This window comes from Gymnoscopelus braueri, assembly GCF_963280865.1.
Source record: "Gymnoscopelus braueri genome assembly, chromosome: 20".
Taxonomy (NCBI): Eukaryota; Metazoa; Chordata; class Actinopteri; order Myctophiformes; family Myctophidae; genus Gymnoscopelus; species Gymnoscopelus braueri.
Genome location: NC_137622.1, coordinates 28754967 through 28899145, shown reverse-complemented (window position 1 = coordinate 28899145; position 144179 = coordinate 28754967). Strand labels below are relative to the sequence as shown.

General features: G+C 41.2%; 7 protein-coding genes across 10 annotated transcripts in view; 3 read left to right on the top strand and 4 right to left on the bottom strand.

Annotated features, from left to right (window-relative positions):
- Positions 1-15698: 15698 nt before the first annotated feature.
- hopx (HOP homeobox) lies at positions 15699-21474 on the bottom strand. The gene is made up of 2 exons (XM_080416982.1): positions 21067-21474; positions 15699-16005 (listed from the first exon to the last, which is right to left on the bottom strand). The coding sequence occupies exons 1-2, from the start codon at positions 21214-21216 to the stop codon at positions 15928-15930; spliced, it is 228 nt and encodes a 75-aa protein (XP_080273108.1). The 5' UTR covers positions 21217-21474; the 3' UTR covers positions 15699-15927.
- A 23002-nt stretch (positions 21475-44476) lies between these two features.
- sec24b (SEC24 homolog B, COPII coat complex component) lies at positions 44477-78303 on the bottom strand. Of its 3 annotated transcripts, none has more exons than XM_080416103.1 (24): positions 77991-78303; positions 76336-77052; positions 74615-74776; positions 72175-72330; positions 68895-68975; positions 68295-68458; positions 67349-67533; positions 65948-66050; positions 65421-65547; positions 65111-65220; positions 64733-64845; positions 62302-62420; positions 59911-59966; positions 59316-59522; positions 58152-58275; positions 56408-56566; positions 56051-56224; positions 54319-54429; positions 53982-54157; positions 52009-52146; positions 51310-51414; positions 49354-49446; positions 48507-48610; positions 44477-45885 (listed from the first exon to the last, which is right to left on the bottom strand). In XM_080416103.1, the coding sequence occupies exons 1-24, from the start codon at positions 78091-78093 to the stop codon at positions 45771-45773; spliced, it is 3702 nt and encodes a 1233-aa protein (XP_080272229.1). In that variant the 5' UTR covers positions 78094-78303; the 3' UTR covers positions 44477-45770. The 3 variants fall into 3 exon arrangements, with proteins under 3 accessions (XP_080272229.1, XP_080272230.1, XP_080272231.1); XM_080416104.1 differs by having other exon boundaries at positions 51310-51378; XM_080416105.1 differs by lacking the exon at positions 72175-72330.
- A 7352-nt stretch (positions 78304-85655) lies between these two features.
- On the top strand, positions 85656-90311 carry LOC308075644 (elastase-1-like; the record flags this gene model as incomplete). Its single annotated transcript, XM_080415592.1, has 8 exons — positions 85656-85716; positions 86256-86347; positions 86672-86748; positions 87688-87819; positions 88151-88302; positions 89152-89297; positions 89697-89843; positions 90300-90311. 8 exons carry the CDS (start codon positions 85656-85658, stop codon positions 90309-90311), a joined length of 819 nt encoding a protein of 272 aa, XP_080271718.1.
- Positions 90312-94951: 4640 nt separating this feature from the next.
- On the bottom strand, positions 94952-100225 carry tstd2 (thiosulfate sulfurtransferase like domain containing 2). Its single transcript, XM_080415716.1, has 9 exons — positions 99658-100225; positions 99075-99379; positions 98867-98975; positions 98415-98537; positions 97223-97328; positions 96956-97071; positions 96651-96809; positions 96203-96341; positions 94952-95865 (listed from the first exon to the last, which is right to left on the bottom strand). The coding sequence occupies exons 1-9, from the start codon at positions 99793-99795 to the stop codon at positions 95630-95632; spliced, it is 1431 nt and encodes a 476-aa protein (XP_080271842.1). The 5' UTR covers positions 99796-100225; the 3' UTR covers positions 94952-95629.
- Positions 100226-100581: 356 nt separating this feature from the next.
- On the top strand, positions 100582-118691 carry ncbp1 (nuclear cap binding protein subunit 1). Its single transcript, XM_080415981.1, has 23 exons — positions 100582-100760; positions 102378-102466; positions 103155-103255; positions 103510-103666; positions 103821-103928; positions 104353-104474; positions 104774-104843; positions 105227-105442; positions 105654-105751; positions 106628-106691; positions 106797-106907; positions 107236-107300; positions 108317-108379; positions 108739-108813; positions 109346-109449; positions 109688-109810; positions 113388-113490; positions 114629-114722; positions 115545-115648; positions 115879-115996; positions 116388-116555; positions 117176-117289; positions 117511-118691. Exons 1-23 carry the CDS (start codon positions 100727-100729, stop codon positions 117622-117624), a joined length of 2415 nt encoding a protein of 804 aa, XP_080272107.1. The 5' UTR covers positions 100582-100726; the 3' UTR covers positions 117625-118691.
- A 1924-nt stretch (positions 118692-120615) lies between these two features.
- On the bottom strand, positions 120616-132412 carry slc49a3 (solute carrier family 49 member 3). Of its 2 annotated transcripts, XM_080416189.1 has the most exons (10): positions 132033-132410; positions 129132-129290; positions 128229-128445; positions 126636-126712; positions 125671-125808; positions 123890-124006; positions 123467-123619; positions 122791-122948; positions 122439-122539; positions 120616-121751 (listed from the first exon to the last, which is right to left on the bottom strand). In XM_080416189.1, the coding sequence occupies exons 1-10, from the start codon at positions 132195-132197 to the stop codon at positions 121540-121542; spliced, it is 1497 nt and encodes a 498-aa protein (XP_080272315.1). In that variant the 5' UTR covers positions 132198-132410; the 3' UTR covers positions 120616-121539. The 2 variants fall into 2 exon arrangements, with proteins under 2 accessions (XP_080272315.1, XP_080272316.1); XM_080416190.1 differs by lacking the exon at positions 123467-123619 and having other exon boundaries at positions 132033-132412.
- Positions 132413-137554: 5142 nt separating this feature from the next.
- pcgf3 (polycomb group ring finger 3) overlaps positions 137555-144179 on the top strand; it is a 65895-nt gene continuing 59270 nt past the window's right edge. Inside the window, exon 1 of the mRNA XM_080417068.1 lies at positions 137555-137683. The gene's annotated coding sequence lies outside the window, so the exon portion shown is untranslated. The remainder of the gene's footprint in view (positions 137684-144179) is intronic.

Below are 144179 nucleotides of genomic sequence, written 5' to 3'. Positions count from 1 at the left end.
CCCCAACACCGCCCAGCAGCAGGAACCACCAGGAGGCCCTATCTACGGGGGCGGGCTTCGGAGCCCCCTGCCTTTCATCAGGCAGGATCTGATGTGAAGCTACACATCGATTCTCCTTCGATGGGGCCCGCGCCAAATTGTTAATGCATTCGATGTTACCAAATTACTTTAATTACATTATTGTAATAAATATCTTTGCATTCATTCTGTGTGGTGAAGTCTCTCTTTAGTTGAACTGCAAAATTTGGGGGAAAATAATCGACTCTCTCCCTGCATATTACAAATGCCCATGTTGTGCAAGTTCAGAGCAATTAAATTGACTATTTAAAAAAGGACAGACAGGTTTCCTCATTTTATTCTCATTTCATTTTATAGTAGGATTGTAATTTATGTCATTTCACTTCAAAGCTTTTGCCATTGTTTAAAATATATTTTAATCCTTCAGTGAATATACTGTACAGTATTTTGTATACTCCACGACCACCACCAATTCTGGCATTTTGGCAACACAGTAGTAAGGTTTTGGTATATCTTCTGGGCAGTTTATTTTTATGAAATCGTATAATGACACTAATTTTGCAACATATAGAGTCATTATTTCTGACGACATTGTATAGGATGACTTTTGATGATTTACAACCTTGACCTTTTTGTCACTTTATTTATTTTTGAACATGCATGAAATTTGTCCTCTGCATTTACCCATCTTAACTATTAGGACTATATATGTACCAACTTTAATCAATTTGGTAGCAGATTTATTCCTTTATTTCCAAACATTTAACTTAACAATTCCTAATATGTTGTCATCACATCAAAGAACATTTTATTTTTGGAATCCTTTGCCAAACACAGCAGTTCACTGTTAATACACAGGCAACAGTTTGTCCTGTTCACACACTGACCTCAAGATATCACCTTCCATTCAACATCCTGTATCGAAAGTCTCAAGACGTGAGATGGACAGACTCCAGTTTCAGCCCACATACTGCCACGCTCAAGCATAGAGAAGAGGACTGGTTGCTAGGGCACTATAGCAACACTGCAACACGCACTAGTTGAGAAGCAGACGCCTCCAAGCTAGTTGGTGGAAAGATGGTCACTGGAAACACAGGTAAGTTGCATAGCCTTTTTTTGTTTATTGTCTCCGCCAGGCCGAAGGCATGGAGGAGAGTATGTTTGTCCGTCCGTCCGTGTGTGTGTGTGTGTGTGTCCGTCTGTCACCAGTTGGCTAGCGAGACACATGATGACACGATGACATCACTCATATCATACCTACCTGACCTGGCGGAGACCTGTGCTCCGAGGAGCACGTCTTCTAGTTTTGTATGTTTTTTTTTGCTTTTTGTTTTGGCATGGCTCCTATAGTGTGAGCTGTCTAGAAGAGGGTCTGTGTGTCTGTCTGATACGGCTGAAACCTTGCCCAATTATGGAGATGAGTGACATCATAGTATTGACGTCGTCATAGATGACTGATGTCATAGACTGGTCAGATGACTTCCGCGATCCACATAGAAACACTGTTAATAGACCCTGTCTTGTTAGATAGATGAATACAGAATGTCAGAATTCTGTCTGATAATGCTGTAAACATGTTTGTGTATGTTTAAAATGTTTCTTGTAGGATGTCAGTCCAGATTTTCCCCATCCAAAAGGTACACTCTTTCTTTATGAATTCCTTGTTTTCTCACAGATAAAACTGCCTCACTATAGTAAAAACCCAAGCTGCTGCTGCTGCAGTAGAAAAGTCTGTCCGTAAGCTGTGACCACCAGCTAATATTATAAATGGATATTAGAACATTTGTCAGTTGGTTGTACAGTAAAGTGATGAATACAACACAACAGACGTTCTCACCCAAATGGCGAATACAAACATTTGGCAATTACGTATGATTCTGTCTACTTTTCATATAAGTGATGGTTTATAATGGACTTTTATATATTAGTTCTTCAGCTTAACAATAGAAAAAGAAGAGAACCAAAAACAACTTCACCACCAGTGAAGGGTTTTTATCGTCAAGAGGCTGCTCATCACTCATTGCTGGACAAAAAATGGAAACATGTATTTAATACTATTTGTATGTCTTATGCATTTTGTAGAATCCTGGAGCTCGCTCAACACAAAATCTCAAAAACAGTATGGGCTACAACACCATGGTGAGTATTTTAAATGTATGTGTAACTGCTGGAGAAGTGTTGTATTTCATCTCAGTCCAAATAGACTGTTATGCCACAATTAACAACTGTGAAAGAAGCTATTGATGTTTTAGAGAACAGCTGGAAGTACAGTATTAATGTTGTCTAGTTCACTGCCTTTGTAAGCTTCACTGTGCATCAACTTTTATTGACTCATTTCAATCATAACACAATCAGACGACAAGAGCCTAAACTTTTTACATTAAACACATTATTTCTGCATCCTGAATTTCCGACAGGGCAGCATTCAAACAAGATGATGCATTTCTTTGATTCGCAGAATGGCATACCTTTAACAATACTTTGTTGTTAATGTATCAACATCGGGAGGGACCCATTTTGCACAAAATCTGCTCCAAATCTCACATTTAGGGGCCTCTAAACAACGCAGAGCCAAAAGCAATTGCACTTACACCCATACATGTTACAAATATCACCTTTGCCCAAACGTGGTTTCTTTCCCCACCAAATTAGGAACAAATGGTCTTGTGAGTCGTGACAATGACCACCAAACAGGAATTTGATACTTCATACCCTTAGAACAAACCTATTCCTTGCAACAAACGCCATAATCATGACCACACCATCCAATCATGCACTAATTTGCGTCGCATGTTGAGGGCCCCTATACAGTGGACCTCCAATATAACTCTTCTCCCTGCAGCTTCCCTGTGTCCTGATGACTGCACCTGACGACTGACACAGCCCTGGGTAGACATCCCGGCCTGCCGGGGATCTGCGCTCCAAGTAGTGCACTTTTCTATCTCTAATCTCCCATTATCTTTCTGTTAGTGAGAAGATAAACTGGGGCAACCAGGAGCCAATATGGCCTCTCTCTGCCTCGGCGCTGGGAACTGTTCCAACCAACAGAATCCAATACCTGGCCAGGCCCAAAAGAGACTTCTCAGCATGGGACGACCACTTGAGGTAATTGTACCCCAACCCTCACTCTCCTAACGGCAACCATTATTTATGACGATCAAAAAACCATGAGCTGGCTGTTTGGAGCAGAGTGCTATCAGTGTTAATGCCTTAGGTTGTGTGTTTGTCCTGTTTGTGTTCCACCATATCGACATGAGTGAAAATGTTAGCAAATTCTGAGGTTAACGACTTTTGAAGCCTCGCCCCTTTTGATTGCATTTTGGCACTGAGCCGACATGAGAGCCGCTTAAGTAGCACAGGAAATAAGAACTGGAGAGAGTGATGTTCAGGCCAGCTGCCAATGGATGTTCCTAATCGGAGGTGAATGCCCCATTAGAGTTGTCTGTGTCAGTTCAGCATGTTGTGATGGTGTTTACAGTTCCTCAGACTTATTTTGTTTTTGGATCTTTTTTATGATGTGGCTGTGTGGGAGGCGAGCCGTCTAGAAATGGGTCAGTGTATCCGAGGCTAATCTCGATAGCCGAGCGCCATATTTCCAGTAGGCCAAGGAAGTATCTCCCCACAGTTTTTAATATTTAACTTTTATTTAAAAGTCAATGGCAGTCAAATCGGGATGAATTCTTACCCAAATATGGAGTCATACATCATAGATGCACCATAGATGACTGACGTCATAGACTGGACACATGAAGTTCGAGATCCCCACTCGTTATTAGACCCGCAGTCTTGTTTTTCTTCAGCTATCATGTTAAAAGCTCAACGGATGCACAGTAACACACTGTGTAATTCAATCTCAGACCCTCACAGGAAGCATGGGGCCTGGTGGAATGATACTTGGATTCAATTGCAAATGACAGCAGTCACCTGTCAGCATGCACAAGCTGCCTGCCTCACTCAGAGTCTCGAGTTCATCACAACTCAAGCAAAAAAAGCTCACAATGAACAAGGAAGGAAATTGATTCTATCCACCTGGGTCCTGCACACAAATAAACTGAAGGTACACTTAGAAACCTCAAAACTGTATCACCCAATAAGTTTATTATTTGACTGTTCAATGAAATTGTGGGTCCAGATGTTTACCAGTCCGACTCCGTCAACAGCCATCAACTAAAATGTAACCATTGTTCAGGGTGTCCCCCATTTAGGCTCGAGATATCCTTTTGTCCCAAAGCGTGCGCACGCACACTCACTCACTCACTCACATTCTGTCTCTCTTACACACTTACACACAGATATACACACTTATGCACGTGTGTGCATACGCGTGCGTGCACACACACATACATACAGTACTGACACATTTGCGCATACTCGCACACACATAAACTCCGGCATGCACTCACGTCCTTGCAGATGCATGCATACATAATGGATTTGGTAATGGTTCCTGTTTTCCTATAGGAAGGGGTTGACCAGCTTCTCCAGTAAGACGCTGCGTCCTTCCTCTGAGGCGTCCTGCTCTGAGCACATTGTCCGTCTGTCAACACCCAGAGGACGACAGAACAGAGGACGTGACTCCCAGGACACAACGTAAGAGCCAAACGCAAATGACCCAGTATAGTGAAGTTGAGCAGAATTAGACCTCAGCAAGATGAGATCAAACTTTGAAGATCCTTGAGGAGACATTTCATTAATGAAAACGGAACATTAGCTCGAACCAAGGAGGCAGATTCATCCTAGTGTCTATCACAAGACAATGATGTATTTTTTTTGTTCGTTTTTTAATAAAAAGAATTAACTGAACTTGAACTTTATTGCCAGCTTGGTGAAAATGCTGCATATGAGAATGGAGCTCTACTACATACATCATGTTTAGACTTTGGACCTATAGTATGTACCCTATCAAAGAAAAACTTAACAAAATGATGAGAGAGCAATATGCTCACTGGAGACCAGGGGCTAAAATTAGCATCTCAGGGCAGTAGGGATCCGAGATTTTGACATCTGTTATTTCAGTAGAGCTCTGTGGGAGAGAGAGGACTGGAGACAATGGAGCATATTGTCCCAACGCAGACAGCCACGGAAGTCTTTTTATAAATCGACAAAACAGAGGCATCAACAGCACATGTTTTTAGCCGCAGACAAGCATTCAGAGCTGCAAGTTGAATACTTTTTGTAATTCAGTAAACGGTAAACGCCATTTGTTTTTACAATCTAATCTAAATCTTTCTGAGATTGCAAAAATAGTAGATTTGCAAGATCACAATGTGTCATAATGCGACGTTGTGATGCAACGAAAACATCTATTTTTGTGCGACACATGTATAGAATAGGAATTAGTTTCACATTGATTGGTTGACATATAAAGAATATATATTAAAAAAACATGCTTCAAGATTATTCGGATAATTGAAAAAAGTTATTGATAGAATAGTCGCTAAGAAACTGTCCATGTTACTGGGGCAAAGACTGTGCTATGGTCAAATACTGGTAAAAAAAAAATTTTTATTTCATGCAAGTTGTTTATTCATTGTCTGCATTGCTCCAGTGTGTGGTGATGTTCCCACAGGCCCCCTCATACCCCCGAGTGTGAGTATAACTGTCCTATCTGGCACGTTGACCCCAGGGTAAAAAGTGCAAAGATCATCATCACAAAACGTCTCCTCCAGCTCTCCAACCCCAAATCCACCCACCCAGACTGGAACAGCGGCAGGGAGGTAAGGCTGGGTCACATTTCAGTTTAGGGGGTGTAACAGTTAATAGAACTAATTAATTTAATCTATTATGAAAAATAAAATAATAGATTTTAGGGGACAAATTGGAACGCATTTTCCCCAAAAAAATCTGCGATATTGAAAATGGGTATTAGAAGGTATTGAATTGTCATGGTCCGCAGGTTAACAATCAATGGTATGCAAAAGGCTGCCTCTGGTGTCATTATAGTGATGCTAGGGACAGCCTTTTGTATATCATGACATCAAGAGGGCTGGCTATGATGCTGAGGGAACATGGGGCCTAAGCTGACCCCACTGTGGTTATGCCCACAGACAGACTGACAACAGAGGTTGTGAGGTTTGGTATGATCTATATTAGTTTGCCTAAATCACAATACAAGTGGTGAAACCTGGAGCACTTCTTTCTTTGGGTTTCTATTCATGTTCCATTTAAATACAGATAAGCAGCTCATATTAGTGTCATAGAAAGCGGCTCTGACCCTTGGCTCAAGGGAGGCCCACTGTCTTGGACTTTGAAAACCCCGGCTGTAGTTCATTTGATTCGTTCGGGCTAGTCCCAGGCAACACTATACATCAGGGCAGTTTCGCACGTGATTTTGTCTCTGGTTCACTCGCTCACTGGCTGTTTCGAAAAATTAAGAAATAAACTGAAAACTGGTAATAAAAGTTAGCATTGTACCACCAGTAAAGTCTTAAAATGTGTGCTTTAAAATTATGGCCTAATTTATAACGGGGGAGAAAAATTATGAGGGAACATAGGGCTGAGGGAACATAGGGGACAGAACAATCATAGAGGGAACATGGGGTTGAGGGGACATACTGTAGGGCTGAGAGAACATAGGACTGACCCGTATTTGGGACTATTAAATCTCTGATCTAAAAGTCATGTGAAATGTAACCTATAAATACCTTCATTTTCTCCTTTGTGTCACAGAATGTGGAGATGTTTATTGACAGTGCGTCCAGAGAAGTCCGCGCCTCTCCAAGACTGAAGCAACTATCTCTGCCCAAACTGAAGGACAGCAACGTCTGCTACGAGCTGGGACGCCCAGAGGAATCCATATTAACTGTAAGAACACAGTGGTGGCATGTACAGTACCTCATAACCATTGCTATGACCACTGTCCAAACATTCTGTGACAGTATTATAAGACCTATTTTCTAAGACAAGATTTACAAACCAACTGAGGTAAAAGGCATTTTCTACTGGAACCCCATTTAAGACTCAAAATTACAATCACTGTAACTGTAAAGGCATCACATTTCTAAGCTACCAAAACATTCCATGTAATCAAAACAGGTTTCAAGGGCAGCAAAGAGAACCACAGCATCTCCTCGCATTGAAAGGCTGGCCACACCAAAGGAGCTTTCCAAGGACTATATATATCCACAAGACCCAGAATGGAACAGACGATACTGTTTCTCAGCACCAGGCCCAAGGACCAATCCTCGAAAGCGACTACTGACAAAGTAATCGATTATTGACAGAATTATGTAAAAATATTTCTTGTGGGAATGGCATTTCAGGTTTGAGAAATAGTTTGGAAAGCTTTTGCCTGAGCTCCCTCTTGACAAAATTTGATTTAAAGTACATTGACTTTAGCAGATTGCCAAACCAAACTGCATCCTTTATAGCCATTTGGATTGTTTTCTCTGTCCGTTACTACCTCCAAGATCCAGAGTCAGCCCATCTATTAAGGATGTTAACATCTTGTGGTATGGTAAAAGAATTCCACATGTGTTTTTCTCCAGCTCCGTTCTTTGTGCTTTTCTGTTGATATTGTAACCATGTGTATGAAAATTACACCATTTATCATCTGAGATAGATACTGTATATGTATTGATTTATTCAAAAACGAAAATTCTCCCAACTTTAATCCAGTGCATGCATGTGTCTGAGTGTGAGAAAAGCCAAGACCCAAGAAAAAAAAAAGCAAGCTTCTCACTGGCCCTGAAAGGGTCACGGTTTATTTGGCAACCCACAATCCGGCCACAGTGTAATTTACAAAGGGACCGCCGTGAGCACAATCCACTGTAATCCCTCTCAAGCGCTTGTGTGCTTGTGACTGTGTGGTAAATATCATTGTGTCGGAAACTTTGGATGTCCAAAACTATTTCTTTTCAGGAAATGGGGAAAAAATAACCCAAAATAACATGTCCCAATGGATCCGTGTGTAGTTATTTAGTCACACGCTCTTGTTAATACTTTTCATTGATTCAATATTTATAAATCCTACAGTAGATAGGCTATTTTCGCCTCTTTAATTTATGAAAAAAACAAAAGATGAAATATGGAGATACAAGGTTTCTGCCCGACAGTGACAATATGATAGAGAATATATTCAGAGCTGTGGCTGTCGAGTATTTTGACACTCCACACAGGAGTCAGACCAGACATCAAAGGGGGTTTGAACTCCATGTCGAGATCTCTAATCTGGGATTAGCCTACTGCGATCATCACCTGGGACTGCAGGGGGTTAAAATGAAGAAATGGAGGGGAGTGGGAACAAGGAAGAGCGGGAGATAAAGGAGTATGGCTGAAAATAGATAAGGCTTGTGTCAGCCATGTGATCTGAGCTTTAGTAATATTTCATGTCTGAGAACCCCTGCGGAATTCAGCTGATTCTTAAAGGCCCAATCAGTGAAAAAAACAAACATAACAGTAGCCCCACCACCAAAATTATTAGATAAAAATAGCTGTGGAGACAGACAGTATATTCTTAGTTATTTTAGTTTTTGATAGAAGGACTAAACATTAGACAACAGATGCATTAGTTCCATCTACCAATCAAACTCTTTCAGAATGTCTGACTTATAGTCTGATTTATATGTTGAATGGAAATTCTCGATTTTGGCCTTTTAATCTGGTCTAGGGTAAAAGATAATGTATATGAATAGAAGTCTAATTTATATAGTTACAAAAATCCTGATTGTGCCTTTAATCTGGTGTACGGTAAAATAATGCAATATAACAAGCTTCAGTTCCCATGATACATGTACGCTTTCTGGTAGTATGTGATTTCAGTGACAGGTTATTTCAGATAGATGGGCAGATACCTTTATCGATCCTGCGAGGGGAATTCAGGTGCCAGAGCCAGCACAGCAGTACAAGTACAGATAAGGACAAGACGTACTGAAGAATAACATCCTAACATCACAATAAATACACCTTCAACAAATCTAAATGAAGTATACAGATGTATACACCCTATACAATCAACCTGTCTGGTGCAGAACAAGATACACTGTCAATAAATGTAAAAGTATACACTCTATACAATCCTCCTGTCTGATGCGGAACATGATAGAAAAAAAATAATAGCAAGGTAAGCCCATAGTTATGACATCAGCACAGACCACAGGTAACGTTACAGGTGACAACAGATTGAATGTTACAATAGTTACACACCGTCTAATGCTACTAAGTCACAGAGAGTCTGTTATCGTTGCCCTTTACGTGCCTCGTTAGTCGTTATACATTCTCATGACAAACGGCACAAAGGACTGATGAAGCCCCTCCAGCCACATCTTGGGGTAGAGGAATAAGTCCTTCCTATTCCAATATTCCTGTACAGCATTTTATTCCGCCCATTTTAATGTAAATAACATTGATACGAATATTTAGCACAGCACAGACATACTCCAATATCTGAATCTGTAGCCTTCTTTCCCCTCTCAGCAATCATTCAGTCTTCTGCGATATATTAAAACTATGGTTTTCTGGCAGCAGACACTGATGAGACAGGAAGTATAGTCCACAGTGTATCTTACCTCCCTCTGTTGGCAGTAATGTAGTGTGACTAATCATTTTTGGCTACTACCCACTACTTTGCTCTACTTAGTCTTTAAGCATTGAGAGTAAAAATGCTGTATGGGCTCTTTTATTTTAGGCAACTCTACATTAAATGAATGTTTTTGGCATACGGCTTTATGTGTTTCAGTTCTTATTTTGTAGGACACAACTTGAAGCAGTCCAGTCAACTCTAGTTTCCAGGTTTCTCTGCTACATTTTCCATGTGCATGGCGTCTATAGTAGATTTGAATGTTCAGAGTGGCCAAACAAAACTTTGGTCATTTTGTTGGTAACTTTTAAACTTTGAGCAAAAAGCTCCTGGACAGTCTCTTTTTTTTAATTAACCACCACAACCTGGTGTCTTTATTTTGGGCATGTCACATTTTCAAAAATCAAAGAAATTCTAAATGAATACATTTGTTTTTAAAAAATAGCCGATCAGTGCGTTGCAACGTGTTGTGAGCTTATAGATTGGCTGTATTTCTACTTTATAAATTGGGACAAAAACAGCATGCAGAAGCTTTATATGTGAAGTTGGATACCTGTCAACCACCTTGCATTCAAGTGTGCAAAGAAAGATCACTTATTTAAAGCGCTCAGTTCTATGACCAAAACGGTTCCTAGTAGCCAGAGTTAAATGTCTCATCGCTGGTTGATTTAAGGTCATACTTGTTCCATGTGATTTGTGCCAACCACAAGCAAGATACCACATGCGCAGTCAACATTTCATTCTAGCCTTCCCTAGGTAATGTAGCCACTCATCTGTTTGGATCTATTAGTGTGTGTGTGTGTCACCTGATTATCTCCACCAGGATGGATCTGCCTGTCTGTGAGCAGATCATCTCAGATATCGCTGGACCAATCGGCGTGAAACTATGCATGCACACTTCTAGTAGGCCAACGAACGTCCATCCCAATGTTTCAAATCAGCCTCACGGTGGAGCTATAACAGACAGCTTCACGTTTTGGCCTGTAACACTTGAACCTTAGGCGTTTTAGTCAAAAAAGTGCCCCGGCCATTTCTGCCAAACAAGATATTGACTTTTTTTGCAACTACAGATCCTACAGATTTTGTCCAAAACTCATGCAAATCGGTACACATAATCTCTGGACTCATAATCAAGATGTATTAGTCAGATTCTTCATATTCCATTCAGATTTTTTAAACATTTTGAACATTTTTGACTGCCCAATGCCAGGTTGAAAGTGGATGAAAGCCAGGTATTATTTTGTGCAACATCTTTTCACCCCATACATACCTATATCCCAGACCTGTATCCAACACCTTACAGTATGTCATGAATATTGATATATTCATCAGATTCTTCATCTGAATAAATATTTGTTTAGAGTATATAAAGGCCCGACTAGCCTTGGTTGAGTTGCTTCCTGAGCCACCCCGAGAGACAGTAACTACTTACAGAGAGAGAAGAAGAGATTCCAGCATAGTCGATTCCCACTGCCTAAAACATATTCTCATAGTGGCTTTCGGATCTGGTTAACGAGTCAGCCGATAGATAGTTTTTACAGAGGCCATGGTTGAAAACTAGCTGCTTGACTAACGGTGGCAGATTTTCAGTGGCATATTTTAGTGGTTAGTGTTGATTAACATGCACTGTCCCAGTAAAAGAATAATGTACTTCTTGCAGAGCATATTGATTTCCCCGGTGTATGATATTATATACTATACAGTTTTGCTTGAATAAAGTATACATGCAATACATATGATAGTTGATTGAGTTGGTGATGTGAAATCGGCTTGCCTCCTCCTGAATTTAACTTGCACTGAATGACAGATTCCTGCCAGCTACAGCAAATCCTCTTAGCAACAGACAATACCAGCGCCCATTCAAATTCTATACACACTCCCCTGGTCTCTTATGGTGCACCATCAAGCACTCCAAGTAGCCTTTCATTGGAGTGAAGAGGAGACTGGGAGTAACATAGTCAGGGATAGGGTTCTGTCTGTTTGATGTACGTCTTATGTCATGCCAGGGATGTTATGTTGCATCTTCAGGACACTGGCTCTGACCTTAGCTGATTGGCTGCTCAATACTGTCCAAATTATTAGAAAAGCTGTTGTGCATGCACTGTATATTAGAAATCGTTCTATGCTCTCAGTGTTACCATTTACAATACATTTCACAAAGCTAATTAGCTAATCTGAAGGAAGAAAAAAAAACATACTAAACTTTTTTTTTTTAAATATATTTTAGGCATATTGCTGATGACCTATAGCCTGGTAAACCACCACCCCTCCAAAAATCTAATTTCCATAATACAAATGAGATTTCCGGAGGGGGGGTTTACCAGGCTAGATGACATACAGTAGGTATTGTTAGTTTGTGGTATTTTTTTAAACGGCATGCAGTATTTTCTACGACAAATTATTTCAATCGATAACATTATATTATGACTTTTTACTGCATGGCTCTGCAGGAGGCTAGCCATTTATAAGAGGGTCTGGGTGTTTGTTCAGAGCTAATCTCACACAAGCCAATCAGTGCCTAATTTCTTGTACACACTGTTAGTAGGACCACTACACATTTTCAAATATGGAATCATATGTCATATATGACATGGATGACCGAGGTCATACCGGACACCCGACCTGGTGGGGCACACACTATGCACTCCACTGAGGACATGAACCTATAGTATGACAACATAGTGTCATTATTTGTTATGATAGTATGACTTTTTCATTATGTCTATAAACATAAATAAGTGACACTTTTTGATGACGTATATAGAATGATGTTTGTTGGGAACAAAGTACAGTATGACAGGTGTTGATGACATTGTACACTTATTTGAGGACATAATAGCATGATTTCTTTGATATAATGTGGTATATTGTGAGATATTTTCAGAGAGCACCTTTCTGTCAGAAGGCCTTTGCCTTTCTGTTAAAAAGCCCCCTAAGGAAAGGGGACGGCCCCGAAGAAAAGGGTGTGGCCCCTGAAGCAAAGGGCCTCCCCCTTACTTTTCTGATAGAAAGCCTTGAAGGAAGACTTTGACCAACTGCATATTCTTTACTTTAATATCAGTTTTTTGACGATTATGTATAGTATGTAAAAAAAAATAAACATGGTTTACCGTCATCAAAGAATGCCAAAGAATAGTATGACATTTCTTATGACAATTTAGGCATTTAGCAGAAGCTCTCATCAACGTATACAAAGGTAGTCTAATTTGCAAGGTTGGAATCAGCTTCATGAACTCTATTTAATCGACCACCCAGTTATTGGCTGACTAGAGTGCCAAGAAAACAAGTCTGTGCTACAAAGTAACTAACAGATAGATATCAAACCTAGCATCTGTTTTTGAAAACATAGTATCAAACTAACATACAGTATTGCAACGAACTGTAGTGAAGCACAGTAACTTTTCTGTATAGGAACATTTTATTTGTGGCTTTCAGCACACACAATTTCAAACCAACTGCCTCCAGGCCAGAAACATACAGATGGGGATGCTCAAAGCCCCTAGCCCATGCATTCACCCATGGTTTCGACCATAGTTTAGCCACGTAACATAAATTATGAAAATAAAAGACATGCCATAAACAAACATAAAACATCAAACCCTCCAAGAAAATTCCCCAGAACCAAAAAACAACCAAATATCACAATAACATTATAATGTAAAACAGAGGCATGCTGGAAAGTCCCTCCTCAGGCAACCATCAGCCTGAGATGGCTGTAATATGTAGCATCTGTGAACAAGCAATCAGCATGTACATAATCTATAACTATAAACAACTAAACATCCCTTCAACTAAATAACATAACCAGCATCTATCTTAATGGGCAACAAGAACTGAGTGCTAGGTGAGGTGGAGAGGTGTAGTCCATATCACTGAGAAACTCACATGGGACATACCCACCGACCAAGTGTTGAGGAAGGCACTGCAACGCCTCTATTTTGTGTTATTATTGCTGCTGCAATGTCTGAGGATCTATAACACAATACTTGTACTCTTTATTTAGTATCTACCAGTCCAGTACACAAGATGTAACAATAAAGCAACCTTGAACCTTGAGTGGAACATTTGCTTGATGACGGTATATGGTATGGCTTATTTTATCTATTTATTACATACATTTATTTTCAGATTTACTTGTTTTGAACTACCAGGCCACTGTAGAAATCTTTTTTTTCCTTTTGGCTCCAAACATACATAGCAAAATATGTGTGGTAGAGGGCAGGACAGGCCTAGATTGCAATTCATATCGTCTCTGTCGGGTGGAAACCTCAAATGTCCAAAACTGTTACTTTTCTTTTTTAGAATGATCAAGTTGGGCATTCATTTACGAAAAAAACACAAAAGGTTAAGAGTAATGGAGATAAGATGTTTCTGCCCAACAGAGACGATATGCAAATTTGTTCCTGTCGGTGTAGAAAGAGAAGGTTCTGGAACACAAACATGCAGGAATAGAACTGTGCCATGCTGCATAGCACCACGCCATGTCACACCACGCCAGCCACACCTATGCCCCCTAAAAAATAGCACTCCTGGGGGAATACTGGTATGGGTGTTTGAGTGGGTGGGCTCTCTCCTCTAAACAAAATGCTTGTTTTTCTTTAGAGGGCGTGTTGTTATTCACACTGTTTAACAGAGGAAAACACCCCTGGCACAGGAAATGGACACCATGGTGTGTGTGCTTTTGTTACTATACTTGTGAGGGCCAAAATGTCCCCACAAGTAGGCCTATAGTAGAAATTGAGAAACAGAAATTGCGATAATTTCCCTGGTCCTCGCTTGAGAAAAGGTGGTTTTATGGTTACAATTAGGACAACATTCAGGTGGGGGTTAGGATTAGGCTAATTTACATTTAGTTTGCGTGCCACTGTCACGCACCGAAAATAGACTATCTACAAGCTCAAAACATGGCACTATGACACGTGAGCTTGTAGTTCACTATTGTTAGTGTGTGACACCGGTGCGCAACTAAGTATAAGCGTGGGTTAAAAATAAATGAAGGTAAAAATGGCATTCATAAAATGTACATCCTAAAGGTTTACTGTCCTCACGAGTATAGTAAAACAAACGTGTGTGTGTGTGTGTGTGTGTGTATACACACACGTGTGCTTGTTTTTAAGTGCATGCATGCATAGTAGCCTACAGCAGCACACACCAATGAACACACGTACACATTTACAACATGCTATGGGCGTTTCGTGAGTGCTTGAACTACCTGTTGGGTCACTATGGGTTTCTGTTGAGCTTGTTGTGCAGACAGTTCTCATGATCTGAGTGCTTTCACAGCATGTTCCTTCACTCAAGGAAGCAAGCGACCTACAGCTTCCTCATAAAATGAGAAACTTTCTCTCTCCCCATTGCCCACTATTCACGCATGGTCTGAAAAAAAAGATGCACACAGTAAAATCCAGTGTTCAAGTCGGCGTGTTAATCTCAATTTAAAACCGAGAGTTTAAGGGTCAATGTATACAGTTAAATTAACCACTTTAACTTATTTTATACTTCGGTGTACGATGGTCTAGCACACAGCGAAAAAAAGCCAATCTGCAAGCTCAGTGTGTAGCGATGTAAGGAGTTGTGACCTTGTAGATTGGCTGTTTTTGCGACTTTTGGAAATGTTAGGACATTTTCGCTGCTCGGAATAGAGAGGCCAGGGTCATTGTGGTCACTGGCTATTGCTGGTACACCTTTGTGATTGTCTCCAAAACACATACCCACATGCATGTCCTCCCAAAAATAGTGCTGTGGTGTGGTGTCCTTTTTTTAACGGTGCAATAAATGGACACAGGGGGACAATGCAGTGACATCATCTACCATTTGACCCTTGATGCCAATTCAGTGCAGGCACACATGTTTTCCTCCCTCATACCATACACGCATACAGTACACACCCTCTGTATCTGCCTCTTTATTTTTCTGGATGCAATTGCCATTGCATCCTTTGTAGTGCTGTGAACAGCACAATGCTAAAATCAGCTCCCTGCTGAAAGACACGCACAAAGCCCCCTCGACGTGCACACCACGTGCACGTGCACACGTACACACACACACGCACAGATCACTCCTCATCTAAACTGCATCCAACCCTTCCCACCATTGTTTAAGACGGCTTCCTCCACGACCCTAAATCACATTCCCAGCACGGAATGCAGCTTCAAACACACACTTTGATCACTTTAACTTATTATGTTTATTTCTGTAAACATGGCAAGATATATTGGCAACAAACACTAACAATTCACATTCTGTAAGTTATAATAGCTTCATAGATACAAAAGAGAGAATAACAGAGAGGGAGAAGGGAGTCCATTCTTCCAGGGAGTTGGTCAGTAAAGGAGTCTTCAGGGGTATTTAAGGGAGGTAACATGGATCGTGGTCAAAGGACTTCTTCCAACTCAGTCCGTCACCGACCGCAGTTGAGCAGGAAGACCCTCCGCCTGCCGCCACTGTGCATTACGTAGCTTGAACCATTTCTGTAAGCAAATGAAAAAGAGAAAACAATTGAAGGATAGCCCCCATGGGAGGTGTCACAAACAGGTGGTGGTGGGTCTGATGGCGTTGCAGCTAAGCCTATTGTTTAGTGACAAGGTATTTGTTTCTCAAACAGTGTTACTTTTGGCACAAACTGCCTCAGAGCCTGAAACATGATCTGGATGAGGTAATCGGTATGGCTGACAAAGATTCTGAGGTGATATGAATATTCCTGAGAAATTATACAGGTGGGGTTCACGTATTGTCAGGACTAATTTTGAACAAAACACTCCGGGCTGGGTTTCCCAAATGTATTGTTAGCAGCACTCGTATAATCTCATGCCATTGACTCACAATGGAACTATGACAACCCTAGAGCCAAGCTGCATGAGGGAAACGGAGGGAAAAAAGCAACATTATTTCCATCCAATTTTGTGGAGCACGCTGACATCAACTAACCCTATTCCCACTGGGCCAGTTCATGCAATAGCACACGACATTCTGATCCCTCAGCCAATAAGTCCAACAGTGAAACATTGACCAGATGAGTGCTGTGTGCTGAATGGTTCGACACTCATCTGTGACACGCGCCATTGTTTTTGGTGAGCCCAGGTTGTCAAGGAATCTACAAAACACTGGTGACATCATCTTGATAACACTGAGGGAAAGGGAGTGGTGTGTGTTGGTTCATGTGATGAGGGTCGGTGGTGTTGAGGACATCCAGCCAATGAGTTAAACCACTGGCTTCCAGTCACTATGCATTGGCTCACAGTTTAAGCAATACACAAGTGATCCCAATGATTTCCACATTTGATTGCACTGGCAAACGCATGGGATTCTGATTTGGAAGCTATGCTATGTCTATGCAGTCTGTGAAATATGCAGAACACTGAGAGTGTGAACTCGGCGATTTACACTTTAAGTGGTTATGTTTTAGTGGTTTTTGAGTTTAAATAGTGTATAGTGTATAGAGGGCACAAATCCATTTACAAAAAAAACTGAATGTATTCATTCAATATCTCTAAAATGTAGATGAACCAGTCTGTAAAAGTGTGATTTCATCAGCTTAATGGTGCACCTTTAAAGAATTTGCATTATTTAATTTTGTGTTGCTGCGTTTCACAGATTGTGACTAAATTATATTTCTCATTCCTTCAGTTCAAATTCCAATGAATGAGCACACGACTGTGTGCTCGATTCATCCACTTCCGTTGATCTACAGTAGGTTATATAATGACCCCCTTTTCTTAAGCTGAGTGAGTATACCTTTATGACAGAAACACAACAGCAGTGTCTGTGAAGGATGTCTAAACACGCCACACAGAGGCTGAAACAACTTATGAATGTTATTAATTTGAAAAGGGGGAGAGGCAGTAGAGGGTGTGGTCCCTTAGGCAGGTATTTATTCTCAAATAAGAGCTTTGTTCACAAATCCAAACATGGAACAAGACACAAAAAAGCAAATAAAATGTCAGCTGGGAATGAAGTCAGGTCTTTTGTCAACAGGCCAATGAGTCTACATCACCCTCGCTGGATAGAGCTGCCCAGTCAAGTTAGCCCGGCTTTTTCCACCTTTGTACACGCATAATGGAAACATTCAGTTGCCAACACCGGGGAGGGAGGGGGGCTGGATTTACATCTAAATCTAGAGCAGGGGTCTTCAACGTTTTTTTTTTCAGACCAAGGACCCTGTAGCTGAGAGAGAGAGATGAAGCAGGGACCACCACTACATATTGTATAAAGTTGTGTTGCAGATTAAACTTTTTCATAGATGGCTTCATAGACTTGTTTGACAGTGTTCTCATAAAAATAATTGCTTCATTTTTAAATATCAAATGAGAATAGATTTTATTAGCATTATCTCTACATATTAGTTTTGGGCAGGTTTTATTACATTGAGCGGGACATAATGCTGAGAAAATATAATAATCTTTATCAAATAATGTAAAAAATGTACTGATATGATACTGACCATGACTAACCATGATACTGCCATGATACTGATTATGTCAGTATCATGTCACAGGGATGTCATGCCCTGTCACAGGGATGTGAGTCCTCGTCACAGGGATGTCAGTCCCTGTCACCGCCCTGTCACGTGGATGTCAGTCCCAGTCACAGCCCTGTCACACAGATGTTCTGTTAATGGTACCATGTTGCCATGGTAATATGTTACCATGCTAACATGGTACCATGGTAACATGACAGGGCCTGTGGCAGGGCAATGATATTCAGTGCTGTGAGAGGGGCCTGATGTGACAGGGCCTGACATCCATTATATACAATTCTACTTATAATCGTGACAGGTTTTTTTTTCTCTCTCCCTGAGAAGTAGGCTAATGATTACATAATCACATACGTAAGGGCCGCTCACACTGAGCACTATGGCAGAGTTCACGCCAACTAAAAAAAAGAATACATTGATGAATGATATAGTGATCGTTATACTTATATTGCTCAGTGTGAACGGCCCTTAAGAGTTCAGTTTAATGTAAAATCTGATATTTGGAAATCGATGAGATATCTTTTAAATTATGTAAGCAACACCATTAACAATAAAGCTTACATTTTAATTGGGCGGCTGGTAAGGGACATGGATATTAGATAGGGGCACGGGCCCATAAAAGGTTGAGAAACACTGATCTAGAGTCCCTCGTCCACAGCATTTCATTATTATGAAAGAGTTTATGCATTAGTAGAAGTGAGTGCATGTGTATGTGCAGTGTCATGGTAAAACAGGTGTCATATGGATCTGATAATTTTAGGGAGTGTGGAAGGAAGTTCGTACTTTGCAGAAAAATTATGCAAAGTATGTTGCTCTAGGCCAGGGAGGAGAAGGCTCTCACCATGTCTCCCACAGAAATTTGCCTATGAGACGAAACTGTTTAATGAAATGACATAAGCAGAAATGGCACACTTTACATTTGTGTTTAAAGACTCGAAAGGCACCGGAACTCTTGGTACAGCTTAACAAATTACCGTTGCTGTTTGCATCATCAGCGCAAAGGAGGAACAGCAATTCTTTGTGGAGCAACTACTATCAGTATCAGTGGAATGCTAGTGGACATCATAGCTTCAGCCTAAACGATTTGGGCTGCTTATCGGGGTACTATGAAACTTCACATCTGGCTCTTTGCTTGGCAGATTTGATAGGTTTTAACAGAGATTACTTGTGTTTTCCACTGGGTGCATACTCATGGTGTGAAGTGTGTGAGTGTGGGCAGTGGCACTGTGTATCTTGAGAGTGCAGAGGGCAGTGGTTAAAGTGATTGAGTATGTTAGGTGAAGATCCACCCTGAAACAGAGTTAACAGACCCAAAATATATACAATTATGTAAAGGTTAATCAGATTTGAATTGCTCCAATTCGTGTTAAACTGTTCATTTCAGTTGTGAACTGTTTCCCAAAAGATTTTTTTAAAAGCAGAACATGTGATATGAGGTTATAAAGAGAGAGACAGCATAGAGCTTCATTGATAATAATAGGCCTACTGTATTTTTATATGCATGTCTGCACACCCAGATTAGGCATATTCAAACGTCCTCCATTCACTGTCAGTGAAGTGATTCCAGAAAATGTTGATGTACACTTGTGTTCAATGACAAAATAAAATCACCCATCCAGACATTTGAGTCTCTGCTCTTTAGTTTTTTACAAGAGATTCATGCATTATCCTAAATCTGAACTGCATTAGTGCACAGCCATCATTAATCCTGCACCTATCCTATTTTAAATTAGTACTGTGTAGCATTTCCATTGTTAAAGTCGCTTGAGAATTAATTCTTCATCCTGCATTAGCTCTGTATGCAATGGTTACAACTGGAGTAATGCCCATTCATATATAAACGGTATTGTAGTATACACACTGTATACAGTGGTAGCCATTGTAGATGGCCCCTTTCATGTATTTATCCTACATCTGGACTGCATGAACACTGTTGAAATTTATATTTTCAGAGTCCAATGCAACACAAATGAAGAGAGTGCATGACTTGATTTTTCCAACCAAATGCCATTAAGCAATAGTTCCCATTGCAGTGACCAGTGATGAACCAGGCAGGCTTGTCAATGTACAGGCTGTCAGCCCCAATCACTGAGTGGCATTTCTGCCCCTCCCGAGTTGTCGTGGTCTCATTAAAACCTTTGACTTCTTATGAATATCTGAAGTATTGTTAAAATAAGCTACTCTGGATGCACTGTACCACCGTCAAAAGGCAGTGAATGTTCATGAACCAAATCAGCACTGCTGACCGCGGTCATAAACAAAATACAGTAGCCTACAACAACAGCCTGTTCAAATGACCAATTAGTTCTAGAAATGTTGCATAGCCTTTGCTCAATGGGGCGAATCTAGAAGCTTTTAAGTCTAGCATTAATGCAAATCTAGCCTTGGATCAAGACTATCATAGACTATCATAGAAGACTTGGTAAATGTCAGAATCGACACTCGATACATTTTCATATATGATAGTCTTGATCCAAGGCTACTGCAAATCGATCACCTGATGATGCTGTAGCCTAATCAAACATTATTTCATCTTAGTTAATATTACATTGTATCTGAGGGATTGTAACTTTCTCTCACTATATTTACTCTATTGCCTATTGCCTATTTATTGAAAGACCGATCAACTCTCCCCTCTGTAGAAGTAAGTTTATTCCGAATTCTGCGCAAATCAGCTTTCTAAGAAATTATAAGTGTGCATGTAATCCATCTAAACCACTGCTTCCCAATCATTGGGTCGGGACCCATCTGTGGGTCAAGTAAATATCCCCAAATCTTACATTTTCATGAATTAAAGAAATTCCGATTTTTTATTTTTTTTTATAAATAATGTCATAAATAAATGCCAAAAATCTAAGAAATTCCATAAATTCGAAAACAAACTCGCAAGAAGTAGTGAAAATAGCCGATCTACAAGCTCACCAAACGCTTTGCATTGTGAGCGCGCATAGTTTGAGTCACGGCCCATGGAGACGTCAAAGTTCTCTTTTGGGTCTCTCTCTCGAGCTAAAAGGTTTGGGAAGCAGTGATCAGTGATCTTAAACACAACAATACTCACTAGGGTCTCCTCCTCCGTCAGCCCGCACTCTGCAGCGATCAGCATGAGCGTCGTCCCGTCCGGATGCTTGCTGACTTTAGTGAAGTTCTCCTCCAGCACTTTGACCTGGTCCTCCGCTATCTTCACACTTTGCATCCCCGTAGAGGCCATGATTTCCCCCTCCAAATAAAAAAAAATGAAGCTCGAAAGGAACGGCGATAACACGGTATTTTAAAACTTAAGATGGTCTGCTAAAGTCCTCTTATTAATCCAGTAGTTCTTCAGTTCTTCTTCCTCAGTCCCACCATCCAGATCTATGCGAACAAAGTGCGTCGATACACCATGGGTTGGTTGTGACTGTGAGTCTGACAGCAAACTGAGATCACTGTCAGTTTTCAGTGGATGTCCCCGTACTAGACGCTGCTACGCTGCATGTGTGGTGTGTGTGTGTGTGTGTGTGTGTGTGTGTGTGTGTGGTAACTGGTAACCGGAAGACTCGCCCCAAAACACGCTCACACCCATTTTTTTCGCGGACTGCTCGCCCCTAGTGATTCTTGTATTGTAGAGTATTTGTTTGACTGAGGTCCGAGGATAAGGTTAGAAATACGTTTTAGGGTTAGCCATTGTTTTACTGAGGTTACGTTTAGGATAAAGGTTAGGTTTTAGACATAATTTACTGAGGTTACGATTAGGAATGAGATTAGGTTTTAGCCATAGTTTACGTTTCGGAATAAAGTTAGGTTTTAGGCAGTAGTTTACTGAGGTTACGTTTAGGAATAAGGTTAGGTTTCGTTTTAGGCATAGTTACTGAGGTTAGTTAGATTTAGGAATAAGTTTACGAATACCAGCCAGGTGGCGACCGTTTGGAGATCACCAGATTTGCCCTGGGGCGACTGTGTTTTGGGGCGAGCGTTTATTCAGTGTGTGAGCGTTTTACTACTGTCAACACAGTGGCAACCAGGGGCAAGCCCACAAACACAGCCCTCCTCTCCTCCCTCTTCGTTCAAACGCAATGAAAGTAGCTTTAAACAGGATTTTCACAGAGGATAGAATAGATCCGTATCAAATCCCTGTGATCACGCGTTTTGTCATGATGCCAGTAGTTTGGAACAGCTGACGCTACTTACAATAAACTTTACTCTTAAAAAGAAAAACGCAGCTTCTGTTATATTGTTTGTAACCTCAGTTATGCAATGTTGTTTTGCCCGGTGACGAAAAGGTACTGATATTTGCCTCTGAGATGGAGTAGAAGTAAAAGTACTGAAAATTGGAAATACTCCAGTAAAGTAAAAAAAATACCTCACAATGGTACTTAATTACAGTACTTGAATAAATGTACTTAGTTTACACCACTGCATTTGTGTCTGCAGTGTATGTTGATTGGTCTATATCTGCCTTTCTGTATTACTGTACCTTATATCAACCAGGCGATAAAGTTTATATTTAGGTTTTACATAAATTATACACATACCACCACATTTTTGCAAAATAATGTTATTATGCATGTAATGACAGCTTAGTAAGCTACTTAAATCCATCTGCTTCTGCTGGTTATTTCTATGTAAAAGAAAAAAGAAAAAACTGTTCTGGTCATTTTCATGCAACGGAAATGTGCTGCCTGAGCTTGTTGACTTTCTCACAGAAGTAACAGTAAATACTGACACACTAATGTTCTCATGCCATGCTCGGCATGCACACACAGCCATGCGCAGAGCTCGTTTTGATGCTATCTTTGGAGTGTGATTAGGCCCATAATTATGTGCTCTCTCTCTAAACAGCTGGAATTAAGATATTGCAAAGCTTGCTGGTAGACTTCCTCTTGCCTGGATTCTGGAGCTTAATAGTTGTGTCTCACATATTATGTGATAAACCAAGGTTATCTTCACACCTGTAGGATGACAAGCTCAGACTGGTTAGAAAAACACTTTAGTATCCTTCATTATTCCGATAAATCAATCTATTTAGCGTATTCATTGAGTTAAATGAAAGTCATTACACCTCCACTGATGCATGTGCAAGCTCAGTCTAGCTGGCATATAGGTGTCAGTTGATTCAAGAGATAAGAACACTGTAATCAATTAGGATCTGTTTGTCCAAAACTTTCAAGAACCTATTTTTGGTGTTGCCACTTGTTCTATTAACTGTCACTGGCAGCTGATATCCGTAATTTCTCTTCTTCTCTACTGCATGTATGTTAATACCAATAATGGAAGTGTCAATGTGTGTTACTATTAACATATATACAGTATTGTGTTCAAGAGCAACAAACAAACAAATATCACTGATGGGTGAATACCAATCCTTTCCTATACTGTAGCAATATATACCGCTGCCTACAGGACACTATACCACTGATATAAAGCTGTTGAATTTATGACTTACTGGTAATAAACTCGAGAAGAGCGAACATCACAAAGTCCTAACACTGCGGATGTTCAAGCTCATTGGCTCTTGACAGATCATAAAGGTGATATTTATTGATAAGAAAAATCTCCTCCCCGTTTGAGTCAAAGTCCACTCAATTCTAATTCCTCAGATGAAATTCTAGTGAAAGTACCGGTGGGTGGTGTGTCCTTTCCTTTTAAACACAAATCATTACACACCCCTCCCCATCATTTAATCTAAACTAATCTAATCTAAAGTTAAATTCCTAAAAAATACAATACTTTAACCACTTAAACCCTATATACTTATTAGACCGGAGTCCACCAGGGTTCTATCCTATGTCTACTCCATGTTACCCCTCAACACCAAATCTCTTTTGCTGAAAATATAGACAATCTACTAACTCACAACAAATACATTGTGGTTAGAGTGTCCGTCCTAAGAATGGGAGGTCAGGGCTCAATCCCCGGCCTAGTCATACCAAAGCCTATAAAAATGGTACCCAATGCCTACCAGCTTGGCACTCAGCATCAAAGGTTGGACGCCGACATACTAGTGTCATGTCCAGGGGCTGTACTTGCCTCACACTATGGGGATAGGTTCCTGATCTGTAGGCAACATGCCACTTAATTACTTTATGTGGCTCCAAAATAGGTACCACAGGGTTGTGTTAAGTACCGTTGAGGTCATGTGTTAGGTTTTGAGATGCTTTTTTACTTATATTTGTGTTGCTTTTTACTCATTGTTTTTATATTCTTGTAGTTTACAATTACAGTGACGCTGTATTATTTATAAGCCATTGTGTTACATTATGCTAAAACATTCTTATACTGAGATCATCAAAATGCTTATCCACGGTTTTTATTCTGCTTTATTATCTATTTTATTCAATCATGGCTACTATTTTTTATACTTTTACATTTTGGGTGTGCACGCTGCACTTTAAACACCACACCATGCCACAGACCTTTATTTATTTCCTGTGTGGTATGATACGTTTCCTGTGCAGTATGATGTTTGTGATTGTACTATTTTTGTGTTAACACATTGGCCTATGAGAAATGACATATTGTTCAGTTGTATACCTGAATGTGGATGAATGACAATAAAATGACTTGAATTTAAATTACTTGAAAAGGAAAATTCAGGGCGGTGCCCTGAATACTTCCTTACCTATACTTCCCTGTCATATATGGTGCTTCCCAGCATCTCAGTGCGACGCGTAGATAGGCTATTTTGGGCTGACGTTCCCCCCCGAATATGGATGCTGGGGTTCAGTTGGTTTTGACCACTCTCCATCTAAATTCTATAAGGTTAAGTATTTCATTTTATGCTTCTGTGGCACGAGAGTTGTGTCAGTGAGTGTTTTGTAAGCATAAGGTTTGGGGTTCAAGACTACCATTAGGCACATTTTCACATTTCCACTCTCCATCTAAATTGTACAAGGTTAAGTATTTCGTTCTCACTTGCATAATCTATGCTTCTGTGGCACGAGAGCTGCAGTCAGTGGTTTGTAAGCACAAGGTTTGGGGTTCAAGAGCACAATGTCACATCTAAATTCTACAAGGTTAAGTATTTCGTTCTCACTTGCATCTTCCATGCCAGCGTGGCACAACCATTAAGGTCAGGGTTCTATAAACCAAAGGTGCTAAGTTCAAAACTCAAAAACAATTCAATAAACAACAATAACAACAACTATGATATCAAACTGGTGCAAAAAGAAAACTGGTTCATATATCTCAATAAAAAGCCATCAAATAAAAACAAACACCTTACCTCAAATAAAAGATAATTCAAGTGCCTCAACAAAACAACTGTCAGATCAAACTAATAATATGAAACTATGGGAGAAAAAAGTCCTAAAGTTAATAAGTAATCACAAATAACAAAATGCTTATGAAGAAGAAGAAAAAAACATAATTGATTGATAAACATTTCTTAAGCTCCTCCCTCTATATATATAATTGTGGGCTCGCTTCTGCAGCGAGCACACATGTGTAAATGGGTGAAAATGTCATGCCAATAATTTTGTATATTTCAAGCTCCAATTTAACACTAATAGGGTGTATTGGTATTGGTCAACATAACCCGACACAACTCCCCCTCTCAACCCCTCACTCACTCACACACACACACACACACACACACACACACACACACACACACACACACACACACACACACACACACACACACACACACACACACACACACACACACACACACACACACACACACACACACACACACACACACAGTGAACCATCGTAGCTAATCTACTAATCTGAGTTCCCAGAGGTTTTCGCCAGCTCTCGCATACAGACGGGATCTACAAGCTCACTGGAGCCAGGGGGAGCACCCCACTACCATCACTCCATCCCCTTACTACCATCAGCTATGCAAGCAGGTGTGTAACTGATGACAATTATGAGAATGATAACAGGTGCTCCCAATCTGATCAACCGGAGGCACGTGTATACCCACACACAACACTAAGACAGAGATACCAAGTCAAACTGAATTTGCACTTATTACAGTATATATATACTGTATATACTATGTTTTGGCCTTAAAGCGAGCCCACATTGTTTCTTTAGGAAAAATATTTTCTAGTGTAACTTTACTGTTCTACCCCGGATTTGTCTATAGTGCTTTGAATTGTTCTTTTGTGGTTTGGCCTTCATAATTTCAGAGTACTTAAGCAATGAACAATAATAGAACCAGGGTTTGAACACGGGCTCTCTGTGCTGAATTTCAGACCATTAGACCACCACTCACAGACCACTACACCATCACTCAGTGACTCTCAGCAGATGTCTCTTAGTACTGTTGAGTGTTGAAGCATTCTTTCGTCCAGCATTAGCTATAGGAGAACTGGGACTTGCAAAGCCAAGCTGGGAAGCTGGGCTTTGCTGGTCAGTCCAAAAGAACACTTCAAAGCACTAGAAGACGACTTCTATACATTAAACATGTGTGATGGTGTAGTGGACTAATGCTCAAACTCTCAGCACTGTGTTTCCATGTTCAAGTCCCAGACCTACTGTAGTTGATTATTAAATTGCTGTGAATTTGTTAACATAAAAAAAACTGCTAAGTCATTGACTGAGTAATGGTGTAGTAATACTCAGTCTTTCAGCAGAGAGTTTCCATTGTCAAGTTTTGCAGCTAAACTACAAAAGAACAACTCAAGAGCATTCAAAGACAAATGCGGGGTCGAGCAGGAAAGTTACATAATGAAGCTTGAAATGCTGGAGTATTTCAACTTTACTAACTGAAGGCTAACACAAAATAACGCTTCAACAGTACGAAGAGACATGATGCAAGTTGCTGAGAGATGGTGTAGTGGTCTAAAGATCAAACTCTCAGCATGGAGATGCCATGTTCAAATCCCAGTCCTTCTATGGTTCATTGCTTTTCAACTTTACTAACTGTAGGCTAACATACAAAAGAGCGCTCCAACAGTACTAAGAGACATATGTTGTGAATCAGTGAGAGATGCCCTAGTGGGTTAGTGATCCGACTCCCAGTACAGAGGTTCCAAGTTCAAATACCAGTCTTTCAATACTTTACTAACTGTAGGCTAACATACAAAAGAGCACTCCAAGAGTACAAAGAGACATATGATGGGAGTAGCTGAGAGATGGTGTAGTGGTGTAAAGATCAGACTCTCAGCACAAGCACAGAGGTTCCATGTTCAAATCCCAGTTGTCCCATATTTTAATGTTGTAGTAGGCCTACTTTGAAATTTTCAAGGCCAAAATACAAAAAAGCAAGTCAAAAGCACTAGAAGACACCTGTTGAGGGCCCAAAGGTGCGATGGCGCAGTGGTGTGGTGTGCTTGATCGGTTGCCTCTGCTACAGACAGCAGGTTCAAGTCCCATGCCATCAATGTACACCATCGGGGGGGACTGCGTCCCTCCCCTGTTTCCTGATAGTTAAAGGTGGGGGGTTATGTCTGAAAGAACTCTTCCCAGCTAATGTTTTACAGTAAGAAATTCTAAGTGAATATGATGCTGCCTGAATTCTTTTGTAAAATTCAATGTCGCCCTCTCGGGTATCCAGATATCCAGCAATACAGCAGAAGGACAGACTCAAAGTCCAGAGACGCAACAATGATCACTCAAAATTTCTTTCTGTTTCAGAATTGGAACGCAAGGATGTGGCTAAATCGGCAACTATGAATGATACTCGACTTAAGACTATAAACAAGTTCCTTGACAAAAAAGGTTGAACGAGAGGAAAGATTAAAAAAAGATTTGATTTGACACATTCAATATATTTCAAAACAACAAAGACAAGCATGCAGATGGTGGTGTCTGGAGACACACCTGAGCCTCATTCCTAAATCAGCCACAGCCAGGATAAAACCCTGGGAGAAGTTCTTTCTCAGCCCCTTTGCCATCCGTCACCTCCATGTGCTGAAGCCTTTTTGTGTAGCTAGCATCTATTTGGGTTTTCTGAGTGTATGCTGTGTGCCAAACCTTTATGCTTGGTGCTAGGGGTGTGCTGCCATTTCCTTTTACCCTTTTTGAACATATTTATGTTTAGTTGAGGAGTGTAGACTGTCATTTTTGTTTTGGTTGCTATAGTTTAGTTTGATTCCTTTTCAGCTAGGGTGGAGTGTTGTCTGTTGTTTTGGCCTTGGTCACCCTGAAGTTTGACGCTTTCCCTATTTATATTGACATTTCTATCCAATTTCTGTAACCTCAACTTTGGTTTTAAATTTACACTTTTTTTTGTTACCTGTGTTTGTGGTACATTGTGTTATTCCTTAGCCTCTAGAGTAGACTCCATATAAGGTCGTAACAGCCAATCGGCCATCAATGGATAATATCAATATCAATTGAGAATAAGGTCATATCAATGAGGATAACAGAAGGTGTGTGTGGTCATTTGGCGGTTGTTATCTGTAGCTGCATGGTTTTATTTGTGGCTGGCGGTCATTATCTGTAGTTGCACGGTTTAACTGCTTTAGTAAATCTGAAACTCCTTCCACCATGTCATTCACTCCTCTCCCCATCGCTACTTATAGCTCTCAGGAGAATCTGTTCTCCTGAGAGCAACACACCACAGGTACGTCCAGTTAAGGAGTCAAGGATAACTTTTCTTAGCTCATGCTCATTGTCTGATGTGACTTTACTGTTGAAATGTGAATGTTAATATAAACTTTCTTCAACCTTTTATTTTGTGTGGTATTTGCATGTTAATTCACAGGAGGCAGAATGTAATTAGGTTGGTGGGCAAAATACCATACTATGTCATAAAAACAGGAAGTTATGCAATACTTTAGTTTAAACAAAATGCCATGCAGTAAATAAAATAAAAATGTTATAAGTTATACAATGCCATAATAGTTTGTTCTTGTTAGCCTAAATTGTTCACAGCACAGCTATTTGTTTTTGTATTTCATTCTTGATTGTGTTTGTTTGTCGCAATAAATACATGAAATGGAAGTGGTTGGATTCAATTTACCTAATTTGCTATCCCCGATTCACTAGAATAGCTCAAAAGAAAACAATGCAGTTATAGGGCTCGGCCTATAATTAATCATTGATTTGATTGATATGCTGCATGCTATGAGTGTAAAACTTTCTCAAACTTTATTGAGCTAATCAAAGAGGAGCTGTGGTCATAATACGGCACTGTAAGTGAGAAAATGTAGCCTGCTTAATTTAACTTAATAAAATTAAACATCTGGTGGACTGCTTGATTAAAACTGCTATAGTTTTGATCATTTGAAAGTTAAAGAAGTAATACAAAGGTTTGCTTTCAATTAAATTGTAAATCTGGGTGCAGAGTAAAAATGCTCTAACAGAGGGTTTTAAACAACCTAAATCTCAGATGTGTCATTATGAACCCTTGGGCCTATTTCACGAAAGCAGAATTAGGGGTTAAGCCTGGATTTAACACCTATCCTGGCTTAATTTAGCCAGGATTAGTGATGAATCGGTTTCATGAAAGCTGAATTATCTTGCCAGATTAGTTTAGCCAGAGCACCCTGGATACGTTTATCCATGACTCGATTTCACGAAAGACAATTTACGCAATCCTACCTTAGTTACCATGGAAATTTTGCTGTGAAGTTAGTCTGGTAGGGACCAGGCTAACAGCCAAGCTTACTTAATCCAGTGCCTTGTTCTTCAAGTTTTTCCACAGTTAATTCAACACATGTGTTTGTATGTGGACTCATTTTAATGACCCTGCATTCAAATAAAATGAAATAAATACAATAAGATATAATCAATTTAATTATATTACTGAAATAGAGTGTGACCATGAATCATAATTGTTTCACAATGACTCATGTGATGTCATTGTCACTCTGTTAACACTATAGTTCATGTTGTTAGATGTTTGATAATATATTACAGATTTGTTTTTATATTATATAAAATCCCACGGGTCTATCTTTTTTTCGCCTTTATCATAAAGGTTGCTGGACAATATATAGAGGATGAAATGCATCATTTATTAAATAATATAAAGGTAATATCAAATAAATACATTGTAAAAAATGAAGCTGGGCTTTGCTGGTCAGTCCAAAAGAACACTTCAAAGCACTAGAAGACAACTTCTATACATTAAACATGTGTGATGGTGTAGAGGGCTAATGCTCAAACTCTCAGCACAAGGTTTCCATGTTCAAGTCCCAGACCTATGGTAGTTGATTATGAAATTGCTTGAATTTTTTAACATAAAAAAATACTAAGTCATTGACTTATGGTGTAGTAATACTTTCCGTTGTCAAGTTTTGAAGCTAAACTACAAAAGAACAACTCAAGAGCATTCAAAGGCAAAAGCAGGGTCGAGCAGGAAAGTTACATAATGAAGCTTTAAATGCTGGAGTATTGCATCAGACATGGACTACTTCAATTCAAAGTGTTTCATAGGTTACACTTCTCTAAAAGCAGACTTGCTGAGATTTACCCGGATGTTGACCCGACTTCCTCCAGGTGCCATCAAGCTCCAGCCACTCTCTACCATATGTTCTGGTCATGCCCATCATTATCACAATTTTGGCTTTCTGTTTTTGAGACCTTTTCTTTTATCTGTGATAAAGAGATCTGCCCTAACCCCTTGGTTGCGGTCTTTGGAGTGGTCCCTAGTGAAGTGACAGTATCTGGCGCTCAGTCTGATGCTGTGGCCTTCTCCTTTTTATTGGCTCGACGCCTTATCTTGTTCAATTGGAAATCAGCCAGTCCTCCATCGCATCGACGCTGGGTCGGAGATGTGATGGCTCATCTAAAACTTGAGAAGATTAAATATTCTACCAGGGGTTCTGTCCAGACATTTTACAGGGTTTGGCAGCCATTTTTTGATTATTTTGATCAAAAATTCCCGGCTGGGGACACTTAGGTATAGGACGGTGAATTAATAATTTGACAACTCTTGTATGGCAAGTGACAATCTGTATGAGAACGACGTGTTTTTATTTTAAATTTTATTTTGGGTTTATTTTAGAATTTATGTATTACTGTCTATTTACTTTTCTAAGGTATTGTTAATGTATGGCTATGTTCCGTCCTGTGATGTATGTATGTATGCATCGTTGGTGTTGAAAAATCAATAAAAACAATTCAATAATAGTAAATGCTGGAGTATTTCAACTTAACTAACTGAAGTAACAAAATAACGCTTCAAGAGTACGAAGAGACATAATGTGAGTGGCTGAGAGATGATGTCGTGGTCTGAAGATCAGACTCTCCGCATTGAGATTCCATGTTCAAATCCCAGTCCTTCTTTGGTTCATTGCTTTTCAACTTTACTAACTGAAGGCTGACATATAAACACTTCAAGAGTACAAAGAGATATATGATGGGAGTGGCTGAGAGATGGTGTAGTGGTCTAAAGATCACACTCCCAGCATTGAGATGCCATGTTCAAGTCCCAGTCATTCTATGGTTCATTGCTTTCCAACTTTACTAACTGAAGGCTGACATATAAACACTTCAAGACTACAAAGAGACAGATGATGGGAGTGGCTGAGAGATGGTGTAGCGGTCTAAAGATCAGACTCTCAGCATAGAGATGCCATGTTCAAATCCCAGGCATTCTATGGTTCATCGCTTTTCAACTTTACTAACTGAAGGCTGACATATAAACACTTCCAGAGTACGAAGATACATAGGATGGGAGTGGCTGAGCGATGGTGTAGCGGTCTAAAGATCAGACTCTCAATATGTAGACGCCATGTTCAAATCCCAGTCATTCTATGCTATGGTTCATTGCTTTTCAACTTCACTAACTGAAGGCTGACATATAAACACTTCAAGAGTACGAAGAGACATATTATGGGAGTGGCTGAGAGATTTTTCAAGGCCAAAATACAAAACAGCAAGTCAAAAGCCAAAGATACAGTGGGAGTGCTGAGAGATGGTGCAGTGGTCTGGAGGTAGGACTCTCAGCACAGAGATTCCATGTTCAAATCCCAGCCCTTCTATGGTTCATTGCTTTTCAACTTTACAAACTGAAGGCTGACATATAAAAGAACACTTCAACAGTACTAAGAGACATCTGCTGTTAGTCAGTGAGAGATGGTGTGGTGGGATAGTCATCAGATTCTCAGCACAGAGGTTCCACGTTCAAATCCCAGTCGTCCCATACTTCAAAGTTGTAGTACTTTGAAATGTTCAAGGCCAAAAAGCAAGTCAAAAGCACAAAGAGGCATATGAAGGCAGTGGCTGAGAGATGGGGTACTGGTCTGAAGGTTGGACTTTCAGCACAGAGGTTCCATGTTCAAATCCCAGTCGTTCCATACTTCAAAGTTGTAGTACTTTGACATTTTCACGGCCAAAAATAAAGTCAAACCCACAAAGAGACATGTGAAGGGAGTGGCTGAGAGATGTGGCTGAGAGATGGGGTACTGGTCTGAAGGTCTGACTTTCAGCACAGAGGTTCCATGTTCAAATCCCAGTTGTTCCATACTTCAAAGTTGTAGTACTTTGACATTTTCAAGGCCAAAAATAAAGTCAAACCCACAAAGAGACATGTGAAGGGAGTGGCTGAGTGATGGGGTAGTGGTCTGAAGGTCGGACTCTCAGCGCAGAAGTTCCATGTTCAAATCCCAGTCGTCCCATACTTCAAAGTACTTTGAAATTTTCAAGGCCAAAATACAAAAAAGCAAGTCAAAAGCACAAAGAGACATGTGAAGGGAGTGGCTGAGAGATGGGGTAGTGGTCTAAAGCTTGGACTCTCAGCACAGAGGTTCCATGTTCAAAGCCCAGTCGTCCCATACTTCAATGTTGTAGTGCTTTGAAATTTTCAAGGCCAAAATACAAAAAAGAAAGTCAAAAGCACGAAGAGACACCTGCTGAGGGCCCAAAGGTGCGTTGGCGCAGTGGTGTGGTGTGCTTGTTCGGTTGCCTCTGCTACAGACAGTTCGCAGGTTCAAGTCCCATGCCATCAATGTACTGGAGGACCATCGGGGGGACTGCGTCCCTCCCCTGTTTCCTGATAGTTAAAGGTGGGGGGGTTATGTCTGAAAGAACTCTGCCCAGCTAAGGTTTTACAGAAATAAATTTCAGGTCTTGTGAAGTCACTTGGCTGATTACACTCCCGAAGCCCAGGAGGCTGTTTTTTTAATGGTATCGCTGGTTTGCGAACAGGGCCATCTGGTGAATAGACACTGAAAGCACTGAAAACGCCAAAAATGCGGAAAACGCATCAGAGGCACTCAGAGGGGCACATGGAGGACCTCGATGACACTGAATGAGTTGGAGTGTCCTTCTGTAAAACCTTAGCTGGGGCAGAGTTCTTTCAGACATAACCCCCCACCTTTAACTATCAGGAAACAGGGGAGGGACGCAGTCCCCCCGATGGTCCTCCAGTACGTTGATGGCATGGGACTTGAACCTGCGAACTGTCTGTAGCAGAGGCAACCGATCAAGCACACCACACCACTGCGCCAACGCACCTTTGGGCACTCAGCAGGTGTCTCTTCGTGCTTTTGACTAGCTTTTTTTTATTTTGGCCTTGAAAATTTCAAAGTACTACAACTTTGTAGTATGGGAAGACAGAGATTTGAACATGGAACCTCTGTGCTGAGAGTCCAACCTTTAGACCACTACACCATCTCTCAGCCACTCCCTTCACATGTCTCTTTGTGCTTTTGACCTGCTCTTTTGTATTTTGGCCTTGAAAATTTCAAAGTACTACAACTTTTAAGTAAGGGACAACTGGGATTTGAACATGGAACCTCTGAGCTGAGAGTCTGACCTTTAGAGCACTACCCCATCTCTAAGCCACTCCCATCATATATCTCTTTGTAGTCTTGAAGTGTTTATATGTCAGCCTTCAGTTAGTAAAGTTGAAAAGCAATGAATCATAGAATGACTCGGATTTGAACATGTTATCTCCATGCTGAGAGTCTGATCTTTAGACCGCTACACCATCTCTCAGCCACTCCCATCATACTGTATGTCTCTTCGTACTCTTGAAGTTTTTATAGTTTTTATAGTGTAAGACACTATAAAAAGAAGACAAATAGGATGGAATATGAAATATCGGACAGATCCATCAGAATCACATGCATAGGAGATACTGTGTACCAATTTGCGTGTTTTTTGGACAGAATCTGAAGGAATAATCTCCAAAAATGTATTTTACATAAGTCGGCCTCCTGGTGGCCCTGTAAAAAGCAGATGTGAAAAATGCAGTGCAGATGTTTTTCCTTGGCCTCAAGGGAGTGTGCGTGCAAAGTTTCACGCAGATCGGTGAAGTTATAGTTAAAAATGCAAATCGGCCTGTTATAGCGCCACCATGAAGCTGATTTGAACATTTTCAAGTGGCATTTCTTCCTCGGCCTAGTGGGAATGTGCGTATGCAATTGTATGGAAATGGCACGCGGCGTTCATGATTTGAGGCAGTTTGTTCAAAACGAACCAATCCTGCAAACTTTGGAAGCCAACCTTAGCCAATGAGGATGAAATATGGGAAATCGGACAGATCCGGGTTGATCACATGACTATAGAGATACTGTGTACCGATTTGCACAACGTTTGGTTAAAAGCTGTAGGTGTAATGGGAACAAGGGAACCAGGAGACCTGGTACTGCCAGACCCCTAGTGGTTGAAAGATCAGAGCACTACGTCACGCTAAGCTTGGCCAATCAAAAAGAGGACAGAAGACAGACCTATTTTATGCCCATGTATGGACAAAAACGTTTGGAGAGGAGGACCGACAAAGCCACATTTTATGCCCATGTATGGACAAAAACGTTTGGAGAGGGGGACCGACAAAGCCACATTTTATGCCCATGTATGGACGAAAACGTTTGGAGAGGGAGACCTGGTTCTGCCAGACCTGACCTGCTCTTTTGTATTTTGGCCTTGAAAATTTCAAAGTACTACAACTTTTAAGTAAGGGACAACTGGGATTTGAACATGGAACCTCTGAGCTGAGAGTCTGACCTTTAGAGCACTACCCCATCTCTAAGCCACTCCCATCATATATCTCTTTGTAGTCTTGAAGTGTTTATATGTCAGCCTTCAGTTAGTAAAGTTGAAAAGCAATGAATCATAGAATGACTCGGATTTGAACATGTTATCTCCATGCTGAGAGTCTGATCTTTAGACCGCTACACCATCTCTCAGCCACTCCCATCATACTGTATGTCTCTTCGTACTCTTGAAGTTTTTATAGTTTTTATAGTGTAAGACACTATAAAAAGAAGACAAATAGGATGGAATATGAAATATCGGACAGATCCATCAGAATCACATGCATAGGAGATACTGTGTACCAATTTGCGTGTTTTTTGGACAGAATCTGAAGGAATAATCTCCAAAAATGTATTTTACATAAGTCGGCCTCCTGGTGGCCCTGTAAAAAGCAGATGTGAAAAATGCAGTGCAGATGTTTTTCCTTGGCCTCAAGGGAGTGTGCGTGCAAAGTTTCACGCAGATCGGTGAAGTTATAGTTAAAAATGCAAATCGGCCTGTTATAGCGCCACCATGAAGCTGATTTGAACATTTTCAAGTGGCATTTCTTCCTCGGCCTAGTGGGAATGTGCGTATGCAATTGTATGGAAATGGCACGCGGCGTTCATGATTTGAGGCAGTTTGTTCAAAACGAACCAATCCTGCAAACTTTGGAAGCCAACCTTAGCCAATGAGGATGAAATATGGGAAATCGGACAGATCCGGGTTGATCACATGACTATAGAGATACTGTGTACCGATTTGCACAACGTTTGGTTAAAAGCTGTAGGTGTAATGGGAACAAGGGAACCAGGAGACCTGGTACTGCCAGACCCCTAGTGGTTGAAAGATCAGAGCACTACGTCACGCTAAGCTTGGCCAATCAAAAAGAGGACAGAAGACAGACCTATTTTATGCCCATGTATGGACAAAAACGTTTGGAGAGGAGGACCGACAAAGCCACATTTTATGCCCATGTATGGACAAAAACGTTTGGAGAGGGGGACCGACAAAGCCACATTTTATGCCCATGTATGGACGAAAACGTTTGGAGAGGGAGACCTGGTTCTGCCAGACCCAGAATAAATTCCTAGTACTTTATAAGGACTTCGTATTACGGACTTCGTATTACGTGTCAGCCTGTGTCCCTTTTATGCCCATGTATGGAGAAGAAAGGGTCCCTTATACAGCCGGTCTTTTTCACCCCCGTGTATGGACGAAAGGGGGCAGAGCCTCATGTAGGCCGACCCTCTGGGTCTGGCAAAAAACGGGTTTTGCACAAATCGGCCTTCTGGTGGCACTATGACAGGCCCATGTGAAAATGTGGGACAGAGGTTCTGAATTGGCATCCAGGGAATGGGTGTACACAGTTTCGCAGCGACCGGGCCAACGGTGCCGGAGGTTAGCTGGTAACACACGGACAGGACACACGGACAGGACACACGGACGGACGGACGGACGGACGGACGGACGGACAGGGGGAAAAACATACTCTCTCGCCATGCCTTTCGGCCTGGCGGAGACAAAAATGAGAGACATGACGCTTTATTAGCAAGACAGTCTTTTATTATATTACAGTATTCCTCATTTTGCTGGTTTCCCCTGAAACCCCTTTACTGTTACAGAATAGAACTGCCTTAGAATCAGAGATGAGGATGTGGCCATAGCTGAATGGTTAGAGAGCCTACCTGGCAAGCCATAGATCCCAAGTTCAATCCCTGGCCTCAGCAATATGTCAAAGTGTCCCTGAACAAGATACTTAAAAGAATAGTTTACCCAAAACATTTTTATTTTCTATCAATTACACACTCCATGAAGCCTAGAATTCATGGAGATTTTTAAGTTTTTTACACATTCCTGAGCACAGACTCAGACATATTGGTTGGATGCATGGCGCATATAATAGGCTATCGCATTGTAGATTAGTAGGTGATAATTCCAATATTCACTATATACACTCCTCATGTTTAAGCCTAACTGAATTATATATTTTTGAACGACTTGTGCATTTAATTTGTCGGCAATACTTTGCCACGCTTTTTCCCTGGATCCATTTATTGCGGCCGTGTTTCCTTTCTTGCTTATTATACATTTTACTTATGATTCCGGGGAGACATCAAATATGTCTTTTGGGTCTTGAGTCAAGACCCCGGCTCCCGGAAAAGAGAAATTTGATGTCTCCCCGGGAGCCGGGGTCTTGACTCAAGACTCTTTTGGGTCTTGAGCCTTGGGACTCAAGACCCAAAAGAGAAATTTTATGTCTCCCCCGGAGCCGGGACCCAAGCCTCAAGACTCTTGAGCTAAAAGGTTTGTGAACCACTGCCATTTAGAACAGTGGTTTTCAACCTTTTTCATGCCAAGGACCCCTAAATTGATATACATTTGGCCGTGGACCCCCATCTGAAAATGTTTTGTGCCAGGGACCCCCAGAAGCAAATATTTGAGTTAAAAATGTTCGCTTTATAAATGTATATATATTTCAAAGATATGCACACATTTTCAAGAGTTTTCAAAAATAGCAGATCTACAAGCTTATAGCGCGGCACTCGGTGCTGCGCTATGAGCTTGTAGATCTGATATTTTTGAATAGCCCAAGCTAAGTGGTTAAAAATGATTGTGACGCTATCAGTGGCGTACCCACCGTATAGGCAGGAACTAAAACCTCGCCTCCCCTAGAAAATGAAGTAAAAGACTGACTGAAAAACAGGCAGTGAAGAGATCTTTCCCCGAGTGAATCTCGCCTGCCCTAAATGTAATTCCTGGGAACGCCACTGTTCCATGAGCTGCTGCAGTGCTGCTGTTCAGCCACAGAGAAGAACACCGCTCTGGTTTTGGGCTCCATGATTCGTCAAGTTCAAGGATTCTGCTATCGACTTTCATGGTCTTTTATAGGAATACGTGAAGCCTGGCTTTACCATCCTGGCTCGACACAGCATGGCTTGACGAGGTCTAGCTCGACAAAGTCGCTCCTTTTCAGCCTGGCTTGGCGTTCATGGAACGGAATAAACCAGGCTGTACGAACCAGACTTTGTCAAACAAAGATTTTACTTAAATCCAGGCTTATTTAATTCTCCTTTCGTGTAATAGGCCCCCGGGTTCATTATGAACTTATGCAGCAACACAACACACGCACTGCTTATTGTATCTAACAAAATAAGCAGCACAGTGAAACAATTATGCAATGTCAATATATAACTGTAAAAATTGCATGCTTAAAATCCAATCATCCAAAGTCTAGAAGCAAAAGGCATCCAATGGGAGGGGAGGATGTTCATTTCATTTCTTTAAAAAAAACATGCTGAGACAGTCAGAACTAGAAGGTCTTGCTGAACCAAAGACCTGGTCGGTGTTGGATAATGTGACTTCTCATTAGGCGGAGATAAAGACACTAGAGCTAAGATAGCAGTGAGTGAGTGTCTATTAATCTACACAATAGATAGCAAGGCCTGTTTGGAGTAAAAAAAAATATCCCACATCATGACCTATTCCAGGCAGTGATGTGTAGTGGTGAGCTGATAATCCTATCCTTATCTCTCAAGACAGATTCAGAGCCGAATTTATTTTTTTCGCCGTTGCGTTCCCAGATTGGTCCTACCCTGACTTGACGGCCAATGAACTCTGCTTTCCTGAGATACAGTAAGTTAGCTGCTATGCTGAAACGTCATAATGAACCAGAAGTTAGTCACAGGAGGACTAGTGTCCTAGTAGTTGTTGTGGTCAGTTGGTTTTTGGATCTACAAGGGATGGGGAGCCTGGAGGAGGTGCCACAGGGGATGTGGAGGCCCCACTTGTTTTGATACACAGCGACTTGTTACCGTAATTCTTCTTGTTTCTATTCTTCTAGTTTAACATTATGACACAAAAAAGCTGTAAAGAATAAATCAATAAATATTGTTATGTCGTTCCGAATGGGTGGCCTGGGGGGTTAAGGGACAATAACATAATATCCAGTGAAAAGGAAAGGAGAAAAAATTGATAAAATGAATTCAGTGTTTTATTTACTAGTGAGGTTTAACACAGGGAAAATAACTGGTGAGTGCCAAATCAAGATACAACAAACCCAACAACAAAACAGCTTCTCCAAAATATATACTAACTACACCAACTATCAAACAAAAATACAGGGAGTAGCACTCAAGCCTAACGTGTAAAGGGTACCCTAAATCTTACCTACGTTTCCCTGATTAAAATAGAAAAAGAACAGAATGCAGAGAGACACAATAACAGGCATGAATTAAACAATAAGAACGTACAAACACAAACACTTTCTCTGGTCATGGTGGAAGGGAAATCAAACTGAAATGTCAGGTAAATAGGTGTATTTATTGGAGGAGGTGGTTGGCGATGATTGGAGGACTGAAGATTAGGGATCCAATTGTTGGCGAGGCGGGATTGATGGAATTATTGATGGTCTGGACCTGGTTGGACAGACAGAGGGAAAACAGCAGAGGGAGGAAAAACACAAGTGCAGGCACACGTAACAAATATTCACAAGAATGTCATATTATAGGTGGGGTTATTGTGCTGCTGGGAAAAAAAGGACAACACTTTAGTAATCGTACTCGTGACATGAGGAAGTCTGAATCATAATAACTCACACATGGCATTCCGGCTGCTAGACATGATATCATTTCTTTATGAAGGGTGGTAGATGGGACCGCTGTTACAAAATGCTGTTGTTCAGTCAAGTGTTATTTTGACACCTAATTACAGACAGCGTCAAAGTTCCTGCGTGAATGCTCATCATGAGTGTGTACTTGTGTTTATTCACGCCGGCATCTTCACATTCCAGGGTAAACATGGAGATGGATGGATGGATAGAGATAGATAAGCATCAGTTTCTCCCCAGCATAAATAAATGAGGAAATCTCTAACCCATTTTTCCCGCCTTTCTTTTTTTTTAAACAAATTTGTATAAACAAACTAAACAAATGTATTTATATTTATTTTATATTTTTGCTATATAAGGATATGTGCTTTATATAGCAGCTTGGAATCAAACCCTTCAGGAAACTGGGATGTGTAATCTCACTTCATTATTACCCAGCATCCTCTCCGTGTCATGAATATATTAGAAAAACATAGGAGGAAGTACAACCGTTTATATAACCGCCCAGACGACCAGAGGAAAGGGAAATCCAAAACAAACACTGTCCAGAAATGGGGGCGCACGACTCCTCGCAAGACAAACAAAGCACAATAAATCTATTCATGACCCTATATGTACAGTAGGCTACGATAAATCTGTGACCCCTCAGGGGGAGCAGGGAGAACAGATCACTAGTATCCTCACTCCCTCTATATTCTTCATCCTTCACCTTTTACCACATAGTTCACAGAGCCTTGTATTCGATAAAGAGTGAGTGGTGATGGCTGCCTGCCTGCAAGAGAGAGTTCAGCATTGGAGATGTCGTGTCCATTGCTGGCACATGGCTCTTACATGAGACTCAGCTCTGGTCCTCCCCTAGTCTTTACGACTGAACTACCCTCCCATTCTCTCTCTCTCTCGATCTGTGTGCCCCCCACCCCCAACCCCCAGCAAAAACATCTGGAAAACGAGGAATCTATTCACATGTAGCTGAGAGAGGGACAGTTTGAGAACCGAGACGGGCAGGGACAAGCTGAGCGACATACAGTAAAAGAGCCAGGAACGAGAGAGACACAAGCAGAGAGTGAGACAGGGACAGTCAGTGACAGAAATAGCCATTTGGTGTTTGCTTTTCATCCACTACACATTACAGTACCATGAGAGCATACATTTATAGAATAGGTGTCCCCAAGTGGGGATGGGACCCGTGACCCTGGCAACGTATTCATGCCGTGCTTTGCCAAACAAGTTCAACGGGGAAGGCCTACCGCCTTCCGAGCTGCACAGGCTCCCACATGGAGATAGAGAGATATATACAGTGTTATGTGGGTCTGCAGTCCGCTTTGGCTGACATTCGAGGCAACCACAGCACACTCAGTCCATTCAGAGAGGAAGCACTGAAGACATTGCACACAGCCAGCAAGGGAAGCCAAGCCCTGTAACTGTAAAACCCAGAGCTGAGTTGAAATTGACGCTCGCTCAGGATTTTGCAGTGTCGCACAGGAAAAGCAGGAAGCTGCTTCCTGACTTTGATCCAACCAAATGAAGACGTTTGAGGAGCCTGTGTTGTAGGCAGCCAGAAGGCAGGATGTCTTACGTAATTGGGCAGATTTAGACATTCGACGTCAAACACAGGGGCCTTTAGCAGGTAACAAATCTAGAAAAGGAGCTTGAGTATAGAGCCCTATTGACGGCCCCTCGGATGGGAGCCACCAGCCAAGTACAACAGTCCAGGCCAACGGAGCAAATCTGAGCCGCCTTTTTTAATGGGGGACTATTAAAACAGTAAGAAAACGCTTCTCTAGGCTACATTACACAAAAAAAAACAAAGCTATTAAATCCAGAACCTTTGTTTGAGGTCCGTTCACGCGACTTTGAAGTGCAATCAATTCCTTGAGAGCCTTGGTCATCTCTTTCATACAGTATGTCCAGTCTATAAGAGATATTGGATTTGGCGCATAATCAACCCAACTATCATTATACACCTTTGGGGCCTGTAGTGTGTTTTTGAGGCTTTATTAGTCAGTGGTGCAGCATCCATGCACTCAATGCCAACAGCTTGGCAGCATTCTTCTTCTTCAAGTCGTTCTTCTGCATGTGGTTCAAGTTCGAAGTCAGGTCTGTTCAGGAAGGAATGCTCATCAAAATAAACTCAGATCTTCTCTCCCCTTTCCACCCTGGCAGTTGAAAAGGCATAACGGGGGCAGGGGGAGGTTAACTGGGAAACTGCTCGCATGCGGTTGTGTCAAGCAACAGGAAAGCTGAACAAACAGCATTGTTTGCTTGGTACACAACAGCAGTGCAGTGGTAAAGAGAGGCGATGCATGCTCCATTCGCATCATCCTGATGCTTCTTTACAAAAGGAGGCATTATGAAGCGCAGCCTTTTATTCTTGGTTACAGAAATATCTGCCACAGAAAAGAGATTTCAGTAGCGTGTCTTTCCACTGCCAAAGACAGATGTTGAACTATACCAAATAAACAGTGATCTTGAAAGGATATAAGGATATGGGACTACTTTAGGAAGTCAAAACATGCAGCCACATAAAAAACAAACCATGCCTGTGGGCCTCATACTATAAGTACCCTGCACTGGAAGCAGAGTTTATTGAACCACAAGGACAGAAAAGAAGTCCTTATCTGGCGGCACACAAAAGCTTTTCCTCTGACTACAAAAAGCATGTTTTCCTCTATTTTGACTGCCGCCCGGTAGTATGTGATGTATATCCGGTCTAACAATACTCCATTGTGTGATTACAAGACATGCACACACAGGCTGCAGAAACACATTGCAGACAATGTCTCAAATTCCACAAGACAAGAGATGTGTCCATCTAGTTTTAAAAAGGAGGAGGATGGGCATGTAGAGGTTTATTGTTTATCAACTGGCTCAAATGAAGACATATTCAGTAGTCATTCATGATAAATAAACAGTTATGGAATTCAAAAATGGTCAAATGTTTGTAGGTAGTGGGGGAAAACAATCTGTTTTTTTTTTGCAAGCAAATTGGCTGGTTTGAATTATTCCTACTGTAGGTGTAATAAAGATCAACAATCATTTGTCACATAAAATTGGCTGAATAAAAATGAAGTTTTACATCGAGCTCAAATGAGAAACCACAGTGCCGCCAAACTTGATTGACAAAACCACAGTTCCTGGACAATAGAAGTCATGAACATTCCTGTCTCTGCAATGTTCATATATAATAGTAACATAGTACTGTAACAATACACATGATCATTCATCTCAGGAATATTTATTACATCTCTTGTCAGGGTGCCGAGGACATGACTATAGGTCTTTTCACAGCAGCCATATTGACATTAAATAGTACGGTAAACACGGGCGTTTCCAATGATACTAATTAAGGTTGTTCCATTTAGTGTAGCAAAGCCTTTCCAGTGAGCCATCATGCACAAGAACAGCACCCTCACTCCATTTGACCTGAATGGAACACAACCTTAATTAGTATAATTTATAATACCTTTGTACCCTACCATATTATGCCAAAATGGCTGCTGTGAAAAAAGCCTATTGTACTAACAGACGCTGCATGCCTGCATGTACCGTTTTTGATATAGGAATTTAAGCATATTTTATGGCTGCACATAATACTCATTAGAAGTTGCATTGGTAACTGTGCATGCTGTTCATGAATATGTCAACCAGGGCGTGTAGAGAGAGGGAGGGGTTGGGTGAGGGTGAGTGAGAGGGAGGAGTTGGATCATGGAAAAGTGGGTGTGTGCCGAGGTGGACCAGTCAAAATGGGGTGTTTAAATATAGCTGGCAAACACTACTCGGCTGTTGTTTTCTGGGTGAAAGGGAGCCTAATAAATGAACGGTGCTTTTAACACCTCTACTGAAGGCAGAGGTGAAAAGCAAAGATGATTCTTGGATTTGATTTCTCATGCCAAGTGCATGTGTACAATAGTGTTTGTGAGAGCGAGAGAGAGGCCGAGGGGAAAGAGGGAGCGAAAGAAAGAGATACTGTATATCAGAGAACATCTGGTGTCCCTCTGTGAGTGGTCTAATTATTTTGAGATTTGTGAAAAGTGGCAAGTATGTACGATTTAAAATAGCGGTTTGCTCTGTAGTGCATGAAAACACTTGACTGTTTCACCGCCCTTTCCCAGCTGGATATGGGCAAAAACAACTCCTTTTTTGCTCCTACAATATTGAACATATTTACCAATGTAGACCATCATTTTTTCTCAGTCATGCCCAAAGGGCTGAACTCAAACCTAACTCTACTTACTCCTGCATTTTGCACTATGCTTGTGCTGTCACTGAAAGCGTGACTGAGTGAAATATTTGAGGTCCGGGGAGTCATTTTCCCTAAACAGTTGGGACATATGGCAGCCAGATACGTCTGCAAACGGAGCAGAGAAATGAACACAACAGGATACAGTTGACTGGCTGTTTGGATGTTTACTGGATGTCACCCTCAGTTAACCACAGAAACCATAGCATCCCTATTCTGGGCATGTCATAATGGATGAACATTTGGTGAAAATAGGTAAACATTATAAAAAGTCTGGAAAAGTATAGCCAACTCAATGATCCAGAATTTCCAGTACTTGAAAGGTTTGGAAAATACCCCCCCCCCCCTCCCATCCCCAGGTTATCTTTTTGTTTCACATGATCCTTTTGTCTTTGTGTTTTAAAGGAGATCAGCTGTATAGTGAAATATAGCATAAATTCCACTGCCCTTTTATCTCTCTAATGTAAAATTAAATCACCCAACCACTCTCAGGACAATGAACACAGACCAACCACTGTCAGGACGATGAACCTAACATGTCAAATGAAGAGGTATAGACAAAGTTTGGAAGGAACCCCACTGACATCACAGAGATGAGTGCTGGTGTTTGAAGTGAAGTCATAACTGAAATCTGTCCAAAAGAGCAAATGTTCTGACCAGATTGTAGCATTTTCCTTGTCAAATGTTACTTCAACGCCAAAGTGTAGAAGGACACAACCCCCATTTCTGTTCATCTGTGACAGTAATAACTAAGCAATCATTACACTAAAACAAGCAGAGCACTGTTTTACCTTTATTTAATAAGCTGGTTCATAAATTATCGCACATAAAAGACTCTTTTCAATAGTTACAAAGTGGATAGCAATTTTCAGTTAGCGCATAGAGGGGGAACAAAACAGGGGCTGGTTTGATACAGGTTCCTTCATTTCACGTTCTGTTAAGAGTTAAGCTTAATTTATACTCAATTGCATGACGGTATCGCTGGCCAACAAGGACTGATTTTCAAGCTAACAACGAGCTGCATTGTGATGCATTGTTAGCTTGAAGATCTGTTCTTATTGGCAAGTGACACCGCCGTGCTATGGAGTATGAATTATGCTTTAGCTTCCCATTAAAGACGAGCTGAAATGAAAAATGTTTTTCACCCTTTTAGAGCACATTGCGGTCATGATGGGGATATAGTTAACAACAAAGTGGCAAAAAATTGGAAAGAAATTCATAGCTGGCGAAATTCATAGCTGGCGAAATTCATAGCTGGCTAAAAGACGCTCACTTGCACGGCACCTGGAGGTTCCAAGCTCCGGTTCAGTTCAACTCCAACAAGATCAGTTTGACTGGCTGAGATGCACACAGCCAGTTTCACTAGGAAATACACAATGAAATGGAAATTAAATACTCTCAAAACACCATTTTAGGTCGTCTTTAAGTGGAAGGGTCATTTATCGTCACTAGCAGCAAACAAACAAAATAAAAACTAAACGTTAAAAAACAAAACAAAAAAGCAGAAAAAGAAATAGAAGGAATGCTCATTTCTTTTCTCCAGTGTCTTCAAAATGGTTGGAAACATAAAAAGGGAAGAATTGGAGGGGGGGGGGGAATAGCACTAGCTACATGTGAGAGTTCACAGACACAAAAGTCAACTAAAACTCTGTGGAAACACAACATCTTTCTTTCTAGGCTTTCTCCCCTTCTTTTGGGGTTTGGCCACGGGCTACATGAGGCTGACAGACAGCAGAACAGGGGAGGGGATGAAATCCAAGTTGGTTTGAATGGGCAGCTCGATTGTGATTTCAGCCAAACTGCTTCCGGGACCAAGACACAATAGTTCATTCATTTCATTCTGTTCCTGTTGATTTCTACAACCGCCTGGCGTCTGCATCTTTTTTCTGGAGCTCCTGCCCTTTTGGCTGTAAATGGTCACAGCTTAACCAATCCGCTGCACGGGGACTCGGCTTCAGATGTAATTTGGCTAACGATGCTTTCCCCGTCTCATCTGCCCAGAAACATTCTCTCACTCACTGTTTTTGTTCCGCACAGCCACCAAAGTGGCTTTCTTTGTTGACGGGGCTTTTTCCTATTTAGACATTTGCTTCTGGATGTGCTGGAGGAAGTCGACGTAAGAGGAGGCTGCCTCTGACCGATCTTCCACCAGATATTGGAAGAACGTCATCTTGGCTGAAGCGTCGTCCCTGCAGGAGACCAGAGAACCCAGATTATTGTCAACGTTTGGTTTGTTAATTCAATTTGTCAGCCACTTGTCACATTGTGGAAGATGGCATTTACCAAGAACCAATCAGAACTATAATGATAACTATATAAAATCAATAAGATCTGTATTCACATTTTTGTCCTGCTTTGGAACATACAATGCTTAGATTGTCAACATTACAAGAGACAAAGGGTAATAATAAACACATTTCTACAGAGCTACTGCACTGTGTTCCTTGGCTTTATTGGAGGAGACTTGGTTTTTACATTCTTACTCATAAAGACATATCAGTCCTTCCGTCGTATGATCTAATTAACTGCTCATAGAACCTTAATTTAGTTTGAACCACATAGCCTGCAAGATATTTAGCAGAGTTTTAGCACTAGTTAATACTGCAATCAATAACTTAAAAAAAAATGAATAAAACGCTAAAATCATGCTAATTTTGTTATTGGATAATAATCAGTTATTTTAATGCATAAGTTATTATGCATTAAAAGTTTGAAATGTTTTACAGAAAAAGTATGTTCCAAATAATCAAATGCTCTGTTTGTACAAGTTTTTTGTTTTCCTGCCAACGTGTACTGTAAGAACAAGGGAATGTGCAAGAGGGCAGGATTGCCCCTCTTTAAATGCAATAACAATGGTCACTTGATGGAAAAATATATAAAAGTAAAATTTTGTAACGTTTTCAGACCATCATTTTCTTTATAAATGTGTTTCTTTATTTAATTTCATTTATTCATTCACTAACATATTTTAGGTTAATTTGAATGTTTCTTGTTTATAATTAAAGTCATAAATGTGTGCAAGTATTGGTACCAAATTGTGGGATTATCACACAACTAAGACCATTCAAGGTATTATGCTATTATCCACTGTGCAGTAGGGCTGTGTGATATGGATATCACAATGTTTGACCGAATATCATATATTGTGACCGTAATTACAATTTTATTTTCTTCTATTTTTCTTTATTTTTTTATATGCTTGAAAAGTTCAAAAGAAAACTGATATTATTGTCACACTATTGATATTGAGGTATTTGGTCAAAAATACTGTGATTCTGACTCATATCACGATCGAATATCAAAATATTACCCAGCCCTACAGTGAAATCTTCCCTCAGCATTCCAGACTATAGCACAATGACAAAAATGTGGTTGTGGAACAATGCATAAGGGAAAGAGAACAAACAACGTGTGCCAGACAGGGAGTCTTGCCCAGCACTGTCAATCAAGGTGCTCAGTACTTAGTGTTGTGTTTACATTAGACATACTATTCAGGCACCCGCAGGTCTATCTATACTGGGAGGAAACTTCCTCTCATGAAGGTCCCAACACACCGGGGGCATTGTTTTTGTTCAACTTGGAAAATGTATTTGTCCAAACTGGTGCTTGTGTCATGATCACGTTCACACACACACAACGCAAATATTTTACGTGAATAAATTAAGCAATATGTGTGAAAGAGACATCAACTACCGTATATGAATAGTTTGAAGCAAAATATTCATCAACTTATTTTCGGATGGTTTATTTGTCACGCTCCCGGTGTGTAAAGACCTTTGGTAAATGTCACAGGTTCAATCTCTGCAACAGCCAATGAGTCCCTGTCCCTGTTGAACTGTGACACTAACCCCACCTACCTACAGTACTTAAGGGATGCTGCCCCTGGATGTCCACTGGCCTCAACAGAAATGTGCATGTACTTCACTCTCACAAGGATATGATGATAAACAATACTCCCCATTAAGCTGTTTCTGTCCCAGTTAATGTGACTTGTTCTCAAAACAATACTCCCCATTAAGCTGTTTTTGTCCCAGTTAATGTGACTCGTTTTCAAAACAGTGCTGAAACCTAAGATATGCTTGATCTGCAAAAAACCCTGACAGGCAGAGAGTTCACAAAGTGGCCTCAACCTCTAACTATCCTGCAACCATCAACCACTAAGTCTCGCATAGCCAGGCGATCTGGACATCTGTAAGGAAATCTATGGAAATCTAAATTCAATATATGGGATAGAACAGCCCACAGCTTTGAAAAACAATCCTCATACTGTCCAAATAATGAGTACCACCTTAAAGTCTTTGCTTTGATTCTGCAATGCAGTTATTTTTAAAATCTCTGACTTTTTCCACCTGGTTTCGTCTGACTGCACAAGACTACAAACACGGTATCAGCCACTGTACCCTGTTATTTCTCAAACATTGTAGATAAAGCTGCTGTAACAAAAAACACTGTCAGACCACATCTGTGAGTGCTCAGCAGCATTAGTGTAGAACTAGCGTTATTCATGCAGTACATAACCGCACCTATATTCCATATTTAACATATCTCACATGTAAAATATGTGTTTTGATGACTTTTAATTACATTATCTGAATGGACTATAAAATCACTAAGCCCAGTAGCGCACCGTTGAGCTTTTAGCTCCATAATGGATAATGCCGATATCTCTGAGCTTGCAGAATCCTTTTCATATATGGTAGCACGGTAAATAAATAATATCTGTGCATGTACATTGTGGACATGTTTAGGTGAACTTGTGCCCTAATCAAGATTTTGGGGCGTACCATGTCCCTGCTCAGTAGATACTTACTTGACGACGTAGAGCAAGGGGCTGAACAGTCTGCGGTCCTGCAGCCAGTCGAGGAATGCACGCACTCTCTCAGACAGAGGGGTGTCCAACTCAGGAATTTGGGTCTGGGATTCATAAACCCGGGAACAGAGGAGAAGAACAAAACATGCGCGGGATTGTTTTTACTACTGAGCCTTGGAGAGCCACCGACTTGATAGAAATAGCTTTCGCAGATACAGATACTCAGCCTGGGTTACACAATTGGCTATGCGGTGGGGAGAACTATGCACGTGGTTTGGAATGTGAAGTACGGAGGTGGCTGTGGGATGTGTCAGTCAGCCCTGTTCTAGAAATGTGGAATAAAGAGCATAAACAAGCCCTGACAATTGATGCTAGTTCTGGCTATTGTTATCACACCCACATTGTTGTGTTGTAATGACAGTGTCCGAGGTAGCCACAACATTTGTTAAAGGGGGGGGGGGGGTGAAAAAAGGCTAGCCAAGCAAATCTGTTTTGTGCTTTGCACTGCTGACTGTACTGGAAGGTATTTTATTGTGAAGCTATGTAGAAATTCAGAATTGTGATGTATTAGTATATAATACTGCACTGTATCAACAGCCCTGAATTAGGCCTATAGCTTTGTGTGCTGTCTGCATTCCGTACAGTATGCAGTGTGTGTGTGTTAAATTTTGTGATGGGATTTCAAAAACGTTAAATCAGTCACATAATCATGTCATACAGTAGCTGTCATTCTTCAATCATGTCTTTATACTTTGGATGAAACATTGCTATTATGGTAAGCCGTTTGTTTTTGAATTGTCCAAGTCCACTTTCTGATTTTGGTAATATAATGAAACGTGTTACTAACCATGTTAGGTGGTATAGAATCGTGATTGGGGCAGCCGAGAACGTCTCTGATGAACATCTCATTACAGCATTTACCAATCCATAGGTATAACACCTGGATGTGGAGAAATACAGAGTTAGTGATCACTAATGTATTGTACACTATGTTACCTGCATTACACAGAAGGAAATCAGAAAGTGAAAACCTTCATGCAGTCCTTCCAAGGTTTCTAAATGATACTTCATTGACAATATTCACACTAGAGGTGTTACAATGCACCGATGCATCCATGTTAAGGTGGCAATTCAACTGCATTTATTTGGGCAGTTAGAATCGATAACAATCTATATTTTTTCAAATATAGACTCAAATATGGCACTTCTTGAAGATAAATGTGCTGAGAACCTGAAGCTTGATGTATCATTTGCTGTCTATATTCCAATAATGATCATGATAATGTGATGAATAGTTCATCCACTCACATTTGTGAATTAAATGTATTTTTATGAATTGAAACTTCAGCACTGATTTGATCAGTTCACACGGCTTGGATGAGGATCAGTATCTCTAAATCTGAGCCCATGGCCCATTCCAAGTAGGGAATGATTCCTTACCCCGAGTGAGGGAGTTCAAGTATTTCAGGGTCTGGTTTTCGAGTGAGGGGAGGATGGAGCATAAGATCGACCAGAGATTTGAGGGAAGCAAAAGCTGTATTTTGTTCGCTTTACCACACTGCCTTATCACGAAAGGAGCTGAGCCAGAAGGCAAAACTTCTGAGAAGCTCAATCATCCAACTTCAGAGCAGAGCCACTGCTCCTTTGAGGATAAAGGAGCCAGTTGACGCCTGTCGTTTTTTTTCTCCTCCCACCCAGCTGGGATCCCCCAGCCAGCCAGAGCTGGCTAATGTGGCCAGGGAAAGGGAAGTCTGGGGTCACGGTACCGGATCATTGGTTGAAGATAGACGGTTAGAAATTGATTCATTGTATAAAATTATTGAATCGGATTGAATCAAATCAAATCCTGATGAAATTAGAGATTTCAAGATGTAATCAGGTCAGAAATTCTGACTTCTGGTCTTGTCTCGTAAGTCTCTCCTCACTCTGCTTTTCCGGTCTCTCTAGTCTACGCTCTCCTATCAAAGAAATAAAGCATAAAACATAAGCAAACACCTACTCCCAAGAGCGACTTACAAAGTGCAAGATCAGAGTAAATGGCATGAACCCTTGTCAACAACCAACAGGGTGAATGGTCACGTAGATAAAGTGCAAAGAAACACAATTTAGTGCTACAAAGTAACTAGGACACCAGGCTGTTCTGATGATGCAAGCCACCACAAGGGATTGTTTTTCTGTCTGTATTTTCTTAAACCATGCACGTTATGTACATATCTGTTATTACATCTGCTGCTATTTTAACTGCTGCATCTCACTGCTATTCTTAACCGCGCACCTTATGTACGTATACTGTATCATCTGTAGCTTATGTATATATTTCACACTGTCCATATTGATATCTGACCTGCTTTTCTGTTTCTTTCTACATCTCTTTCCATCTTTCTTGAAACTGCAATGATGGAGCAGCTTGTACGACAAAGAATCTCACCCACTTTGTTTTATACAATCTGTAAACCTGCGATGCGACAATTTAGTTGAGTTGAGTCGAGTTGTTGATGCCACCTAAATCAGTGGTTCTCAAACCCTGGGGGTCCCCTGCGCCCCGGCCCCAGGAGCTTGGAGATCGGCAATTTTCAAAAGAAATTTAAAAACCGTAAATAAATGTGAAAAGATGTAACACATATTTTCTCTTACGGGTGTCCCTTGTACAAAATCTTTTCAGATGGTGGTCCGTGGCCAAATACATAGAAATTTGCAGGTCCTTGGCATGAAAATGTTTGAGAACCACTGATCTCAGCATTTGTGGTTGTCACAACATGGTTGTGATTCAGTCTGGTGGGGTGGAAGGAGGCAGCGGTCTTACGTTTTCACAGTCCATGAGGAAGGCTCCATCTCGGCTCAGCCTTTCAGCTGACAGGTGCAGCAGGTGGGGCTGAGGAACCACCACGTCGTTCAGATGGAGCGCCCCCTATCGGCGGCAGAGAGGCGGTACAGGGGGATTAGTTTGAGGATAAAAGCTTCTTTGCTTTTCACTCCCTTCACTTTGGGCGTTTTAATATAGGGGTGCAACAGTTTATGGAACTAATCGATTTAATAGATTATAAAAGATAATCAATAATCGATCAAATAAACGCTTAATAATCGCAATCAGCATGTCATAGTTTTCAAAAATATTTCAAAAATAGTGGGCCTGGACCGCTGGGTCGTGCTCCAGGCACCTAGGCTCATTAGTAGCCTGACAGCGCGTCCCGGGTTCGAGTCCCCATCCCGACGGCCTTTGCTGCATGTCACTCCCCATCTCTCTCCCGATTTCCTGTCAGGCTACTATACTATCAATAAAGGCACAAAAGCCTAAAAAACAAAATCTTTAAAATAGTGAAAATAGCCGATCCAAAAGCTCGGCTATTTTCACTATTTTTGCACAAAGTATAAAATAATGGTTAAGGGGTGAATTGATTTGTTGATACAAATCTTTTTTTAATATATATATATATATATATATTTTAAAAATCCAGCGTAATCGCTGAGAAAAGAACCGAGGGTTGCAGCCCTAGATTCTTACCTGGTCAGACATGTTGTCCAGGCGGTACAGGTCGGGGTGGACCATACGCATCATCTGCTGCAGTGGCTGGGTCTTGAACTCACACATGGCGAACACTCTCTCGTCCAGCCGTGTGCTGGTACCTGTCCGCAGGGCTTTCTGCAGAGAGGCAGGAGAATCAGGGAACACGTTTGAGTGACAACCTTTCCGCTGTTGCTACCATTTTACCTCCTTTGTGCATAATACAAGTGGAAAGTAGATTGTATATCGTCGCTGTCGGGGCCAGAAACCTCCCATCTTCATATTCAAACTTTTGGTGTTTTTTGAAACGAACACCAACACACTGGGCCATCAAACATGTTGATGACAGTCAGGGACTACTTTCTTATACATTTTCTTGAAGTGAAATTGTTATTAAAAACTGTTTTAATTGGGATACGTCTATGGTTTTCATGATGCCATATTTGTTAAATGTTTTATAAAAGAATGTTATATAAAATTATATCACACCTAGGGGTGTAACAACGGCAGTTAGTTAACAACGGCCCTTAGGTAGACAAATTACTTGTGTGCTCCAACACACCTGGCATGGAAGCCATCACTTGTCTTTATTTTTTACAAATTTGGGCTTTCCTCCCCCAATGTTTGGCAAGATGGTCCAAAATCAATGAGATCCGATGAAAATGTTCTACAATAGCTTCAAAATACATGTTGACTGAAGTGCCCTGTCTGTGATATTACAAGGAAAGGATGGCTCAAACATTAGATACTACAAAACAAACGAGCACAGCCTTTCATTTCGTAGTATGGACGGCTCAGCTAAACATGGTGCTGTTAACCATCTGTAATATTTTATTTTTGAATAAAAGGTTCAAGTACTGTAATTAGGAGTGTGTCAGTAAGTGTAGGCCTGATGGTGGGTATGTCAGTCTGTCTGAAGCAACAATGTGAACACACCCAGGATGTATACATGCATAAGCCCCAGATGAAAACAGGAATTAATGGGGTGTTTGGAGAATGTGCATGGCATTAAACTGTCGTGTGTGTGTGTGTGTGTGTGTGTGTGTGTGTGTGTGTGTGTGTGTGTGTGTGTGTGTTTGTGTATGAACATGTGGGTGAATAAGGTGGATATTTTTGCAGCTCAGGGTTGAGGGTGTGGCTTAGTGTGTGTGTGTGTGTGTGTGTGAGAATTACAATACCGTCAAATTCAAAGTTCAATGTGTGGTTAAGGAGAGAACTGGTGTGTGTGCAAACTAATCCTGTCTAGTATCTGTAAGAGTCATGGGGGTTTCATGCAACAGTGAGAATATGGATGGATGTGTGCCAAGGATATTGTCTCTGCCAGGCCGAGACTATGTTTTCGCCCCTGTGAGTGAGCTCCGTGAGCAGCTAATCTCCGGCACGTTGGACCGATCGGCATGAAACTGTGAACAGTAAAAACCTCTGCCTCAAATTTCTCACATCGGCCTATTATAGTGCCACCAGGAGGCCAATTTTTGCAAAACATATTTTACTGGCTTCTTTTATTAGCAAGAAAACCCGAACTGGATCCGTGGATCCGGATCTTCAAATAGTAAAATCAACAGAAAGTTGACATTTTTTATTAAAAACAGTACTGGGTACTGGGTTTGGTGATGTTCTACATTGTCTGTATCAGCTTTGTTTGTGTTCGTTTATGTGCTAAAAGAGTGACTTTGAGAGCTGTTTCACTGTACAATGTAAGTCAATGAAGAGCATATTTTGAATTATCAATTTCTAATCAATGGAGCAATTATTTTTCATTTCTTGTCTACCTTTGGAGTTACATCATGGCAAGGTAACTACACAACCCAAACCTCTACCAAAGCGGTCTTGTGTATGGCTGTCTACCTATGTTCAGGCACAGAAACACGCATTTGTACCGTTTGTGTGAGTGGATGTGCATACCATGCATGTCATCTTGCATGCCTTTGTTCGTCAGTCGTGTGTGTGTGTGTGTGTGTGTCCATATGCACCTGTTTGAGGAGTGCGAGGACATAGAGGGGGAAGAGGCGCAGGGCTGCGGGAGCGATGAGTCCTGACTGCTGCATGTTGGACACAGTGCCCTTGTAGGCTGACAGGGAGTCCACCACCGCATTCACCAGGGCGTCCCGTGCATCCGACAGACTAGATGACACCGACCTGTCGATGGCTGCGACGTTGACAAGGGAAATTAATTTCCAAAGTAAAAAGCCACAATGGGAAAATATCACACCACTCATTCACCACCCAACAATCTTTTAATTCACATATTGTAGGCAGAAACCGTGTTGATGTAATAAAATAAAGATGCATTCTGGGACTTGAACTCACCCATGTTGGCCAATAGACAGGTGATGGCTTGGACATCTGCTCCAGCATACACCTCGCTCAGCTGGTTCACCACCGGCAGACACAGCGTGTGGACACGGATACGCCGCTTCCCTGGATGAAAGGATGGATGACCGAGAGAGGCGACATGATATTGCCATTTGGTAGGTATTTGTGTTTTTGTATCAGAACAGGGTCCAACAAATAGTTGAACAATGTTAGCAAATACACCAAAAACTATTTAAAAAGAATATTGGGTCATTTTATCGTCTACTCAGGCTTTTGTGAGCCCCCCAGACAGTTTTTAAGTTGCTTGATTCAGCATTTAGATATTTGATATTAATTTTATCAGACACGATATTCATTTTATACAAACCCATTGTAACTGGAGTTTGAAGTTACAATGGGTTTGTATAGGAAGGGGGCGTGTCTGATAAAATAAATATTTTTTGTGAAATATCCCTTTAAGGGGACACAATTATTCTTTAACATTCCTAGTGTTTGCTTCCTTTCACTTTAACCACGTTCACCCTGGTGTCCCTATTTTTGGCATGACATAACAGGTGAAAATGTTGTCACAAAATAAAATAAAAATGCAGATCTACCAGCTCACAACGCGCCACAGTGGGACGCGTTTGTTGTGAGCCGGTAGATCGACAATTTTTGGATAGTCTTAAGTATAAATAGAGCTTTAGTGGTTTAGTGGTGGGACGATTCAGATAGCGTGTGGGAAGCTGTCCATCAGAGGAAAGTAAACTTGGGCTGACTTTCAAATACTTTCCTGTGATTGTCTATCCTTTCTGGAACCCATTGTCCAAACCACACCCACACACTTAGGCTTCAACAAAACATCAAACGCCTTTGAAAATACTATTTGGGAGAGGCCCAGTTTGCATTTGTATTGGTAGTGATCATCTGTGCATGATACACAAATGCACATGTGTATATTCGTTTGTCTATGTTTATGTATGTGCAGCAGAGGAGCGCAGTAGAGAAACAACATATGTAATGTCATAGTAACTAGATGGGCTGTTAGAAATAACCACAGCACAGGAAACCCACAGCGCATGTTCACAACATGACATCCTCTTTTATGTCCTGATCATAAGGCACTAAAACAAGCGGCGCACTCAATGAATGATGACAGTTCAGTGGGTTTAACTAACAGAGATCTTGAATCTCGTTTCACTTTATAGCGTAAAAAATGCTGGGGTGCAAGGCTGGGCGTAAGGAAAAGAAATGCCACGGACGTGATACTGCAATAATGCAGTGTTATCTAATGCTTGTGCCAAATTAAATAATATATTTACAACTTTTTGCCTTTCGGTGGAGGTCCAGGTTGCTGCAGAAAGGTCCTCTGCTTGCCGCAAGGTTGTGCATCTGTTTTTAATACTTTTTAATCACATTTTAAAAACAAAATGGGACCTTCCAGTGCTGAAAGTGCAGCGCACAAACATGATGAGCGTTGGATGATTGCTTCATCACATTACATTCATTTAACACTTTTATGAACGAAGGTTGGGCTTAATACGGACACATGTACTAGCAGCAAAGTGCGGAGCTGACCCATTTACACGCCAGAGGTGAAAGAATCTTAACCGCGACAGCCCTAATAGTAACGTGTCTTTGCGTGTCTGCATGTGGGTGTTTGTGCACTCATACTGAATGGCACCATCTGTGTGTGTGTGTGTGTGTGTGTATGGCTGTGAGCCCATCTGTGTGCATGTGTTTGCACCTTTACTAGATGTATAGAGCAGTGCAGCCTGGAAGCAGGCCAGTGAGGAGTCTGCCAGGCTATCCTCAATTGACACTTGGACAGCGAAGGCAGAGTCTGGGTTCACATTGGCAAGGGACAGCAGGTCAGTGGCACGCACAAAGAAGTTCCCATGGAACGTATGGATGGATAAACCTGAGAGGCGTAACGAGAAGGCACAGACAGAAGAGGATCTTTAAAAAATTGTCAAACGCACACAGTTAATTTCAGGAAGCCGTTAATATCATGTGAAAAACGTACGTCCCTTACATTTTTGTACACAAACAATAAACAACACTGACAACCCTGTTCCCGCGTGCAAACCCTGGCTCCGGTTACCTTTAGTGCAGCGTATTCTCATCACGGACTCGAAGCCGATCTTCCTGGTGAGGTAGCGCTCTACATCCTTCTGGAACTTCTCCAACTGGGCTGGGTTGTGAATGTGGTGGAAGGACGGGTAGTAGAAGATACTGCCGGCCGAGTACTTGGACACACAAGCTGCGTTCATAGGAGAGAGGAAATTCAAATTTGGAATTCTATTATCAACCTACACACTTACTCAGTTTCAATTTGACAAAAGGTTAAGGTCTTGGAGCCCAGACACTATTCCTCTAATCCTATAAACATAATGTTCCCCAGGCAGTACTTGGCGGAGAGAAGAAGAGACCACAAACATTCAGATATACACATCTCTCTCCCAACATACTGGGAATCATCCCAGCAGCCACAGCAGCAGTGTAGTTCACCATCCTGCATGTATCTATTTGGCAAAACACCATCATTAACACCAGCAGAAGAAGTGGCACCTTGTTGGTCAACCACAGTATTATACTACAGTACTGTGCATTGGTTGTACTGCTCATAAAACGCGTTATTGCGGAACCAGAATATTGCACACACTGAAACTGCTCATGAACGTCCAGAACAATACAAAAACAGCAACTTATTGCTCAGTCATAATGTGAAATATTGGACAACTGACCACAACTATTGCACAAGGACTCACTTGTTCTCCACATCTTGTACAAACTGTCATTTAACTAAAGCAATTGATAGACTGGATGTGCATCTTCAGCGGTAATGAACCCATATTCTGGGCAACCATTTGATAAAAATAGCTGATCTACTGTACTTTTTGGCGAAGTGATTTGGTGTAGTAGGAAAGAAGGGGGCCTAGTATTAGACCCTGACTTTCACGTGCTTGACATTCATTCAACAGCATTAAAAATTTCAACATTATTTTAAAAAAGAAATTCATATTCCAGAGGATGAGTAACTCAGACAAACTGCACCAGAGGTATTTTCCTGGATGTCTCGCCCAGGTAAATATCAATGCATGGGAAACCCTCAAACAAGATGTTTTTTTTTTACCTTGGGATACGTAATACTAAGGCTGGGCGATATAGACAAAATCAAATATGATATTTTTTTATCACATACCTCAATATCATATTGTGACGATAATATATATTTTTTGTAAAATGTTTCATACATTTTCGGTAAGTCAAAGTAGCAGATCTACAAGCTCACAACGTTGCACATTGCATCACGTGGTGAGTTTGTAGATTGGCTAGTTTCTGTACTTTTGAAAACAAAATTAAGTATAAAATAGGGTTGAACTTAAAACCAGTTAAAGACGCCATATTGCGATATTACAATATCCAAAATCCCAGACAATACAGTATGTACTGTAGTCTTGTCACGATATCGATAATATAATCGAGGGTGGGTCGACGGTTGAGGTGGACGTCACAAACGTAACATGCGGACCTGCGAGGCGCACCGTTGCTCCGATCCGCACCAAACTTGGCACCAACACTGGTCAGTGGTCTGCCATCAGAATAGTCATACCAGGGCCCACGGTGGGGGCCCCCGGGGGCCACAGGTACCCCGTTGCTCCAATCCACACCAAACTTGGTACAAACGCTGCTCAGGGGTCTGCCATGAGTGACCATTGCTCTGATCGTCACAATATAGGGCTGGATTTGAAGGCCGCATAGCAAGCCTGAAAATCGAGTATTGATATATTGCCCAGCCTTACCTGGCACTTAAATAAAAAGTATTAGGAAGTTGCATTTCTTACCCAGAGAAGCCAGATCAGCATACTGGGAGCTGAGCAGGAAGAGGTCCACTCCTATTTGTTGACCCGAGCAATCCAGAGCCAACATCTTATAGAAGTCTGTGGCTGGACCCAGGTGCTGAACACTCTGGAATTGACAACAATACAACTGAGTGCAACGTGCAAGTGCATTTCCGAGAATGCCGAGACGGGATGAGCATTATTGGATGATTGCTGACGAGGATATGTTTTCCCAAATTCATCATTTATTTTTACAACATCATTGTCTTGAGGGCCTGCTGTGATCCACGATTTTATTATAATACTGATGCGGACAGTTGTCTTGTCTCGATCATCACACGCTCCACTAATGCAAATATACATCTGGCCATAATTTGTTTGTACGTCACATAAATAAACAACAGATGATACAATGTCAGAAAATTAGGAGCATGAAATATAGTCCTGGGAACATAATATCTCCCTCGTGTTTTTGGCCATGGCTGTTTCATGTCTAAGATGATGTCAGCCTTAGTAAATCAACCAAGTATTGGCAGGAATAGAAATGTATGACATTATGAGTATTCCAATGAATACCGATAAATATTGAAACCCAGGTTTTTCCAGAGCTCTTCCTGGCTCAGAATGGGCCAGTAAGCATGATTTGAATGCTTCACAACTATGCACAACGGTAAAGGCAATGAGCCTGTGTTACTTTATTTGATGCATTTTCCTGTTATTTTTGACTATTAGTTCAACATAAGTGGTTATTATGCTACAGTAAATGAAACCCCAAAACCCCAAATGAACAAAACTGGGGCCAAATAAAAAAAATATTTTATTACAACATAGGAAGGGGGTAGGGAGTGAGTTAGTCAGTAGACCGCCATAATAAACCATTCAAAAGGTCAGGTGATTGGCTACATTCCTAGTGATTGATTTGTTGACAGGCAAATAACAGCTCAGCTCATCTTACTTGGGCACCAAGGATACACAGACTAAAAGACACTGATGAAGGCCAAGATGGTGAAGGAAAAGAAACGTTTTGTATAGAATGGCACATGACGGACTATTAAATTAAGTAAACAGGCTTTAGTAAAAACAAATGTGTCCAGAATTAAGAAGTAGTAGTCTACTTTAATCAATATCGATCGATCGATTGATCAATCAGTGTTCAATGTCCCATACCTTAGTGCTGGACCTCTGGTTGGGGTCTTCTCTGGAATGCAGCAGGCCGGCCCCCAGCGTTGGCAGTTGGGTCTGGAACACAGAGACTCGCCCCCCGGTGGGGGACATGAGTTTGTATGCCGCCTGCAATGCAGGGCCCAGAGCACTGTGGGTCTCCCTGCTGTGACTGAACATGGATGGGAGGGAGAGCAACAGGTCCTTCACCAGCTGGTGAACGGACAGAGGAAGGGAGGGAGACAGCGAAGGAAAGGAGAGAGTGGCGGAAGATGAGAGAAGGAGAAAAGGGAGTGTGTGTTGGAGGTGGGGGTGGGGGGGGGTACAGGAAGTAGGACAAAAGAGGTGGGGTAGGATGAGATATGGAGGGAAAGAGGTGAGGAGAGAAGGAAGGAGCAAGCCAAACGAGGAATAAGGATGAGGGCAGAGGGGATGAGGGGCAAGAAAGGTGAGACAGGGAAGATAATGAAGAGATGAAGGGTGAGAGGAAAACAAAGTGAGAGGAGTTACACATAATACAATCACAGCAAACATGAAGGCTGTCATGGAATAAGGCATTTTATATTCACACAAACACACAATGAAGACACACAAGCCCTACCTCTTTGCTTTCCTTTAGATTGACCATTAGACTGTCATAAGATGGAATGAACACATCTGAAAAACATGAACAAAAATGACATATTATTTTATTGTTATGAATAAATGTGAGATGTCTTCAACCAGGGCAACACAAAAATTTCACATAAAGTTCACATTACACCAGCCAAAAGTTTCAGATTTTAAATAGAAGAGGCCCTCCAGACAAGTCAACCTCAGAGAAGACAATCTAAGCAACCACAGCCAAAAGCTACATTACCTACCTGTATTTTGGCTGGTGGTCGCCCCACATACTTTTGTTGTACATCTGGGAGTAATTCAGACTCCTTAGTGAATAGCATTCTTCATTAGCAAAGGAATAAATCATGAACAAAGTATTTTCCAGAAATATTTGCTCCATAATTATAGTCAATAATGAATGCCTCGTCAAAGTAATAAATCATACCACCATCCATGTCCTGGTATTCAAGTGTGGTAATCACATCAAGTAGTCCCAAATTATATAGTATATAGGAGCCACCAGTCGAATGCCGCACTGGTGGCTGGTAGTGCTCAAGCAGCCATTATGGAAGGTCATAACCATAATATGGTCATATTTACTTTCATTATTTTACAGCATGGCTCTTGTAGGAGGCTATCCGTCTACAAATGGGCATGTCTGTTTGTCTGTCTGTCTGTCTGTCTGTCTGGGCCTAATCTCGCAAACGGGCTGGACCGATCAGTGGCAAAGTTCATAATGCATGCTGACCAGGGAAGTATCTCCAAGCATCTGTTATCCCCATCAGCTGGAACAGCCGAAGGCGGGGAAAAGTTTTCAGTCCCTTGACACCCTCTGTCCGTCCGTCTGTAAACAGCTAACCTCGTGACCCATCGGTGGCCCAGTAGGCTAAGGAAGAACCGCCACCACAAATGTTTCAAATCGGCCTCTTAGGGGCTGCTTAACAATTTGCCCTATAACTCTTGAACTGTATGATGTAAACCCCCCATTGGGGCTAGCCCCAATGGCATCTTTTAGGCTTCAAACATTAGTTGGTGTTAACGAATTAACCTTTTCTTTGGGGAGGATCAGTGCACAAACATGTGCCACTTGTTTTGAAGATGGGCGACATTGTGCCATTAGAGGTAAACAAACTTACGTCATTACGTGGGCTGCCTCTGTGGACATACCAGGGCTGAAGTGAGAAGTCATACGTTTGTTGATGATTTTTTTTTGTTCGCAGTTTCTCCGTCTTTTAACACATTGAGTGCCAAGAACGCATCTATGCGTTCTTTGCGTTCTTTTGAATCCATCACTTGAGTGCCAAGAACGCATTGATGCGTTTTTTCAAAAAAATTAATAAATAAATAAATAAATTACATTTTTTGACCCAAAGACCAAGGAGATATGATTTTTTGAAGATTTAGACTCCCATCCACTTCCTTGTTAACTTAAAACTTAAAAATTCTGTATCTAGGCTCCTGAGTACTTTTTTTTTCTCAATGAAAAATCTCTGGCATAAAACAGCTAAAAAATCTGAAATAACTCTGGCATTCAAATGTGTTAACATTGCCTGCCCTGTCATTAGCAACACTTTGCTAGAGATTCTAAGCTACCAGCTTGCATCACTTGTGGCTAGCGGACGGGGCCGTGTTAAAATACCTCTCGATAGTATGATGTTCAGTTATTCCACCTCTGAACTCCTTCAACTGAATCAGCCAACCTCCTGAACCTCCTCCTGCCTGGTATTGAGTTCACAAGTTTACAATACAGCCTCCATCTGGGATCGCTCAGAGATAGGAGTTTTAACCGACCCGTGCCCAGTTGAACCAATCAGCGGCACCTCCGGGCGGGATCTTGGCGAGACAGGGTGTGACGCCATCGAGAAGTGCCTGTTCCATGTAGTTCTTTCACTATTCATCATGGCTGCTAACCACGAACAACACTACAAGTTGCGCAGCTACTATACGTCATGTAGACACGTCAATATGATTGGTTGGAGTTAGCACGCCCAGGCAGTGATAGACAGACTGTCCCATCCGATCACCTGCCACGTAGCTTGAAAAAAGGGACCGCCCTCTTCAGCGGTTGGGCTATCGAGATCCCAGATGGAAGTAGGTTGTGAAACAAGAGTATGACGCAAGCTTCTTCCATCTGGAGGAGTCAGGTTAACTTAAACTTGCATCACCAGGCTTTCCATAGTAAGCGTGGAAAGCTTGGTTTCTATTTACTGCTCAGTGCTCAGATCCAGTATAGATCCCGCCTAATTGGCAGTGGTCGGTTCATTCACAAACACATACAGTAGCTGCACAGGGTCAATTACTCAACTGGTTCTAATTGACAGTCCACAGCGTTTGCGGGACTGAATGCCGTTACCATTGCTTTAGTAGTTAAGTTCAGATAATGGACACATACCATCGATGTCTGACACCACCAGCATCTGCGGCCGTGACAGGCCGTCCTGGAGGTTGTAGAAGTGGATGGTGCTGTCGAACGTCAGGAACCCCACCCTGGTCCGCGCATCCCCAGGCAACCTGAGATTCACACAACATGGTGTAAGGGTTAAAACAGTGGTTTTGTCATTTATTTATAGCTAAAGTAGCTGATCTACAAGCTTGTAGCTTAGGAAGAAAAAAAATCTTAGGGTATATCATTTTCCTCTGTATGAAACACAAATGTGTAACTTCCTGTATAGTTGTATATATTGCAATATTACTGTGCAACCCACACCACCCCCACAAAAATCGGTTTTAGATGTACATAATATCAACTACGACCCAACTTTCACGCTCTTCATAAGTTTCACTTTTACTCCACCAGGCACTTCAGGGTTTCATGGGCAGAGGTGCATCTGTGTTGTGACGTTATGGCTGCTGGACGTTATGGGTTAGCATCATGAGCTCTGATTAGTCTATTTTTTTAGTGGATATACAGCCAGACAAAACCTGTTCTTGTCGGCTTGGCAAACAGAAATGCTGTAAAAGGTTTGCGCTTATCTTATGTTAAGTGAGCGTAAGTGAGTAGGTGAGTTAACATTGACTGAATGTGTGTTTGTTTGTGTAGCCCCTTGTAGAGTTTATCCAACCAACTATAAACCAGCTCAGTCCTGGCAAAGTTAGGCTCAACTAGGTAGGTTATGACCTTATACTTTCTTTTGCTGTAATAAAAAGGTTTTTGTGATACAAAGCCCATACTGTATTATAGATATATTCAAAATATGTCTTTGAAATATGTGCTTGAGCAGGGGTATTCAACAGGGGGTCCAACTGAACCCTCGCATCCCTATTCTGGGGGGGAACATTAGCCGAAAATAGATCTACACACTCACAACGCGTCTGCAACGTGTTGTGGGTTTGTTGATCGGTTATTTCCGGCAAAGCGGTTTGGTGTACAGGGAAAAAAGAGCAGACCAAGTACCAAACGAAAAGGTCAAGTTTACAAAGTAAGGGTTTAAGTCGTTAATGTCTGAAAACACAAATTTAACATGTCTGAAAACACACATTTAACATGAATCCAATATGTACTGGGGGTCCCTGCTTCATCTCTCCCTCGGCTAAGGGGTCCTTGGTGTAAAAAACGTTGAAGACCCCTGTGCTAGAGCACCCTTTTTCCCCCTTTTTTGTTTTAACAACAGCACAAAGATTTTCATAGATTTAGCCATTTAATACGGCTCTCAAAGTGCACCAGATCTGGGTGAGCCTGCCCCCCAGACCACCCGAGAGGGTCCAAGGTCCACCCACCAAAGTCTCACAAAATTCTGTGGGAAACTGTATTTTTATAGCCTACATTAGAGTGAACTTTATCCTAAATGAAAAAGTATTGACTTCAGAGTGTGGTTAAGATGGGGAAGTAGAACGCTGTCCAGATAACAGAATTGCAGGCCAGCTTTCTGTCGCAGCTTGTTCTCTGTGGTGAGGGGGACAAAGGAGATGAAATATCTTCCTGAGAAACGGACCTGGCAGGCATTTATAACAAGTGGTTTTGTTTCCTTCCACATCTTGCTTCTTCAAACAGGAAGTGCGTAGTTCACCCCTCTTTATATGTGTTCCTTTTTTGAGACAGACAGAGAGGGGTCGGGACTGCGGTAGGATTCACCTCTAGGGTCAGTTTGGAGTTTGGAGGGAAGTGTGTGTTAATCCCTTATAGCAACAAGCACTAATTTCTTATCTTATCTAAATAAAATATTAAAACTACAATACACGAGGGGGCACGGTGGCACAGTCGGTAGCGCTGTCGCCTCATAGCTAGAAGGTCCTGGGTTCGATTCCAGCCAGGGATGCTGTGGGCGTGTTCTCTCCTCCGCATCATTAGTGCCCATACCCTAGGTAGGGTTGGCGAAAGGGCCTTTCTGTGTGGAGTTTGCATATTCTCCCTGTGTCCCCTAGGGTAGGTACCCTTGCAAAAAACATGCAGTAATCCTGGTCTCTATACTGCCTCCCTCTGGTCAGCCGGGGCGCCTGATGGAGGGGAAAGGAACTGGTTGGAATAACGTGTTCCTTCCACACGCTAAGTCCTACCAGGGAAACTCCCCCCTGTCAGGTGATAAGTAGCGGCCTGCTCACTCCTCATGCATTGAAGGAAGCATGAGCTCAGTTCGGGGCTCTCCCCAGGCTGGCGAGAGGGGGAGTAGCGCCCAGGATTACAGCTTAGGCATTGGGTGAAAAAATGGGTTACAAAATCGTGGGATACTTATCCCGGGAACCTCCTTCATAATCGACTGGTATCCAAGAACCAACCAAGGAAGTCAGCCAGAACCAACTGGCCAGTGAACCATATAAGTGACTAAATACGAGAATGAATAAATGTAAACATATGAAAGGAATACACTACAGAGTGGCACACTTACTTTTCTAGGTTTTCCAGTAATGTTTCACAGAAGTACTTCAGATAGCCCGCCTCCACAGCATTGTGAGACACGTCGAACACAAACAGGTAGACTGCTGGAGGAGGGGGCCTCAACTGAACACACACGGTCACAGACAATCAAGTTAGTAAGCATATAACAGAAGATGCTCTGAAGATATAATATGATGAAGTACAGTATTCATTCACTGTATATACCCATGGCATTTTACAAATGAAATGAGCCCCACTGTTTTTTATTCTAACTCAGATAAACACACAGCGTTTGCCACACAATTGTGTGACTGGCACTCCCTCTAGTGGACAAATACATTAAATGTTCAAAAGTGCAGTTTCTTTTAGAGAGGAGAGGAGAGCTCACCGTGTAGTCTGAGGAGGCAATAAACTCAACAGTAGAGTTCTGGACCTCGGGTCTCTTGTGCGGCTCACCATAACAGCGGGTCACTGGGTTGTACATGAACTCATCTGGAACTGAGGCAGAGGGGAAAGACACACCAATATTAACAATACATCTGAGCAGAGGACAGAAGAGCAGAACATTTCACTGAGATCTCTGGTTTAAATATAACAGCAGGGTGGTAAAGAGAGGTTGGACGATTTATTTCAATAAATCAAATAAGCAAATAAATGAATGAATAAGTGGGTGCTATTCTATGAGATGGGGGTCGTACCATCGTTTATCCTGTAGCAGAGGTTACACTTCCACCGGCGCTGGTCCAGGAAGGAGACAAATGGATTGATGTATGTTCGGCACGAGCGACAGCGAACGATGGTGCTTGACGTGATAACCGGTAAGTTCTGCAAAGGGGCAGGAGGGGGGGGTGGGGGGTGGCAGATGACATTGTGAGTCTTACTGTATGGACCTAAGCATTTAATATTTCAAGTTTTGTTTTGAGTTCACCGAGTTCATCTCATGAACCCCCTTAACACACATGACAGGGAGAGATATTTTTCCATTCATCTCTAAAGTGAAGGCTTTGTTTGTGTTCTCCAGGAAACGTGGTTGGATTTTTTACAACTGTAACCTTTTTTTCTGACCTACTTCTCTGTCATGCGCCTGTAACTGCTACTCCTAAGGGTTTCTTGTAAACTTTTGCCAGCTTCCTTAGCTTTTTTTTACCAACATGTTTTGTAGAATTAGGCTCACAACATCAATGAGGGGTTGGAGTTAGTCAGCGGGGAGTCAGTGGGTCTTTACCTGGAGGTCTCTGAAGGGGTGGAGGAGCAGTCCCAGGGGAAGCCTAGCCTTGTTGAGCAGTGCCTGTGTCTGGGGAACACTGGTCAGGGTACACCTGAACGTACTGTGGAACAGAGACATGCAAAATTTTCATATTCTTCATAATATTCACTTCACTTTCAACCAGGCATTCAAGGCTTCCATGGACAGAATGGGAGATTTCTAACCCATTAACCGCCAGAGGTATTTTCATATTTTTGGGCGGTGAAACCGCCCCTATAAGTGAGGTTTGGATATTTGTACAACAAATCCTGCGCTGTGATTGGCCAAAAAGTACCCCGCCTAACCCTGCACCGTGATTGGCCAATCACAGTCTATTCAGGACTGTGATTGGCCTGTGTCACATGACACATATGAAACCATAACTTTAAAAAACCCATAATTTTTTTTTTTTAAAGTTATGGTTTCTTCCATCATAAAGAGTGTTTCAATAAATGTATTTATTTTTTGTACATGATTGGTTGACTGCATTCAGTATTGTGATTAGCTAGCAAGACACCGCCCACTTCACACAGGGTGTGATTTTTTTAGCCAGTGCCAGAGTTTTTCATTGAAAAAAAAAAAGTACTCAGGAGCCGAAATACAGAATTTTTAAGTTTTAAGTTCACAAGGAAGTGGATAGGAGTCTAGATCTTTGACTAATCATATCTCCTTGGTCTTTGGGTCAAATTGTGAATCAGTGAATCAGTGAATCAGTTAAGACAGGGAACGCATCTGTGGCATTTTATAGATTTCTTTGGTTATTAAGAAAATAGCAGATATACAAGCTCATACGAGCTTGTAGAGACAAAAAACTAATTATTGTGAAAATGTGTGCAAATCCTTGAATATATATATATATTTTTAAAGCGAACATTTTTAACTCCAATCTGTGCTTCTGGGGGTCCCTGGAACAACATATTTTGAGATCGTCCGCGGCCAAATACATATAATTTTCGGGGTCCTTGACATGGAAAAGTTGGAGCACCACTGATACAGCAACATACTGTTAGGATTTAGAAAACATTTTTAGATATGTAGTTGGCCGCGGACCCCCCATCTCAAAATGGTTTATTCCAGGGACCCCCAGAAGCAAAGATTTGAGTTACAAATGTTCGCTTTAAAAAATACATTTTCAAAGATTTGCACAAGATTCAAGATTTTTCAAAAATAGCAGATCTAAAAGCTCGTAGCGCGGCACAAGCTTGTATATCTGCTATTTTTGAATAGCCAAAGACATCTTAAAATGACACAGATAAGTTCCCGGATTGAATGGGTTAAGATACAAGTAAGAGTTAAAGAGAGTGTACTACAATGATATAACCCCCCCCCCTGATAGATAATAATACATGGTACCCCTATCCCAGCAAACCCTCAACTCACTGTGGGTTGCAGTTGGCCTTCTTGAGCTCAGGGCTGAGGTTGGGCTCAGGGGCTTCCAGGGGTCTTTGGGGCAGCAGGTTCCTCTCCTGCAGCAGGTTCACCGGCCTCAGGGCCTCCATCTCCAACTCTGGCACCCCACTGAGGCCCCCCAGGGCCGTTGACAGCTGGGACAGGTTAGGGAATGGCTGAGGGAAGGTGGGAGAAAGAATAGAAACATGAACTCCCTGTGGATTCATTAACTAGCAGAGAGGCACCTACAGCAAGAACCGTGAAACATTGATAAAGGAAAAAATGGGGAAAATAAAGATTTTTAAGTACAACTTTCTAGTCAAGGTTTTACTCTAAAACAAACGAATTCCTTGAATCTAGATCTATTACTGTAGTGATAGCAGAGTATTTAATAAATTATCAGCACAGAGGAAAAATCCAACCCCAGTCACCACAGTGGTAACCTCAAGGAAGCCCCCCACCTTTTCACTTTCTAACAGGACGTAGGAAATTAACACACTTTGGGAAGGTGACGTTTGGCCAATCCAAAATGTAGGTACATACATTTTGTGGGCGATTATATGCTGTAGTTGTTGCTTTATATATACTATATATTTTATATATTAAAGTGTACAATTTAGGCATTTAGCAGACGCTTTATCCATAGCGACTTAGCGAGGTAAACACATACATCAAATGCATAGAAACGTGAAATGTTTTTCATGTAGGAGTTGCCCCTGAAAATGTAGTTTATTAACCTGAACCACTAAATATAGCAATAGCGAGGTTTGTGTCTCTCTTCTACATGATTTCAGGGGCATGTTGAGATCGTAGACAGCGTTTTTTCCGTTCCTCCATGATGCTGCACTCCTGCAAAACTATTTGATTTGAGCTGATGTCTGAAGCTTTTTGGCAAGCGGCACCATTGTATTGCAGCGTAATATAAATTAGGCTTTACCTGGGAATACTGCTGGTAGCTGGATTGGCCGTAGTCTTCAAGGGAAGGGGAGGAGTCAACGTGGGAAACGGGCCGCTGCTGATAGGCCGGCTGCATAGTGGGGTAACCGTAGCTACTGTAGGGTGGGGCCTGGCTGGCCATGTCATTTGAGGGAGGCATGGAGTCTGGAGGACAGAGGGATGGGAGAGACAGAGAGGACAGAGCGTGTGTGTGTGTGTGTGTGTGTGCGTGTGCGTGTGCGTGTGTGTGTGTGTGTGCGTCGTAGGACAGACGGGAGAGTGAGAGAATGAATGACAGCAGAAGATAAAGAGACAGAGAGAAACAAAAGTAGGTCATTTAGAATCTGCTGGAAGCCTCAGTCTACTAACAGTGCATGTTTATAATGTGACAATCACACGTGCTAACATGAGTTTGAGATTTTAACATTATGAACAGTGTCTCTCTGTGAAATGACATTCATACCAGATAACATGCGCATATTCACACACACAAGTCCCAGTGTTTCAGATGGGGATGATGAAAGTGCAAGGAACAGAATGTTTAGTGAATGGAGCATTGTTATGTTGTGATATATTTGTACTGCATGACTGGAGAATGCACCTGGGTAGCTGCCTCCTTCTAAAGAATCATAGCTGTTAGGCACCGGAGAGGCACTACAAGTAGTAGAGGAGGAAGTACCACCTGAGAGAGAGAGAAAGAGAGAGAGAGAAGGGGGGAGCAAATGAAAAAGGTTAACATAATTAAATGATGAGCATGGCAGCAGTGGAGGAAGTCAATCGGAAGGAAGGAGAGATGTGAGATGATAAAAAGGAACGAAAAAGGAGGGGGGAAAAGCACAACAAACAAAGAGCAACTTTCAGTAATTTGAACATCAACTATGTGGTGCCCCCCAGGGCTTCAGCACAAAGTGGAAGGGCAAACACCGGGGAGCTGAAGAGAGGGAGTGAAGAACAAGATGAAAGACTGCACTTAGTGCTCAGATAGCTTAGGACCTGGGAAGATGCTGATATACGAGGAGATAAATAATGTGCTGGGTAAAAGCCACATAGTCATCTTTCTCTATCTTAAGCTTTCAGTGGATCCTTGTGCTTGCTTAATCTGTCACTTGTATGCATGTGCACACATTTGACCCCTCTCCTCACCTCCAATTACAAACACGGTGCATTAACACACATAGTACATACACTCACAAACCTGCACCTTTTTTTATGAAGGCCCTCTGAAGCAGACAGACAGGCACACACAAAGGGGCAAAGGGTAAGAGGGACTTGAATGAGTAAGTTAATCTACTGGGGCCACATGGAGTAGAGCGCTTGCTGAGAGTTGATTGGTAAGAGTGGGATCCAATTATCTCATGCTAAATCTGACCAACCAACAGGCAACCCTGATGGATTATCTCCGGTGAACATGAGGCTACGAGGACAACTGACCAACAAAGCCTTGAGGTTGCAGACATTGCACAAGTAGTGAAACCGTAAAAATGACTTTCAAAAGAACACCAAGGTGCCAGATTTACACCAGTGGTTCCCAAAAGGTGTGCCTTGGGATTTTTTGACAACCACAACCACAAATAAAATAAAATAAAAAAGTATATCACTACTTTGTGTGACCTCAAAGCTTTCCCAATACAGATGAAAGTTATATACCCTAAAAAAAAATTTAACCACTTTCAAATCTGTGGTTATGTCATTATAGGTGCAAATTGTATTTTTCATTTTATGTTTTTATTTTTGTGGGAAAAATGTTGCATCACAATGTGTTGTAAGCTTGTAGATCTGTTATTATTGGTGTGCCTTTCGATTTTGAATTGCCCATTAGTGTGCCTTGGGCACAAAACGCTTGAAAACCACCAACATACATGTTAAGTGGTAAAACGTTATATTGCTTCACTGAGGCAAACAACAAACCTAATGCGTTGCATGGGGCAGTTTAAAACTTTGCGGTACAAATACGAAGAATTAGACACATGGGAATGAATATCTTGTGATTTCTCACAACAGAGGACCCACGAGTACGTAATGACTGAGGCACACTGGGGAGATTGAGCACTCAGGGAAAAAGTCTAAAGCTAAAAACATTTTCTTTTATTAACAGCACAGTGGTAATGAGCACTAGCAACCCTGACAGGTCTTCGCCCAGGCTCCCTGTAGGGACAAGTGTACGCACACACTGAGCCTGGATTCAATGGCATTGGCAGGGGAATGCTATATTTAAAAAGGCTGTTACAGCTGCTTGGGGAGAGTCATTATTATCTGCACCTTCTGATTAACAGCACATTGGAGACATCATGTGAGAATGACAAACAGTAGAATGCTAGATGCAGGCACGCAAACTGGCTAGGGGTGAAAAGGTGAGATGGATTCTCTACACATGAAGAGGTAAATCGTTATATTGAAGCAGGGAAAAGACCCGCTAGGGGGAATCCAGGGGGATGTCCTGTCTGGGTAGAAAGCCTCTGGCTGCACTGTGTCATTATGATGATAGACTTGCATGTCAATAATCAAGAGAAACAAGAGGGGTTTATTTGTCACTCACTCAAACAGGTACGAGCAGCGAAATGTTGGTTTTGCAAATGTGCCAGAAAAGCACGGCTGCACTTGTTTGCAAAGCTTTTTCTTTGTGGCAGAGAATGCACTTTTCATGACCTTTTTTCTATGCTCATGACCTCAATTTCAATCTGCAATTTCAGCCATGACCAGGACCAGCTGCACTTAATCGCTGCATCTACCTGCTTCACTGCAAAAGCATTATTCTCCTAAATCACTCATTCTGAAAGTAAACCATAGGACATTGCATTCGACAGTTGATTTCTATGCATCAAAATACACAGAGTAGTCACAGGAATAAAGTCTATAATGTCATATTGGTACAGTGTAGCCAGCAGCCTTCTACCCAGAATGACATACCCCCAGATCCCTCTAGGCACGATGAATCACACCCTATTGTAGATCTGCCATTTTCAAATAGCCGACAAATAAAATATGGCTTAATAGTGTTTAAATTGTTCCTCATTTTTGCTGGGGACCCCCTAGAACCCCCTCAATGACCCATGGGGGTCCCCGGACCGCACTTTGACAACCAGTGTCCTGGTATAATGATTGCTTTTTTCACTCAGCCACCATAGATGAATTGCTGATTGTTGGTAATTAAAGTGCACTGCAGCAGAAGACAGATCATTACCCAGAGCTTTACTGGGTGACTTAGCAAGGAAGCACTGACACACATGCTAAGTGAGGAATGGATGCCCACTCATGCATTACAATCCCGCTGTCTGCATTTCAATTACATTTCAAGCATTTAGCCGAGGCCCCTATCCAGAGTGAGCAGGTTCGGTGTCCGGCTCAGGGACAAGTTCTAAAAGACACATTGGGACCCTTCTGTTATGATCACCTGACCCCCAAAGAGATGAGCAGATTCTGCAGCATCTAGGACAAGTAGGCAGATACTGCAACTTACCCCTCACCTGTCTGAAAGACGAGGTTTTGGATACATTCAAAGTGCCCAGCGCACACAAATTTAAAAGACTCGAAATGACATCGATTGCTGTGAGGAGGAAAGAAGATGAGCAAGTCGCTAAATGCTGGAAGGGGTGGAGCAGGGAAGAAGGCAGAAATGGAGGACAGAGTCACGATTAGTCCAGTAGAGAAAGGGGTAAGGAGGGGATGACAAATGGAAAGCCAATTAAGTATTGGGGGGCCAACAGATGGCCATTAGACACGGATACAGAGATGAATGACAGTGATCACAGGTGCTCGCGTGTGTCAAGAGTGGGGATGTAAATATAAACAGTAAACACAAAGTGCAAGCGCGATGTTGGAAAGATGGGGTGACTGGGGGATGGGTGGTGGTGGGGTGGTGGTGGTACAAAGCTAAAGCAGACCTGCTTCCTCATCCTCATCCTCATCATCCTCATCATCCTCGGAGCTGGATGACGAGGGGGCTGCTGCTGGGGCTGCTGCTGCTGCTGCCTGGGCGGAGGCGCTGCCGGAAAAGCCTGAGCTAGCTCCACTATTAGCAACATATCCGTACTGCAGGCCTGTTGGGGAGAGGGTGGGGGGTGGGAGAGGTACAGAACACATCTGTCAAAGTCTACGATGGAGTTGGTGTGGTGTGTGAGGAAGTGACGTGGCGTGTCAGTACAGGGTCACCTGGAACTAGCCGAGTGTGTTGTGTGTAAAATGGCAGTATTCACCACTTGCTACAGTTTTTTTTAGGATGGAGAAGAGTCTGGCTGGTCACATGCATGTAGATTTGTGTGTAAAAGAGCAAAAAGGTGTGTTTGGTCAGCTCACCTCCTGTGAGCATGACAATAATTCCCACAGTCGAGTCTAAAAAAGCAGCTGAGGAGCTGCACATCTAAAAATGGGACAGACCTAGATGTTCCTTTTAACACAGCCATAGCAGATAAGACAAAACCCAGGTGTTGGAGCATAAGAATGTTGTTTTAACTAGGGATGGCCAACCGATAACCGTTCACCGTTAACCGACCGTTAAGCGGCCACCGATTAATACTAACGACTAACGATTAATCGAAAAAAAATTATGGGCCAAAAATGTTTTTTAATTGTTTTTTGGTCAAGTCTACACCTGTAACCACACGTAACTTCCACTTTATTCTTCTTCTTCCTCGTCTTTTTATTGGTATTGTTGTTGGAGCGCCTCAGTGCGGCTGCAGAGTTCATGTGCAACCTCTTCCAGAGAGAGATAGACACTAGAAACTCTGCTGGAGACACAAAACAAACTGAGCAGACTTGGCCCTTTGAAATAAAATGTATTTTGGCCCTTTTTTTTTTTTTCCTTTTTTTTTTTCTTAACGGTTATCGATTAATTAATCGGTAAGGCCTAACGGTAACCGGTTAATAAAAGGTCTCCATTTGGCCAACCCTAGTTTTAACTGTCAAAAACATTACCTTGTAGGCTATTTGATCGCGCTGTGACTAAGTAGGTCATGTAACGTTGTTACATGCAATATTATGATTTGTGGAATCTGATGAAGTTCGAAATTGGCACGACAGTGACAGTGGTCAGGAATGAGGCAGAGCAAAGTTCCGCAAACATCACTGAAGTGCCAATAATCACAATAAAGCCACCCTCGAGTGTAAAATTGCGATTACCATCAAAATAAAACATATAAAAATGTATTCATGATATTGTGGGGCATTTCGCTCTCAAAATAACAACCTTTCTGCGAGTGTTATCTCTCCGTAATCCTGGAAATACATGGGGTCTGAGTCGCTGTTTACTCAGCCAGTCCAGACCCAACATTGAGATGGCTGTGTGGGCGCTAGACAACTTTTCCCAAACTGAACTCACAGAGAAACAAAACTTAACTGTTAACGGCTCAATCTCACTGTATTTAAGATATTCGATAGAAATTCGAAAAGGTTGCGCCTCAACCCTAACCTTTAACTTCACATAAACTATGCCTAAACCTAACCTCACAAACACTATGCCTAACAGAAAGTATGCCTAAACCTAATCTCAAAACCCCGTCCACCTGGGCAAAACACTGGGAAAAGAGAGAGTCCGTCGTTAGGCCAACCAAGGACAGACTATGTCCCATAGCCTGGAAGGACGACTGTTTTGCAATCCATTGCCAATGACATAATAGGTCTGGTCCAGGGCCCAGACAAAAATGAGGGAGGCCAGAAAGAAATAGCCCATACTTCATTTTGCTAAAATACAGCGCTAAACAAGGACACGTGTAAATTCAAGAAACCGTTTAGCATGCTTGCATTACAGGAAGTCATTATCAATGAAAGCCATTACCAAACCACTTAACAAAAAACGAATTATTGTGTCACCTATTTAGAGTCATTCTGTTCCTCAAGAAAAGACCAACGCCAGATTCATGAAACGTGTGCACAGCCTTGATTTGTGTGCGTACACAGGTGTATCAAAGGATGAATGTCGGTCATTCGTAAATTGAATGTGCATGCCTGTGTGAATCATTTGCATAGTCATAGTGCAATGCCCTGTTTCACTCCATCAAAAGGCATGCAGAATGAAGTGCCATGTGCAACAAGCAGAGGAAAGCCCTAATTAGACTCTGCTGAATGTCTCTTGAATAAAGTCCAAGAGACGTACAATCTAGTTCAACTATGATGGTGACGCTTGCTATAAAAAAAACAGATCTATAAGCTGACAACACTTTGCATTGCAAAGTGTTGTTAGCTTGTAGATCTGAGGTTTTTGCAAGTGATTCCCACCTGCGATGGAGCATTAAGCCTAATTTATACTATTTACAAATATACAATATGATTGTCAAGGTATGCTTTTTACATCAATCATTGTCCCAATGTCTTTTATTTGCCTTTTACCTTGGTGGTGTCCAGGAGAAGAATGTCCAGAAGTTGAGGGGGTCCCTGAGTGGGGTCTGTCTCTGTCTGTACCCACACTGCTGTGTTTCACCCCTCCGTAGGGGTCATAGGTCACAGAGGCCTGGTGGCTTTGGTCATAGTGTTGGTGACCTGTGGTTTGGGCTGTGGGAAAGGCAAGCAAAAAGAAGAAAAAAAAAAAACAATCATGCACTTAATAGTGTACAAAATGAATGGGAGAAATATTTGACAAAAACTTGAAAACTTTGACAGTCGGCAATGGAAGAAATAGGAAATTTGGTATGGGACAGAACCTGTAACTTTTTAGAAACTGGATGATCGCTGTAAACACTAAGGCACACTGGGGCAAATCTCAGATGACAAGCAGCCAGTGGTTAAGATCTGCTGGGCTAAAATAGTTGCCTTATGTTGGTCTAGTCTCCCTATGGTGGATTACCTTCACACTTCCTTATGCAGATTTCACCTGCCGTGGTTTCGCCTGAAGCGGATTTAACTATGTGAAAAATGTTGCACGAACTTTGACTATTGAACAGCACCTTAAGAACACTGTACCTGCTGCCACTTTTATTTCACCCAGCTTCATGGCAGCATGTTATGTACACACCAGCATATTATGATACTAATGTTCGAAACATCATGTATGATGCACGATAGTACCTGTTATATCCTATTTGTTTGTTTCTATCCTGCACTATTTCCTCTTCTGCTCTAACTCTACCCTCTCAAGGAATACTACAAAATGATGAAGCGCACACTAACAAAAGAATGTCAACGACTTCTTTACACAAGTTGTTTTTTTTGTTCTTGTAAAGTGACTTTGAGGACCAAGAAAAGCAGTGTATAAATTGGATGTATTATTATTCACCCACTTCTTTACACCTGTAACCCTGTGATGTGACAATAAAGCTTGTAGATCAGTTATTTTTGGAACATGTCACTAGGCAGGGAGCAGCTCTCACTGACAACTGTTTACAGAGGGGCTGCAGAACACACACACACACACACACACACACACACACACACACACACACACACACACACACACACACACACACACACACACACACACACACACACACACACACACACACACACACACACACACACACACACACACACACACACACACACACACACACACACACACACCTTTTAGTTCACTCAAAATTGTGCTAATTTTCCAATTCCACATCGTTTATGATGGTCATTGAAAATTGCATAGAGTATTATAAAGTAATACACTGTAATACACCAGCTTAGTGGCCTTGTGGTTAGAGTGTCTGCCCTGAGATTGGGAGGCCGGTCATACCAAATTCATATACAATTGGGACCCAATGCCTCCCTGCTAGGCACTCAGCATCAAGGGTTGGATTGGGGGCAAGTCCCTGTACTTGTACATCAAGCTGCCTCACGCTACAGAAACAGGTGATAGGCTCCTGCCCTGTTGGCCACATGGCTCAACAAGGCTGACTTACACGGTCATATACTGAAACGCTATCGTTTTGGGCGGTAACAAATCTGCCTGGCCCTGGCCTGGCCCTGCCTTGTTCCCTGCTCCAATACAAGGAAATCCTGGTGGTTCAGCAAGTTAGTAGGCACAGGTCTAGTCATGACATCATGTGATCGAAACCAGTGTCCCACATCATCCCTTTGACAGATACATTTTTACTGTATATTTTTTAAAAAAAGCCTTAATACTTTACCTGTGCTGCCCTGGCCATTCACTGCCATTGTCGACTGACCGGGAGGAGGGGCCACACTGTACCCAAGCTGCACCGCTGTGGTAGAAGGGGCTGGGTGTGAGGCACTGCTCCCCAGGGGTTGCTGATGGAGGGGGGTGTTGATTAGGTTGGGCACGGTGCTACCAGCCGCGGTCTGGGAAGACCGCAACGTCCCATACTGGCTGCTACCAGGAGCCGATGGGTAAGAAACAATAGGATAGACAGGAGCGCCGGGACAGCTAGGAGGCGCTGGCACCAAACTGGGCTGCTGCTGCTGCTGCTGCTGTTGTGTGTGGGGAGCATGGAATGGTTGCTGTCCATAGTAAGCTCCTGGAGTGCCATAGGGGGCCGGCTGCTGGAATGACTGGGGGTTAGGTTGATCGTTTTGTGGCGGTGGAGGGGAAGAAATAGGGTTGGTGGCTGGGATGGTACCATAGGGATGGGCGGGTGGGGCAAAGCTTGGGGGTGCCACTGGCCCAGAGGGTGCCGAGGGTGCTATATTGGGGGCAACTTGGTGCTGAGGGAGGTGATGTTGTTGTTGCTGGTTGTTATGATAGTAGTTAGCACTGTAGGCATTGTTCGTGAAAGGTGCCTTGTTAGGGGCAGGGGTGCAGTGAGCAGGAACGGTGGGCTGGCCTTGCTGTTGAGGCGGTGCTCCATAGTAGCTTGTAGGTGGATGCATGGACTTCTGTCCTGGTCCTGGAGGTTAAAAGGAACACGGATGGTCACAAAATGTATGCTTTACAGTTGTCCCACACACTTGACAATTAAATGTGAAGCAAAATGGTTAGTTTCCGAAATAACTCCATCACCAATTTGAACAATGTTGCAGACATTTAATATGACACAGCTGCTATAACACAGTTGTTAATCTAACTAGTAATAGCGTTATTTAGTTACATGTCTGTCTCCCAGCTTCACTTGCATCCATCCATCCATCCATCCATCCTACTACTATAGTAACTTGACAGCAAAGCAGCAGCGATTAAGGCACATTTTTGTAGTAGACACACTGTACAGAACGTATGATGACGTACAACCTGTCAAATACTTACTTAAATTACCTTAGTTTGTGCTAAATTAGTAGCACAATGCCAACAAGGCATACAAGCATACAGCTAACACTAGCAGCAAGCTAACTAGCCGAATACAAAAACGCTCGCCCCAAAACACAGTCGCCGCGGGGCAAATCCGTCAGTATTCACCTGGAATTCCTAAACGTAACCCCAGTACCCCACTAAACTTACCTAAGCTAAACCTAACCTTATTCCTAAACGTAGCCTCAGTGAACCTATGCCTAACCCTAAACGTATTTCTAACCTTATCCGACTCCTCAGTATAGCAAATAAAGGAGTACAAGAACCGCTGAGGGCGAGCGGTCCACGAAAATAAATGGGGGCGAGCGCGTTTTGGGGCGAGTCTTCAGGTTTACCATCTAGCCGGGTGCACCAGCTAACACAGCTTTACTGTTATTGACAAGCTTAAGCTGTCGTTTAATTGCTATGATGCTCGGTGCCTCTGACCTGAACACAACAACAAAAAGTCACTGTCTAATAACAAAACACCTGACGTGCTTGACATGCTAAGGTTAGCCATGTGGCTAATCCCAGTCACCATGGCCTGGATGGATGGATTACCGTTCTGATGATAAGGAGGCGCATCTCCTCCGTTGGCCGTTGAGTTTTGGCTGTGACTGTGGTTAATGGAGGTGTTCAGGTTGGTGAAACCCGGCGCAGACATGATGTCGCCGATCCGCCTGATCCTTTTATAGCCACAGATGCACAGCTTCGGTGCGAAGACACATCAGAAGCTGTGTGTTGCCATCATCAACGATGCGTCGGGTGTTTATGTGTTGAAGTATTAGTATTAACCCCCCCCGCAGCGCTCCGTCCTGGAAGCCCCTCGCCTTGTTGTCACACAGTCGCCTCGGATGTTGAGGTTGAGGATGTTCCCAGCTTGGTTCCCAGTTGGTGTTGCCAGGTTTTGCGAGAGAGATAAGCAACCAGGTCTATGAAAACGGATACAGGATATGTGGGCACTATAGGGAGTGGGACATCTGGGCACCTCGATGTAAAATTGGCTATTTTGTTCAAAATGTTAAAACATTTAATATTTGAAAAATTCATACATACACAGTACATTATCAGACTTCATTTTATCCTTCAACTTCTTGTTCATGCTCCAAAATTACTGGATATACAGGTTTTGTAGCAATTGTAGACAAATTAGACCATAATTGTCGAGCCCAAAAGAAGTGAATATAGGCCACATGAGCACTTTAAACCTATATGCGCCATCAGCTATTTGAAAATAGCCATCTCACAGCTTGTAGATCTGCTATTTAAAACAAAAACAATGTCAAAGTGACAAATGTGAATATTCTGAAACATTTTAACAACACAAATCTTGTATGGGGTGCCTGGCACAAAATACTTTTAGATGTATTTATACATGTATCTACACATTATATAGTTCATATATAATTACACACCAACACAACAGCACCCATATTACAATGCAATCATATTGCAGTGCCACCATGCATATTACCAATGATGGCCTATAGATGATACATTCTTCTAGTGATTATGGTCAACCTATCTCAAAACTTGATACTGCTGGCCTAGACTCACATTCCTTCACTTTATCAACATACTAGCTGTCCATTTCACAGGATGTTGACCAGATGGCACCTGACCTTAGCTGACCTCTAGGAGCTGGGGCATTGTCTTTCCACATAGACATTACACCACTGGGGCACACACACACACACACACACACACACACACACACACACACACACACACACACACACACACACACACACACACACACACACACACACACACACACACACACACACACACACACACACACACACACACACACACACACACACACACACACACACACACACACTCATACACAGAGAGCATGCCATGTACACCCACACACATGGATACATGGATATACAATATACATACACACACATTTAGACATCCAGAACGCACATACATACATACATGCACCCTGGGGCCAAACCATGTATGTACATTCACATACATGCACACACACACACACACACACACACACACACACACACACACACACACACACACACACACACACACACACACACACACACACACACAGTCCTAATTAAAGTGTGTGTGTATAGATCTATATATATACCATCTATACCCAAACACATAGATGGATCAGAGCACACACACCACATGCACAAACTTAGAAGACACGCTGAGTATATATATCAGCCCCAGATCTCCGTACTTTAGCTTTTTGGGAGTCCTTGTTCTACCATGGAAAGTCCTGTCCATGTCCTTTCTCCTTAATAAAAGTAACAAAGGAGAAGGAATGTCTGGATTCTCACTTCTACCTCAATAAGGGCAAAATAACACAGATGTGCACTTTTCCACACCCCAAATAAGCAACTACACTTTAGAAACAAGCCCCAAAAAATGAAACCCGCAACTAGCAATCATTTACAACTTAAGAAACTTTACAGAAAAAGAAGCCCAAAGTCGCTTATAATAAGCCGACATGGCAACACTGGTTCTTCCCAGTCAGTCAGCGTTGCACTGCGGTCCGCCAGCTCCAAGCTAAACACCTCACGTTGTTTTGGTGTGCTCGTGCGGGAGAAGTATTACGGTAATTCTTGCGTTCTATGCCATGATAAGATTCATCCTTTTACGCCCCCCTGCGGATATGGTATGCATAAGCAGATGGTCATGTAACAGTTCTGTCGTGTGTTAGGCTATTATGTGAAGATCTTTTTCATTTTTTTATTAATTTTTTTACAGTTAATAGCTTCTATTTATCCTCCCAGAGAGGTCATAAACTGTATTGCTTGTTTAGGTAAATACAGCTTTAGTGAAATTATGAAAAATAAAGAAAAACAAAAGCCTAACGATTAAGAACATATAGGTTTCAAATAATTACTCAATTGATTGCCTTTTAGAAAAGTATATCAAAACAAACAACCACAAACGCAAATCTAGCTTTTCTGGGCATTAATCCACAGTGAGTTTGACCTTTCTGGGTCACTCAAAGGGAATGTTGCCAAATGATGAAATGAACTTCATAATTGTTGATCACTCTCAAATTATTAATAATTTAATAATTAATTTACATCCTTAAATTGAACTTTTACTAATGACCCCCAAGTCTTTGGACCCTACTGGTCTTCGATTATGATATATGTTTAGCTCAGACATAGAAAGAACACTTAGTTTGAAGTAAATTGGACTTTTTTTTAAATAGTTCTAGCCAAAATATTTGACCTTTTTGTGACCTTTGATCTTAACCCCCAAGATTTTAACAGGTAATTTAGGAACCAGTGCCCAGACTGCCACAACTTTTAAAAGTTCATGTCATCTCTATCAGCCGTTTTTTCAAAACATTGCTAACAAGCAGACAAACCAGCTAAAAACCATACCCTGTTTTTTTTTTGGGCGTTCAAACCTTTTAGCTCGAGATAGATATATTTGGTGTCTTCCTGGAACCCAAACTTACAAATATAATAGTGAAAATAGCTGATCTATAAGCTCACAATGTGTGGCATGACGCGCTGTGAGCTATTTTCACTATTGTAGCTATTTTTGGAAAAGTTTTTGGAAATCTTTACATTTTCAATGCACTGATATGATATTGAACATAAAATGTATTTGTATTTATTATTTGTAATTTTAAAAGCATGTGTATGCTTTTGAATAATTAAGTATTTTTAAAAGCAAGCAGGCCTACTCCAGTACTTTAACTCAAGTACAAATTTGACGGAGCAACTTTCACTTGTAGCTGAGTAATATATTTGACCAGGAGTACTGGTGTTGAGTACTTTGTCCACCACTGGACATAGCCAACAAACACATGCAACAATATGCATGATGCACCACCGCACCATCACCCGCAAGTTCTGCACAGGGAGGGAACATGATCACCACGAATCTCACCATTAATTCATTAAAGGCATCAAAACATAGGAATTATAATAATGTATTGGTGCACGTTGGATCAATACACAGTATGTGTTCACAGCAGATTGTCGTTTTGCATAGACAGCAGGTGCATTCAGAGTCCCCAGAGTGAAACAACAGTCCTACACTGCCCCCTACTGTAGGTGGTCGCCTACTTGGATATTCTATCCAGGGCAGGGGTCTTCAACGTTTTTCACAAACAAAAACATTAACACGCGCGCGCGCACACAACAAACATACACATTACAATCTGATTTGTACGAAGGCATACTGTAATTCAACCTACAATGTGAGCTTGCAGATAGTAAATACTGTATGTCTGCTGGCCTGGCTGTGACTCATAATTATTGCAAATGTGTGAATGTATTCCCTTGGTGATGGAAATTATACAATTAATGGAATAAAGGCATGTGTAAACAGAGCTACGTCACATTGCAACACCAACACTGCAGTCACTTGGTATACATAACAGGACCACAATGGAAACAAGCCCCTATAGCCTAAGACTTTTTGTGTCGCCAATCTTTTTGGGACAAAACAGTGCCCCATTTTTTGTAAGAAGTCTGATAGTAGGCTAGCCTATCTGTCTCTCCACATTTTGGTGGCATAGCAGTAGAACGAATGTATCCCTTTGTTTGAGCCAAATCTGGGTTGAACGTGATTTGTGGAGCTCCCTCTGGTGTTGTGATTGTATGGGGGGGTCCCTGACACTATACACATTAATTTGGGGTCCTTACTCCTTGACATGAAAATATTTGAGAACCACTGGTTTCTACACTTTAGAAACAAGCCCCCCAAAAAACCCAGCAACTAGCCAACTACCAATATTTACAAGCAACTTTACAGAAAAACATAATAATATAATAAGCGGACATGGCAACACTGGGTGATAAGTCCACCTGTTTGAAGCTGTTCAGTTCAGTCAGTCAGTCAGTCACACACATCTCTGGAAGGCTGCAGAGAACAGACTTCGAAGAGAAAGAAAAAGGTAATAAATAGGCTATATAAGTTTTGTTTTATTATTTTTAATTTGCTCTATATATACTAAACTATATGATCTCATGGAAAACCTGCCTATAGCTGCCACTTATTTGTGATGTGAAAATGTGATTAATTGTTGGCAGGTTATACATTTTTTAATTATGATTAACGGTATGACTATGCCATGATAACTTTAATATTAGCGTGATATTTTCAAAAACTTTGCTCTGTGGTTCAGAATAAGATATTCCAAAATCTCCCTTTGGCTCAACAAATTGCACGATGATGATTAGTGACGATGATGAAACAGATCTCAAAGTCACTTAGAAATGTTCAATATCATGCTGCTTTTGCTATTGATTATTTAAAAAATGTCATACTGGGTTTTGTGATGTTTTGACAGAATGTGCATTTGTTTATGTGCTAATAATAGCCTAGTAGTCAATTCAATTCAATTCAATTCAAAGGGCTTTATTGGCATGAGAAAACATACGTTTACATTGCCAAAGCAGAAAGCAGTCATATGAAGTGTCATTGAAGTGTATTTTTGAGGTGGTGCGATAAGCACCACCTAATTGCAACAGAACAGAGAATTATGATCTCTTGGTTTTGTAAACAGCATATATCATTTATAATAATCCCCTTTATAAATCATCAACACCAGAAGTGGATCCTCTCTTTGTAGTAGGCCTATTCAATACATGATTTGTAGCTATGGAAGTCCATCAAATGCTTGTGACTACTCAACCACTGAAAGTAAATCAATCAATAAATCTACAAAATGTTGTCCCTAAAACTTTTCATTTCAGGGTTAAACACATATTCTGACTCCCAAAGTCCTAAATAGATCAAAGGCAAGCATAGTTAAGAACTGAACATTATTTTAACACCCACTCAGTAAGTTACACTGTATAGCCTGTAGGGGGTGTCAGTCTCCTACCAAAGAGTTTGACAAACCTTAGTGGAAAGACAGGTGACACGAGGTTAGACAAACCTTGCTCTGGAATGTGCTGTTTGAGTGGTTATCAAACATTTTCATGTCAAGGACCCCCAAATAAATATGTCATAAAATGGATTTTGATGCTACATTAAGTCTTGCTGGAGACCCCCTGGAACCCCCTCAAGGACCCTGGAACCCCACTTTGAGAAACACTGTACTATGATGCCCAGAACAACCTAGAATATTTTAAAGAGGGTTTTCATACTAACTTCCCTGTCCTTGGTGAAATCTCACGCCATTGTTTTTTTTAATATAATTTTAGTACTTCATTGATGAAGGCTGCATATTGTTTGACTACTGTGTAGGAGTCAACAGATGCCATCAACAGATGTCTTACTTAAATTGTGATTTGTCTGATGTGTTGTAAACATACAGCAGTGGTTCTCAAACGTGTCCATGTCAAGGACCCCCAAATTAATATGCATTTGGCCACAGACCCCCATCTGAAAATATTTTGTGCCAGGGACCCACAGAAGAGAACATTATTTCAGAGAACCACTGACATACAGTATATTGTCTGATGATTAAGAGATTACAGTGAGGCCAACAGCAAATGTAGAATAGATGGTGTTCAAAACGTGCTTTGTGGCTGAAATGTTACCTTGGTTTCTCAAAGGGTTGAGATGTGCCAAGTTCTTCTCACCGTACTAAAGAGACACATTTCTGAACATTCCATTCCATGGGTTACGATGTTGGAGTTTGCACGTACAGATAAAATAATGAATAACCACCTCGATACTGTCGACAACCACTAACTGTTTTTGATTCTTTTATCTGCAGTGTACAATGACAAAATAGAACCAATGAGTGAATGTTTGGCATTTGGTGGTATGTACACACAGAAAAATAATTATTTTTAAATGGAACCATCACCATCACCTACTGAAGATACATTTTATTCATTGAATGGTTCTTCACGTTCCTCCTTTTTGTCAAAGTTGTTTGAGGAACAAGTACAAACAAATGTTCTTTAAAGAACCTTGGTCTGAAAGGTTCTTTCTGGAATGGTTCTTCTATCTATGGCATCACTCCATAGAAGAACCAGTTTCGGTTCCTTTGGCACCTTTATTCTTTTGTGTGTAGAGCTAGGGTGGCTGATGACTGATTTAAGCAGTCACAGCAGCTTCTGGGAAATACAAATTACTTTGACCTAAAAACGTTGGCTAACATTGCAATTTACCATTTACAATTTAGGCATTTAGCAGCTATGCTCTTAAAGGGCCATTCACGGCAAGCACTATAACTATAACTATATTGTTCACCATTGTCTTACCACTATAGTTGAGGTATCTTCAAGTGTGTATGCTACGTCATCTAGCAAGTTTGGCCTTGTGCATATGGAAGCTTGCTCAATTTGTGCAGTACACAACTTCAAATGTAGCGCTTGAACACATGCTTTCTTTGTTGTTGTTCTTTTCTTTGACATAGAGAGAAACAATGTATTAAGCGATGTCCTCCCTTGACATCTGTGGAACACTCACGTCATAGATTAGATTCAAGTTATTGCAACAAGAGGAATAGTTCTTACAAAGGGCACTTGATCCATTTTCAACTTTATCTGCATATAGTTTGGTCTTCACTAATGCTCATAAAATGGCATTCTTTTTTGTCTAGGTGCTTATGTGTCTCAGAGGTGGGCTGTGGCTAGTACAGAAACCTGGCCACCTAAGATTTCAAACTTCTCTTTTTTAATGCAGGAACAATGGCTTCTATTTCAGCATGCTAACTTTCCAGGAAAAGAAGGCCAGTTTCTATTAGCTTATCAATAATGTCTTTTGTAGGCAGGTTTCTGAAACTGTCCCCAGCCCTCCTCTGAGGGCACAGAGCAAGTAGACAGAGAAAATGGTGTCATCTTATAATGAGCATATTAGTGATTCATTTGTGAGAAGGGGCTTTAATTGGTTTGTGGTAAAGTGTGGCTGATTGACCATTTAAACCATATATACTGTATATACTTCTTTGACCGGAGCCCCCAGGGGTCTATACTAGGCCCCCTCCTTTTTTCCCCTCTACACCAAACTTCTTTGCCAAAAAAGACGATCTACAAGCTCACTACTCGTCACAATGTGATGCACTGTGAGCTTGTAGATCGGCTATTTTCACAGAATGTTCACCCCAGAACTGGGAGAATGTACAAATGGAACCAAGTATTTGGTTCCATTTGTACAATCTCAGAGTGAAGTAAACTGAGGATTTCACAGTGTAGATTGGGGTCCCACAGAAACAACATTGTATCAAATGCTGGTCCGTGAAATTCAAAAGGTTGAGAATCACTGATTTAATACACCTGCAGATCTCTGCGAGTGACTGGAATTTGAGGTCTCAAGATGCCTGTGTGCATGCAGGCTGCTGAGAGCAGCATAGAACTGACTGAAGACATTCAGTCTGGTAAGATATTTAAAAAAAACACAGAAACATATATATAGTTTACATTTTAACGTTTTAGGTTCAAAGATTTGATTTCACTGTGTGTGTGTGTGTGTGTGTGTGTGTGTGTGTGTGTGTGTGTGTGCGTGTGCGTGTGCGTGTGCGTGTGCGTGTGCGTGTGTGTGTGTGTGTGTGTGTGTGTGTGTGTGTGTGTGTGTCCTCCCTAGGTCCTCCTGTCTGGTTCAAATGGGTCCGTCCATTTACACGTAGTAAATGGACTCCGTATGGTGTCACCTTGGCTGGCTTCATCCTAGCCGTGGTGTTTCTGCGCTGTGCTTGTACCTCGGTCCCAGCCATTGCAGGATCACCAACTGGGGCAGAAGGTCAGTTTGGAGTAATACTGTACAATTCAATAGGCTCTGTGCAGGGAACTGTAGTTCCCTTTACCAGAAGGTGGCATAAACACTGGTTTAAGGGAAACCACATTGGCACAATGTGGTTTACCAGTTGTGTAATTGGCACAACTTGTAAACTGTGTCTCTCCCATGTCTCATTCTCAGAGGCTGACTTTGGCCCTATCTTTCCGGAGGACATTCTTCCAGGGAAAGTTGTTGGGGGGGAGGAGGCCAAACCCAATGCCTGGCCTTGGCAGGTAAGATTTAGCAGTTTGGTTCCATTTGTACTGTACACTCTTTGAGTTAGATTATCACTGATGATGCTACAGTGTACATTCCATCCCAACACACGTGCGCGCGCACACACGCACGCACGCAGGCATGCACACACACACACACACACACACAGGCATACACACACATAAAATATGTGTAAGATACTGGCTATGCCACACAGCACAGACAGTGACCGACAACTAAATGTTTTGGAACTCTGCTAATGACAGGTTGTTATTTACTAAGCTTAAATGACATATATTTCACTCGAACCATATTTGTGTTTGTGTCAGGTGTCTCTTCAGGGACACGGCGGGTACTGTGGAGCAGTGCTGCTAGGGACACGCTGGGCGATGACTGCGGCTCACTGTGTGGACAGGAGGTAACATAAACATACTGTAAATAATGGTCTTCAAGAGAGACGCACACACTGGTAGCCAAAGTACCAATATTTCATTTTTAAAAAACAACGTTTCGGCAGGTATCTGCCTTCTTCAGGGTATACAGAACACATTGCAAGTCACACATACATATGGTGCCTGTCTGATAGTCATACAACCAATCACATGGATCTCAAGAAACACGGGTTCTAATGAGACATGTCCCTGTAGTGCTGAGAGCAATCGGTACCATGGCCATGGGTGCTGTCTCACATTCCTGTATAAAACATACTGTAGCCTACATACTGGACCAATTTATACTATAAAATCCTCAGTGTTCATTTAACTCTGGGAGTTTACAAATGGAACCAAATGAACGTAACGGTCCATCAATTGGTTCCATTTGTACACTCTCAGAGTTATAGATCCGAAAAGGGTCCGTTTAGACTCCTGGTCCGCGGACCCAACGTCGAGTCTGTGGCACTCTAAACATTATTCCCCCCCCTGAGGAAGGCAGCATAAAGCATTGCTGTCGAAACATTGTTTCTCTCTAATCCTAAATAAACTGTTTGGCACGTACTGTACGTAAGCTATGAGTGTGCAGCTACTTTGATCTTTTTAGACTCCAAACTAAACTTTTGTGTCAAGCATCTATCACTGACTGGTGATTTAATCATTTGAACTACGTGATTACTGTCAAATACAATGCCGACCTTTTTGACCGCATTTTTATGGATTTAATGCAAGTTGTGAATGACATACCAGAGACAGTAAGAAAAGAAGAAGGAAAAAAAGAACATGATCTGATGTTAACGATATCTCTGTCTATCTTTTGCAACAACAAAGCTATCCGGAGGAACTTCGTGCGGTTGTCGGTGAACACGAATTGGACATTGATCTGATGTTAACGATATCTCTGTCTATCTTTTGCAACAACAAAGCTATCCGGAGGAACTTCGTGCGGTTGTCGGTGAACACGAATTGGACATTGAGAGTGGCAGAGAGCAGGTGGTGAAGATCACTAAGGTTCACATCCATCCCCTGTGGAATCCGAATGGGAATGTGTTTGATGGGTGGGTGGATCATCATTATTTACCATAGATAGAGTCCTATTTGTTGTTGCCTATTTGATGGTTGTTGTTGTTGTTGCTGTTGTTGTTTTTTTGCTACCAACAAATGTTATGCTACCGAATCTATGTGAGAGGGAAAATGTCCAAAGTAAATGTTTTCACTGACACACACAGTATGGCCCATGTGATTGTCAGATTTTGTATCAAGGTCTATTTGTTGCATTTGACCTGGTTTATACTTACATTTGAAATACAAATCAGGCATAAAATAGTCAAACTGTCAGCTATTAGTCTGTTGTCTTTATCACACTGCATGTCCTTAACTCTCTTTTAGGTATGACCACCTCGATGGGTATGACATCGCCCTGCTGGAATTTGACTCTGACGTCACTCTGAACCAGTTCGCCCAGCCTGCTGCACTGCCTCCTGCTGGACAGATTCTGCCTCACAACCACACCTGCATCGTCACCGGATGGGGGGAAAAAGGTAGAAAGAAAAGAAAAAAGAAACTCCTACGGCATAGTGCAAACAGTTTATATAAAAATACAACCCACAACATGAATGTGTAATAGGGGTGGGGAAATGCAGTCTCAATGATAGTCATATGAGAAATAGACATGCAAGAATTACCATTGCATTTAAACATCTATTTCAAACCAAGGAGACTAAGTGGATGGCTCAAAAACAGTAGTATTACACTAAATGGATTCTTGTACCCATCCTATTTTCCTAGCGATTGCGCATGTATTAATTATTTTTAAATAATAATGTCTTAAGTATCAAATCAATGCATGCTAAAAATAAATCTTCATTTGCCCAAAATGTAAGAACGTACACAATGTATAAGCTTGTGTGCCGGATCGTGATGAGTTGTGAGCTTGTAGATCTGCTATTTTCACTGTTTGTGATAATAATAATAAAAAATAATATTCATTATATGTTTTATTTATCTAGATTTTTTTTTATAATACATCAAATCAATTAGTTTGATTAACCATTGCCCACCCAGTATATTTGTTGTGTCATTATTATTTAATTAAAGGCTGATTTTAAATCATGGCTTCATTTAAATACTAATTGGAACCTGGCTGGACTGCCCTGGCTTCAAATGATTCACTCTTTCACCTTTGTTAAGTCGCTTGTCCTTTATCATGTGCTGTTCTTAACCGTCTACATTAGAATTTATTATTGCGTTGTTGTATGGTGGTTTGTATAGTCTGCTGTGTATTATATGTTTTTGTGTTCAATCCATTTGCCGCTTTTAATTGGACACTGTATGTTGAATCGTTGCCAATATAAAAGTCTATCTATCTATATTCCCTTTTCCCTTCACAGCTGATGGAGGCCTTTCTGCCCGACTGAAGCAAGCCTTCCTTCCTGTGGTCGACCATGAGACCTGTTCCTCTCCTGACTGGTGGGGAGACTACGTACAGACCAACATGATCTGCGCTGGAGGGAATGGTGTGGACTCTGCCTGTCACGTGAGTACACTAAGATCGCTGTTGAGTGGAAAACCGTTGCTTTTCAGGAAATGGACCTGTATTCCAATGGATCCAGTGTTGTTATTATTTAGTCACAAGCTCTTGTTAATACTTTTCATTGGTTAAATATTTATAAAAAACCCACAGACAGACTTAACCACTTTCACTATTAATTTCAACAACATTGAATGGCCTTGTTGTTGAAATGTGCTATACAAATAAAATTGCCTTGCCTTGCCTATTACAATAAATAACAAAAAATAGCATGTAGGTTCACGCGATGTGTTATCAGTTAAAATAACAGAAACTTGCTTTATAATCACATAAACACATTACTTTATCAGTCATTGGACCCTTGTGAATAATTAAAATCTTCCCTTTCTGCCTATCTACATGTAGGGAGACTCCGGTGGCCCTCTGAACTGTGAGGTGAATGGCACCTACTTCGTCCATGGCGTTGTTAGCTGGGGGTCCGAGGGGTGCAATGTCCCCAAGAAGCCTACTGTCTTCACACGTGTCTCTGACTTCATTGAGTGGATCAACTCGGTCAGTATGAGACCTATAACTGATTTATAGAAAAGTGATCTCATAAAGCACTGGTTCTCAAACGTTTTCATGTATTGTGTATTTGGCCGCAGACCCCCCATCTGATAACAATTGTACACACTTTAAAAAAAAATAGAGGATGGGGGTTAAAGGTGTTAAACTGATTTTGGTGCTATATTAACTCATTTTGCTGGGGACCCCCTGGAACCCCCTCAAGGGCCCCTGGGGGGCCCCGGACCACACTTTGTTGAACCACTGTCATACTGTATGTACTAAAACCTACATGATGGTTTGTGGACTCAAATATTCCGTGCCACTCAGTGTAACCTCTTCAATCTCAGACATCTGTCATGGTCTCAACATTTTCCAATGTGTTCAGATTAAATTCTTATGGAATTAATTATGGTCTATTGGATTACTACAAATATGGTCTTTCTCTCGTTCATCTGTTTCCAGATCATGAACTAAGGAGGAGAAGAATCAGATCACAAAACCGGCTCGACTGCAACTCCAGTATGTTCAGAACTCAGAGATCACATCACACCAGTCCTTCCAGACCTTCACTGGCTTCCGGTCAAGCAAAGAAATCTACTTCCAGTCAAGCAAAGAATTATCCTCAGCACCTACAACCCCCCTAACCCCCCCACCCACACCCACACACTCACCTATCCAACTCCCTCTACCAGCATGTCCACACTCCCCACACACTCACTCAGCTCCGGACGGAGATGCCAGGCAACCAACTGGAAATCCCCGGGACCAGGGACCAAACCTTAGGTGATAAAACATTTTCAGTTGCTGTTTTTGGAATGCACTCCCTAAGCACATCAAAGAGGCCCCCACCCTTCCATCCTTCAAAACTGCCCTCGAAACCCACATTTATAATTTACAATGTATATTAACCATTGTAAAAGATAAAATGAGTCTATTATCCACATGAACAAACTGAAGATATACTGTGTTGCACAGCTGTGTTTTTCTCTTCTGCTATCTTGCTTTTTCTGAATTAGGTAATTTGTAACAGAGCAATTTTTGAATCTTTATATCTGGCAATGCACTTTCAAGATAGGGAGGCTACTTTCCCATGAATCTGTTCCTTTGTGGACAATGATCCCATAATAATTATGATGAATGTGTCACAGCTTTAGCTGAGAGACCCTTAACCACTTAAACCACTTATTAAACCACTTATTCTTAGTAAAACGGACGATCTACAAGCTCATATCGTAATTTGCGTTATTTGCGACGCATTGTGAGCTTGTAGATCTGCAATTCTTTTGGCAAACATTCCCCCCTACGGATAGGTCTACATAGAAGACCAGTCCAGGACAGTTATAGAAGCAAATGTCTTTATTAAAGCCAACAAAAAGCAGAAAAGACATAGCTTGGCTCCAGACCCCGCTCACTCCACTAAGTAGACTGCGCTTCAGTCTGATAATCAGGCTAGAAAAGACAGGATTTCCCAGACAAAAAAAGAAAAGTATCAAGGTTTCCTCCACTGGCACGGCCCGCGTGACGATGTCCACTGCCCAGTGTCAAGAACCACAGAACGGACAGAAAGCTACTAGTTAGGCTCACTCTGTGGCAAATGTACTTATTCAGTGTCACTTTCCACATGCCATTCATTCGTTCCTTCATGATTTTCAGGCCTAACTAATCTTTTGACTAGTCAGTGAGAACCATATTGTCACTTTCGAGGGTGTGTGTATGTGTGTGTGTGTGTGTGTGTGTGTGTGTGTGTGTCCAAACTATAAAATGTAAAAAAATATATGACAAGTAGCTCAGAAGAAGTTGATTATAGTTGTGTAACTGAAATCCAAGTACCCACATAGTCAGGAGCCATTTCTAAACTAAACTTAAGTCATGCAGTCTGCTACACTGAATTTTTAATTTCAAGGACCCCACCCATAGCTCTCAGAGATACAGACCCATTTAACAACCCCCAAGGTCCATTTACAACCACCCTGAGGGTCCCTGGACCCTACTGAAATGAGCGCCACTGTCCTAGATGTTTGTCTGACCACTTTCTTCAGGTTATGACAGTCATAATACCAGAGACAAGGTAATGCAAATGCTCTAAAAATCTATCTTTACAGTTTTATACATGTTTTTGCACTTCATATTCATAACAGGAAGTATTTTTTCTGTACTTTTATTTATTTCCGTGTTTGAGACATTTTTAACCAGCGGTGTTTTAAAAGTACACAGGTGTAGGTGGGGCTTTTCCTTTGAGTGACTGGGAAGCTATATTGTGTCCATCGTAGGCTTCCCTTGATGGAGAGGGCTGCGGGCATTCTGTCCAAAAGTGGTCTGACTACGATGAACCTCACAGTCCCCTCTGGTGTCTGACCTAGTGCCACGTCCAGTGTCTCTCTTCCTGTGGATAAAATTACACACTTGAGGAGGAGACAGTCCATGTTGACACTTAAAACAAAGCAGAGGCTTTTAAAGGCCTTAAAAGTATCTTAAAAGTATCAAAGCTTAAAGTGATACTTTTCCAAAATGCTACGATGATGGTATGAGTTTCTTGTCTAAGACCTTGATGGCTCATTTAAAAAGTTGTTCAATTGGTTTCAGGACTGTGGCACCAGCAAACGACCAGTTTGTGAAACAATATTCAATGTGTGATATATACAGTAGGATCATGCAGTGGAGCAATGGTTGTCGAGAAGGGCCTAATCTGTTTGAAAATGTTCTGATTGAATTTGACTGTATTTGTCACCTTCTTGACATGTTTTTTGAAAGTCAGGTTTGGATCCAATATGACCCCTAGGTATTTGAATTGGGAGACCAAATCTAATTCTTCCCCTTCCAAAAACACCCTGGACCTGCTCTTTCACTTGCCATTTGCTGAAAAACATACATATCGTTTTCTTTGCGTTTAAACATAATTGTCCTTGATCTGCTGCTATTGTGTCCTAATAATGCACTGTATTTGTATGTGCGCCAATGGGCGCTTATTGATGCGTTGATGCTTTGTTTGTCTCAACCTTATACAGCACTTTGGTCAGCTTCTGTTGTTTTAAATGTGCTTTATAAATAAAGTTTGATTTGATTTGATAAAATGTGTCTCTTAACCAGACCTGAACCTGGCTGAAAGCACATGTGAGACTAGATGATATTGTCTCAAAGTTGTGTGAAAGATGACTGCGTCATCAGCATACATTTGTTTATTGAACTTGGGACAGACATCAGGCAGAATATAATCAACAATTTTGCTACCCACTTCTCGGCTACCTTTGAGACTATAGGGAGGATGCTGATCGGCCTAAAGTTGTCCACCAATGTTTTGGAGCCAGATTTAAAAATGGCGGTCACTGTGGCCAACTTCCAGGCTGATGGAACTACCTTTTGACTGATAGACTGATTTACTAATATGGTGATAGTGCCTCTATGTCTGTCTTTATGAAATTGATGTCAAAACCATAAAATTACTTTACTTGAGTACTTTCATTTCACTAGGCCTACATTTCAAAGTCAAATATTGTAGGCTACTCTTGACTGCACTACATTTCTGGAAAGGGGGAAAAGTACATTATGAATTAACCACTTATGCCCTTTTTCAAATAAAGACTAGTGAAAGTAGCAGATCTACAAGCTCATTTGCAGATCTGCTATTTTCACTGAATGTTCCATTCATAATTGAAGAGTGTCAAGTTGAGTTTCATCACTTTCAGCAGCAACATATAATGGGAAACACTGCATGCAAAATCAGTTCAGCGCCTAATTCATACTTTGTGGTTTACTGAAAATAAAACAATTTCATCTGAAAATTTTGTAAACTGACGATCTACAAACCCACAGTGTGTCGTGGCGTATTTTCAAATAGCCAGTGTATATAGGGTTGAAGTGGTTAAACTGATCCTGATGCTAATACATTTTTCTGGGGTCCCCAGGCCAGGGCCCCTTAAGGGAGTTCCATGGTCGGTCCCCAGACCCCACATTGAGAACCACTGCTCTGGAGACTATTTTCGTACAGGCAGTATGTGGGCAACACCTTCTGAACCCAGGGGTCTTTCAAATGTATACATCCTCATTGTAGACCCCATGGATAATGAAATAGTTAATTAATGAAAGAATTCCTTAATACTATTTAGTATCTATTTAGTAGTTTTAGTTAAGCTACCATAGACTGTAAAAGTAGCTACTCAATAGTATGTGAAATGCATACTAAATTCGGGACATTTTACAGTATGCAACAGTGGACACAATGCTGCTATAAATGTCCCACAATGAAACAACTGCGACAACATATAAGGTGTGCAGCGACCAACACCCCGTCATAACATCACTCTTCTATTAAACACATGCAGAATGCAGTTATTTTTCTGTTGGAATCAGTGTCAAATAAACAAGGTTGGGTGCCAAAACCGTATATATACTTCTTTTCAAAAACTGACGTTGAGTGCCAAAACCGTATATATACTGTTTTTGAAAAGAAAATGAAAAAAAAAGCACCAGGAGATATCATTTTTCGAAGATTTAGACTCCAATCCACTTCCTGGTTAACTTAAGACTTCAAAAAACTGTATCTCGGCTCCTGTGTACTTTTTTTTTTTTACAATGTATTTTTAACTATTTTCAACTGGCTGCAACTATGGAACGGATTACCAAATGTTTTTAAATGTTTTCCCCCGATTGTACGAGACCTGTATGTGTGTAATGAGGGGATCACCGTGAGGACGGTGATCACTGAAAATATTTTGTGACTACTTGAAAAAGGTTCAAAAATGGTAAAAAATCCTGGCACTCAACGTATAATATTTTAATAAACCTCTGGCACCCAATGTGTAACTGCTATACACACAGGAGCATGAATGTGTAGTACTTGTGCTTTGTCACAAGATGGGGCACTTTCCTGACATTCTGTGTGGTCTCGGCAGCAGTGGTGGACAAAGTCAAACTACACTCTACAAGCTTAATACGTTTCATAGGTTCAATATTAATAAAACCCACAGATACACTTACCACTTTCAATTAATTTTTTCAAAAATAGTATATCTACAAGTTCACAACGCGACTAGTGTCAAAGAATATGCAAACGAAGCTTTGTGGTGTTTATTAGCTGTCAGCTTACTCAAATTATGAATATATGGGTACACCAGCACATCTACAGTATAAATCAGTTTTCTAGATGTCAGTTTATAGAAATTTACAGCAGCATTTACAACAACTGACAGTCAGTCATAATAGTGCAATCTGTAATCTTTCAATATGTATATCAAAATAAATCCCCGTCCCATATACAGTAGGCCTACTCTTCTCATTACGATTAATTAATTTATTACAATGGAGAGCACACAGATCATCCGAGTTGTCTTTATTTAAGATATAAGCTGACTGATGTGGATAGATGTACCATATGATGTAATATGCATTCTCTTTGCCAATTGGCGTTTGGACCTCGCATTTTCTATAAAAATGTACCATCTACATTCTGCTGGTTTTGATTACACTGAAGATGGCTTTTAGAAGAGACGTGTTCATTGCTGCCCTCAATAAATACGGTAGAATACTATTGATCTGTGAGTGCTGGTATTGTTTATTTTGATACAGTTTCATGATTTTGAGCTGTGCAGTGTGCATACTTGTACTGCACTTTTCACCTGTTGGTGTGTAAACCTGTACAAACTGTATTAAAAGGAATAGATTTTCACAATATTATCATTTCAGTCATCGGCAAACCTCTTCATTGATGCTTTACTGGGAGCCAGAGGGCTGAAAACGTTCAGACCAAATAAAATTTCACTTTGTACAAACATGGTCTCAGAGATGATGACACTGCATCACATAACCTCCTGAGGAACCCGGAGTCGCCCATCTGTGCACTCACACTCCTCTTTCTGCTGTGGAGTGGAGGAAGGCTCATCGCTTTGTGCCTGTCCCCGTTTGGTTTGGCAGGTGAGGCAACAGGCGGTGCGCCCTTCCAGTCGGCAGGCGGGACAGGAGAGCACCAGCTGACAGCAGAACTGTGTGGTGCACAGCTGGTACTGGTCCCAGGGTGAGCCGCAGTACCTGCACTCTGAAACGTGGGACAGAGGAGAAGAATGACGCCTGACCGCTTATCAAAAAGTGTTTTAGAACATGTTCACTCAACATGTGACATCAGCTGACATTTTTTGCCAAAGAATAAATTAGTACACTAATAGAATATAAAAATTACAAGCAAAAAGCAAATGGCATAAAGTCTACAATTTGCTGTCATTGGCATTTAATTGGTTGATGATCAATATGATGTGTGGATGTAATATAATAGGCTAAAACTTTTTGGGATTCTGTCATTCCTATGGCATTATGTGTTTTTTTCTTAATTAAATGACAACAACAACAACAAAGTCACATTATTATTAGACACTAACCTGAGATGACATCACTGTTGGACGAGATAGCGTAGCGCTCATCGAACACAAACAGTTTCCCGCGATAGAACCCCTCTGGGAAATGCTCCAGGTACTTGTGTATCCCACCCTTCAGCTGGTACACCTCCTTACACACATCCTGAAGACAAAGGCAGTTCATCTACTCAACCAGCAACGTTCACAGGTAAGTAAACCTGGTTCAGAACACTATTCTATGTTTAATCATTTAAGCCCAATTTCATACTTCATTGTACGATGGTGGTGGTGAATGGCAAAAATAGCCAATCTACAAGGCCGGTATGTAGATATTTTTGAACTTTTCATCTATGACATGCCCACAATACATGTTGAAAGTGGTTAAAATCAAGTTAGGCTGATAATCTGGTCATTTGGCACTTAACTACTAGCGAATGTAAACCGAATGTGAAATGGAGACAGGTAAACTCACTTTGGAGCGGAGGTAAGCTGAGGCACGCTCACAGCGGATTCCCCCAGTGCAGTACATGAGAACCTTCTTGTCTTTGAACAGCTCGAGATTCTGGTCCACATAGTCTGGAAAGTAGCTGAACTTGCGAATGTTGGGGGCCAGACAATGACTGAATTGTCCCTGGGGGGAAATAAAAATGACATTTCAAATAGTAATTCACCAGTCAGGTTTATTAATCTGAGCTCATAATCACGATTTAATGCGTTTGAATCTGGCTTAATTCATATTCAATTGATATTTCTATACAGATAAGACATTTTACATACAATTTTACTCTCGTAAAAGTTTCTGCAGTCCAATAGGATGGTATCGTTACACAAATCCCCATTAGATGAAAGGGTCTCCACTTCTTTGTGAAATTCTTCAGGTTGCAAGTGAATTCCTGAAAGAAACACAAATTGAAATGTTATTGAAGTGTAATTTGTCTTTGTCACCAGTGTGAATTAATGCATTTTGACTAGGTACAGAAAAGGGCTATACAAATAGTTCTATCTGCTACAATAGTTATCATTATTATATTGATTACTCAGTACCTGCCAACTTATAGGAGATGACATCAGGGCTGACTCCCATGGGAACTATCTCCTTGTAGACACCAACCCTCAGGTCAGAGAAACACTCTGTACCACCATCACTAATCTAGACAATCACATGAAAAATATATTAGGATTTGATGTAAACTCTTCAAAGATTTTACCTTAAACTTCACTTTGGTCGATTATTTCTTCCCTTCAATAATACCAATTGGTTTTGTACTGTACATCGTTGTTATCGTTGATTAGTCACCCTTACAACGAGGTATAATTTGTAAGGATCGTGCAATCGTGGAATGAGGAACACCCTGCTAAATGTGTGGGCAGCCCCCCCCCTCCCAATATGCTTCTGTTGGTAATCGCTCTCGTTTTGAGCGACCTGCCATAACACTCCTGCTGGCAGGTGTGTGACTGGCACCTGAGCATGGGTCCCTCAACTTTGTGGAGTTTGTGTATGCTCCAAGCAGCAAAGATGCCACGTTTGTCCCTTCAGGATAAGGCCCGTGCAATAGAAGTGGAAGCTGGTGTTCCGTTACGCAGGTTGGCAGCATTATTTGATCCTCACGCTTCAATGAGGAACCATAGGCTTTCTTCCAGAGATTTACAGGCAGAATTTGCACAACGGTACCACAGACAGATCTCTGTCAAAGTTGCAGGACCCATGCAGGTGTGTGTGTGTGTGTGTGTGTGTGTGTGTGTGTGTGTGTGTGTGTGTGTGTGTGTGTGTGTGTGTGTGTGTGCGTGCGTGCGTGCGTAGGTCGCTCAAAACGAGAGCGAATACCAACAGAGGCATATTGGGGGATTTTGGCAAGTTTTTGGGGGGCGCTACCCACACTTTAGCTGTATTGCACATTCCACGATTGCACAATCCTTACAGGTTATACCTCGTTGTAAAGGTGACTAATCAACAATAACGATATAAAATACAATACCAATTGGTATTTTTGAAGGGGAGAGATAATGGACCTAAGTTTAGTATATGTAAATTGGTTAATATTTGCTTAAAATGATAAAAAGTATAGTTTCATCAGCTGATTAGTTCAGTCAATTAATCTATTGTTAGTATGGCATGTGTGTGTATGAATATAGGTGTATGAGAGCATGGGGAAAGCCATGCACCATGCATTATACAAAAGATATTTGTACGGCTTGCGATAACCAGTGGCATGGTTTCCTTTGAACTCATTCAAACCTTAAAATCTTCTTCCTCCATTATCTTGAAGAGTGGATGTGAGCGCATTGCCTTGATGTACATGTCAGCAGCCACTTCAGTGCCCCCAACAGTTCCATTGATTCCTTCAGTGGCTACCCTCACCTGAGAGAATTAACCATAATCACCAGCCACATGAACCCTAGCGTCATTATTCTGGGCATGTCATTATAGGTGAACATTCAGCAACAACAAAAAAACAGACGGGGGAAATAGCAGATCTACAAGCTCGGCTATTTTTTGCCAAAACGATTTGGTGTAGACTGGGATGAAAAAAAGAGGGGACCAAGCCAGTATAGACCCCCGGGGGACCACGAACAACGATGCACGGCTAATTATTAACCAATTCATTAATCAATAATTAACATTATTGGCTAATAATGATTACAGATACTTTAGAAAAAGTCATATCCAAGCAAAGGAAATTTGCTTACCTTGCCAGTTAAATGGAGCTTTTCACACAAATCTTTCTGCCAAGCTGAGATGACATGCGGGTCTTCAACCTGACAGTAGCAGTAATACAGAAGTACCTTGCCTGGACCCCTTTTCAAGATGAGAAAAAGTGTATTCATTAAAGTGTACTATAAGCAAAAGAGTGCCAAAAGGCATGGATGAACCAAAGTGAAACATAAAGACAAATACATTTGAAGCTGATCCTCAGGGATGCAACTTGTGTCTGGTATCCACTGTGCAATGTTCACCGGCTCTGCCTGTTGCACACTTGGCTGTTGATGCTTGCTGGCAGCTTCTTTTTCAAGTTGGCTCAACACATGTTTAAACGTGGACTCTGTGAGTTGTTGAATTTCAGATTCATGACTCTTGGCCACATGCTTGTGAATGGAAGAGGGTTCTCTGAATGTCTGTCCACAGCAGCACCAAGCCAGCATGCGATTGCCTTCCTTGCAGCATGATCCATCCGTCTTGGATGCCACAAATGTTGCGAATGCCTGAAAATAATTAATATTTAGGAAACATATTAAAACATTGATCAGTTGTTCTCAACTACCATCAGTAGTCTGGGGAACCATTACACTACTGGTTTTCAAACCAAGGAAGGACATCAGTTAAATGCTCAGTTACACTACAAAACTACTAGTATTAGTTAGCATTGAGATTGAACCTTCTACTACACAGCAACAATGGTGGAAAAAGTGCTCACATTTTTGCCTGCCCGCTGGACCTGTGTCCAATCTGTAGTGTGTAGCACATTGTTGTTGTTACTCACCCTCCTCCTGCAAAATGCATGGTACTTTTTCAGTGTGGCAGAAAGAGGAGGTTTTTCTCTTTTGGATCCATCATCATGCGTTGTGATGAATGTGTCCAGATCAAAGCCTGTGAACTCTGCACAGAGCTTGTTCTCCATGCTTTTCACTCAATCAATATAAATATGGCAATAAAATATTCGCTAAATCAATCAAAACCATGTATTGTTTCAAGAACCCTGTCACGAACTACTTGTTTCTGGCCAACCAGAAACACAATCTTTTGAAGAATAACGAAAACATATAGGTAATAATTTGCGGTCATTCGCATTTGCATTACATTTCACAACACTACTATACTAACAAAGGAATTAAAATAACTTTAAAACAAAAATAGAACTAGCCACAGACGTGTAACAAAATATCGGACGATGGATGTCGGAACTCGGAAGACAAAACCTGATGCACAGTGTTGCCATGTCCGCTTATTATAAGCGACTGTGGGCTTGTTTTTCTGTAAAGTTGCTTGTAAATATTAGTAGCTGCCTTTTTTTTTAGCTTGTTTTTAAAGTGTAGTTACTTGGGCTTGCTTCCAATCTTTTTTTTATTGTTTAAACCAGTTCTCAAACATTTGCATGTCAAGGACACGTGCCAAATTAACGTATTTCTCAGCAGACCCCCATCTGAAGAAAATGTTTAAAATATATTCCAAATTTTTATAGCAGACTTAGTGAGCTTGTAGAACTGCTATTTTCAAATAGCCGGTGCTTATATGTTTAAAGCATAGATTAGACCGGTGCTCATGTGGCCTAAGTTCCTTCTTTTGGGCTTCTTTTCATAGATCTCATTGCTTATTCCTCTCACACAATCTGGCAACGCTGGTCGGAAAACGGAAGACAAAGCCTGATGCACCACCAATTACTTCCAGTCCACCCTGGCTGTATGAACCGGATGCGTTTCACTTGAATCTAACCGCTATTCTTCTATGCAGCCGACCATTCAAATTCAAACACACTCTCACAACAACAACAACATACATTGCATAGTGACTGTTTTATAAACACTTGTGAGTTAAAGAGCGCGACGTAAAAAATGTCCAGGAGGCGACACAGTGACGGGGACGACGGTAAGTTTCACGTTGTTAACACCGACTAGCAGTTTGTTTTATATGCTAGGCTAACTGATGCTAAGCTGCTTGGCGTCGGAACGGGGCAGCAGCAGCACATGTTATGTACGCGTTGACGTGAATGCAACATTGGTGTAGTTAGTGTATGAGTCACTTAACCGCCGTTATACTGTATATAATGAATATACCAATGAACGTTGTTAGCCAGAGGGTTTCCCACTTCACCGTGTCTTGCTCCTTTAGACTTGTTGCTAGCCTAGCCTCGGCTAGTTAGAAGAATAGCTAGCTAGTTAGGCAGTGGACGTATATGGGGGCGGGGCAACCCTCACAGTGTATTTAGCCCTTATACTCCAGTGGTTCTCACACTTTTTCATGTCAAGGACCCCCCCCAAATTGACACTTATTAGCCCGCGGACCCCCATTTGAAAAGATAAGCCAGGGACCCCCGTAAGAGAAGGTACGGCTGTGGCAGTGATTCTCAATCATTGTAACTTAAGGACCCCCAGTTTGACGTACATTAGGCTACAGACCCCCATTTAATGGCATTTCTATCTCTGGGACCCCAATTCATATTGTAACATAAATGTTAATTTAACTCTGAGAGTGTACAAATGGAACCAGATGGACCCGTTGGTTCCATTTGTACACTTTCAGAGTTACAGACCCATAAGGGTCCATTTGGTTCCTATAAATCATTTAGCTGGGGACCCCCTGGTATCCCCTCAAGTACCCCCGGGGGTCCCCGGACCCCACTTTGAGAACCAATGCCTTACTCAACTCCTTAACGCTGATATTACTGGGTGCCAAATGTTGGTACAGCCATTGTTTATGGGTACATGTTTTGGTGAAAGGAAATATAAACCCTAGCCATGAACCCTTCACCATTTAAAGGGCAAGACCACTTTGGTAGAGGTTTGTGTTGTGTAGTTACCTTGCCATGATGTAACTCCAACAGGGTGGAGAAGAAATAATAAACAAAAAATAATTGCTCCATTGATTAGAAATTGATAATTAAAAATATGCTCCTCATTGAGTTACATTGTACGGTGAATCAGCTCTCAAAGTCACTCTTTTGGCACGTAAATGTACACAAAGATGATTCAGACAATATGGAGTAGAGCATCACAAAACCCTTTACTGTTTGTTTTTTAAATACAAATGTTGATATCCTGTTGATTTTACTATTTTTATTAGGAACGAAACCCGGACTGGATCCACATATTCAAATAGTAAAAATCTACAGGAAGTTGCCATTTTTATTTGAAAAATAAACTACTGGGTTTGGTGATGTTCCATATTGTCTGAATCAGCTTGGTTTGTGTTCGTTTACGTGCTAAAAGAGTGACTTTGAGAGCTGTTTCACCGTACAATGTAAATCATTTTATTATCAATTTCTAATCAATGGAGCAATTATTTGTGAGTTCTTGTCCACCTTTGGAGTTAAATCATGGCAACTAACTGCACAAGTTACAAGTAACCCAAACCTCTACCAAAGTGGTCTTTCCCTTTAAATACATAATGCATTTGCAGGGCTGTATAAATGTTTTATGACATGTAGATTTAAAAAAAAGTATATTTTATGTTGTTTTTTAATTGTATGTCAATTCTCCCTCGTAGGAGGCCAAGCCCACAAAAGGAGGCGGACATCTGAGCCCATTGAAATTGAGGACCGCTTGGAGTCGTTGATATGTCGTGTGGGAGAGAAGGTAATAGGTCTTGTCTTGGCATTGCTGCATCTCACACACATCCAAGTAGAATTGGGTATCAAAACCCCCATGTCTGTCCTCCTTACCATACACAGAGTTTATTTAACCACTTACGCCCTAATTTCGATTGGGACGGCAGGTTTGAAAGTGGTTAAGGAGTCAATAAATATTACATTCGCATGCATTTATATTGGTCAAATCAATTGAGCAAGTTGACCTGGCCTTAAAGGAGAATTTTGGACAAAGTTTTCTTACCTTTTCTATGACGTTATATCTTAGGATGAATGGTACAGTAGAAAAATTTCACAACTCCACCCCTATTTTTTTTGGGTGAGATCTGACGTTCATAGTGACAGAACACTATGCAACCAACAAAAAAAAAACAGAAGTCTCGCTAGACGAGATTGAAATCTAGTCTAGCGAGACTTCTGTTTTTTTTTTGTTTTTGTTTTTTTTGGGACAGTGTTTCTACTGTACCATTCATCCTAAGATATCATAATGTCATAGAAAAGGTAAGAAAAATTTAGTCCAAAATTCTCCTTTAAGGCTGCATTCCCTGAGTAGTACTAATGCTGTTTACCATTATGTAATGCTAGTTGCCTACGTGGCCCAAGGTCAAAACAACATTTACCCTCACCTTTACCGCTGCTTGTAAACTATTTTCAATGGTGTTGCTTTTGTCCCACAGAGTACATCATCACTGGAGAGCAATCTGGAAGGTCTTGCAGGCGTCCTAGAGGCCGACCTCCCAAATTACAAAAACAAAATCCTGCGCATTTTATGTGCTGTGTAAGTACTTTCTGTTACCTCATCGCTATTGCTCAGTGTTTGATTAAAGGTTCAGGGTTTCTCATTCATAAGTCTTCTTAACCACATAAGTCCCAATCTTAAACCCTGTTCTCGTATAATATTTAAAACTTTGTCAGATTGACAGTGTCAATCTTTTTTTTTTGCTGTTTTTGAAAATGTTTGCCTATAATGACATGTCCAAAGTTCGTATACCAAGATTAAAGTGGTTAACCCTGTTGTCTCTTCATTTACAGTGCCCGCCTCCTCCCTGAGAAGTTGTCAGTGTATACAACACTGGTTGGCCTTCTCAATGCCCGAAACTACAACTTTGGTGGCGAGTTTGTGGAGGCCATGATCAGACAACTCAAGGAGACATTAAAAAACTATTTGTACAATGAAGCTCTTTACTTGGTAGGCTACTAAATGACCGTGTGGACGATACAAACAACTTTGACTCATCTCAACTCATTGAATTTCTATATATTCAATATATGTTTATGGACTTGCTTTTATGTTATCTTAATTTTACCTACTTTTGATTTAATGCTGGCTGTCCATTTTGCAGGTGAGGTTTCTGTCTGATCTGGTCAACTGCCATGTGATTGCTGCTCCCTCCATGGTGGCTATGTTTGAGAACTTCATTAGTGTTACGCAAGAGGAGGATGTACCACAGGTAGCTATTGGGGGGCACAATCATTTATTATCTATTAGGTCATATGTATTGCACATGGTACCACTACCCCACCCCCCGGCTTTAAAATACCAATAGTTGTCTATATATTTTTTCATCAGTGCTGGTTTCACCTGTGTTATGGTGAAGAATTATGAAGGACACAACCACAACAATATGCATCTATTTTAAAATGTGCATATGGGCATAGCTCCAATCCGCCACTGTTGTATTAAATGCAGACATTTTCTTTTTCTTAAATTTCTGTATTGTTCATAAGATAAACCCTGTGAGCAAATTACGGTGGATGATATTCATATTTATAATACAACAGGGTAAAAGCGCAATGGGAAAGAAAAACGTGTTGGAGAAATTTCATGTTATCTGCAACAACAACAAAAAGTGACCAAGCTATCTTTGTCCTCAGGTGCGGTCAGACTGGTTTGTGTACGTTGTGCTGTCCTGTCTGCCCTGGGTTGGTAAGGAGCTGTACGAGAAGAAGGATGTTGAGATGGACCGTCTGCTCAGCCAGATTGAGGGCTACCTGAAGTAAGTGTTCAGTCAGAATTTATTATTTCTAAATTTGACGTATTTTTTTATTGCTTTCTTTCTTTATTTCTTGTTTTAAATCTTCTAATCCCATCTTTTCCTATTGACTTTTCTTGCTTTGGTTTTCATTTCTTTTTTTCTCGCTTTCATTCACATCCTACAGTTATTTCTCAATCTACATATAGTAATGTAATTGTCTATGATGTTTCTGTTAGTAGATATCAGAATCGTGCTCATGTCTCTGGCTTTTCCTTAATGTGGAAGAAAGTTCAAATATAAGTGTCATTGTTGATTTTCAGGAGGCGAACGAAGACACACGTCTCCATGCTGCAGGTGTGGACAGCAGAGAAGCCCCACCCACAAGAGGAGGTGAGGGAAACAGCCACTGTATATTGAAATTCAATGACATGTAAAGTCCAAGTGGTACCTTTTTTAGTGATTGCGTGGGTGGCAGGGTGACCTAGCAGTTAAAGCAACCAATCCAGTAGCTATTAGGTCATATGTTTGAACTAAGCAACCAACATGAGAATACATTGTACTATAGCATCTTTCTTAACAAGGTTGCAAGATGCTTATAAAAAATCCAGCAGTGAAACAATAAAAACAGAAGGGATCACACAAAAGAGGTGGAAACAAGAAATATATATGAGAACAGTCAAATCAACTTGTCCTGTCACATGTTTTCTCACTCATCTGGAATAGGGTAGTAAAATGTACTTAAATGTAACCTATCCTCTCCTTGTCCCACCCAGTACCTGGACTGCCTTTGGTCCCAGATTCAGAAGCTAAAAAAAGATCGTTGGCAGGAGCGACACATCCTGCGTCCGTACATTGCCTTCGACAGCGTACTATGTGAGGCCCTGCAGCACAACCTGCCTCCGTTCACCCCGCCGGGACACATGCCCGACGCCCAGTACCCTATGCCCAAAGTCGTCTTCCGTATGTTTGACTACACTGATGCCCCTGAGGTATGGTGTTCATATGGCTGGGTATTGATACCGACTGATAGTGTACCAGACTACCAGTAGAGCCCAAAAGCTCCCACTCTAAGAAATGTTATTGGCCTAATAGTGTACACATTCTTATTTTGTGTACCACCAATACCCAACTGTTTTAAATAAAATCCTAGAATTATTGCCACTGTTTTTCTCTACAAAGTTGTCTTCTGTCAATCCTTAGGGCCCTGTTATGCCTGGCAGCCATTCAGTTGAGAGGTTTGTTATTGAGGAGAACCTACACTGTATCATCAAATCTCACTGGAAAGAGAGGAAAACATGGTGAGTAACGGCTATCTCTGGCATCGAGGGTGGTAAACCGCCCACATTTGGCCAATAGCTATCCAGTGTTGTGTTGTTGTTGATTAGTGCATTAGCACCAGTCACCAAGTGGGCAAAATTAAAATGCAATAAAAGCTTCTTGCGGTGGGTTGTCCCTTTTCATTAGGACCCTTTGTACCAATTTGGCTGCTGTCTGTCAAACATAAAAATGTATCACCCTCAAACTATGGGCCTCTTTTCCATGTCTGAATGTGAACATTTAAAAGACACCCTGCTTAATAAGCCTTGTATGACTTAATACACTATCAATGCTCTCTCCTACTCAGATAAAGACATACAAAGGTCATGGAATATATAAATTATTTTAAATATAATGTTTTTTTCCATACAGTGGTGAAAGAGAGAAAAGCCTTTCACAAGTTGATGACACATTTTGTCTTTGTGTGTGGTCCAGCCATTGTGTATATCTATGGGATGTACAATATGCTAGTGCTAAAAGAGTCATTTTAAATCTTGTCTCAATGCTTATTAACTGTAAGAAGTATTAAGAAGTTCTTTGTTATGTACGATTGTTTTTGGTGCCTGTAAAGAGTTGAATTAATCCCGTTTCCCTGTTGGATATTGGATTCATTGTGTGAATGCTATTTTCATAGTACTAGTTGACCAGCAGGTGTCGCCCCTTTTCATTATTCAAAGATTGCTAGAGAAACGTTCTGCTATGTATTTTACCTGTTTCTTTAAACAGGTAGCCAGCACGGTTTCTTAGACAAACTAAGAAAAGTACTAGGATAAAAGAAATGATGTAATGAATCTTCAAGCAACAACGAAGTTCTTGAATTTATATTTCTCTAAAATAATGTTGTTTTTTATTTTCAGTGCTGCCCAGTTACTCAGCTATCCAGGGAAGAACAAGATTCCACTTAACTATCACATTGTGGAGGTATGGTGTTATTTTATAATTTTGTCACCAGGAAAAAAATAGAAAAGGTTTCAGACAACGGAGGTGTTCCCACTGTAGTAGACTGTTTGCTTCTCTTTGCCACAGGTGATTTTTGGACAACTTTTCCAGCTACCTGTGCCGCCCCACATTGACGTCATGTACACCACATTGCTCATTGAACTCTGCAAACTGCAGCCTGGATCACTGCCCCAAGTTGTATCCTTACCTGATGATGATTTAACTTAGTTAAAATGCTGTATGTTTGAGAAGTTTATTATTGTACAGTTGAGAAGATATTTTATTTAACATAAGTTTTTGAAATCTTGCATTCTGTATACTGCAATTAAATATGTACAAATATAAAAGATCCATTATCGTATTGATAGTGGCCCGAAAGATTGGTCAGCAAATGGAGAGAGAGGGGTAACATTACATGCTGTTAATACTTTACTATTTATTTAAAGGCATTAATGTAGATTTGTTCAATTCATTATAAAGGACAATGCATTTGTCATTTGAGTTGACCTTAACAGCTGAATGCCAGTTGGCTCAAGCTACAGAGATGCTGTACACGAGACTGGACACTATGAACACCGCTTGCATAGATAGGTAAACGATACACTCAGATTTTTCTTTTTTGTATGTCCAATTGTCCATAGCCATCAATATATTAAACCTAGGCTTTGCCTGTATGGAGTATTTGGGCCTGTGAATCGCTTAAACAGTTTTCCAATCTTATCTCCATGTACTTATCTGTGAGAGTATTGATCAATACATGGTGTTAAGTCTGTCAGCGCTCTCTGACTCATGCTTAAGCAGCAAATCAAAAGAAAGACAAAACTTCACACAAGGCGCAACAGCCTTAAAGTTCTTGAGAGCCAAGTCCTCACTCCCCCTTAAACGTTCATAGTGACAGAACACTGTCAAAAAAACAGAAGTCTCGTTAGACGAGATTGAAATCTCGAGATTTTTTAATTTATTTTTTGCATAGTGTTCTGTCACTATGAACGTCAGATAAAAAAAAAAAAAAAGAAAACGCTATTAAAATATGCGATCTAGCGCAAGGCCTATCCGCGCACGTTTTAAGCTGTGGCGGACCCGGGATGGAGTTATGAAATTGTTCTACTGTACCATTCATCCTAAGATATCATAACATCATAGAAAAGGTAAGAAAAACTTAGTCCAAAATTCTCCTTAACTGACGTTTCTTCCAGTTAAGGGGGAGTTTTTTGTTGCCACTGTCGCAAAAATTGCTTGCTCAGCCAGGGTGGGACAATGTCGGGTCTCTGCTCTACATGTAAAGTGTCTTGAGACAATTTGTTGTGATTTGACACTTTAATACAAATTCAAGTGAATTCTGGGTATTTATTGTAGGATCAGATGGCTAAGCACCATTAAGAGTGAGACCTACATTTTATAAATTCTCAGCCGGTTTCTCATTTGTGATATTAACTGTGTTGATCAATGCAAAAATGTGTGAATTTCGTGCTAATTGACTAAACAACCTTAAATCTAACAATGGCGCCCTCCTTTAAGTTGTACTTCTACCACACAATTATAAGACCTTGTAGAAATTGCATCTGTTGTGGTCCAGTTTTACAAGCTTGTCTCTCGTTCATTTTCAGACTCCTCAACTGGTTTGCTCATCATTTGAGCAACTTTCAATTTCGATGGAGTTGGGAGGACTGGTGAGTAAATACTACATCAACATTTATGGGACTATACATGTTTCATGCTTGCTGCAAAATAATTCTGTGCATAACAAGGTCAGTATTGAGTTTTGAGGATAGCATATCATGATTATAAATTCTAATGATTACTCATACAATTTTATATTGAAGCTTTAAATGTCAAGCAGTGCATGCTGTTTTTTTTTTTATTAATACAGAAAGTGCAAAATATGTGTACATACATTTATTTTTATTTTTGACAAATCAAGCAATTACAATGATCATTTTATAATGGTGCAGTGCGCTGCAGCTAAAGTGACAAAAACACATTTTAAAATGTGTTTGATTCTATTCGTGACTTGTATATCTCTCCATAGGGCTGACTGCTTGACCGTGGATGCAGACAAACCTAAGCCCAAATTTGTCAAGGAGGTGCTCGAGAAATGCATGAGGTAATAAAAGATTAGAGGCTTTGCATATCATCGCATTAGATGTTCTGTTTGCTTTAAGCTTGAACTCAAGTGATACAGGGAAATTCTTCCTCTTGCCCTCTAAGTGCCCCATGACCTTCATTAAATCAAGTTTAGTTGATAGAAATGCATTCTGATTCATTATGATCATTATTGCTTGGTTCACATCATATTAGACTGTTTTCATCTTGAAATACCATATAGGCCCTGATGCCTGAGTGACATGCTCAGCGAGTCCCTTGTTTGATTCCCAGCCGACTGGACCATTTGTTGCGTGTAACTCCTCGGCTTCTCCTTGTTTCCTGTCTCTATCCACTGTACTATCGATAAAGGCAGAAACGCCCTAAAAATCATTTGGATTTGTAAGAAAGTTGTAAAGCCTGATGTATATTTACTTGCGTGCCGATGTCGCGCTTCAAAAATAGCAGATCTACAAGCTCACAACCCGTCACGATGCGACACGTTATTTCTGGTACTAGCTGCTGAGTTGTCAATTTGTCCGTGTCCATTTTAGGCTGTCATACCACCAGAGGATAGTGGACATTGTCCCTGCTAATTTCTCAGCACTCATCCCAGCCGAACCCCTCTTCTACTACAAATACGACGAAGAGAGTAATTGTAAGTCAAGCATTCTTTGTCATTTGACAATTTTGTCTTGACCCTGACATTTATTGCACTGTAATATTAAATTGTGGTTAAATAATGAACTCCAAAGCAGTCATCTGTATGCCCATTTAATCTGTATTCATTATTCTACAAGACTGCACTAATACGACCTAAACACTAGTATTGTTAGAGCTTGCCGAACATATTAGAATAGTAGAGTAGAATAATCAGTGTGGCCCCTCCCCAACAGCATCGTTGCCAGGTTACCAATCCTCTATCACCGTTAGCAATGCCATCAAGAACCGAGCATCCAATGAGGAGATCCTGACCATCCTCAAGGAAGTACCCAACCCTAACCAGGAGGATGATGACGGTGAGTGGCTTCATGGGTTGTCAACTAGTAGCTGTCACACCCAACACCAGGCCTATGGTCAAAATATATCAATGGAAAAAGAGGGAGACTACAACGTACCCTACCAAACAGATGTTTTATTCATTCAAATAAGTCCCACTGTCCCTAATGCATCTCTGATGAAAAGTCCATAGATTTTATCAGTTGGGAAGCTGCTAGGGAGACTGCATATAGAACCAGGTTCTTTTTGGCTTTCTAGACCAGGACAGGGTACATGTAGTTTGAAGTAAAATCCTTCACTCAATTTTCATTGCAGTAATATACTTTCCAAAAGGTGACCTACCGGTTTCCTGTTCCGGTTAATTTTCCCATAGCTTAATCTGCTGCCGAGCCAATTAAACAAAGCTATGGGACACTGAACCGGAACAGGACATGGGTAACAACAATGTGTTTTACAGCTAGAGAGCTAGTTGTCTCTTCTGCATACATTTTTCTACCCTCTCTCAATATAAGGACTGATGTAATTACTCAAGAACAGATCCATAGCTGCGCTTGGATCTGTCGGTAGCCGTGTTTACAACCCATGCACATTGGCGTGGCGTGGGCGGGCCTTCAGATCAGGAAGCAGGCTTTACCCAATCAAATGTAGTGTGTGGGATTTACATGTGTGCGGCTCAATGGACCCTTCGCTAAGCCCCACCCACTCCACTCTGTGACTGGTGGTGCGAAGTTAGTCACACCCAGGCCTGGCAGTGCCTGGCAATCTCTGCTTCTCACCCATTGACTTGCATGTTAAATGATGGCTTTTCACCTTAAAAATAATCGATCATTTCAGGAGCAAGAGCTTCAAAATCTCTTCTAAATCTAGTCAACAAGGCCTGCAGTAGGCTATGCACTGGACAAATGTGCATGACATTATTTCAATAAACTAAAAACATAGGAAATGTTAGAGAGAGTAATAGCCATGGATACACGACGGTCGACTGTCACGACCGTCATGGATGAACTTCAACCTGGTGTTTAGACTTTCTCCATTTATGGCCCGTACATCTACATAAACGTTCATATTTCAAATATAAAGTGCTTATCCCATGGCCACGGATGTTACATGTATATACGGGCTCTCAGAAGTACCTGTATCATCCGTATTGTCCAATAAAAAGCATTTTAATCTGATCAGTGGCCATTTTCTCTATATGCTTTCAACTGAGTGACCCTATCGGTTGGTAGGTGTATTGCACTCAAATACATTATGAGAAAATGGCCACTGATCGGATTAAAATGCTTTTCATTGAACAATACAGAATATACGGGTACTTTTGGGAGTCCCGTGCATAATTGTAACATCCGTGGCCATGGGGTAAGCACTTTATATTTAAAATCTGAAAGTTTATATAGATGTACGGACCGTAAATGGAGAAAGTGCAAACACCAGGTTTAAGGTGATCCTTGACTGTAACAGGAGTTTTCATGTACCGCAGGGACTGCAGTAGCAGTTAATAAATAGACGAACAAATGAATTAATATACTTTAACGTGCGGAATCCGAAACAGGCAGCGCTGTGATTCTGAATTTTGTTACGATGACGGTGATTAGTAGCCTATTATTGACACCACCTGGGCGAGTGAGTCGTGTAACTTTCCCGAAGTTAAGCTGTGTATGTGTTCAACAACACAGCCATGAAGCCTTGCAGTTTAAGTGCAGATTTCAGCTTGGGAAAAGCAGCCTCCAACGGGTTTGGGTAGGCTACGTGGTTCATAGTCACCATTACGTTATCGTGGTATTCCTATTCTTGCCATTATGTTGCAAATGATTGTGTGTGTGTGTGTGTGTGTGTGCGGGCGATATAACATTGACAGCTATGGCAGGTGACGAAAGCTTGCCAGACCTATGCCAGGCTAACAACGGTTGCTAAGCTGGCATTGGACAATTGCTTTTGGGGTGGGGTTTAGCGAAGGGTCCATTCCCTCTGGAAACGAACCGAAACTCATTTAACAATAGCGTCCTCGGAGCAGACAAAACCACGGAATGTTAGTAACATTTTAACTTGCTCTTTCATCATAGAAACAAGTGGGCTTATAACCAAAACGATCCATGTTCTTTGGGAGAAATTGTGTTAGTGTTCCGTGGAGAAATATTGTTAGTGGGAATGAAAACATAGTCGCACCACCGGAAGTGGAAGGCTGAGGGCAGACCAACATAGATATAGAAACCTAGATACCTCATTGGCCTCTGCAGTTCGTTGGAGTTTCGTATGGTGGCCGCCATAATTCCTACTGAACGCCCCCTTCTGTGACGCACGCGGAAATTTCCAGCTGCCCCCCCGGAAGCGGAAGCGCGCCCGAATTCTAGTACCCCCCCCCCTAACCCCCCCAAAGAAAATGTCGTTTGGGGGTACAAAATCATGGGATAAAAAAAAAAACCCAGAGGGTGGGGCCCCTGGAGACCCTCCAGGCCGTGACCTACAGACACGGCGAAGGAAAACTGTGAAGCCACAGCCACACATGCAAGATGTTGCACATGAACTCTGCAGCCGCACTGAGGCGCTCCAACACAAACACTCTGACATTAAGCTTCACAGAACAAACATCAGCAGCACACACAACATTCACCACAATGACAAACAAATTACGTCCGTGCAAAAATAAGCGAGGGCTCGCTTATTTTGGGGTTCAAAAATCGTGGGATAAAATTTTCCCCCAAAAAAGTGTTTACATTTTTAACCGCATCGCATCGCGTCCTGCCGTCCTCCCTCTCTGTCCATCTCCTTGTCTCTCTCTCTCCCCTCTGGCCCTCTCTCTCCCTGTCTTCCTCTCTCTCCCTCCCTCGTTCCCTCTCTCTCTCTTTCCCTCCCTCCCTCTCTTCCTCTCTCTCTCTCTCCCTCTCTGTCTCTCTGTCTCTGTCTGTCCGTCAGTGAAAATTCTCTCGCTGTCCGCCCCTGCCGGTTCTCTGAATTTTTATTTTTAAATAGGCTCTGTCATGATTAATTGACCACACATATGAAGTGAAACAACTAAATTCTATCCAAACGATATCTTATAAGTAAATTCCGTGCCTCAAAGAAGAAGTTTGAGAGCGTTTTATAGCCGAAAGTAAGAAGTGAAGGCACTCGCACCCTGACTCGCACAAACAACAATGGCTGCCGTTCGTCTTTTGTCGGCTACACTCGGAGCCATTCGGGCTCACTCGAACTCGCCACCTGATTGGCCAACATTTGCTGTCAATCACAGAATGATGAGCGACGACGCCATGTCCAGGTGTTGTAAGCGTGAAGTGGGTGTAAATTGGTTAGAGAAAGTGTGTCGACGCATGCGCAGTGCGCAGCTCTGTGTTTTTTCATGAAGCTGGTTGCTTGTTGCTCGCGCACGATCTGGCAACAGCGGTGCATGCGCAGTGTGCAGTTTTTGATTTTTTTGCCCCGCTTTGTACCACCAACTACAGCCAGTTTGCGGATTGTAGTATAGATGTGACATTTAGCAGCAGCTCTGTCCTGCTTGCTTACTTACTGTCTCCTTTCTCTTGGTGTACTTTCTCTTACTGTGTTTTCTCTCTTGTACTTTCTCTTTGTCTGTTTCTGTCTCCATCTATGTTCTTCCAGATGAGGGAGAGAGCTTCAACCCTCTGAAGATTGAGGTGTTTCTGCAGACCCTGCTCCATCTGGCTGCGAAGTCCTTCAGCCACTCCTTCAGTGCCCTGGCCAAGTGAGTGTTTGTGTGGTTGGTTGGTTCCCAACCACTGTGCCAAGTAACCTCCATGCCTACCTGTCGTGTGGCTTTTCAGCTTCCTCCCATGGCTTTGGGTTTCTCAAAACACATTCCTCATTGGAGATATGTTTTTGCTGCCTATTTGGAGCCCTATTGTTTTGTATTGATCTTTATCAGTTGCTGGATTTTTACAAGAACTTGAGTTTTCTTTGTTTTTGCTTCTAGCTTCCTTTGTACCCCAGCCTTGTTGTGTCCCAATACCCACACAGGCACACACCAGCTGAGTGTGGTTTTGATGTGATTGCGAGATAGAAAAGGATAATCGCCTCTTAGTTCATAAACACAGTTGGTCGGTGAAATAGGAAAACAGACACATTTTGTCTTTGATAAGTCAAACTTACTATACCTAACTAAACCTACTCTAAAATTCTGTAGTACAGATCTGATGGATATGTTTTTTTTCTCCAGTTTTTTCATGCTGTCCTTTAAAGACTAGTGTAATATTATTGCATTTGTACTCGCCTTTTTTGTCCAGAAATGTTCACAATTGCACAGCCACAGATAAGAAAAATACCAAATAAAATAAATGTATCGGTAAAGACAAAACAATAAAGCAATATATCTTAACACATCGTGTGCCAGCATATTTTCCTTCCACTTACGTTGATATGTTTCGTGCTGTAGAAGCCCCGACGAGGAGCGCATGTAAACAAAGCCTGCGTGCGAGACGGCGGAGGGTCCCGACTAACGCCTAGAACAATAATATTTCTAACGCGATCCTCCATTGCAGAGTGATCGCCGCTCGAAAACGGCTCATTTCCACCACGTTAAAAAGAAATGGAGATATTAAGCTTTTAGTCAAGGAGTTAACATTGGAGCCGACGACCAGAAGCATTTTTGACATGGATCCACATCCGGTCTCTCCTTCTTAGAGACTCCTTGGATGATCCCAAAGTTAGAGCGCCCCACGTGGGAAAAATATATTTTTTTATAAAAACGGTCCGGACCGTTTATGGCACATAACGCATAGCTTCTGGCACCCAATGTGTTAAGAAATAAACATGAGAAAGTGAATCACATCCATAATCTGTCCAGGGCCTGACCATAATATGTATTCTAAATCCCTTCTTGACAGGTTCCACGAGGTGTTAAAAGCACTGACAGAGTGTGATGAGGGCAAACTGCACATACTCCGAGTGATCTATGAGGTCTGGAGGAAGCATCCGGAGGTAAAACCAGAAACACAAGTTTTAACAATCTGACATGAACTGATTTAACGAAGTACAGGATTACAGAACAAACCTTCAGACCACAGACTTGCTGTTTGACACTACAGTAGACAACAAACAGAAGTGAAAGACTAACCTACTGATGTGTATGGATTTGTGGACTAGTGCTGCCTGCATTGCTTGGTCTCTGCATCTCTGAATGCAGAGGCCGTTGTCACTTTCTCTGGAAAGGGAACCAAATTACAGAACAAACCTTCAGACCACAGACTTGCTGTTTGACACTACAGTAGACAACAAACAGAAGTGAAAGACTAACCTACTGATGTGTATGGATTTGTGGACTAGTGCTGCCTGCATTGCTTGGTCTCTGCATCTCTGAATGCAGAGGCCGTTGTCACTTTCTCTGGAAAGGGAACCAAATTCAATTAATCTTACAGGAGTAGTTCACCCCAAAAACATCTAAAATCAATTACACACCACATGAAGCCTTGAATTCATGATTTATTTTTTGTTTTTGTCGCATTCCTAAGCCAATAATTTGATGACCGGGTGTATTTCCGGTAGGAGACACAAAGAGTCTACTTTGAGTCTCCTACCGGACACATTTGCATATTTCCGCCGGTCATCAAATTATTGGCTTAAGAATGCGATTTTTTTTTTTAAATCCATGAAGTCAAGCCTTCATGGGGTGTGCAATTTTTTTGCAATTTTTTTGGGTGAACTACTCCTTTTAAAGGAATAGATTCTTGTTAGATCGTTGATAATGCAGTGTAAATAAACTTGACTGATTCAATATTAACCACATGTGCGCTGCTATTGCAGATGACCTCTGCGCTGGTGGACAAGATGGTCCGCACCCAGATTGTGGACTGCGCGGCTGTGGCCAACTGGCTCTTCTCTCCGGATATGGCTCACGAATTCACCAGGTGGATAGAGACAGACAGAGATCAGAGATCATGTCCTTTAGTTGGGTAGTGCACAGGTTTTTCAAAGTTGGGGCTGCCAGGAAGTAGCTGGGAGGGGGTCAATTGGAATGGAAAAGCAGATCATAAAATAATCCATCTAATCGCTCTCTCTATCATATATATCTCAGTAATATATGGAATAGCATTAAGTGAAGCTATCATGAGCATTTCTGACCGTGTCTTCTGTGTAGGTTTTACGTTTGGGAGATTCTGCACTCCACCATTCGTAAGATGGACAAACATGTGCAGAAGATCCAGAAGGAGCTGGAAGAGGCCAAGGACAAGCTGGAGAAACAGCAACACAAGAGGGTAACTTGTTGTTCCCAATTTTACATTACTGTTCAGCCTATGTCTCATGACCATAGAATGAGCCTTACATTTCTCCATTGTCAACATTACAAGCAACCAGTTGCAAGAATTACAAGGGTTATAACCATAACCATATTGTACAATAACATTCCAGTGATTCTATAAAGATCAAGACATTTTTATTAATTTATGCAATGGTTTGAATGAATACTCGTTTCTGATTGTCCAGGAAGGTTTGTGTTAAAACCATTTAATGTACGCACAGTTCCGTGGCCTAATGCATACCAAACTGGGGATCCTTGAAATTAAAACGTTTGAGAACCACTGCCTTAGTGGAGTGATGTTGAGTTCAGTCTGATCAGTTCGACATTTTGTGTGTGTGTGTGAGCAGAGGGACAGCACTCACAGTGCCCACAGTGCCCACAGCGGCGACGATGAAGACATGGAGAAGAACAGTGAAGATGAGGAAGGTCAGCTGGAGGAGCAGATAGAGAAACTCCAGGAGAAAGTGGAGTCTGCTCAGAGCGAACAGAAGAACCTCTTCCTTGTCATCTTCCAGGTACCACAGTGGTTCTAAACCACTTAAATCCTAGTATATAATTTTTTGACAGGGGTTCCCCAAGGGTCTGTACTTGGCCCCCTTTTTTCCCTTCTACACCAAACTTATTTGCTGAAAATAGCTACTGTATCTACTGTACAACCTTACAGATCTGCTATTTTAGCTGAATGTTAGCCCATTTTCACCAAAACATCCCCTTTATTATGATATGTCCAGAACAAGGATGCCAGGGTTCATGTGGTTAACTCTTTCAGTGCCATTCTTATTTATGGAAGTTTGGTTCTGAGTGCTACAGCCAAAATTCATTGTAAAAAAAATATATCTTGGGTTCTGAACCTTTTTTTTAATTATTTTTTATGACTTCTTAGACGTGGTGCTCAGGGCCATGACGTCTTAGACGTCATGTGGCACTGAATGAGTTAATGTCGGAGGCCCTTTCACTGAAATCTGTCAAAAAGATACACGGCAATGTGTACAGTTATGCCTTTACTCAGCCGCCCAGTTACTGCACTATACGAGCTGTGGATTTCATAAAGATATATTCCAGTAGGTTTATTGTATTGGTGAAAATATTATGATGTAAGTGATTGTAATGAGTATTTGTTTTCTGTTCCTTGCAGCGTTTCATCATGATGCTGACAGAGCACCTAGTTCGCTGTGAGACGGCCAGCGTTGACATCAATACTCCCTGGTACAAGAACTGTATCGAGAGGTTGGAGCAGATCTTCCTCATGGTAAAGCACTCGCATATACATCACACACACACACACACCAAGGAAGTACTCAGAGAAAAAGGGTTTTACAGCGTGGCTCCTATGGGTCCATTTATATTTATTGGGGTCCTTGAAATGAAATTTGAGAACCGCTGATATAGTTGACAGATCAGTTGAATGTATAACGGAGTGAGTTGGAAGAATAGAATGATTGATTGGTGGTCCTTCTCTCCCCTGTGCAGCACCATGTGACCATCAGGGAGTACATGGGCACCTTGGAGAACCTGCTGTTCACAGCAGAGCTTGACCCTCACATCCTGGCCGTCTATCAGCAGTTCTGTGCCCTGCAGCTCTAAGCCCATACATACAGATCTACACACCCAGACATAGAGACACACACACACACACACACACACACTTCATCTCCTTCTAAAAACTTGCCATATATACGCTCTAATATATGACCAAAAGTCAGTGGACGGTCTTTCCAATTAATGATTCTAATTTGTGCCCAGTTAATGGATTAAGTTAATTCTACAGCTGCTACCAATTTTGTGCCTACAGTTTGCAGAAGGCTGTTTCTTGTTGCAGAATGGCAATCTCCCCCAACACACACTCCCCCATTCAGAAATGGATTGGTTTATATTTTTGCATAATATTGTGATATCATTAATGATGAAATCATCTTTGTTTTTTTTCCATTGTCTTAATGGTTATATTAACTCTTGTATAAAGGTGAGGAGATGAGGGCAGGGTACAGCTGACCAAATAAGGATTTTGAAATAATTGCTAGTTTCACAATTACATTATTGTGAACCCAAACATTTTTTTTATTGTGCAGCCCTATGTGTGGGTGTCATAGGGGATTGTCAATCTGAAACATAACATTTCCTTCCTCTGTTGCTACAAAATTGGAAGCATACAGTTGAATGTCAATCATTGTAGCTGTAGCGTAAACAATGAATTTCACTGCAACAAAGGGCACTAATTAGAAACATTAATTAGAAATGGTGTCCATTGACTTTTAGTCATATAGTGTATATAGTCAACCAACTGAATGCTAACCATTTTTACACACAAACCAGTTCTTGCCTCAAGAATCTTCTCATTGGTCATTTTTGTTTTTACATGTACTCGTTTTGAAAGTAGGAATGCTAACAGGAATCTGTCAATCTTTTGGCCATTTATTTGCGGTATGGTTTTAGTTCGTTTTTTTGTTATTTTTATCATAATGCTCGTAGTCCTATGAGTGTATTTTTTAAATGTATCATCTGCGAGTCAGAACTGAGCAGTGGAAAAAAAGGAACCCGGTATAAGGCAATTTCAGGTTTTGCTCCAATTGATTCCGAACCCAGAGAGCGCTCTACTTTTTTATATGTATTTTATGTGAAATTGGGAAATGATTAAAACTCTGTAGAGTCTGTTTGCCTGCTTTGTCTATTGCATCACCTCCATTTCCAAGAACTCGGCTACATAGTGGCACGCAGCATGTAAGGCTTTGAAACCATGATGAAATGTATTGCAATGTTTTTAATTCTAATGTTGCCCCCACATCCCTCTCCTCATTAACCTGTGTAGCTTATTTGGGATTGTTATCAGTTATAGAGAAACGTGACGGTGATGTCATGTCAAATAGGTACAATAGGTATGGTACTGCATGACTTCCCAGTTACTTTGTCGGAGTACACTGGTTTTGTTTCAAGTGGTTTCAAATTGCAACTAAATGTTGCGATTCATTGGTGTGGACTGAGGATTTATTTTCTTGATTGTGACACGGTTTCAGAGACATACAGACAACGTAATTTCAGCCAATGTGTTTAAGACTTCATGTGCAGGGCAATATAAAGTATATTGTGGACAACGGACATCATAAATGCATGCAGTATTAGTTAATTTATCAACAAGGACACATTTTTTACTTAAAATAGTCCAGATGTGTGTTGCATGCGGTCAAAGTATAAATGTAACTTTACTACAGAGGTTGTAAGGGGATGTATGCTTTGACACCAAAAAGCATCTTTTTACTCTGGTTCCCTTTTGCCTTCCAAAGTATGTTAGAGAATTGATATTTTAGTTATAGTTAACAGTTAGTACTTAATTTGTTTTGAGATGAATTAAAGACTAGCAGCAGGCTCCTTTTAAGCCTTGCCAGTGACTTGAAATAGATATTTTTATGATTCATATTTGGACACCAGTCCAGCTTTGTGGCCGGGCATAGGCAACAAAGTCTGATAAAGTGGCTTGTTAAGAATGATCCATCATCCACATTCATCCAACTTTTTTTAATCTGACGGTTTTAGGCCATCTAAAAATGAATAATTTGATATAGTATGATGCTATAAACAAGACAAGTAAATGTACTGACATTTATTGAAAACACATTTGTATATAAATGATGTATACATGTGCCATTCAAATGTCCACAATGTGTCTTCATATATACCTAATGTAAAACGGTGTTAAACGAAAGTGTACAAAATATTAGGACCTTATCTCATTTGAGTTCCTCTGGTTTTTAACAATCCAGGTCTGACAAATCCTTATTTAACCCATCTCCCTTTATCTACACGTCTGTGACTGATGTGAATTTAACCACATTAACCCTGGTACATGATTCACAAATGTTCACTTTTTTCCAAAAATGTGTGGTTCATGGGTAAAACCAGTAAGATCACAGCTCTGACCTGGTCAGTTTATTTAATGAGCAAATGGTCCTCCTAATACTTGATGTACCTGTATGTTCATAAAGTGCCCATTGCCCAGTTCAAACTGGTCTTTGAAACAAGAGTCACAGAACGCGGTTCAGTGACTGTGTGCAGAATACACTCAAATTCTGCACTGGCTATGTGAGAAAAGATCATATTTTTGTGTATTCATGTGTGTTTGTCTCCAAGTTAAGTTTGGTTAACAACACATTTACACGAAAATAGCCAAATGACATGCTTGCTCACATAGTCACATCAGCTTTTTTGAAAAATATTGAATTTGCCCAAAATAGGGATACCAGGTTGAAAGTGATAAAAAAAAGAAGCAGTTTTAACATAAGCAATGAGATCATTTTCAATTTATTCCTTTTTGGGAAAAATGCATCAGCAGAAATGTATCATTTAATGGCCATAAAACACTGAAAGTATTTGTCAACCAATGACTAGGGTACCTACCTAGTACCTACAGTCGTTTAAAATGTATGACAACTACATTTTGTTCTATGCACATTTTCAGCATAATCTTTTGTATACTCCTTAGTTCACTAGTCACAGTGGCTGGTGCATTCCAAAAGTCACAGCAATCTTGTAGGTTTGTTTTCCCAAAATCATTATCAGGTGTGGTTCACTAATAAAGCTAAATTGTTGGACTTTTTTTGTTTTTTATTTAGAGAGTGTAGAGAGCAGGGAGACATGATACAGACAGGATTTGGATTAAAACTCAGGACATAAGGACATTATGGTCAGTGCACTAACTGCCTGAGCCACCAGGCACCCCGACGATAGATCATTTCAATGTTCAATCGTATTTTCAAATACAGTAATTTTATAGTTTAACCACTTTGTTTTGTTTTTATAGCCGATCTACATGCATGTAGATCAGATATTTTTGCCACACGACACTGTAGTACAACAAAATATTATATAAAATAGGGCTTAAGTGGTTAAATGCTGTGTTAGTACCAACAGTGATTCCTTATTACTTGTTATTCCATATAACAAAGGCACCAAAAAGGTAATACAAAACTATCTAACAGAATCAATATTTATACAGGAATGTATCCATGTATGAAAAAAAAAAAAAAACCTTTAGCCCCTATAAGGGTTTGGTGTGCTGTACCACTCCATTGTTTCTTTTCCCTGAGATGAGGTAAGGTAACTGTCAGCTTAACTATACCTTTGCCAGGCATGCTCTCTCCCCTTTATGAACCAATAACCATCTCAATTTCTCTGGCATGTTGTGTGTTATTCTCTCAGTGGCAAATTGGGTCAGTGTTCAAGTAATCTGGACTTTGAGTACTGGGGCAGGGTGAAGAATGTGAACAATGCACTGCACCACAAGTACGACTCTGCCTTTGAGTCCCACCACTCGATAAAGAAACAATGGCTTTGGCAACACAAAGACATTTTTTCAGTAGAAATCTGAGAGGGAAACGGTGGAGGTTAAGGCTCTGACGGGATCCGATCTTAGATTAGCTAACGGTTCCTTTCAGTCCCGACAGTGGACTTTACCACTGCACCATCAGCCAGTGGTGTATTTCACTTAATGCACTCTGTCATTATTCTTTATGTCTTTATGTCATTCCATTCTGGGGTTGGGGAGCCTGCTTCCACACTCCAGATTACTGGTCTACGCTCCTGGGTGGTGGTGCCGTTCATTTGCGGGGTCCCCTGGGTGGCTTGTGCCTCAGCCTCCAGTCGCTTGTATCTCGTATTGAAGAAGATGGTGAAGACGCAGGCGGACGCACTAAACAGGCCTGCCATCACCAACACGGACACTGCAAGAGAGAGAAAAAACAGTCATTGAAATACTTCACGTCCAGTCCTCCCTCCTGCATCAGATTCCCTCTCCCACACTTTCCTTCTCTACTCATTCTAATCTGTCCCAGTATTGATTTATCTTTACAAAATGACAATTTTAATTTTGACCAATTTATTTATCTCTCATCACAAATGTCTTATCCTCAAACTGTGTCATTACAGTGTCCTCTCTCCTGTAAACAAATGAGTGATTGTTTTGCACATGGTAAATAAACTATGTCTGATTACAGCTGTCTACTCCCTGTTAGCTTGTAATGTTGATGGTCTATGAATCTGAACTCATCATTTGGTTGTATTTCACTTTGGATGAGAGTATAAAATTACTTAAAGTAAAATGTCTGCTGAACTACATCATGTCTCACTGCATAATCTGATGAGATGAAAATGATTTCTCTCTCGTTGTTCTTGCCTTTGAAACATCATCTTGTCACCTTTGGCTTTGTTTACAGTGACTTGATTCAGTAGGATTACGGTAGAAGTAGTGAACATGTGCAAGTGTAACATGCATCAGCGTGGTGAAATAACAGTATACATTGTGTGCGTGCGTGTGTAAATGATGAGAATGTCTTGTCCTCATCTAGTGCTGTTCTACAAAATGTCATGTCATTACATTGTGTTGTTTAATGTCATGTAATGCATCCTACCCTTCCAGGACTGGGTATCAGTTGAACAGGTAGCAATAGGAGAGCTGACCAGCTTGGACAGCGCCTGGAGGAGCATTATGTAGAGAACTGACTGAATCGATCTAGGAAACAGTGAGAGCACACGACAATCACGACTTGAACAAAAAAACAAAACGGAAAAAGAACAGAAGCCTCCTTAATTACCACCAAGTTATAACCAGTGGAAGTCATTACCATGCACCATGCGAATATCATTTTGCAACTACAAATTTTAAAAGCACCAAACAGCCCATTGAAAATTAAAGAAAAGCTCTGGGATCATATTCTCTGTGTAGTTCGAGAACATTATAGCTTTTCCTGGAGACAGTAATACCCTGATATGAAGATGAGGCCGGCAGAAGTAGCTTCTCCAACGGGGTAGGAACATTCCACGGACAGCTCCATGGCGACCGGGTAGATGGAGAAACCGAAAAAGCCGAACAGGGAGCAAATGACTGCCAGGGCTACTTTCTGTCCCTGCATCTGAGAGACCTGGTGGAGAGGAAGAGAAGGGAAGAGAAGGGAAGAGATTTCATGATAGATAATCAGGGTAAAGTCAACCTTTCGTACTCACTAGCTGCAGCACCAGCGTTTGAATGTCCAGTTTGTGTAGCAGAGCAGCCCTGCCTGTGCCACGTGTGCCGGTGCGTATTAGAGCATGTGCCTGTGTAGTCCCCTGGGGCCCTGGTGTGACTATTCTCATAGCAGACCCCTGAACAGTGTTTGTGCCATGTTTGGTGCGGATCGGAGCCAACGGTGAGCCTTGCAATTCCAGATGTCGGTCCACCCACCCTGTCTAGGCAATGGAAACAAGCTCCCAGGACTTTTTTTTGTGTTATTAGCCTTAATGGCTGACTGTACCACGTGCTGTTTAGATCCTTCACTAATAAAGTATTCAATCAATCAATCAATAGGCTATTTGGATATATGAGGATATAATGAAAACAATTTATCCGACTTTATAACGTGAAAATGTACCCCTGGCCCTGACCCTTTATTTATTTCCTCACCACAGAAAAGGCAATGCAGGCCAGAGCAGTCAAGCTCATGTTGATTTTGGTGACTTCCACAAACTGTTTGGTCTTATCCACGTACACACCCAGGATCCCTGCTCCTACAATGCCAAATACAATGAAGAGACCTCCACACAGGCCAGCGAAGTCCTGTAAACACAGCCAGAGCATGAACAAAGTCAGTTTCCCCAAGGATGAGGAGAAATCATTAAGAGCTTTTGCTTTGTGCCTAGCAAGCATTATCCTTGGCCTTGACCTAGGATCAAATCCCACAAGGACCTAATCTGCATTCATTGCATTTGTCTCCAGAGCAGGTTTATAGAACAGGTATCCATCTTTCAATATCAAAATATGCACATAGTATCCATAACTACATTATTAATAATTGAACACATGCTCCGAGTACATAATATCACTTACATTGGCGTATCCTTTCACACACAGGATCTGTTCAAGCAGCGTAGAGAAGCAGGTAAACACAGCCATGCCCGATCCGAAACACAGTAGAAGGACGAGGTAGGCCTTGTTTTTCAGTAACTATAGAGACACAAATGCATGGTTTCCTCAGGCTTGCTGGTCACATTGTGTGCTTCCAATAACAGCTCTACTACACTTCTAGCTGTCTGTCTCATCACCAGTTTGCAGGAGGAGCGTGACCAGGGTTCAATTTGTTGTGTGACAAAGTGACAATAGCCGATCTACACGATGCATCGCATCGCGGTGCATTGATCTGCTATTTTAGTTTTTAGTTTTGTAAAAAAGGAAAGATTAGCTATTTATTTATTAAAAGAGTACAAATAAAAATGAATTATTAATGTATTTGAAAAATACATTTGACCAAAATAGGAAAGCCAGGATTAATGTCTGTCCAGTGTCCACCTACCATTCACTACAGCTCTTTATGTTGTTTTGTTAAATGCTTGCTGTGTGTTTCTGCATTTTGATCATGGACTGCATACAGTTTGATCTTGTTGAAACCTAATACAATACTGAGCTGGAGGTGGTCTCTGAGTTGGGGGTCACAGAAAGTGTTCTAATTTTCTCTCACTCTGTCAGTCTCAGATTGTATACTGTATCACAGTTTTGTGTCTCTACAGTATCTTGCTGTTTAATAACATATTGATGATGTCTGACTGACTGCCCATCTATTGAGCTGCCTGTGTGTCTCATTAATTCAATTCAATTCAAGACTCCCATTGAAAATGCCAGCTAGTAACATTTTAGATAATGTGTATTTCTGTCAGCCACTGGCTGTCAGCCAGTTGGGTATTGTATTGGTGTCTGCCTGTGAGTCAGCCAATAAGCTCATATTTTGTCTGCAAGCCAGTCTTTCTGTTTCCTTACCAGATTAACCACATAAACCCTAGCATTCCTATTCTGGGCATGTCAGAATAGGCTAACATTCGGCTATTTTCTAAGCCTTTATTCGATGAGTACAGTGGAGAGAGACAGGAGACACGATGAGAGTAGGAGAGTGACATGCAGCAAATGGTCTGGCCAGCCAGGAATCAAACCGGGGACTTGTGGTAGGCGCCCAAACCACTCAGCTATCGGGTCGCCCTGAAAATAGAAGATCTACAAGCAATTTTAAAGCTTGTATATCTGCTATTTTCAGCAAAGAGATATAATATAAAGGGAATAAAGGAGCGAATCAAGTATAGACCCCCGAGGGCTTCGGTCAACTAAGTATATACGGTTTAAGTTAACGAACTATAACAGCATCAATACATATTATTGTTTTATCACAGCTTCGTATCATACATAGACACAGGCCATGTTCTTGTTATATTATTTTAAAGTACACTTTTTGCACCAAACCGCATTTTAAAACGCACTGACATCCTGACTGTGACAAAACAAACAAACGAGAAAAAAAATACGCAATGATGTGGAATAATATTTAGCGTGTTGTATAACCAATCTCAAGAACTTGATTTTCATAGCTTCCTCAAATATCAAACAAACCACTGTATGCTTTGTAAAATGATGGGCAGTGATGTCAAGTAAGCAGTAAGCCGCAAGACTACTGGTGTCTGTCTGTCAGTAAGTCTGTCTAAACAAGATTCAAGTGTCAAGTGAAAGATTGTATTACTGACTGTCTTTTTTTCTCTCAATCTCCCAGTCAGTGAATCAGCCAGTCTGCCTGTTGGCTTGTTAGTCTTTCACTCGGTCTGTCCATGTGTGTGTGTCTTTCACCGTACCAGTTTGATTCCCTGTATGAAGGGTTCAGAGTTGGACGAGTCAGCACTGGCAGATGGTGGTGTTGGGGGGGCACTGCTCTGTATCCCCACTGTAGCGAGTACACAGGCGATGGCTGCTGGGACTGCATAGACAAACATCTGAGGGGACACACAGAAATATAGTGATGAATGAGTGATGTATATTATTGTATTAGCACTTGTAGTAAAAGACAACTTATCTTCATTTGGGTGTCAGGTATGGGTTGTGTATTTCTCTTCTTAAAAGTCATATGCCTGATACAAGGCTGTTGGATTATGGATTAAGGACCCAATTGAGTAATTATTTGATCCAGGTAATGTTTTGTTGAGCATCACACATGAGCTTTTTCAATAATGTTCTGTTATACATCCATACAGTTAGACAAATATTCACAACCATGGGAGCAGCCAGTCTGCTACTGCTGGCCTCTGAGCAGTTCCAATAGAGCAGTTATGGGTTACCTTGATAAGATTGTTGAAGGAGGGTGTGTACCTTATTAACTACCCCATGAAAAGACATTACGTGTCTGTCTGCCTGCCAACCCTAACTAAGGTTGACCCTAACACTTTCATATTCAGTTTTGGACATACAAGGTTTGGACATACAATATGGAAATGGCACATTTTGGATTTGGTGCTGGCAAATCCAGATTAAAACAAACTGACTTTGGTGTGTTTAACCTTATGCTTACCATATGGTGAACTTATAATCAGTTCAGTGTGTCTGATAGTCAGGATCCTTAGATCAGTTTAAAAGTGTACAGTTTATTGCACAAAAAAGTATTTCACCCACTTCTTTACACCTGTAAACCTCTGATGTGCCCATAAAATATATTTATTACAATTAAAACACATTGGGCAATATCAAAGGGTCAGTAAGGTTCACAATGCAGAAGCCATTATGGACCCTATGCCAGCAACCTTTGTGAGCTTTTATTCTGACTCACCAGCAGAGGAATACTGTTGTATGTCCCAACAACCATAGGGGAGAAGATGTTAGCGAACAGGAGGCCCAGGGGATTGGCTGAGAAAGAAGAAAAGAGAAGTTCAATCGAGAAACATTGTCTATATCTAGTTTCATTACTATGTTTAGAGCCCATGCGATCGGCTTGTACTTCCTCTTCCCACTTTTAAAGGTCTCACTTCTTCTCTTTAAACACCATATGGAGGCGGAGGCTCTAAATATCACAATCATCAAATTCTTTTCAATCGGAACAGCAAAATCCTGTGTTAAAATAACACTGCGGATGCAAAAAAGGGACAAGGACAGACATATATAGAGATTTCCATAATTTGGCATAAAAGGGACACAGACAGACAGACACAGAGATCTCTATATATGGGCACAAAAGGTAAGGTACATAGACAGACAGACGGTTAAAACAGGTGCTATGACAACAGGCAGCATGCATTTCCTATTTTCATTGTTCCCAACTTGAATCGTTCCCAAGTAGGCCGGTGCCCGACTGGCACAGGTCTAGTTTAATTCAAAACAACAGAAACCCAAAGAGGCAAAACATTATTCATGTGAAAGCATCCCAGGGTAGTCCCAAATAGACCCTTACGGGTCTGTAACTCTGAGAGTGTACAAATGGAACCAGATATACAGTAGGTCCATTTGGTTCCATTTTGTACACCCTTGGAGTTGTGGGGGTCCTTGAAATTAAAAGGTTTAAGATCCACTGGCCTAGCTACAGCCAATGAGGTTCAAACTTTTGCTCAAAAAAAATTGCACATAACCTGCACAATGTCTTTAAACAAACAAGAAAGTGATTTGAATAACTGTGAGAAATATTCAAGAACAATCCTATTCGGTGCAAGGAATACAGCCATCAGACTCTTTCAGTATTTGACCAAGCCAAAAGTGTTTGTTTTTTTTAGATTAGAGGAGGACCACTTAATAGCTGATTACCTGCCAAAATAACCAATAGTGTAGTCAAATTAGACTATTTAGTGCAGGAGTGTCATGCACTAAATAGTGCAGGACAGTGACCTATTTTAGCCAATTTGTTACATTTTTATTTATTAGCCCATTTCTCCCCAATGTATTCCCACTGTGCCATTAATGGCAATGAATTCCTCCCCACACACATTTGTGTGTTGTCGCTACTGTTGTATCCTACTGGCTCACCTGCCAGTGAGGAGCCCCCACCGGGAGGACGTAGAGCCTCTATCCTACTCCTCCCGTCCAAGTCCAACACTCCCTGCTGACAAATATCCCCCTCCCCGTTAGGCTTCCCTCCCACGAACACGGGCCAATTGTGCTCGTATAGACGCTCAACAAAGCCAGATGCACCGCGGTGGATTTGGGCAGGCACTTTATCACTGCACCACCCAAGTGCCTTGGACATGAATATTTTAAACAAATATATATATTTTTTATATTTGTCCCTCCAAATACACAGGAAAACAATTCTGACAACATGCTTTACAGTATAATAGGTCCCTCTAAATTACAATGGCTGATTACCTACAGAAGTGGCTAGTCGTAGTACGTAGGTGTTGATGGCGTTAAAACAAATCTCAGACAAATCACTCACACATGGAGGCGATGGTGTTGGCCGTAGCACGCTGATGCTCAGGGAACCAGAGCGCTGCCAGCTTGGTGGGGGTGAAGACGATCAGGGGCTGGGCCAGGGCACACAGAGTCTGGCCGGACATCACCATGGCATAGGGGTCCTTAACACCCGCACTCTGCACTACACCGAGAAAACGCAGCACTGCACCCAGCATGTTCAGCCAGGCTCCCAGGATCAGCTGGAGGATTGAAATGAGGGGACAGACGGGGACACATTTGCAAGTAGAAATCTGACAGTGGTGTTGTTCTGTGATGGATAGGTTCGCAAGAGGGAAGACATTAGTTACTCAACAATAAATCTGTATTAGCCATTATGCTACTGCAGGCTTCATAGCCTAGTTTATACTTAAAGTGTAACAAATGTTGGCTAATCAATTACCAACAGGCTTTATTGTTTGGAACCATTTTTTACAATAATACTGTATGAGTTATGTGACTGAAATGCCTCTACTGGCCTAGAATTGAATCCTGTCAGATGTTTCCATCTGTCTTTTTCTCACCTACTGTCCTCTCTCCTGTAAACAAATGTGTGCATTTTCTGCATATGGTAAATAAACTGAGTCTGATTATACTGAGGCTTTCATATAACCTCCCGTTCCATAACTTTTTCCAATCACAGTATCATTTTCTGCTCTTTCCTTTGCTTCATTTCCTGGCTCTGGTGGCAGCATGCTCTCATATTCAGGAACAATAATAAAAGGAACCACCCCAGAACACTGGAACTACCAAACATATACCTATTAAACTATATCTATGGATTCTATTTCAAGTAAATGAAGCTTGAGAATCCTAAGAGCTATTAAAGTTGCTGTTGTGAAACCCCACAACTTTAGGAGTGGAAATTGCTATTCTTTTCATTTTTTACCGTGATCCGTAGCCCAACAGTGTCCAGCATCCAGGTGCTTCCAAAGCTGAGTGGTATAGCCACCACCATGTAAACCAGAGACAACCAGTTTATTTGGTTTAGAGATGCCTTTAGGTACTGGGCAGACTGGTCTGCTACTGGAGCAAAGGTCAGCCATAGCTGAGGGAAAAAGAGAAAAACAAGGGTTGGGGGGTGCTTTGATATTCATTATTTGCTCAATATTTTAAATGTTTAGCACATGTTAAAACACATTCCATAATGTCCTTATCCAAAACGCACACACAAAACCACATTTGTGAATTCACTATTCAACATTTGGGACTGAACTAGTCATCTGACCTCCACACTATTGATTTCTTTATCAAAAAAATCTCAACCGACTTGGAAGTCCAAAGACCATGGTCTATATAGCGTCTAATAGGTAAGCAAAAAGAGGATGACTTAAATTTGTATGCATGTGGTCATGTGATGATCATGTAAGACAGGGGTACAATGCTGCTCTCACATGATGTGACGTGACCCAGCTTTACAGACACACAGTTACCTTACAGGACACAAAGGGCAGTTACAGTACATGCATGTATATAAGCTGTCTGGTGGGGAAAAAGCTATGAAGAATCAAATCACAAAGATACACCAAAGAAAAGGACAATATGATGAAGCAATATGATGTAATCATACTATTATTATGTCCCTGTGATCCAGCCTTACATACACTTATTAGAAACCTTACGTATGAATAGGCCCTACTGGCACTATGAATACAACTGAGCACAGAACTCAGAATTGCTCATTTGTTTCTAGTTCATATTTGAAATAAACTTTGTTGATCAGAATCCTCCGGAGGTCAACATGCCTGTTTTTGCCGAATGTTCGCCTATTAAGACATGCCCAGAATAGGCATAGAGTTCCTGTAGTTAGGTGTTTCTAAAATATAACTAGAACAACGTCCATAAAATCCCACATAAGGTTAAAGCAATAAAAACACACAGCTGAAGAAATATGCATTTTCCTTCACTAACGTAGTATAACTCTAAGTCTAGCGACAACACACAGGGTTCTTCTTACACAGAGAGGCGGAACAAATCAAATGGAAGTATATGTTTCACAAAGCACTGGGACAACAAAAAAGGCTCCCGATACAATTCACTCTTTTGTTGGCATTCAAGAAAATCTAATTTATGCGGCCAAGTTGAAGCAAGGCATGTCAGCTGATGTCTATACACAATGTCAACACTGTTCTCTTTGCATTGAGTCCTGCATCCCATTATAGGTGTGCACATTTATACACTTTGTCCATTTTTATTCCATACTACTTGGCCCTTACACTGGCACGCTCGTTTGTCTTTGAGAATCAATGACTGCTATTTCAGCAATATGCTGTGGTAATTAGGCCAATTAAAAATAGGGTCGCAATCTTAATCATTATTTTTATTTGGTCTAACACTTTGGATGTGTTGATATCACAACGATACTGTATCTGACTGTCACCCCAAAAAAAGAAAATTCACGAATGTTTTATTTATAAAGCTTGTTATGAGTAGACATTCAGGCAGATGTATCACCAGCCAAGTATCTTTTGCAGCTCTGGGATCCCCACCAGCACCACAGAAATAATGGTTTCCTAGGTGACAGCAGGTCCCCAGGGGCTCATTGGTGGGGTTAGGGAGGGGCTGAGTTTGTTTGACTGCATTTGCCCTCAGGCACACTTGGCTATACAATGACAATAGCCCCAGGGAGTGATATCATGTTCTGTGACACACAAAAAGGTGAGCGTGTACCAACCACATGTTACCAACTAGTTACCTGTATTATGGAAAATCCCAACCACTATGAGTGATCACGCATTATTATGTAAAATGACATTTGCGCTGTTTCAGTGTTTCATGAAAAAACCCTGACACATTGACAATAAAATATTTTATTTTTTATATTATTATTATTATTATTATTATTATTATTATTATTATTGTTATTCCATTTAAGTGGTAATATGCTCGATTTAGATTAGATATCACTAGACGTCAGACTAAAAACAAACCTCCTGATTCCAGCACATAATTTAAAACACATGATGCCAATATCATGCCCTGGCCTGACCTAATTATGGTTTGTCAGAATAATCAACCTTATAGGCTACATGTGTACATTCAACCTTTTTTAAAGGTTTTACCACTAAATTAAAAATTACGTTCGAAACCATATGCATTTAGCCTATCTGACAGGCCAACTTCGTTCTATTGAAGACATCCACTTTCGTCTCACTTGCATAATTTCCCTGAACAGGCTTCGTGCTGTATTTAATTTAACTGGTCATTTAACCAGTGGTGGAAAAAGTACTACACTACTTTTTTGTATTAGTAAAAGTATCAATACTGCAATGTAGAAGTACTCTGTTACAAGTAAAAGTCCGGAATTCAAAATGTACTTGAGTCTAAGTACAAAAGTACTGGTATCAAAATTAACTTAAAGTATCAAAAGTAGAAAGTACTCATTAAGCAGAATGTCCAGTTTTTCAAATGTATAAAACTCTTTTGAAAATATCTACAAAGATCTACAAGCTCACAATGCGTCGCGATTAAATGTACTGTATATAGGGCACTGAGGGGCAGAAGTGGTTAATGTATGTTTTGTAATAAAAATCTACAAAGTAACTAGTAACTAAAGTTTTCTAATAGCCGTAGGGAGTAAAAAGTGCAATATTTGCCTTTGAGAGGTAGTGGAGTAGAAGTAAAAGTACTGAAAATTTAGAATACTCCAGTAAAGTAAAAAAATACCTCAACATTTTACAGTACTTGAGTACATGTACTTCGTTACTTTCCACCACTGCCCGAGACTCTCGAGCGAGAGACACACACACACACACACACACACACACACACACACACACAGTTGACTCACCACTGCGTTGGAACAGTTGAGCAGACACAGCACGAACAGAACGAACCATCTCCTCTTGTATACTTTGAACACCAGAAGTTTCTCAAGATCTTTGTTGGGATTATTTCCTTGGACCGCCGAGACGTCGCTATGATCCTCTCCCTCTTCATGGTCCTCCTGGTCCATGAGTATTCCGATTATGTAAGGCACACACTCCTAGCTATCGAAACATGTTAATGCTTACAATGTTGCTGACAGATCAGTGCTGTAAGGAAGTAGCGTTGTATTCTCATTCTCATCCCAAGAGGCTAAACACACCCGACCGGTTTGACGTAGATTCGTAGAAGGAAGAAAAAATACCGCCCGATACTGATTCCTGGATCATCATTGATTGTACTGTACGTGTACACAACCACAGACTGTGCACAACACAACACACATTCAGACCTAACTGAACAGCACAGCAGACTTGTCTTAGCGCCCGTTGTGTTCAGTATGGACCGTCCACATCAAGCAGTGAAGCACATCAGGCTTGGTTGAATGCTTGATTCTGATTGGTCAATCGCGAAATTCAGCGGCGTGTTATTTCTGAATAATGACCAATGAGCTCTATTAGCAGACCGGCGGGTGTCTAATCAAAGGTTCAGAGCACCTGCTGCGGAGCTTGATTTTTATGCTGTATCCAACATGACAGCCATGATGTAAACAAACACACAATCATTTGCAACCACTCTCAAGAATGTTTTTGAAAACATTTGAAGCGAGAAATAGACGATTCAATAACCGAGAATGTATTCTATTTGATCAACACTTCCTCCTTGTTTTCTGAGGCGACCATGTTGCGCTGGATGGACGGCCAGCGCAACACTTACGGAATACTTTCATTACCGTAAGCAAGGAAATACTTTGTTTTGTTGTTACTTTTGGGTCAATTTATTAATGTATTTATTAAGTAGCCGGGATAATTGTTGCTGCACCTGTAGTTGCAGCAACAACTGCAACCCCTTCAGATTGATTAAACACCTCGGCCGTGTCTAATCAGCCTGTCAGGTGTTATTTCTCAACAACTACCGGTGCAGCGACAGTTATATCCCTTACATATTACTATACCTTTTACTATACCGTTTTAATAATGGATGACAGTCCACACAGCAGCTATCAGGCACGTGCAGGGGTGGGGTGGGGTGGGGGGGGGGGGATCTTTTGGGGTTTGGGCACCTGCCCTTTTCCCCCTGATGCAGCCCAAATTATTATTTTTCAAGGGCTTTTGTCCAACACCTGTGGCCCTTATCAAGGGCTATAATTATGATGATTATTTATGATTATAAATCAATTGAGCTGGAAGCCATCTGTCAGTTTGAGTTTCACTTTTCACCTGATGAAGTGATGTGCCATTGTGCCTGGCCCCTACCCCTTTGATATGCTTTGCAGCAGCAATACGTGTGTGTGTGTGTGTGTGTGTGTGTGTGTGTGTGCGTAGTTATTAGTTGGGCTGTAGTGCTTGATGAAGAGATATTTTTGTTTAAAAGTAAAACCAAAAACTTTTATAGTTCCAGTTTAAAATTCTTTGTCATCACTTCCAATTTCACTTGTTTATCCTTTATCCTGTATGAGTCCTGATTCTCCTGAAAATGCATTTCCTATTGACTAAAGTTGTGGAGAGACCCCTGTTACTGAACAAATCACTCTAGTCTAAAGCAAAATTGCTCTAATCATTTAATGATTACTATCACGACAGAGCTATTTAACACTTATAGGGACAAAAATATCACTTACTCTACCTTAACGCTGGTTGATTTCTTCTCCAATTCATCTGAATGTCTCCAAGCCACAAAGTCATGCGCTTCATATTGTCTGTGGATTTGTCTGCTAATTTAAAGCCTTGCATGCAGAATTTTGTCATTTAGTGTTTTGGAACAGAATATAATCAAATGGGCTACAATACGCATTGTAATGTCCACTTGTATGAAACTCTGCTTTAGGATTAATGGTGGAATAATGAAACATAATGTACATAATGAAATAGACACATTAGGATGCCTGTAACCTTTGGAGTAGGTTAATTGACACACAACCTCTGACAAACACAATTCCAAATAAAGGTTTTAGGAATGCATAATACATATAATTTAAAGGAAGTTTACCTATTTCCTGCACAATGATCAAAAAGGATGATTTGCTCTTGAGGACTGGTGAATCACGGTGGTTTGACTCAATAAAACGTGTAAGTCTTGAGCAATGATTAAGTGAAGTGGAAAGAAAATACAAAGACAGGGTAGAGAGAGGAACGAGTCTGTTTGTGGGGTGAGCTCTCTCTATAGCTGGGAGTCACTTCAACATAACTAAGCTAAACACCTTGACCATACAAAACGTTGGCATTTGTGGCACCCCCTGTTGGTTGATTTTAAAGTTCAAAATGAGTGAGAGGTGAGCTTCATAGCAAGCTTTGTGATTCATTCTATTCTAATAAAAAGGTAAATGGTGCATTTATATGGCACTTTTATTAAAAGCACCTTACAATGTGCCGTAGCAGAGGAAACCATGCAAGGCACGGATGGATCCTTGTCTTCTAATAGCTGTCACTCCTACTTTGATACTACTTTCTGCTCGAGTATTACTTTATCTTGAAGTCAACAAAGAATGCTTCCACCCTTTTCACCTCAGCTTAGTAGTGCTCTGTTGTAAATGGTCACTGCAGGTAAAATCTAAGAATCATAATTATTTATTTTGCCAAATTTATTTGGTAAAGAATTTGACCTGGTGGTGCATTTTAATTAATAGACTGGCAGACAGCAACACAATATGTGGAGGATATTGTAAAGTCCCAGAGTGAGTGAGGGCCAGGGCCCAGGGGGATTGTTTGTGTGCCCCTGGGGAAGAAACTGTTGATGTTTTGGTCTTGATCGACTGGGCACCTCAGTGATTCCTGATCTTTTCCTGGTCCTGTAGTACAGATCATGGAGAGATGGCAGTTCGCAACCTACAACCTTGTCCTTGGCAGTGGAGGCAGCAAACCATAGGTGATGATGTGGTGAGGATGAACTACTCCATCCATACATGATGTAGAACCATCATTTTCTATCGTTGGTTGAATTTCTTCAGCTGCTGCAGGAATAACATAACATCCTCTCATGGGTCCGAACGATGGAGGTCATGTTCTCCTCCCACCTGAGGTCCTGCGAGTGTGATATTATTGGGCCCCATTCACCAACCCTTGCGAGTGTGATATTATTGGGCCCCATTCACCAACCATTCTTAAGATTTTTTTTCTTAGGACTTATGCAGTTCTCACGAAGATTCTGACATTCACCAATGTTTTCTTAGCAGTGATTTGTTCTTAGGTAAGAACAGAATTTACGCACACTCAAGAGTACTCTTAGGCACATTTGAGTGCTGATAGTTTGCGCTAAATAACGTTAAAGGTAAGCAAAACAAGGAACAGTTTAACCACTTTAACCCCATTTTATACTTTGAGTGCTGATCTACAGGTTCACAAATTACTGCCCGTTTTGAGCTTGTAGATCTTCTATTTTCGAAACATTATGATAATTCTTGGGTGAAAAAAGAAAAATGCACAAATATTCTCTTATGCAAGAGAATATTTTCAGATGGGTGGTCTGCAGCCAAATGCATTTCAATTTGGGGGTCCTTGGCAAGAACAATGTTTGAGAACCACCACTTTAGAGTTTTCAAAGGCCCTGAAAATTACAATTCAACTTGAACAGACCTGGTTGAGTTGAAGCCCAAGCCAATACCCACCTCATGTTCCACCATCTATAGACTTTAGTTTTAGGCATTCTAGACTTTAGTTTTAGGCATTCTTGACTTCATTCTCTCAACTTTATTTCTGTGTGTGATTTCCTGTGTTTCCTGTAAGAAATCACACATAGGTGACTGCAGGCACGGCACTGCCTCAGTCATGCCCTTACATGTGGATTGGTGGAGCGGCTCCCTATGTTAATCAGGATGCTAATTAGGATAGGCGGGGCGTCTGCCTATGATAATTAGGATTAACTGGCGCACCCCTTCAAGTTAAGAGGATTGGGTTTCATCATCATAAGAACCTAGTTACGAACAATTCTGCCTTTTTAAGAACGTTTCATGAATCCGACTCGACTTCTCTTAGGAATTTACTTAGGAAGAAATGTAAGAAGAAAACGTACAAAGGTATTGGTGAATGAGGCCCATTGCCCCCAGGAATCTGAACTATTACTCACTATTATATAGAGTTACAGACCTATAAGTATAAGGGTCCATTTGGAACCCCCTGAAGGAACCTTGAGGGTCCCTCGACCCCACATTGAGAACCACTGGCACTGGTTTAGAGCAAGGGTTCCAAAACTTTTCAGGCCGTGACCCCCCAAAAGAATCATATTTGAACTGGGGACCCCCCACCCTGACAAGCACTTGGAATTGTAGGCATTACATTTAGTTTCACCCGGTTCCACAGATAAATATTGTGAAAATAGCTGTCTATTTTCACAATGTTTGCATCTTTCTTACGTAATATTTGACAATTTGGTATTAAAAAGGTCTTAAAAGTGCTTAAAATTTAACTTTTGAAATGTGGAGATCCCTGTAAACACTTATTATGCATCTTGGTTTGTTTACTGTTGAGTGGGAAAAAGAATGCATATTAAGTTAATTAAATCATCTGGGGACCCCTCAAAATAATTTGGGGACCCCCAGTTTCTGAACCACTGCTTTGAGTCAGATTACACATTTTGTGCTGGGAAACTCAATGGATTAACAAGAAAATAATCAATTATATGCCCAATTTCATTCGATTTATACTTCCTCTACATATTGAAACCACCACATAAAGAGATTATTTGAGACACACATATAGGCATATGGGTTAGGCATATACTGGGGGTGTGATGAAACATGATACAAAAAATGTAAATAAAAAAATACAATTGTAGAAATATCTTAACATACTTGCCTAACAATACATTACAATGATATTTGATCTATCTGGTTGAATTTTCCATCTCTCCCACTTTGAAAACAAAGGAGTCATTAATGTAGGCAAGTGGGTGTGGAAGAGTGCAACTCATTTGCAACATTCTATCTACTTAGTGTCACATTCATTCATTTGGAACATCATTTTTTTTCTACCCAAATGAATGAATGGGACACACTCGGTAGATACAATGTTGCAAATGAGTTGCCGTCATTCACCCCCCACCATCTCTCCTCGTCGACTCTGCTGCGCATGCCCAGCACAGTTCCCAGTGTTGCCATGTCGGCTTATTATAAGCGACTTTGGGCTTCTTTTCCTGTAAAGTTGCTTGTAAAAAGTGGGACCCCATACAAGATTTGTTTTATTAAAATGTTTCAAAATATTTTTCAAAATGTCTTCAACGTTTTGTTGTTGTTAAATTGTAGATCTACAAGCATACAACGCGTCGCATCGCGAACTTGTAGATCGGCTATTTTCATGTTTAAAGGGCGAACGGCTCGCTTCTTTTGGGCTGGTTTTCACAGCCCCGGTTGCTTGTTTCTCTCGCCAAACCTGGCAACACAGCACGATTCCCAGAGTGGTTGTTTCTTTCGGCCTGTTTCGGCATCACCCGTAGATTTTCGCCTCTTTGTTTTACTGCTAGTGGATTTTAACCCGGATTCAACCCCCAATATCCAGTAGGACTGTAACTGTAACACCCAAACAGGTTAGTTCGTTTAACTCGAAAGGCTCTCGGCGTGTCTGTGTCCGTTGGTGTTTTACCGTCACGTATTCCGTATTGTTCTTCTTCAGTATGAATGCGCGTGTCTTTTCCGCTTGGTGGTGGTGGTAGGCAGGGGCATGCTATACGGTAACCGGAAAACTCGTCCCAAAACACGCTCGCCCCCATTTTATTTTGCGAACCAGCGGTTCTTGTATTTGTTTAACTTGAGGATACGGTTAGAAATAACTGTAGCATAGTTTTACTGAGGTTAAGTTTAGGAATAAGGTCAGGTTTTGGCACCGTTTTACTGAAGTTACGTTAAGGAATTAGGTTAGGTTTTAGGCATAGTTTAACTGATGTTACGTTTAGGAATACCGCCGGGGCAACTGTGACTTGGGGCGAGGGTTTTGGTATTCTGCTATACGTGTTGTTCTGTTCTGTGTGTCTGTGGTGGTTGTATGGCGGCGCCGGGGCCCTGCAGTTTGCAGTCTTTTATTTGGAAGGAAAAGTGCATTATAAGACTAAGAGGCTGTGTAGCTCGCCGCGGTGCACGCTGTTAATGTAACCCCGTTGTGACGCTCCTCTCGCTCGTCTGTCATACATAATGGTGGTGGTTCTTACAGAGCGACAACAGGACCGATTCTCCCTTATAGCCTGGAATGTTCTTTAAAAAAAAGCCCGGTCCGGTTCACCCTTAAAGTGTGAACCTCTTCCACAAGCTGTCCTAAGTTCTCAAGAAGGGGGGGGCTTTGATTTGAATGAGGTTCTTGTGATCGGAATCAAGAGGGACCAGGGAAAGTTGATGCATTTTTTAGGGTGGATGTTATGTTGTCGCCCCTCGCTTTAGACTGCAGTGAGCTGTGACATTGTGGAGCTTTGGGGGGAAGGCAGGCAGGCGAAGAGAGAGCAACCAACAAGTATATCCACTATCCCATAAGGTTAATGGATCTGTAAAAAGACACAGCATTCGACACATTGTTTGAGCAAAGGGTAGCACAAAATGCCAGTCTTGTTGAATGTTGATTTGGCCTCGACTGACTCACACATTCCGAACGACACTGTCTGTGATGCACAGACACAACCGAGCATCAACTTTGATGTCGACATTCGGCTTAGCAGATCAAACTCAAAACACCAACTGGAACATGCAACTTTTTAGTCAATTCAAAGGAGCTTTATTGGTATGAGAAAACATACTTTTACATTTTTTTTGTGTCAAAATATAATAAAAACAGTTTAAGAAAATGGGGAAAGTATATACAGTTGGAGGGGGTACAGCATTGTGTTAAACGGAGCTATGTCACATTACATGCTATATATACAGGGTATGAAGCTTTTCTGAAACATAGCAGCAATCTTTTGCAGTCACTTTAGGACAATTAGCAGCATTTTTTCTCAAAACCATTTAAATAGCATACAGAAAAGCCTCAGATTTTTACCATGCGTTTAAAGGTAGCAGCTCTGTTTATATGTGCAGTAGGTCTAGAGGTCTAGTCGAGTCTCTTGTCTGCAGGATGTGTTGTTATAACCGTTAAGGTCGAGTGAACTACATTGAAGGATCACGTGGACCGTTACCTTAGTCAACCCCCGGTATCCTAAAAAAAACCGTGTTGCTGCCGCCGCTCGCTCCCAGACACAACGCTACTGAATCATATCAGCTGTATTAATGCACGGCTTGTGTCATGATGTACGGCAGTGGTTCTCAACCTTTTCAGGCCATGACCCCCCCCCCCAAAAAAAAGGATCATTATTTGAACTGGGGAGTGGGGACCCCCCACCCTGACAAGCACTTGGAATGTCAATTTTCGGTTCCACAGATAAATATTGTGAAAATAGCAAATCTACAAGCTCACAACGCCTCGATGTGAGCTTGTAGATCGACTGTTCTCACAATGTTTGCCTCTTAATATTATTTGACAATTTGGCCAATGTTTGAGAAATTGTGAAAACAGCAGATCTACAAGCTCACGACACCTATTTGTTACATTATTTGACAATTTAGCAAATGTTTGAGAAATTGTGAAAACAGCAGATCTACAAGTGAACAATTTTTGCCTCTGATATTGTTTGACAATTTGGCCAATGTTTGACCAGTTCTTATAGTATAGTTTGTTGATTAGGCTACCTTTTTGACGCAATAATGGTCTTTTTCCTTTCTTTTTGAGGAATTAAAAAGGTCTTAAAAGTCCTTAAATGGTCACTACACTGTCATCTGGGGACCCCCTCAAAATCATGTGGGGGTCCCGACCCACGTGTTGAGAACCACTGATGTACGGGGCATCTCTTTGGTTTAGCAGGGTATCACATGCACTCATACACACGGTCAAACCGCACGCCTGTGTGAACATTCTACGCCAAGGTGTTGATTGTTGAAATTATGCATCCCTTTAAAACTGTGAGGGGTCGACCTACTGCCAGATCCAGAATGTTTTAAGGGTAGGGTAGTAGCCTATTCACAGGATGATGAAGAATACAAAGGACAGGGATAATAAATGACATCTGTTTAATTATCTCCCATTAGAAATGGATGCGTGTGTGTGGTCAGATCTGAACAGTCAATTGGTTTAATAGTGGAAGAAAATGACCTTTATTGGTGTGTTAATATGCAACACTGTTTGATCAGTTTATACTGTTGAGTGGGATGCTGTTGAAACGTGCACATTTAGAAAAGAAATGTGATTTCTTATGTTAAGTAAAATTTGTTTTGTGTTCCATACAATTATAGACCTGGGTGACTTGTGGAAAACTGTTTTGATTGATTGATTGAATACGTTATTAGTGATAAATTTAAATGGCAGGAGGTACAGTCAGACATTCAGGCTAAAAGGATAACACAAAACAGTCCTGGGGACTTGTTTCCATTGTGGTCCTTGTTAAGAAAATGAATTCAAAGTACACACTTGGCCTTCCTTTACTTCAATAAATGTTAAAGGGGCATTTCCAAGTTTCAAGCTATGTTGGTTATCTTTGGCTATACTTGAAGACTTGATTAGTCAGAAATATACGCCACGTGGTACAGTAAGACATTAAAGCTAACAGGATAACACCAAAAAAGTCCTGGGGACTAGTTTACATCCAATGGTGATACAGTGTGTGACAACATAAATCCATCTCAGTGGCATGATACATAAACCATGCAACTGTCAATTGTAAGCTTAATCACACTACTCAAGAGTAATACATTCTTTTGACAAATGTGACACTCAAACACTCCATTGAAACAAAATACAAATGAAGTTCAGTTTTGGCAGGTTGCAGTACACCTGTAAGAAAGGATGGTCTGTGGGAAAGGAGCCTCACTACCACAGGGAGGAGTTGACCTTGCGTGTAACTAGCCCTAGAATGGCTGTGATATTACATACATTTCATGTATTCAAAATACACAGCCATAGATGACTCCTATATGCCCGCCCGGGTAGCAGACTGATCTTTGCGGCATTAAACGTTGCCGCGTGTGTGTACTCACCCAATAATTAATTCCTGCGACTTGGAATCAGTCAGATATTGTCCTCCAGTTTCATATCCATTTGAAAGCTCTGGCAGAAAACGTCTGTTTAGTAAAATATCTCCACTTTTCCACGAACTGCACACGGACAACATTCTGTGTTGGCGATGGGGCCCGAAATGATTGCTGGACTGAACAAATGAAAACTTCCTTTGGGGAGCACTATACGTATGGGGCACACAATTCGCATGTGATTAATTACCGTACACAAATCGCAACGCACCTGTCAGTTGTGTGCCCCATACATACAGTATATATGTGAACTTTCAAATGGATATGAAACTAGTGGGCAATATCTGACTCCAAGTCGCAGGAATTAATTATTGGGTGATTACGCACACAGTGTGACAACGTTTAATGCCGAGAAGATCAGTCTGCTACCCGGGCGGACATAGGAGCGATCAATGGCTGTGCATTTGGAATACATGTGTATGTAATATCATAGCCGCTCTAGGGCTAGCTTGTAACGTGCTTTCTGGCTTTTTACAAGTGTTGCTCTTTTATCGGTCAACATCTAGAATAACTGGCTCTCACAGGTTGTGCAAAGTGAAGTGGCTGGACTTGCTCTTTTGTTTTCTTGAAAATATGCACAAACATGCCCACACACACACACACACACACACACACACACACACACACACACACACACACGCACACACACACATACAGCCACATTCACTCTCTCTTGCACACACAGTTGGAGCAGATCAGAGAACAAAGGAAATACAGCGAGTCTGATTTTCAGATCCATCTTGGCACGTTCTGAGTTTTGATGGCCTAGTTTGGCCCAGGGAGAATTAGGCTCACAATAAACCTAGACTATATAATTATGCACATAATCGGCAGGTGGCCTGTCTCATCGCCAAATTAACTTCATGCTGTCGTACCATAAGTTTTTAGACAGGCTTACTTGATTCCTGAAGTGGTGGCTGGCTGGCTGGATAGAGGGATGTTTAATTGATGGTTGTTGGGTATACTCCAGGCACACTCGTCCACTGGGCCAGCTCTAGTGAAGAGGGCTGTGCCAGACAGGAGTGAACAGTGAATAACTGGGCACATCAGCATGGTTCTCCTTTGCTGCAAATCACCCAAGTGTTGCTATGTTAAGCCGAGGCCAGCCACATGGAGTATTGTTTGTACTTCTCTACAAACTAGCAACTAGACAAATCCTGATGTGTTTTGTTTATTGTGTATGGATACAACCCCTCTCTTAATCAGCTGGTTGACAAAAATACATTTTAAAACATCTGAACAGTTTCCGGAGCTATGTAGTGAAGTTCATTTCATTCATATCTCTGGATGGCGCACAAGTGTATTTTTGTTTGTGGTGTCATTGTCACTGATTTAGTTGGTCTACCACTCAGTAACACTGCTGCTATTTCAGCAGTCAGTTGAGGCTCTGAGGGGGATCTGTTTGTGCACCCCCCTTGTTTGATAAATACTGTGCTTTATTACTCTGCAGGGGAAATATGGATGTCAAAGAAGTTTCAGGCATAAAGGGGAATAGATGTAGGCCTACAAGATAAGTAGAGATAAAAATAAGTTGAACCAATAAAACTTTGTTTCATTAATTCACGTATGTCACAAAAAATGGATCAGGCCTTGCTTGACTGTAGGGGAGAGGAACACAGAGAAAGATTTTTAGTACGCAACACAATGGCTGTTACATTTATATATTGTGATGGAAATGTTAAAGGAATTGTTTTCATCTTACCCAGTGCTACATTTGAATAAATTCATGGTCCAGCCCTGTGTCACAAATTCAATGTATTGAGTTGATCCACTTGATACAACTAACTACTAGAGATTATTACACAGTAGCTTTTTATTTAGTGTCGTCTGTTGAATCTTTGAGCACTTCATGTGAGATGAAAAGTGGCCAAATTGGCAGGTACTTTTTCTGGCGATCTGTAATAAGGCAGAGAATGAGTGGACACCACTATTTAGTGTTACTGTCAAGTTTAACGATCCCACAAAGCTTATTGGTAAATGAATGTTTGAGGGCCAAATGTTTAGTTAATTACGTTGCTCGTCTGCCCAACTTGCACAGTGAATGGGATAATAACTGCCACCTCTGGCTTCATGTTGGTCTCACCTCTTAACGTCCTCCCGTTGGGCTTCAGCCCACTGTTTGAGATTGAAGGGGCTTTCCTCCATAATGCATCATCGTAACCATCTTTTGACCCAGCATTTAGTGTAATTGAGTCTCAGCTAATTTTCTCTTTTCACAGACAAATCGATAGTTAGTTGTAATAAATAGTGCTGAATCTGATTTGAATTCCTAAAAAGCCCAAGTCACCGGATTAAGTATATAAAGGAACATTTCTTGGAATAGGTGCCCTGCTTGTCCAATGACATAAGACTAAGAGGGGATGAAGTCAGACAGAATAAATCTTATTCTGACAATCTTGTTCTTAGCCCTGCTAGCAGCAGGTCCTCTGAAGTATGGCACTTTGGACCCACACAAGATAACTTGAAAACTTGAAAACTACTGGAGTTTGGGCAGCACTCACTTGTTTATGGTTATGTCTGAGTCATAGTGACGTGGCTGTGGTCCGCCGGCCAGCCTGTGTGTGTTTCAATTGTAATGTAGCATTAGCGAATTTGCTGTGAAAAGGAAGGGGAGGGGAAATAGCTTTTACACCTTCACCTAGCTCATGGCGGCACGGGGGGCGCGGGGGGGTGGCTGTTGAGTGTCAAGGGTCTCAAGGGTCTCTAGAGACACGTACTGTACACTGGGCTAGCCTGAGCTTGAACCGGCTACCTACCTTCCCAGACAGCATATTTACCTGCTCAGCTACGGCCTCCCCTTCATTAACGGTTGAGATTCGTACAGAGGATGACCCCTACTGATTTTGGTGACCCCTTGGCCTTTCCTCTAGTCACTAGAGGAAAGGCACTAGAGTCTAGTGCCACCATAAGGTATATTTCTATATCTATCTAATGGGTGGATTGCAGGTTGACACTCACTGATTTTGGTCTTTGCTCACATAT

Coding starts and splice junctions, on each gene's coding strand:
- sec24b (XM_080416103.1), bottom strand. CDS start 78,093: ATGTCTGCGCCGGGTTTCACCAACCTGAACACCTCCATTAACCACAGT. Junction 56,225..56,407: donor GAGAATACGCTGCACTAAAG/GTAACCGGAGCC, acceptor TACGCCTCTCAG/GTTTATCCATCCATACGTTC. Junction 51,415..52,008: donor TGGACAACATGTCTGACCAG/GTAAGAATCTAG, acceptor TGCCGCCGATAG/GGGGCGCTCCATCTGAACGA.
- slc49a3 (XM_080416189.1), bottom strand. CDS start 132,197: ATGGACCAGGAGGACCATGAAGAGGGAGAGGATCATAGCGACGTCTCG. Junction 126,713..128,228: donor CAACACCATCGCCTCCATGT/GTGAGTGATTTG, acceptor CTTCTTTCTCAG/CCAATCCCCTGGGCCTCCTG. Junction 122,540..122,790: donor GGCCTCATCTTCATATCAGG/GTATTACTGTCT, acceptor ACTGTTTCCTAG/ATCGATTCAGTCAGTTCTCT.
- ncbp1 (XM_080415981.1), top strand. CDS start 100,727: ATGTCCAGGAGGCGACACAGTGACGGGGACGACG. Junction 109,450..109,687: donor ATACGACGAAGAGAGTAATT/GTAAGTCAAGCA, acceptor CCTCCCCAACAG/CATCGTTGCCAGGTTACCAA. Junction 116,556..117,175: donor TCTTCCTTGTCATCTTCCAG/GTACCACAGTGG, acceptor TGTTCCTTGCAG/CGTTTCATCATGATGCTGAC.
- tstd2 (XM_080415716.1), bottom strand. CDS start 99,795: ATGGAGAACAAGCTCTGTGCAGAGTTCACAGGCTTTGATCTGGACACA. Junction 98,976..99,074: donor CCTGAGGATCAGCTTCAAAT/GTATTTGTCTTT, acceptor CATCTTGAAAAG/GGGTCCAGGCAAGGTACTTC. Junction 97,072..97,222: donor CATCTCCTATAAGTTGGCAG/GTACTGAGTAAT, acceptor TGTTTCTTTCAG/GAATTCACTTGCAACCTGAA.
- hopx (XM_080416982.1), bottom strand. CDS start 21,216: ATGGCCTCTACGGGGATGCAAAGTGTGAAGATAGCGGAGGACCAGGTC. Junction 16,006..21,066: donor TGACGGAGGAGGAGACCCTA/GTGAGTATTGTT, acceptor ATTTGCTTACAG/AAATGGTTCAAGCTACGTAA.